Source organism: Budorcas taxicolor, chromosome 9, assembly GCF_023091745.1.
Source record: "Budorcas taxicolor isolate Tak-1 chromosome 9, Takin1.1, whole genome shotgun sequence".
Classification (NCBI taxonomy): Eukaryota; Metazoa; Chordata; class Mammalia; order Artiodactyla; family Bovidae; genus Budorcas; species Budorcas taxicolor.
Genome location: NC_068918.1, coordinates 51,169,949 through 51,314,127, shown reverse-complemented (window position 1 = coordinate 51,314,127; position 144,179 = coordinate 51,169,949). Strand labels below are relative to the sequence as shown.

At 39.8% G+C, this 144,179-nt stretch overlaps 1 protein-coding gene across 1 annotated transcript; it reads right to left on the bottom strand.

The window, feature by feature from the left end:
* Positions 1–56,488: 56,488 nt before the first annotated feature.
* MAP3K7 (mitogen-activated protein kinase kinase kinase 7) lies at positions 56,489–128,595 on the bottom strand. Its single transcript, XM_052645739.1, has 17 exons — positions 128,476–128,595; positions 114,496–114,606; positions 110,678–110,743; positions 110,132–110,177; positions 108,900–109,038; positions 105,089–105,213; positions 99,432–99,560; positions 97,587–97,717; positions 95,906–95,987; positions 93,119–93,249; positions 92,325–92,454; positions 89,697–89,777; positions 82,032–82,096; positions 73,022–73,127; positions 68,472–68,533; positions 67,680–67,795; positions 56,489–57,709 (listed from the first exon to the last, which is right to left on the bottom strand). The coding sequence occupies exons 1-17, from the start codon at positions 128,593–128,595 to the stop codon at positions 57,529–57,531; spliced, it is 1,821 nt and encodes a 606-aa protein (XP_052501699.1). The 3' UTR covers positions 56,489–57,528.
* Between the last annotated feature and the right edge of the window lie 15,584 nt (positions 128,596–144,179).

Sequence of the window (144,179 nt, the reverse complement as noted above, 5' to 3'; positions counted from 1 at the left end):
TGTATTAACATAGCACATTTGAAATGTTCCACCAACTCTTTTGAAAGAGAGAATAGAAAAAGGGAAAAAGACAAAAGCAGTGCTCTGAGAGACAAAATTAAAACAGAGAACTCCCTTCACCTGGTTGATTATTTCAGGGCAAGAGATAAGGCTCCTCATTAAGTACACACATCAAAGAAAGTACTTTGTGTGAGGAAACTACACAGAAAGAAGGAAGGGAAAGCAGGAAGCAAGGGTTGTGGAAATGTTTCTCCATTTTTCTAATTATTCGCTTCACTTCCTAGAAAAGAATGGCTGCCCACAGGTGGGTTGGTCTAGTTTAACATTTACCTCAAAGTACAATGCTTATTCGGAGATGGCAAGGCACCCCACTCCAGTACTCTTGCCTGGAAAATCCCATGAACGGAGGAGCCTGGTAGGCTGCAGTCCATGGGGTCGCTAAGAGCTGGACACGACTGAGCAACTTCCCTTTCACTTTTCATTTTTATGCATTGGAGAAGGAAATGGCAACCCACTCTAGTGTTCTTGCCTGGAGAATCCCAGGGACGGGGGAGCCTGGTGGGCTGCCATCTATGGGGTCGCACAGAGTTGGACACGACTGAAGTGACTTAGCAGCAGCAGCAGCACAATGCTTATTGCTGGTGGTGGTTTAGTTGCCAAGTGGTGTCCAGCTCTTGTGATCCCATGACTGTAGCCCTCCAGCCTTTTCTGTCCATGGGATTTCCCAGGCAAGAACACGAGTGGGTTGCCATTTCCTTCTCCAGTACAATACTATCGCCTAAGCTTTATTAACAAAGTCAAAATTATCGAGGAAAAGTGAATGACCATTAAAACAATGCGGGCTTACTGAAGACATTGTCTAGTTTTTCTCATCACTTTTTCTGAGTGGTAAGTTAACTTGGATGGATAATGCCAACAAAGAGAACAGAAAAATCATATAGGGCCTGAGAATCAATTCATGTAACTCCACTTTTAATTCTTTTTTTCTATATTGGAAAGTTGACTTTGAGGTTTATATAGGAAATAAATGACATCCTCTACCCTTGACCTGAGATGGTGGAAAATCACCTCACTCCCACCTCACTGAATCCTTGCACTTATTTTCATGTTTCTTTTTAAAACAGTTTATACAGATCAAAGGAGTCATGATTTTTGCCCACAGCCACCTCCTTGAAGATCCTGGCCTAATAGAAAGGTATATATTTATTCACTCTTTGAGCACTTGAGGGTGGGAAGGGGAAATTTCCATCTGACCTTTCAGTGCATTCCTTTTCTGAAAGTGACTTTTTTAGTGTGAACTCTCTGATGTGGTTGCATTTGACTGAAGTTATTCTTATTTTTAGCCCATTTAGCAGTGAACCCAAATTTAATATCAGTGCATGTGTGTGTATGTTGGGTGGTTTGACAGGTTGAGCTGTTACTGAGGTTTAATCATGGTCACCATATCAGGAGCCAGATCTTAGTTCTCTGGAATGTAAAAATGGAAATACTATCTGACTCTTAATGTCTGGCAGTAATATTTGCAAAGAAATGGTGACTTCAATCCTGATAATTGCTATTACAATTATAATGATTGTCATACTACTTGTAGTAATGTTATTACTACTTGTAAACCATGTGTAGGTTCAGGATTTAAGAAACTTGTGAACTTATTGCAGTCCCAAACGATACATTTAACCTTTCTGGAAATGTCTTTATGCAACAAATACAAGTCATTTAAATCTTTATTTTAAAATATTTTACTGGCCATTAAACTTACAGGCCAGACAATTTAAACATCATTGGCAACAAAACTTCAGAACGAGGCAGGAGAAGCGTATGATCTAACTCCTTGCTTTCGTTGTCTGGAGATCACCATACTCCCTATCCCAGGGCAGTGTACTAAATTCCTGTCTGTCTACAACATTATTCAGCAATGACAGTGCTGTGATTGAGACTCGGGTCAGTTGACATGTGAATAACACTCCTCAGCATTAGAAAGGATGGTCTCTCCTCTCTGTTTTGCTCTTGTTTATAAAACCCAGTGAACTGCCTTCGGGTTGAAAGACTGGGCTTATAAGCAAACAGCAACTTTTGGAGGAACTGCTAAAAATGCTGATATGGGTTTTTGGAGGCAGATGTTCAGATAGTGCATGGGCTGGGAAGTCAGGGTGACAGATACAGCGGGATTCATTTATTGCCTTTGGAACTGGCAGAAGCTTTGTCCAGAAATGGGCAAGCTCAGTGTTTCAAAGTATACAAAGTTAAGGTTTTTGTATATTCTGACCTTTAACCCTCACATTAACCCTATGAGATGGATACTATTACTACCTCCATTACCTCCCAAGCTCCACCTTGGGCTTCCCAGGTGGCTCAGTGGTAAAGAACTCATCTGTCAAGTAGGATATGCAGGAGATGTGGGTTTGATCCCTGGGTCAGGAAGATCCTCTGGAGGAGGAAATGGCAACCCACTCCAGTATTCTTACCTAGAAAAATTCCATGGACAGAGGAGCCTGGCGGGCTACAGTCCATAGGGTTGCAAAGAATCAGGCACAACTTAGCAACTAAGCAGGAGCATGCAAGCTGAAGCTTAGGCAGTTAATTAAAATGCCCAAGGTGGCCAGCTGGTAATTATTAGGAAGCAGGATGCCACCAGGCTGTACCTGTCTACATCTATTTCAGCCTATTCCCATCTATCGTTTCATCATGGGTTTGTATAATGTGTAGTGACTATTTCTGGTCATGATAGCTTGCTACACTGGCTCCCATGCAGCAGCAGGTCTGGACACAAACTGGATGCAGGCAGAGCTCTCTGGCCAACTTCAGAGGATCACAAGCATCTCTTACCTGGCCCATCCTGTCATTCCCCCATCTGCATATCTCTGTGTGCACATGTGTCCAAGTGCCTGGATCTTCTGTATGACTCTAACCTTCCTTCCCTCAGGCCACTGTTGAGTCACTGCTTTTCATTAGGTGGTGTAATGAATCCATCTGCCCAGCGGAGCCTCCAGGCAGCACCCTCTCACTGTGCACATCTGTTCCAGCAAATCTGCAGCAACACCGACCTCTCTGAGATTGCAAACACTGAGAGACACTTTTTTTTTTTTTCAATGTCAGCACACATTTATCCCATCCTCCCTTTATGTAGGTTAACAGGGAGATGCAATATTCCTGAGCATCTGGGGGCAGTTTTGAAGGGCAGTCCTATTGACAGGCCTCCTGGCGTGCATGAAAGATGACGATAGGTCTGAGTTTCATGGAACAGATCAAGTGTCTCTTTTACATGGCATTGTCCTTCGAGTTTCTCCTGCTCATGAAGGCAACTAACACAGGAAACCATGAAGACTGGGTGCCAGCAGGAAGGAGGCCCGGGCTTCTGACTCTGCTGGCCCCACGTTTCATTCACAAAGTTGAAAGCACCACTCTTTAAATTCAAAGAGAAGCAGCTGCCAGGGAGAATTCAAATGGCAAATCTGAGGCCCCACTCGGCGCTGGCAGAAGACAGCAGGATTGAACTTCTCTCCTGGTGCCAACTTAGGACAGCTACGGCTCTTGTACGGCTCTTAGGAACTGGCATATGAAGTTATTTCATCTGTAGTGTCAAAACAATGAGAATAAAAATAATCACTGCAGACCCTGGTCCTGCCACTTATGAGATGCAGGCATCATTTCTGAGAAGTGCAGGAGCACATAATACCCATTGTCCTCCTAGTAATTGCTTTGGTCCCAAGGGTCTTAATGGGGAAGGGGCTTAATGAGCTTTGGCTTCCCAGAAAATAGGAAATGGAACAAAATATCCATTGTTCTGAATGTAACCAGAATGATCCCCAAGACAGAAAACCCTAGAGTTATATAGGAAAGGGTACTCATGACTGATAAGAGGCAGATTCTATTACTAGGAGATTTATTTCAATATGGGAGTAACTTCTAGCATTATCCAAATACATAACAAACACTCAGCTTCACTCAGCATCTATTTATTAAGCCAGCACGATTCAGGGCACAAAGGATGTAGCTGTGAATGTGAAGAAATGCCTGCTCTGGTAAGTTGACAGTTTAATGGGGGCATAAAATAACACGGGCTTCCCAGGTGGCTCAGCAATAATCTGCCTGCCATCCCTGGGTAGGGAAAATCCCCTGGAGAAATGGCAATCCACTGCATATTATGGCCTGGGAAATCACATGGACAGAGGAGCCTGGCAGGGCTATGGTCCATGGGGTCACTAAATAGTCGAATACAACTTAGCAACTAAACAACAACAAAGATAACACACAAATAAGAAACTCATGGGGTGGTAGGTGATTTGCAAAGAGTTAAATACTGGATGGAGTGAGAGAGAGAGAGACTGGGAGTGTTCAGGGAAGGTGTCTTTGAGCAGGTGACCTTGAAGTCAATATCAGACCATTGAGGAAAAACCAAGTGAAATAAACACAAAGTTGAGGGAAAGAACATTCCAGGTAGAGAAAAAACTTCCAGGCTCTGAGAATGAGCTTGGTATATTTCAAAAACACAAAGACCTGACCTGGGTGAGCAAGGTTAAATGAGAAAGAATGGTACCACACAAGAGCATCAGGGTTTTTCCCAAGTCATGACACTGTATGAGACTCCTTAGAGAATGTATGAAGACATGGAAGACTAGGGGTCACTGCCCAAACCCTAGTACTCGGAGGTTCAGAAAAATGAAGCAGATTTGATGAAAGAGCAGCAAGTTTGAACAAGAGGCAGCCAGAAAACAGACAGCAGAACCAGGAGAGTGTGGTAACAGTTTTCTAGGGAGAGCAGAGAAGCAGGGCAGGGGCTATATGAAAACGTGTCCTAAGGGAGTTGTCGTGTCTATTTTTCAATATGGGAGGCACAGGATCACACTCTGGTAGAGGAAGTGAAATGAATGGAGCCGAAGAGAAGGAGAAACTGGAGGAACAAAGTCCCTGAGAAGCACGAGGGGAGATGGGCGCCGGAGGGTGGATAGTCCCTAGAGAGAGGAAGACTTGATCCCTGGTGACCAGAAGGCAGCCCTGAGGACACAGTGTGGTCTTACGGTGGTGACGTGATAAGGGAGGCCCTTTGGGTTGCTGCAGCTTTCTTGAGGAAGTGCAAGGAGGCAAGGTCCCTAGCTAAATCTGGGGTGGGTATCCTGTGAAGGGCGACCATGCAAAATGGTCATTTCGGCAAACGGGAAAGCTCACCGACGTGCATGCTAAGTTGCTTGAAGGCCACTTGGAGATTTTGTGATCGATTGTGAATTATAGTGAAACTAGTCAGAAAAGTTGTATAGAAATGAAAGTTACAAAATAATGATGTAAATACCTTTTAGTAACTCAAAATGGGACATCATTTGGGGAAAAAAACTGAACCACTTGGCTGGGTACCTAAAACTAACCCAATATTGTAAATCAACTGCACTTCATTAAATAATAATAATGTCTATATCACTCCATCATTCTCAAAGCATTTCTCACGTCCACTAGCTTGTCTGGCCAGAACATAATCCTGGGGAGTGAGAAGGCAGCATGAACACGTCCCCTTAAAGATGTGCACACTGTAGCTTAAAGAGATTAATGTCCAGCTTGGGCCACATAAGCAAAGCATCTGACTCCAAAACTCGTGTTCTTCTATATCACCAGCATCTATGGAAGTGACTCAAAACAGGTTTAAGAACACAGAAACACAGCGGTTTTACAAGTAAAAGACCCATGGCCATACTTGTTTTGAAAAGATTGTATAGATGATGCCATAGCAGAATATGGCTGCCAGACTTGATGACAATCATTCACGATAGAATAACTGTTCAAAGATTCTTACAGCATGACCGCAAGAAAAATACAGTTGATAAGTGTGGATGATAAATGGTACTTGGTGGTTAAGCGGGTAGACTTTGGGAAAAGAATTCCCTAGATTCAAAACTTGGCTTGATGAGTTTCAGGCTTTGTCAGAGGATAAGTAATTTAACTTTCCCAAAGTCAGTTTACTCACCTGTAAAATGGCCATGACAACAGTACCCTCCCTCACTGGGTTGTAGTGAGATCAAATAAAATACCTCATGTAAAGAGTATGGTACAGTGTCTGGTATACAGCTAGGGCTTGTTAAAGTTATACTATTATTATCAGTAGTAAAAATTAAAAATGCAATGTGAGGATGGGCTGCTGTAAATTGTATCAACAGATACTAAAATGTGAAGCTCAGCAATTATTTCTCAAAAGTGAGTTGATAAAGGAATTTACACAGTACTCATATATGAACCTAAGACTATTTAGCAGTATTTGCCACCAGGGATACTAGAAAGAAGCCTAATCTACAAGACAATATATTTGGCTCTTAAAACAGTTTTCTGCTGGGTTAAAAAAAAAAACACTCAAAGCAGAAAACAACCTTCGAGACCTTGCATGCCTGCTAAGTTGCTTTAGTCGAGTCCCACTCTTTGTCACCCTATGGATTGTAACCCATCAGGCTCCTTTATCCGTGGGATTCTCCAGGCAAGAATACTGGAGTGGGTTTTGCTGCCCTCCTCCAGGGGATCTTCCCAACCTGGGAATCGAACCCATGTCTCTTACATCTCCTGCATTGGCAGGCATGTTCTTTACCACTAGCACCACCTAAGACCTTATTTATACGTATAAAGATCTCACTTAAAAATTTATTCAGGAAATATAAGCACATATGCAGTTCTGACAGAGAGACTATAGATAATATGAAAAACTATAAATTCTGAGTAAACATGTTGGGTCACAATGTCAGTTATTCTGATCTTACCGTGTAGGTACTTTACATCACATTATGGCAACATTTCCAAAGACGAGGAGGTATCTGGCTGCCTTCTCATTAGAAAGGCCCTGTTGCATGCATGCTAAGTAGCTTCAGTCCTGTCCAACTCTGTGTGACCCCATGGACTGCAGCCTGCCAGGCTCACGTGTCCGTGGGATTCTCAGGCAACAATACTGGAGTGAGTTGCCATGCCCTCCTTCAGGGGATCTTCCCGACCCAGAGATTGAAACTGCATCTCTCCTGCATTGGAAGGCAGATTCTTTACCACCAGCACCATCTGGGAAGCACCCCCTAGAAGGGCCCTAGGCTGTCTATACGTGAATATGTCAGGCTTAGCTGTTGAGCCCCACACTGTCTTATGGAGTTTCTATCACAGTCATCCCAGCTACTAAAGTACGGTCATAAGGCAGCAGCGCTGCTATTTCTGATCCCTGCGCAGGTTGAATGCTGGTTTATCCAGACCAAGTGCTATGCAAAATTAAACAGGAAGCCTGTATCACTGGCAGTAGAGGATTGCATATAAATCCTATGTTTTTATGAAACTTGATAACTTTTTGTAATTTGAGGAGTAAGTCCATTGAGTTAGAACAGCAAACTGTGCCATGCTCCCTGTAAAGCTATTTTACCTTTTCAGTCTGACTCTTGGACTCTTTAGTACCAAGGATTTGCTGAGCTTAGATCCCTGCTAAGGAAGGCTATAGCATAGGTCTCCTTAAGTCCTGTGCCTCCTTAAACCACCTGTGCAAAACTTTGTGATATCCTGAACTCTTCCCAAGAATGTGAAGCTAGAATCGCCAGGGCTAGAGCCCAGGAATGAGCATGTTCCACTGTGACTACACTTTCCGAAGGGTGAGACATGAAAACCTCCAAGGTTTTATAAGCTGCTATAGAAATATATGTGTGTATCTTACATTCCTAGACATATGCTCATTTGGATTCAAAAATTTAAGATTATTTAATGTCTACAGAGCTTATGCTCTGAGAGTTTGAGAGTCAAAGTGACTGTGGATTTTTCTGCTTAGGTCAGCAAGGTATTTCAGAAGCTTATCACAAAATTCTTTATCAGATAAGAGTGTTTTCAGCAGTAAGCAACAGAAAACCCATCTGAGTCACTTAAACAAACAGAAGGGTATTTTTCTTACAAGACTAAGAAGTAGGTAGCCCAGCGCTGATGCAGCAATCAGTGATGTCAACAAGAAGTTAGGACCTGTTTTTTGTTCTCTCCTGACATCCCTACCCTGTGGCTTATTGCACTATGGCTACAGTATGGCTGCCTCTGCTCCAGGCATCAGGTCCACATTCAAAACACGAGGAAAGAAAGGGTAGCACTAGCCATGTCTCTATCAGGGAAGAAGATCTTGCTCACATCGCTTTGATCAGAACTGTGTCTTACAGCAATCTTGGGCTGCCAAGGAGGTTGGAAAAGTGACAATTTAGCTTTTCTGGCCTCCAGAGTGAAAAGACAAGGAGGAAAGAGGGTTAAGAATGCCAGTCAGCACTGACTGTCATATTTTGTATATCCATATGCCTAGTCCATTAGCTTCCCTGACATCAGAGAAAGTGTCTTAATACACCTCTCTGAATCCTGCAGGTTTTTTTTAATGTCATCAGTTTTATTAAAAATGGCAATAGCAGCTGCAACTATCATTTATTGACTACTTACACATGCCAGGCATTGTGCTAGCAGATTCTTCTTTCTCACCTCTAATCCAGTTATTAATACAATAATCTGCCCTGCAAGGTGAAAACCACTGTTTCACAGATAAGTAAACAGCCTCTCTGAGACTCAGAGAAGGTAAATAGTTTGCCCAGGGATACATTCTAGGAACTGAAGGAGGTGGGATTTAAACTGCAGTCTCTATGGCTCCAAAGCATATGCTCCTTCCCTGGGCAGGCAGGGCCTCTACACTTGGCTCAGAATTAGTCTTTAGTGATTCATACACACACACATACACACACAAAGAAATATAGATTTGTCATAATCACTACACATTTTTTTACAGCAGGCTCCATCTAGTACTCACATGGTGTCTCTTACAACTCCTTGAAGTCATTCAAGGAAACAAAGTCATCCTGATGTTGAAGACGTCTCCCAAGTGCTGTGGTCACTAGTCAGGGCAGCCAACTGCCTGGGACTCGTCCTACTCCCCCTCCCCGTGGCCCCACATGTACTTTCTCTCTGCTCTTGCGTTCTTGCTGCAGGAAGCCCCTCTTGGCAGCTTTGTGTTGCCAGTCTCTCCAGGAATTCAGCAAGGTCTCTGGGAAATGCTGGGACAAGCAATTTGAAGAGGAAGCGCTATGGCTGTGTTACTTTCTGGCATAGAAACAGATTTTACACTGCCAAGGTCAAGTCATTATTCCTGGGGCAGACTCAACCCAGCAATGGTGCTTGGTGATGATGAGCCAGGGCGCTCCACAAGACCATTCTGCAACCCTTGGGTCCCAGCCTCCAGGAGGCTGGACCAAGGAGTGGACCCACCTTAGGTGGAAGGCCCTTTCTTATTTAAGTCTGATTTACAGGAAATGTGACAAGATGCAGCAGAGAAACTGACCTCCAGACAGCTCCTTAGATTGAGCTTTGGGTATAAAGAGGAATCTTTGGATTTGTGAAGCTTTCCTTCAGCTCTGGATAACCTCAGAAACACTTCTTTGCCGGGTTAATAAAGCTAAGATTCTCAGGTTTTAGAAACCAGCTTCTGATCACAGTAAAATTCTCCAAAAGACATTTTTGAGGTCCCCGTTGTGTGGTCTCTTGAATAGTCAGAGGTGGGGTTACAGAGAGAGTTCCTGAGGGATCTATTTCAAACCATGGAAGCCCAGGTAAGTATAATAACAACTTGTATTTGCTGGCTGCTGCTGCTGCTGCTAAGTCACGTCAGTCGTGTCCGACTCTGTGCGACCTCATAGACGGCAGCCCACAAGGATCCCCCATCCCTGGGATTCTCCAAGCAAGAACACTGGAGTGGGTTGCCATTTCCTTCTCCAATGCATTCAAGTGAAAAGTGAAAGTGAAGTTGCTCAGTCGTGTCCAACTCTTAGCGACCCCATGGACTGTAGCCTACGAGGCTCCTCCATCCAAGGGATTTTCCAGGCAAGAGTACCAGAGTGCCTTCTCCGATTTGCTGGCTAGTCAGTGCTTAAAATTCTCTTGAGACTCAGAAGCGAATCAGAAAACATCTTCTTGATTTTGACTCTTGCAGATACTTAGTTTTGCTTGTGGTGGTGTGTTCACTGCTTACTCTGAGGAGGCAGGTGACCAAAGCTAACCCAGTCTCAAAGCCTCTTCTGTCTTCCAAGGAGCTCCTAGGAGCCTCTGACTCTTGGATTGGTGCAGGACAGACTCTGGACCTGCTTTTTCCGTGCCGATCATGGATGGTTTCTGCAGCCAGCCCCATACAAAGCCCCCGGGGCTGACAGCCCACATAAAGACTTATCCTTCTTTTGGTCGTGGCAAACTAGGACAATCTTTTGATTCTGCCATCTCTCTACCTTACCTTTGGCATCTTCATCCACATTTGAGGATCTCATTCTCTATTGCCTGCAAACACTGGTGCAGTGAGGGTGTGATGGGGGACAATCTATGTTCAATGGTCAGCCAGGAGCTCTGCTGTGACCTCACAGCGTGAGATGACCTACATTTTGGGTTTAAACTTGACTAGTGTCTTACATTCCTTGGTTTTCGTAATGGGGCCTGAGGCCTCTAAATTCGTAAATTTATAAATACTACTTGTCTCCTTTTCAAAGGCTGACAATTCACATGAGTCTATAAACATCTGAGGAGGGTCCTCTGAGCTAATACTCCAGGCTCAAAATTCTCTCAGGCATTTCTTGCAAAGCAGCAGATGACTTGGGGTTTTTAAAATTTTCCATTGCTATTTTTGGCTCCCTCAGTAGGAAATAACCTGAGTGTCATGGTTTCTGCCATTCTATCATCCAGTATGTCCATGCCTTATTCCTTCCTGCTCCCTTAATTCTTTGTGACTTTTGCACTTTTGGGAAAATAATCCTGAGGGTAGAGATGATAATCAGGTCTTCTTATGCTAAAAATGGGCAACCTTTCCCAAGGAGGCAGAAACAGGCCCAACAGTTGGAGAAGTGGTACATTATTTTCTGAGTCAGTTCACATTCAGCAAGGTTCTTGGTGATTTCACCATCTCTGTCCACTTGTCTTGGGCAACTTGGATAGCACAATGCCTTCCCGTAAATGTGGCAGGATCGGGGGACTGGTTTACCACAAACCTCCAGCAAGTGAGGTCACACGAACAACTCAACTGGATTGGGACTTTATTTTTTTAACCTCTAAAGTCAACACTGGTGCTCCAGTGGCGCAAACAGAATGTTCCCAACTCTCTCCAGGGGCAGATCCATTTGGCCATGTTTTTCCGGCTCAAGATAATTCCCCCTCCTCTGGGAATGCCTTTCCCCCTCCCGTCTCATCCACAGGAGGGGCTTCCAGAAACGAGGCCTGCTTTTTGTGACCCTGCCTTTCTGTTCTAGTGATTGGACAGGTGGATACCTGGTCTAAGCTGGATCCATTAGATTTCTCTTTTGTGGATTTAGCAGTGAGTTTCTGAGCTACGTTGTATGGTGATCGGAAATCTTTCTTCAAATCTTACTTTCCTCCTGGGGTCTCCTCTGACCCATGTTTAAAACTGTACCCAGGATGCCTTACCCCATGTGCCAGGTCCCCCACCTCCTGACTCTGCTTCGTTTTTCTTTCTCCATCTTCTCATCTAATGTGCTATATATAATATAGTCTCTGCTCATTGATTATGTTTGCATCCCTCTATTGCACTAGAATGTAAACTCCATGAAGGCAGGACTCCACTTTGTTCACTGAGGCGCCCTGAGCACTTAGGCCAGTGCCTGGTATATCCTATACCCAGTTGACTTGATGCATGAAAACTGGGGGGCCATATTTTGTTTTATGGTCTAGAGAAGCAGAAGAGTCAGGATGCTCATAGAGGCGAAAGAAGCAGACCTCCAAAGAGGGGAGCAAGAGCTGTCTCTTGGTCCCAGTCCCTCCTTGAGTCCAGCCTTCCCTTTTGCCCATGGGTTTCATGAGTCCTTGGGATAAATGGCCTCCCTTCCCCCTTAAGCTGCAGTGGTTCCATGACTTGTGAGAAAAGATTTTCACTAATTATGTGAACAGACAAAACCCCAGGCTTCCTAGATCTTGCATTCTAGTGGAGGGAGACAGACAAGGAAAGTGAGTGGAATACGTGGTGTGTCCAGAAGTGATCAAGGCTTGGGAGAGTCAATTCAGGAAGGAACGAGCAGAGATTTCTAGAAGGAAATCATCGAAAATCCTGACTAGGGACGCCAAATTCAAATGCTCTGGGAAAGCCCCACTGAAAATGTGATGTTTGAGCAGAAACCCAAGGCATGTGACAATGCAATCCAGGATGGTATGTAGGGAAGAGCACTCCAGGCAGAGGGACCAGCAAGTGCCATGGCTCTGAGGCAAGTGTGAGAAAGACCAAGGAGGCAGGTGTGGCAGGAGCCCAGAAAGGTGGGGAGGAACGTAGGAGGACAGAGAGAGGCAGATGGGCGGGGATGGAAGGGCCCCGTGGACATTGTAAAAACTTTGGTCTTTAACCACAGTAAGGTTGAATGCAGCTTTGGAGCACTTTAACATTTTAAAAGGAGCCCATCAGCTGTTGTGGGGCTTCCCAGGTGGTGCACTGGCAGGAGATCCAGAGACCCAGGTTCAACCCCTAGCTCTGGAAGATCTCCTGGAGAAGGGAATGGCAACCCATTCCAGTATTCCTACCTGCAGAATTCCATGGACAGAGGATCCTGGCAGGCTACGGTTCACAGGGTCTAGAAGAGTTGGACATGACAGAAGCGACTCAGCATGCACTAGCTGTTGTAGGCAATCATTGTGGGGGTGGTGGTGGTCAACAGAAAGCTGAAATCCCAGTGGGGAGCTCCTGCCATAATCCAGGGGAAAAAGGTGAGGCTGAAGGGGCAGCAGAGGAGGAGGTTGTGAGAAGTGGCCAAGTGCTGCGTCTAGAAGGCAGAGCTGCACCTCCGACAGGTGAAGACCCTGGAATGGTAGGAGTCTCCCCTAGGCTCCGTGAGAGTGGCTAGACTCTGAATTCCCTGTACCCCGCCCAGTCCCCTGATTCACGCTCTCCAGCCATGGCCTCTACTAGGTGAGGCTTAGCAGCCTCCACTAATCCTGGGGAGGCCGCACCCCTTTCCCACCTTGAGGCTTCTCAAAGGCTGTTTGCTGAGAGGAAAGCTTTTTCACACTTGTGGCTGTGGTGTGGGGTAAACAGACCAGGCCTGGTCAATGTGGGTCCAGTCCTGCGTTTGGCTGTGGCTCAGGCCTCAGTGAAACACGTTTGATTTGCACAATCTCAGGCTATCAGTTTGCAGGTCTGAGGATGCAGTGATTCTGTCATTGAACCCAGGTCAAAACCAAAGGCTTCATCTTAAGTCAAAAAATAAACAATACACCCCTTGGTGGGGGGTGGGGGGGGTTCCTGGAGTAATGTAAGGGGCTTAGCCCTGCCTCAGGCCCACAGCGACGAGTGGTGAAAGTGATCTGGGATGTATTACCAACTGGAAAGAAAACAGGTCACAAAACTGAATTCTTAAATTCCATTTCCATTGGAAACAAAGATGAATGAAACACACTATAGCGTCAGCAATGATTCTTTCTAGGAGGCAAAGTTATAGATTATTTTTCCCTGGAACTAGTCTATGTTTTCTGATTCTTTCAAGACCTTTTGATATAATTTAATCATGCATACGTATATAAATGTATATGCTTTCCGATGTGTGGTCTTCATACTTCTTTCCCTATTTTGATTGGTCCCTTCCTCCCCACCTTTCCTGTCCCCGTGGTCACTGTCTTGGCACATGGCCTCACAGCCCAGAAAGCCATTTATTTATCCAGTGAACACCAGTATTACCTCAGTGGTCACATAGCTGTCGATCATCCATCCATTCCTTTGGGAAAAAACAAGACTCCAAGGCACAGCCTGGACGCTCCCACCCACCATGGGCGTCATCTTGAAACTCTCACCTGTTTCTGATGAGCCAGAAAAAGGGGTGGGTAACAAAAAAAAGGGTTGAGAGAAAAGAGACCAGGAGACTTGTTTCCTGAATGAGTGTCCTTAGGACTAATAGGACTGTTTGTAGGGTAATCAGTCAGCTTTGACAGCAGAATTGCTCTAGACTCTCCCACTATATTTGAACTCAGGCCAACTTTCCACTGGGGAGACAAGTTGCCAGCATGTGGTTCTTATAACAGGAGTGAGTGGGGAGGTTGCATGCATGGGACTGGACCAGTGGCATGGCAGGTCCTGAGCTAAACTGTCCTCTAACTTGATTCAGAAATTGCCGTTAAAAGCACCCTACTTGGCCATCCAGCCTAGAAAGCAAGGCTGTGGCAGAGGAGCCAGCCCAGCCAGGAACAGGATGTGTGATGGGCCCCCGAGACAGAGCAGGATGTTGACGGGTCACTTCCTGCCGAGAAGAGTCACCTGGTGAGGCTCAGAGCACTGAGCTCTGGGTGACCGTGGGCTTCCCTGAAACACATGGTTTTATAGATGCATATATTTACATATATGCGTCTGTGTATATTTTTTCCTTCTTCATTTTCACACCTCTGACTTAGATGGTGGTGTGAAGAAAGGCTGTGTGAATCAGAGTGTATGAACAATGCATGTGAGAGATGCCTGGTTCCTGGAGAAAGAAAGGGTTCCAGAGAGGGTCGGGACAGCTGGGGCAGACATACAGAAAATCATGGAATTCTACAGTCCAGACCCGGAAGAAGTAGAAACACAGATTATAGCCACGGTAGAGCCTGGAGGCTATTCATTCCTCCCCACTCTCTCAGCAGGCGAGGAAACCAATGCCCAGAAACATTAAAGAGGAAGAATCTTGTTCTTTAGCAGTTCAGGGACAACAGATCAGACCCAAGTTCATTCACCTGCCTAAGTCTCCAAGTGACAGATTTCAAGGCATATAGAGGCTCAGTTGGACACGACTGATCGACTAAGCACAGCACAGCACAGAGGTAGGAATATTTTATCCTTGTTTTGTCATAATAAAACAGATAGTCGTTGATTCCTCCAACGCAAACTCCAACTGGGAGGACTCTCTTTACACTTTCTGAACTGAAAAGGTGTGTGTGTGTTTAGTCATGTCTGACTCTTTGCAACCCCATGGACTATAGCCCGCCAGGTTCCTCTATCCATGGGATTTTCCAGGCAAGAATATTGGAGTACGTTGCCATTTCCTCCTCCAGGAGATCTTCCTACACCAGGGATCAAACCTGCGTCTCTTGCATCTCCTGCATTGACAGGTGCATCCTTTACCACTGAGCCACCAGGGAAGCTGCTTCTTTCGCTTTGTGTGGGAATGGTTGGCAGTGTTTGCCCACAGGCTATTTGTGATAAATCGCCTGTGAATTTTATCCTTAAGGCCTTGGGGACGGACTTAGAACCTTGAGTGTTTCATTTTTGGTGACTTTGCATTATTTTGGGAAACGCTGAGGGAGTGGATTGGCCTTAAGTACAACCTCTCAAAATGGCTTGGAGGACTGGTTTGGGGACGTCCAGGCCACAGAGCTGGGACCTGCAGGATTATGTATACAACTGTGAGTATCTCTCCTTAAAGGTTATAAAATGCACCAGAGCATTTCTTCCTATTTTACAAGCCCACTGGGTCAAGAGCTTCTGTGTTGAAAATATATGTAAATATGGGACCCATATGTGTATATGGAAATCGTCTTAATTTGGGCTAATATCAAGGAAAATTGGCCTAAATTAGGAACAGAACTAATTGAAAGGAAAAGTTGAAATAGAAAGAATTTAAAAAACAAAACAAAACCCCACTACTCTGTTCTCTGTAGCTACCCTTTTGTTTTGGTTTGGCTTGTTCACTCTGTAGCATATGCAGAAGTAGAAATACAGTGTTGTACACAAGAAATTTAACGTCATGTTATAAACCAATGTTATTACCTCAATAAAAAATAAAAAAAACTTTGTAAGCGTGGTCTCTGCAAAGTGTAATAAAGCAAAGTACAACAAAACAAACAAAAAAGAATACCATATACATGTCCATACATTTTTTTAAAAGGCAGATGCCTAAATCTTGAAAGCCATATTCTCAACTCCCAGTGCACCTACTATTCAGCAGGGCTTCACCACAATATTGGTATTAGCTGTTTGAAGTACAGGTGTTCCGAAATGCTGAAAAGCCAGTGTTCTCAAATAGTGATAAAATACCCCTTCACTCTTGTTAATTAAAGGAGAAACTACCATTGCTACTGAGTGATTTTTATCTCTATAGATGGGCCTATGAAATAGAATATCACAAACTCCAGATCCTTCTCATGGTGTTGGAGAGGGTATGCCCATGACCCCTTTGCTTCTCACATGACATAGGAAACATATCTCTTTTTTTGTTTGTTTTAAAGGGAAAAACAACTTACAGATCCTCTTGGAACATAAATAATGGATGGAATAATAAAGGAAACCACACTTTTGAGCTAACCTTGGGTCTTAGTTTTTACCTGGATGTAGAAACACATTGAAGACAGTATGCTCCCATAAGGAGTCAGACTGAAAAATGGAAAATCTGGAAAGCGTCTAATGCAAAAATAACGCCTCGATTGTTGCATCAGCAAAGGAGAGTCACTGGATTTCTCCCGCCCTGCGTGATCCTCCCACCTCCACTTCTGATTTCCCCTGTGACCCACGACATCCACCAACCGGGAGGAGAGCAGGCAGACCAGCGCTGCTCAGCCTTCCTTATCTCAGCTGAATGTTCCTGGGAGGCATCATCTCCCCAGCGCTGTCTGCATCATTGGCTTTGTCTGAAACCTGTGTGTTTTGTTTGAATATTGTTTTAAAAATAGTTGGCTCTAGAAGAGATACTGGTCTTTTTAGAAAACTGCTTCTGGCATGAACCAGATATTCTGTGACTTTAAGCTCTTCGAGAAAGCTGTGTGTATTGGAAAGCCGGCAGTAAAAGCGATGGTTGCTAAGGGAACAATTGAATTGCTGACACAGAGACACATGGTGGGACTGAAAACTCTTTTTTTCTTCTCCTGCCACACGGAAAAGAAAGCACATGAGTCAGAGGGAATGGTGGACGGTCCTTTCTGCTTGTTAAGAAAGCTAAAAGGCTAAAATTGCCTATTATCTTAAAGGGAGAGAGTCTAGTGGTGGTTCAGGCTGAGAAAAGCTGAGAGCAGCTGGAAAGTTGGGGATAAGTCGGTGAAGGCAGAGGCTGAAACTGTGACTCAGAGCGAGCTGCAAAGAAAAAAGCCACCGACTAATGAGACTCACGTTAGGCTGTAGCTGATGACAGTGTACAACGGAAGGAGCTTAATCATATGTAGATAGGTTTCTTTGAACACCAGCTCCTAAATACTTTGAAATGTTTTTTGATTGATTCATTCACTCCTGTACCCTTCAATTGCCATTTCTGAGAGTCTGTTGTTTGTTTAAACACCTTTTTTGAGGTATAAATCATATATCTTAAAACTCCACCATTGTGACTTTGTAGCTTAATGATTTTTTAGTAACTTTACAGAGTTCTGTAGTCATTCCTCCCATCCAGTTTTAGAATATTTCCATCTTGACATAAAGTTCCCTTTTGTCTCTTCAAAGTCAATCCAGCTCCCAGCCCCAGGCAAACAACTGATCTGTTTTATATCTCTATAGATTTGTCTTTTCTAGAAATGTTATCTAAATGGAATTATGTGATCTGTGGTCTTTTGTGTCTGGCTTATTTTATGTGATGTTTTTGAGATTCATCCATGTTGTGCCATATATAAGCAGCTCATTCTTTTTCTAAAATACTGAACAATGTTCCACTGTATAACTATATTACATTTTGTTTATCTGTTCATCAGTAGGTGGACATTTGGGTTGTTTCTAATTTAGGGCAATTATGAATAAACCTACCATGAACATTCATGCACAAGTCTTTGTGTGGACATATGTTTTCATTTGTCTTGGGCACATACCTAGGAGAAGAATTATTAGATCATATGGTAAATACATGTTTAACCTCTTAAGAAACTGCCACATTCTTTTCCAAGTGGCGTTATCATTTTATGCTCTGATCAGCAGTATGTCAGGTTTCCAGTTTCTCCACATCCTCTGTCTCCATTTGGTACTGTCTTTTTGATTGCAGCCTTTCTAATGGGTGTGCTGCAGTATCTCATTGGGATTTTCCATTGCATTTCCCCAATGACTAATGGGGCTTCCCTGGTGACTCAGAGGTAAGGCATTTGCCCTACAACACAGGAGACCTGAGTTCGATCCCTGGGTTGGAAAGGTCCCCTGGAGAAGGAATGGCAACCCACTCCAGCATTCTTGCCTAGGAAATCCCATGGACAGAGGAGCTTGGCAGGCTACAGTCCATGAGATCGCACAGAGTCAGATATGACTTAGCAACTAAACCACCACCACCAATGACTAATGACCCTGAGTGTCTTTTCTTGTCCTAAATGTTTGCCCATTAGGAAAAACATTGAAATGATAGAATTTTGAGTGGAACATATGAAAACAAACAAAAAAAAACAATGAATTAAGGCACATGTTGGAATATGCTTCACCCCAGTTTATAGGACAGTGCTTCTTACTGCAAACTACTTGCATCAGAAGCATGCAGAATATTTGTTAAAAATGCACATGCCCCCTAGCCTGCAGAATTGATACTTGGGTAGGGGTTCCAGAGCCCACATTTTTAAAATTCCCCATTCCCAACGCTGGGTGATTTTTATGCACACTGGAGTTTGAGAGCCCCTACCCCGAACCTAAGGCACCTTTGCTCACCTGGTGACCATCATGGACTGCAGGTCCAGGAGTCAGTACTGCCTGAGGTCCCCAAGAAACAAGGAGCCCTGGAAGAGACCTTGGCCCCAAGCGTCATGCTGCTGCTGCTGCTAAGTTACATCTGTCGTGTCCGACTCTGTGCGACCCCATAGAAGGCAGCCCACCAGGCTCCCGTCCCTGGGATTCTCCAGGCAAGAGTACTGGAGTGGGTTGCCATTTCCTTCTCCAGTGCATGAAAGTGAAAAGTGAGAGTGAAGTTGCTCAGTTGTGTCCAACTCTTGAGACCCCATGGACTATAGCCTACCAGGATCCTCCGTCCATGGGATTTTCTAGGCAAGAGTACTGGAGTGGGTTGCCATTGCCTTCTCCACAAGCGTCATGAACTCTGTGTAAACCTGCAGGAAAATCAGCTTTCTGACCCTAGATTTCTTCTGCTGGAAATGGAAAAATTAGAATTCATTACACACAGCATAATCCTTGTGTGTTATTACTAAGCAAGGAATTGCAAGAACCTGGTTCCCTCCTCCTTTACAAGGCAGATTGAAAGACCACAAGAACGTATGTGGGTTAAGTGCATAGAGTTAAATATGATAGCAGTCGCCCCCAAATTCATGAAAACCTTAGTTGTTTTTGACAAGGATAACTCTGTTTTAATGTCAGTTCCCAAAAAAAGGCTTTAACTTAGTCATCAGGTCAACTGAAGACTTCTCAGTGGTTGGCTTGCATCCTTCCTCTCAGGATTGTGAGTCTAGTGGTCTAGGATGGATGCAAGTGTCTTTATCAGTGATACTCACCTATTAAGGCTGACTTACCAAAAGGGCTTAAATACCGCCCATGAACTCAGGGTTCATTACATCACTAGGTCATGCTCTAATGCATAATTTATAAACACCATTGCTTTTACCCCAAAAATAAGAACAAAAATCCAAAAGGCCATGGCCAGGCTTTGGGAGGACATTACCCTTGAGAAGGAAGATGTAAGACTCAAAGGGACACATTCTTTGTACACTATGAGGATGTCATTAAGCAGAAAATGTTAATAAAACCAGTTGAAAAGAGGTCAACATGGAGGTGGGGCTGATGGTCTGGAATCTTACCAAGAAGCTGCTTTTTCTTTCCATAAAGGAAAGGCTAGAAAGGGACTCTTCCCACTTGAACTTCAAACTAGTTTTAAATATATTAGGGAAAAAGATCTACACATACACCAAACCTCCCACTCAGACACCCTCCCACTGGCTGGTGATTCTCTCCGTATGACCCATGGGAGGCCCTGGGCTGTCAATACTCTCCGTGGTTTTGGGGACAGTCAGAATACGCAAGTGTGACAGCAGGATGGGCCTTTGGGGGATCCTTTCCCTCCAAATGAGACCTAGAAGCATGGTGAAGTGGAATTGCTTTGTAAGAAACCAGAAATACAAACATTTATGGAATTACTAGGCACAAATTACTTGGCACTGCAAATTGGAACAATTAGCTAACCTTTGTGAGAAAGGAATGTTGAACATGAAACAACTTGAGAATGGAATAAAAATGGACCTATTATTCTTTGACTCAATTAAGGGCACACAATATATTCAATATGCATTTGCCAAACCATATACTTATCTATGCTGTTTGAGGCCGAAGGTGGGGCTACCTCTAAGCAAGACTCATTCACATCAGCCCTGCCACTCACCCACCTTGGAATGGCAGGAAATAATGGCTCCTGTAAACAGATGAGAACTAGCCCGGTTACACAATATATTGAACAAAAATGATGCCAATAACACTATTATTTTTCATAATAGGCACAGATTTTTATAGGAATTAGTGCTGGAGAAAGGGACCATCTGAAATAATGCCATTTAGTAATTTGACTCTTTTCCCTTCCAGATAAGCCCAAATTATGGACATACCCTTCCCTGTATTCGCCCAGATGGTAAACTAGACGTGTTGGTTGGAAGTGAGCTTTAAAACTGGCACATTAGGATTTCTGTTCTACTAAAATAAAAATATCAAGTGGCCCATCAATGATAGTTTAATTTCAATAAACTAGAAATTCTTTTCTAGTTTGTCTATCCATATTATTTTAAAAATATAAAATATAATAACCCACATACGTGGGATTTCCCTGGTGGTTTAGTGCCTAAAACTCCATGGTCCTAATGCAAGAGGGCAGGGTTTGATCCCTGGTCAAGGGACTAGATCCCACATGCCACAACTAAGACCTGGCACAGCCAAATGTATAAATAAAAGTAAATACTTTAAAACATGTAACCTGGATAGTTATTATTGATGACCATCCGCTGGGGAACGGGGGCTTCCCCTAGTGGTAAAGACCCCACCTGCTGATGCAGGAGACATAGAGATGTGGGTTTGATCCCTGGGTCGGGAAAATCCCCTGGGGTGCCTGGAGAATTCCATGGACAGAGGAGCCTAGTGGGCTACAGTCCATGGGGTCACAAAGAGTTGGACATGACTGAGGCCATGCAACACACACTACTACTCTGGGGAACTAGTAAGCAGTGACTCAAAGCTGCCATCAGGAGGGACTGTGAAGAGACAGACACATAGCTCCCCGGCAGGTTGGGCAAAGTCTCATCTTCTGACTCCATCACTATTTATCAGCCATGTGCCAAAAACGACCTTGGCGAGCTGGGGTGGGCTGCACGGCTGTGCGAGCCCCACAGGAATAATTCCACAGGAACTTCTTTTTACAACTTTCTATCACCTGATACTCTATCTCTGCCTTTTTTTTTCCTTTGGAGAGTCATCTTTGCTGTAATGCACATACTTGCTTTTAATCCACAAATAAACTTTTCTGATTCTTAGAGTACTCTAGTTGGCCATGTCCTGGCATTTATGTTTATAAAGTTGTTTCTGTTTCAAGTTTGAATGTCTTCCATGTTAGGACTCTTTTTTGGGGGGTAGGGGTAACTTTTAAATTTTGAAATAATTTCAGAATTTCTAAAAATCTGTAAGAACAATACAAAGAATTCCTATCTACCCGTTATCCAAATTCTCAATGATTAACATTTTCCCACATTTGCTTAATCACTTTCTCTCTGTGTAGATACATATTTATTAGTTTTTTTTTGTCTGAACTATTTGAGTGCAAGTTGTAGCGTGATGCCCCTTCATTCCTACATCATTCCATGTGCATCTTACTATGAAAAGTATCGCTTTTGATGCTGAAAAAGGAAAAAGCAGATAAGCAAAAAGAAGGAAATTAAAATCCATCTGGATTCTTGCTATCCAGAAATAAACATTTCACCATATATTCTTCCAGTTCTTTTCTATGCATATATTCAAATTTTTTACCCAAATGTGATGTTAAATATACCATGTGAAGCCCGGCTGTGGGATGCTACATAGCACAGAGGGCGAGCTCTGGTTCTGGAGTCAGCCTGGGTTCAAATCCTCTGTGTACTACTCTCTTCATCTGTATTCATTTCCTGTGGCTGCCATAACAATTTACCACAAACTGGGTGGCTTAAAACAACAGACATGTATTCTCTCATAGTTCAGGAGGCGAGAAGTCTGAAATCAAAGTGTCAGCAGGGCCGGTTGTTCCTGGAGCTCTCAGAGAGAATCTGCTCCATGTGTCTCTCTCTCCAAGCTCCAGGAGGCTGCCAGCAACCCTTGGCGTTCCTTGCCTTGTAGACACATCACTTCAGTCTCTGCCTCCACCCTCACGTAGACTTCTGTCTGTGTCTCTGTGGGACTCAAATCACTCTCTCTCTTCTCATGTTAAGGCTGCCAGTCAGAGATGGGCCCAGGGAGATTTTGTTTTTAGCGATTACCTCTGCAAAGACCCTATTTCTAAATAAGGTCATGTTCTCAGGTTCCAGGTGGCCATGAATTTGGTGGGGTGGTAGGGGGTTACTATTTATCTCACTGTATTAGTATCGTGCTCATGGATGAGGACTTTTACCTCTCTGAGTGTAAGTTCTTGGGTTTTTTTTTTAAGTGTGATAACACCCATAAAGCTAATACATAACCTCCAGGACACAGTAACTATTCAACAAATGCTGGTTACAGATGATGACCAAAAAATATGATTATACCGTAATGTGATCGATCAATAACTTATTAGCCATTTAGATTTTTTCCCATTTTTTGTTTGCATAGGTGAACTCCTAATAAATAGCCCCGTACCTTTAGTTTTGAAAATGTTTTACATATTCATGTTTATTTCCTTAGCATAAATGAGTCGTGGTTCCCAAAATTCTAAGGCTTTTGAAGTCCCAGTTCCATTCTTGGACTTCACGGGGTTACAATTGATTTCCATCGTCTGTTTTGGGAAATCACAGTCTGAATTCTTTGGCACAGCAGTCTGGAGACCTGTCTCAGTTTTCCCCAAAGTACCATTCCTGGAAATACACACTGAAGATCTGACAGTGTGTTTTCTCATGCCTGTTTTCTCACGATTCTTCTCCGGATGGGAATGCAGTGGGGCCTAGGAGGAGATGCACCCTGGGGTTGTTGTCCCGGGGGGCCACCGGTGGGTGGGGAAGGAGCCGTACCCATCTGGAGCTCAGCCACTGGATTCTGCAAAGCAGTTTTCAACACTCAGGTAGACGGTGAACCACACCAACCGTGGCAGGAAAACAGCCCACCACAAATAAAAGCCTACAGCTCCAGCTGACACTTGGGTGCTCACGTCTTAATACGAAATTGCTCAGCAGTTCAAATGTCCTGGCTCAAAGCCCTCACCGCACGTTGAGGAGCCAAGGGGCCATCTTTCCGGGGCAACCCTCAGGCCCCAGGTGATCCCAGCCCCTGCTGTCTGCCTCCTCCTGGGCACAGAGGTGAGGCCAGAGGAACAGGAAAAGGAAAAAGCCGTGTGCACGGCCCCTGCTGCAGCCAGAGTACTTTGGTTTCCAATTTGAATTACGCTGTTTACAATGGCAGAATGCAGAGGGGGCTCTCACAGATGCACCCAAGAACTAGGTGAGAAATAACATGACGGAAGGCCATCCACTAAGGCCCTGACTTTTGACAGTTTCCCCCTGGAGCGAACACACAAATATTTAGTCAGCTTCTTTTGACCACAATTAGAAAATATTACCAGGGCAGGTGACCACAAATGGTATTTAAAAACAGCTTGATGGTTTTGCAGGGGGAGCTAAGTCAGAGAAATGCTCTCCCATCACACATACAAGCCCAGCCTCACCCTCCCTCCCCCGCGAAACTATTTTTCTTTAGATTGACATTCTTTTTTAAAATAAGGTTTGAAATAGTTCTCAAAAGTCATGAATTTGAAGGTGAGTGGGGTCCATCTGAAAAAAAAAAATCTATATTTAGCTTCGCAACAGGCTTGTGAAAACTTGTTTTTATTTTGATTGTTGTGGGTTTGCACCCCTGGAGTTTCGTTTTGACTTTTCGGGTTAAATGAGTTTCAAAGTGAAACTCATCCAATTGTCACATTTTCCCCCTAGTTTTAATGTAAAAACTGGAGGCTTTCTTATTCCAGAGGTCCTGACTACTGGTGTTTCTCTGGAGTTCCTCTCCTCTCCCTGTAGCAAGCTGTCAACCCCAGCCCTCCGCGTGTTTAAAGCCTCTTTTAGAGCTGAGACTGGGGGAACGCCCTTGGTTGAGGTGTCAGAAGAGCTGAGTTCATATTCTTGCTCGTGGGCGGTGAAGCAACTTGGTCAGATCTGTGCTTGTTTCCTCCTTGGAGAAATGAGAGGCAAAGATCTCCTCCCTGTTTCTTAGCGTGCTGTGATGAAAAATCCAAGTTGAACCTGATTGTCAATTAAGGAACAATATTTGTCCTAAAGTAAAAGTTGTTATCTAGGGAAGGATTTATCATCAAAATGTTTCTTTCTTTTTTATATATATATAAGCATTTGGAGATTCAAAATCTGATGTTGGAAGCTGTAAAGTGAATTTCTGCTACCCCAGAAAGGTACAGCCTCAAAAAGATCCTCTAACTGGTAAACAGAAGAACGAATTATTAAGCCCACCTGTGCAGAGAACATCATTCTATACTGTCTCTATCATGATGATGTATTGGGGCTACTTTTTTAACGTCTGTTATACTTGATGTTGCTGTTGTTTAGTCATTCGGTTGGATCTGACTCTTTTGTGACCCCATGGACTGTAGCCCACCATGCTCCTCTGTCCATGGGAGAGCCATTTTCTTCTCCAGGGCATCTTCCTGGCCCAGGGATCGAACCCACATCTCCTGCACTGTCAGGCAGATTCTTTACCACTGAACCACCAGGGAAGCCTGTTATACTTTATACAAAATAGCTAATAAGTTATAACGATATTCAGTTTATATTCATGTCCTATTGCTGCTGTACATTACCGTAAATGGAGTGCCTTTCAACACAAATACAAACTTCTTACCTGCCAGATCTGAAGATCAGAAGCCTGAAAGCAGTTTTCCAGAGCTAAATTCAAGGTGTTGTTACCAAGTCCAAGCTCACTCTGCTCACTGTACGATGGGTCAACGAATCCGCGAGGTGAGGGGTGAGGCAAAGAGACTTTAAGTGGGGAGCCTGCTGACCAAGAAGATGGTAGGTTAGCACCTCAAAATAATCATCTTATTGAGGCCTGGTTGCCAGGTTCTTTTATAGATCAGAGATGGGGGAAGGTGAGGGAACAAAGTAAAAAGACCATTAATCTAGAAAACATCTAAAATGGCAAGCCTCAGGCGGGGGATGTGTCAGTTTCTCCCTTCCTGGTATCTACAGGTGGACAGGGTCCTGAACAAAGGCACGTTTAACAGTCAGACAGAGGGGCAGGATTCTCTGAGGCAGGCCATGCTGTGCGCTTATAATAACAAAAACAACGAAAAGCAAGTCAAAGAAACAGTTCCAATATGGAGTCAGAATTGGCATCTTCTCTGCAACAGTGTCAGCAGGGCTGTGGTCTTTCTTGAGGATCCAGGGGAGAATCTGTTTCCCACCTTTTCCAGCTTCTCAAGGCCGCTTATATTCCTTGGCTTGTGGGCCTGCATCACTGTGACCTCTCATAAGAACCTCGGTGAGTCCATTGGGCCCACCTGGATAATCCGAGATCCTCTCTCCATCTCAGGATCCTTGACTTCGTCATGTCTGAAAATCCCTTTTTCCATGTTATGTCCATAACAACAGACTCAAGGTTCCAGGGATTAGTATGCTGGCACTTTGGTGAGCCATTATTCAACCTGCCACAAGATACAAAAGTAGGGACCCAACTTCCCAGTCCACTGTTGATCCGGTACTTAGAATACACACACATCATAGCAGATAGCTGATTACTATGTATAAAGTGAATGCAAGAAATTATGCCTGCTTTTGGCAGCTCCACTCATCTGACACTTATTGAGCACCTACTATGAGCCAGAACTAAGGGATGCAGAGCTGTCCTGGAGCACACAGACAGCTGATGAGAAGACTCAAAGGAGCACAAGTGAGCCCTGGGTATCCAGAGCCCAGGGAGGCAGGGCACCCATTTGTACCCTTGCGCTTTCTTCCTGTAATTATTGACTGCTGCTATCTTATCTAAGAATTCTTTGAACACATCCTCTTGGCAAGTGTGATTAATTGCATTCAGATTTATTTCTTTATTTCTAGTTTTACCCCCCTGGATATTCTTCTGATGTGTTAAGGAGTTTTCTCCTGAGAATTATTAAAAGAATCAATGATTAAGGCTCTGCAGAACCTCCCTCTCCCCCTCCCCACAGAGCGCCCCACTCAGAGAAAGCACAGGTGACCTAAAGAAGGTCGCAGCACATCTCAGATGCAGAGAAGAAGTGGATTTCCCAAGCCGGCCTGGGAACCGAAGCACTGTAGCTCATTGGTTTTATGTGTAAATGTATTTCGAATTTCAAATGGGACTAATATACGTGTATGTGCCTGTGTGCTCACTCACAAAGTCACGTCTGACTCTTTCTGACCCCCTCCAGGCTCCCCTGTCCTTGGGATTTTCCGAGCAAGAATATAGGAGTGGGTTGCCATTTCCTCCTCCAGGGGATCTTCCCAGCCCAGGGATCGAACCCAGGTTCTCTGCCTTGGCAGGTTGGATTCTTTATCAGTGAGCCACCAGGGAAGCCCAAGATACACGTAACCTTTTGGAATACAGTCAGTTAGCAACTTATAGACTATTGGCTTCTGCACTAGTGTCCAGAGCCTGAATTAGCTGACTCAGTTCAGGACCACTTGGGAGAGCTACAGAACACCAGGTAGTTTAAGACTCTTCTACACAGTCTTCTGGGGTTGAGAAGAAGGGATTTTCTGGCCTTTTCAGGAAGCATCTCTGTCTCCTCTCTACCCTAGACATGGTTTCTTTGCATTTCTCCCTGTCCCCCTTTCACTCTCTCTAGCAGTATGAAAGGAGGATGAGCAGCCAGCTTGGAGGAGGGGGTTGGCAGGAGGCTGCAGATGCAGAAGCCCAGAGGCTGCAGCAACAGTGAAGGACAGAGGTGGGAAGTACCGACTGCTAGTGGGAGCCATCTTCAAAGGTCAGGCTGCCTGCTATTTGCAAATCCATTCTCTGCTGTGCTCCCAGCCGCACCAGGCACTTGCAGAAATCTACACTCACCCATTTTGGAAAGGTTGAGGGGTCCTCCCAGAGTTGGAAGTGATACCTCTGTTATTCAAAGGGTATGAATTACACCGTGAACACATTTGGTTCAAGTTTCGTCTTGAAACCTTCTTCTCTACACCGTCTCACGTCCCATTAGCTGATTGCGCTCCTGAGCATGAACGATTCTGTGCGGCTGCCCTTTGGGTGGTGGATGTTGGAAAAAATACAGCGTGCTAATCCCACACACCTGCTTTCAATTCTGCCCACATGGATTTGGAGTAGGAGGTCTGTTCACTCTGATTCTTTCTACACAGTTTTCAAAACCTGCATTTTTCCATGCTAACACATCTCTGCTTGTTGGCACCTGAGTTTACACACACACACACACACACACACACACACACACCCCTTGTGTTCCCACACACTACTTATTTTCTCAGAGAGTCAGTGAGTGTGACAGAGGGTGACCACTAGATGGCAGTATATGAAATACTCCTAACTTGCTCAGGGGAGGAAAAGTTTGAGGACCACCCAGAGATGGAGTTCTAGATTTTATAATCTGTAACTTTTTTATAAAGAAGAAGAAAAGAGGAGTACTCTGTAGGTATGTCAAGTTTTTATTTTTCGAGGGAACATTATTAAGATATAAATCAACTTCCATGTCTTCCTAAGAGAAACATTTTAACCATAAACAGGAAGGGCAGAATCTCAAAGTTAGGGGTTATCTTCTCTGTAATAAATGTTGATTTTTAAAAAAAAAACTCACCACATTGTCCTTGAGTGCTCATTTTCATGCAAACCAGTGAAAGAGTCATCATGATCAAGACTTTAGGAAATAAACCTAGAGGAAAACGTGCCATTTCTGAGTGAAATCAGGATTTTGCCCTGTCTTATCTCCAGACAGACACGCTAGGAAGCTCATGTACTTGCACCAGTGCTGGCTTAATCGCTGTTGAGCCATTTGCCTGACAGTCTAAACCACCTCTGTCTTTGCCTGTACCAGGCCAATCTCACCTTAGGGGTGGGCCTGTCCAGCTGAACCTCAGCTAAGCCAGGCCTGTGCGGACTTCCTGCCCATCCCAGCTGGTGGGCATCTTGGCATCTTGCTCTACCTCCAAAGAATCTGCACTAGAACATGGGGGCTCATCTGTGAGTCCGCTTGTGTGACAGATGTGAAGTGAGACCCTATACATAGTTCAAGGACATGATAAGCACTCACATCTGTTTATTGTTGGTTGTTTAGTTGCTAAGTTGTGTACGACTCTTTTGCAACTCCATGGACTGCAGCCTGTCAGGCTCCTCTGTCCATGGGATTCTCCAGGCAAGAATACTAGAGTAGGTTGTCATTTCCTTCTCCAGGAGATCTTCCTGACCCAGGGATCAAACCCATATCTCCTGATGCTGCTGCTGCTGCTGCTGCGTCACTTCAGTCGTGTCCGACTCTGTGACCCCATAGACGGCAGCCCACCAGGCTCCCCCGTCCCTGGGATTCTCCAGGCAAGAACATTGACCTCTGAGCTACCAGGGAAACCTGCTAACTACTCATAGATGGACACAAATGTTAGGTTTTTTCAATCAGAGACCTTCACTCAAATTCCATGGCTTGGGTAAATAAATTCTCAGTCTCTTCATTGGAATATCGGGATCACGTTAACATTTGCCCCTGTTAGCCATTGTCAGAGTAAAGGAGGTAACCTATAGAAGTGTATACACGGTACTTCCTGTGAGTTCAATGCCGCTGCTGCTGCTAAGTCACTTCAGTTGTGTCCGACTCTGTGTGACCCCATAGACGGCAGCCCCCCAGGCTCCCCCGTCCCTGGGATTCTCCAGGCAAGAACACTGGAGGGGGTTGCCATTTCCTTCTCCAATGCATGAAAGTGAAAAGTGAAAGTGAAGTCGCTCAGTCGTGTCCAACTCTTAGCGACCCCATGGACTGCAGCCTTCCAGGCTCCTCCGTCCATGGGATTTTCCAGGCAAGAGTACTGGATTGGGGTGCCATTGCCTTCTCCCATATGCAGTAACTAGTTTTTTTTTTTTTAGATTTGATATGGACAATTTTTAAAGTCTTTACTGAATTTGTTACAATATTGCTTTTGTTTTCTGTTTTGGTTTCTTGGACACCAGGCATGTGGGATCTTAGCTCCCCAACCAGGAATTGAACCTGAACTCCTTTCCTTGGAAGGCAAAGTCTTAACCACTGGAGCACCAGGGAAGTCCCTATTAACTAACATTAATAGCATAATTAATTTTTATGTGGGATGCTCCTTTCTAGAAGCAGGCAGGCTGGGTCACTCCCCCCCCCCCCCAAAAGATACCTTTCTTTGCAATGAGAATATTTACTGTATTTTGGGAGACATAAGCTCAGCACCTCCAAATCTCCAATTTCCTATTATTAATGGCACTTACTCTGTAACCAGTCGCAACGGAAAGCGACCAAGATGCTACATAGCCTGAGAATTGGTTTCGGGACATAGAGAAGGAGACCTGGAATTTTCCTTCTAGGATCCTAGGCAGCCCTGCTTACTCAGAAGGATGACAATTACTTGGCATTCAAAGGGCGGACAGCCCCGTTAAGCATCTCCCTCATTCACTAATTCTACATAATTCAGTAGAAGGTCCCACAGCAGGTATCTCTACGCAAATAGAGCAGCCTCTGGTGAGATTGGAGAGCACAGAGAAAACTCCAGATAATCAGACCCACTGAAACCGATACCACGACCTTAGAGCTGCGGAATGATTCACCCTAGCCTGGCGTAGGAAACTTCGCTTGTCACCACCCCGGGTCGTCCATGGTAAGAAGGCCCTGGAAGGCTGTGCTTGCACTGCCACCTCGTGGTTATCAAAAGCAAGACAGTCTGGGAAGGAATAGGGACCTCACAGTCAGACAGAGCCACCTGTGCCATGATTACCGAGACCCAACATCCTCCTCACAGAAATTTTATAATACGAACATTTTATTCACAGATTTACAACCTAGTTACATAATTCAGTTTGATTTGATTTGATCACTCCCCTAAAGCAATGAAATGCTGTGACATTCACGGTAGGGACAAAAACCCCAGCCTAGGAGTCTAAAGGCTCGCTCAAGTCACTAGCTCACTGTTCCACTTCGGGGAAATGCCTAAAATCTCCCATTTTCTCTTAGAAAAATGGAAGCTAACAATATGCAGGGTTTAGGTGACTGAGGTTTGAGTATGAAGCTCCTTTATAAACTGTATGGTTTTCTTCCCTTTCTATTAATAGCATCTTGTTCCCTCTTCCCCAGGATTCTGCTTCTAGCCCTCAAAGCCCACGCTTGTTGTTCATTCGTTCAGTCCTATCAGACTCTTTGTGACCCCATGGACTGCAGAACGCCAGACTTCCCCGTCCTTCACCATCTGCCGATGTTAGCTCAAACTCACGTCAGTCGAATCAATGATGCCATCCAACCATCTTCAAGTGTTTAGTGCTCATAGGGAATATTTAGAAATATGCAAATATGTTTTAAAAATCTAAGCTTGTTTGTAAACTTTCCATAATAGCTTGTTGTCTTTAACCAGTAGTCCAGGACAGTGAATTCTCACTCATTCCCTGGATAGTCCTTGCCTGAAGGTCACAGGCTAGATTTCACACCTATCTTATGTTTTGTGTTTCTGCAGCCCAGGTTCCATCCCTGTTTGCTGAATGGATTTTAGTAAAGAAGTTTAGTCTGTTCAAACATCTTTAATATGGATAGAAGGTCATTCCCCAGCAGCGCTAAGACATGTTTCCGGGTAATGTGTTTCTCATAGTTGGGCAGAAGATCTTTACTGATAGGCCGCAGGAGGAAGGAGCAAGTGTACCATGAGCCTCTGCAGGCAAAGGGTTCTGCAGACTCGTCCCTGCTTACCTGTTAGTATTTTAGCAGATGCTCACACCACACCAGCTCTGTGTATAGGAACTATCTACATAGGAACGTTTAACTGGCTTCCTTGGCCCAAACTCCACTGGCAATAGAGAAAGTCCCTTCTTACACAATCCTCCACCTTAAAAGCAAAGATTCATTCTGTATTTAATCTCTGGGAGCTTGTGGTTTTCCATGTGGCTGGATATAAGGGTCATTACTAGGTCCCATCTACTCCCCCATCTTTCTCACCACTCTACTACCATACAAGCTAGAGATTGCCAGCTTTAGATTTTATTTTATATAGAGCTTTAATGTGGAGAAGGCGATGGCACCCCACTCCAGCACTCTTGCCTGGAAAATCCCATGGACGGAGGAGCCTGGTAGGCTGCAGTCCATGGGGTTGCTAAGAGTCGGACACGACTGAGTGACTTCACTTTCACTTTTCACTTTCATGCATTGGAGAAGGAAATGGCAACCCATTCCAGTGTCCTTGCCTGGAGAATCCCAGGGACGGGGGATCCTAGTGGGCTGCCGTCTGTGGGGTCGCACAGAGTCGGACATGACTGAATCGACTTAGCAGCAGTAGCAGCAGAGCTTTAATGATGGAACAGAATGAAGAGATCATTGACCTTCTTTGCCCAGCACAGCAGCCACTGGCCACATGTGGCTATCTAAATTGAAACTAATTAAAATTAAATAATAAATTTTAAAAGATCATTTCTCACAGGCACTAGCCATATTTCAAGGGCTTAATGGCCACTTTTCGAGCTTAGTCGCTCAGTCATGTCTGATTCTTGCAAGGCCCTTGGGCTTTAGCCTGTCAGGCTCCTCTGTCCATGGGATTTTTCAGGCAAGAATACTGGAGTGGGTTGCCATTACCTCCTCCAGGGGATCCTCCTGATGGGATCAAACCCACATCTCCTGCATCTGCTGCATTACCTAGAGGATTCTTTGCTGAGGCATCGGGGAAGCCCTCCCAGGCGGTGCTACAAGTAGAGAAATTGCTTGCCAACGCAGAGGACACAGGAGATGTGGGTTTGATCCTTGGGTCAGGAAGATCTTCTGGAGAAGGAAATGGTAACCCACTCCAGTATTCTTGCCTGGAAAATTCCATGGACCGAGGAGGCTGGGGGGCTGCAGTCCACGGGACTGCAGTGAGTCAGACAGGACTGAGAGAACACATGAGCACACAATGGTCCCTTGTGGCTAATGGCTACCATGTTTAAAGCTCAGAAGTAGAAGTTTCCATTATCACAGAGTTTCTATCAGGTAGTGCTGATAGACAAAAGCACTGATTTTGAAGAAATTACACCCTTCACTCAAGGGCTGGATGAAACCCAGTTTTCCATACTCGAAAGCTACTAGTCCTTTTTGGAAGAAACCAGGTCAGGCAGTGTGCAGAGCCAGGAAGGATGAGTCACAGGAGACGAGGCTCTATCGTGACTCAGGGCACGGGTCAGGCAAGCCCAGAGGCGGGACGTGTGTCATCCTTGTCTGTATCTCCATGCCAGGGCCAGAGACTGCATTGTGCCAAAGGAAATAAGAGGAGCCAGGGGTAGCCTGAGAGGCTGGGTATGAAGCTGAAGGACAATTAGGGAAGACCGAATGACTTGAATCAAGATCTCCAGTAAGAAGAGGGTGTCCCTTGCCAGCTTTGCACTTTGTGTCGTCCTAGCCCTCCAGACTGATGCTCTGCTTACTGAGATGTACAACACCATTCTGAAATTGTTAAACTTTGCCTTAGTTCATATCCTAGGAACCTAGGTAATGAATTTCAACCCACTGAGTAAACACAGGCAACCTATAGGTTAAAAGTTTACTTCAGTTTTGTTTTTAGTAGCTACAGAGCTGAGCCATGGAAGGAGTATAGGATGGGAACTCAGAAGCCCTGGGTTAACCTCCATCATTCCTTGATCCTGGAATGATCACTTAACCTCAGTACTCTCATCTGTAAAATGGGACAACAGCAAAGATCTCTTGTCAGGATTGTTGAGGCGATCAAAGGAGGTAATCAATATTCAAGACGATTCTGGGCAAAAACAGAATTGTACAGGTGGGGATTATTTATTATCTTTCTTATTGTTCCCTCATTTGGCACCTCTTTCACAGCAGTTACGGTTCTGAATTCTTGGTGGCCACATTACCTTAGTTTTACAGGATGTACGGATTTCCCTCCAAGACGTACCGTGTTTAAACAATCCATTGTTGTTTGGTTGCTCAGTTGTACCCGACTCTTTGCGATCCCATGGACTGCAGCATGCCAGACTTCTGTGCTCTTCACCATCTCCTGGAGTTTGCTCAAACTCAAGTCTATTGAGTTGATGATGCCATCCAACCATCTCATTCTCTGTCGTCCCCTTCTCCTCCTTTCTTCAATCTTTTCCTGCATTAACAATCGATGGATCTAACTAATGTCCTTATTGGAAGATGATGCAGTCACAGCTATGTGGTTTTGTGATCCAGCAAAGAAGAGTTGAATGGTTCAATTAGCTCCTTGAGGAGATACATGGTGCTTGAGATATGCCAAATAAGCAGCAGGTGACCTCCGTGAGGAGAAGAGGAGTCGGTCGACTTCTCGCGAAGACACGGCTTCCTGCAGAGCCAGTTGCAGAGCGCGTTTTCCTCTTGCTCTTTCCCAACAGCAGTGCTCAGGGGGGATAAACTTTACTTAACCTAATTAATTTTAATCACAGCTTTCAAATCTCATACTGTGAAAAGAATTACAAATTGGAATACATTAATAGAAGCCATAGTTTATGCTGTAAGCTAATCATGAAATGTTCATTTACATTTTCTGCATGAGTTTGCAATTACCATTAAAATAAAATTCCGTATGTCCTTTTAAATTACCAAAATGTGAAGAGCAGATTGAGTCAGACCCATTTTTGTGCTAAATTACGAGAAGTATGTCTAAATTTCCAAGAATTAGACAGCTTCCTCCATGTGAGTTGCAGTGAGGAATGATTTCCAGTCATCTGCTCCAAGCTATTTCCATTTTTAAATAATAATCTTTTAAATGAATTGTGGAAACGTCTCACCTGCTTTAGTGAGTAGTCCTTTGAGTTTAGTACATGGGAAAAATCAAATATATATATATATATATATATGCCTCTGTGTGTGTATATATTGGTGTGTACACACACACACACACACACACACACACACACACACATGTCTGTATACATACATTGTTGTTTAGTCACTAATTTGTGTCCGCCTCTTTTGCGACTCCAGGGACTGTAGCCTGCCAGTTTTCTCTGTCCATGAATTTTTGGAATTGATTGCCATTACCTCCTCGTAGGGATCTTCCCAATCCAGGGATCAAACCTGCGTCTCCTGCACTGCAGGCAGATTCTTTACCTCTGAGCCAACAAGAAATTCCTGTATATATGCATACATGTCTATATATTTATTAGGTATATTTAGATCTATACATGGAAGTTTGCGTTTAGGTTCCATGTAGACTTTTATTTTATGGATGTATGAATGTAAGTAAATGCCGTCTGGTTCTTCAAAGGATGGAGGCAGTTTAGAGAAAACATAGAGGATATAAGAATAATAATAACATTAATAAAGAGAATAGAATAGAATGGCAAGACTTGGGCAGGGTAATATCAGGGCTTCTCTGCATGGAGGACAGCAGTCTTTACCTCCTTCCACTTGCTGCACCTGGCTTGGTCCCAAGGCAGGCAGCAGAGATGCTCTTGTCTCCCTTCCCAAGGTGAGAAGATGGAGAGAGTGTCAGTGAGGAGCAGAGTGGTTCTTTCAACTCCAGTCTCAGGCTCTTTTTATAGGAAGGCTCCTGGCATTTAGAAATATAATTTTTGAACCATGATAGCCCAACTAGGAGGAACCAGTGGCTGTGAGCAGTGACCACGGGCAAGCAGCATTCTGATAGCTAAATATTTGTGACTGTAAAATGTTGGAGGGGGGTGAATGCTTCTCCATCACGCTGTATGAAACTTCAGCTCGTTCATTTAGCAACCTGGCTGGACTCCTGTAGACTTTGGTTTCCTGAGGATGAAATATCTCATTATGCCCGAGCATGTTCCTAGTCTATCACTCACTGGTTCCATAGCAATGCACAGAAACAACACCCCAAAACAATAATAATAATAGCAACAGCAACTCCCAATTCCTGACTGCACGCTATGTTCAGACACTTTGTCAGATGGCAGTTCTTCCCATTTAGCACTGTTTTCTTTTTTCTCAGGTACCTATTCCATTTCTGCCAAGATTTCTACTCAAGATGGCTTTAAGATGTCTACTAACCGGTTTGTCTACCTCTGCACCTACCAAGATTGCGAGGGCCGTGTTGGACACCTGGCTGGCCCACATGGAGGCAGATCTCCTTTAGGACCAAGAGGGCTGGGCCACTCTGTCCAAGAGCAGTCCCGTTCCTGATACCAGCTCTTCAGGTGCTGGGTTCTCTTGACTGGCTTCCTCCTGGCCTGGCACTCATGGCTGACATCACTGGTTTTGGATTCAGATAATCGAAAGACCATACCCTGGGGCACAGAGCCTGGACCTCATTCATCGTTAAAAGGACCCCGGACAGTGTATGGTCCCCAAAAGACTTGGGCTTTCAGATCCTGCACACTGGGGTGTGAACTGCGGCTCCCCTGTGTATCCGCTGGGAGGTTGAGTGATCCCCTGGACTGCTCTGCACTTTCCCAGCCTCATCTGTTAGCAGGGATTTACGGTCGGCTTTGCAATGGCTTTGGGTGAAGATGATTGTGATATCTGCATAGAGCAGAGTCACTGAGCAGACGGTCTGTGTGCAGTGTCTGAGGCTCTGCCTGGGCCCTTGCCTAAGCTCCTGCTTCCTTTACTTGTGCCCTTAGTGTCTTACTTAGCTCCTGTTAGGAGCTCTCTGGGCCTATTTTCTGAGCAAGTGCCAGTTCTAGCCCTCCGTTTCTGCCTCCTTCCTCCCAACTTTCACTTTTTGATTCTAGGTCTGTGAAGCCAGCAGCCCTTTTAGACCAGAGGGTCTGGACTCCTGCCAGATGGGGCCCTGTACCTGGTTGCAGTGAGGGACTGAACATAGTCCTCTGGAGATCTCTGCCCTGAGTTGACGTCAGTGGCTCCCCAGTAGAGTCTAGGCTGGCATCAAGACTGGGCAACAAGTGCATTTGATCTCGCTACTCAAAGTGTGCTATGTGGACCTGCAGCACTGACATCACCTGGGAGCTGGCTAGAGATGCAGAATCCTGGGCCACTGAGTCAGAATCTGCATCTTGACAAGATCTCCAGGGATTCAAATGGACATCCAGGCTTGAGAAGCCCTGAATTGGATCCTCACGTCACCTCGACAGGGGAACTTGGGTTCTTCTTTCCAGGGTCACTGCTGGTGTCTGACTGATTTAGTCAGTCAAAATTAAAGTCAAATTTACCCATGCTGGAGTATTTTCATTCTTCTTTCCAGGATCTCTAAAGCAAATTTTTGATTCTCTTTCCCTGACACCCACAGATAATAAAGCGTGTGTTATTCACTCCATCGTGTCTGACTCTTTTGGGACCCATGGCCTGCCAGGCTCCTCTATCCATGGAACTCTCCAGGCAAGAATACTTGATTGGGTCTCCATTCCCTTTTCCAGGGAATTTTCCTAACCTAGGGATTAAACCCAGGTCACCTGCATTGCAGGCAGATTCTTTACTGTCTGAGTCACCAGGGAAGCTCCACAGATAATAGAAGATCCTGGCAACTTGCTTCAAGTTAACTTGCCTGTCCCCGTGCCATCAGTGGAGTCTCTGGATGACACTCTAGGTCTTTCCTATTATGGAGACAATTGCACACACACACAGAGAGGCATGCACACATACATAGGTGCATATATCTACACATACATGGACATATCTTGTCATGTACATACGTGCACACACACCAGAGCCCATGTGATTTTCCACCCCTGGACCTAGGCTTCTGCTATCTCTTCTGCCTCAGTTATCCTTCATGTCTTCTTTTGATTTCATTTCATTCATCCTTGAAGTTTCATTGAAAGTGTCAACTCAGCCAGGGCCACCATTTTGCTCCTACAAGGCCCTGCAGAAGATGACTACGTGATGCTGTTTCTACTGTCTCCCCATTGCATTACAAAGTTTGTTTGTGGCTTGCTCAGGTCCTGGAAACACTGAACGCAGTGAGGGCGAGGGCCAAATTGTATGTATTCATTTTTGTATTTCCAGCTCTCCTCACAACGTCAGGCACGTTGTAGATGCCCCCGAAATGCCTACCCAATAAATGAAGTGGAAAAAAAGCTTAGCTTGTTCTGGTGGCTTGGTGTTTTCTCCTTTGAAGTTTAATCAGAATGAAATAAAATTACTGCAGACTCCAAGCGTTTGGGGAAAATTCTGTAAAACCTTGCAACCCAAGTGGAAAAAAACAGATCAAAGGGAAATTAGATGGCAATTTGTTCTTTAAAAAATTTCTGTGGCAGCATTTTAATTAAAGAATATTCTTTCTCATTGAAATTAGGAAACTCCCAGGGAAATACTTGGGATGGTAGAAAGTCCCTTCTTGAGTTTTTCACCAGCTATTACAGGACCCGCTCAGCTGCCTTGGTGAGGGAAAGCTTCGAGGGTGCAGCCCCAAGACACTCGGCACTTACCCAGTTCTCTGTACTTCCCACAGATAAGCCTTTAGCCCCGACTCACGTGATGGTTGAGGAGACTCAGTATAAATGACATGGCCAAGGCCACACAACTTGACCATCCCGAGCAGTCGAGTTTTGCATCCTTCTCCCATGTCAAGCAGTTTTTTCCCCCAACAACCTCAGAGTGTAATCCCTTTTGACAAATACTGTACCTCAAACTCAAAGACTCTTCAAAAGGCGACTGGATCAGTGTTTCCATTTGTCTTGGTGGCTCAGCAGTTAAGAATCCGCCTACCAATGCAGGGAACGCAGGTTCAGTCCCTGAGTTGGGAACACCCCCTGGAGGAGGAAATGACAACCCGCTCCAGTATTCTTGCCTGGAAAATCATATGGACAGAGGAGCCTGGTGGGCTTCAGTCTGGGGTCGCAAGAGTTGGACATAACTCGGCGACTAAGCAACACAAATCAGGCAAATGACTGAAACTCAGTTTAGACTTGCCAGCTTTTTACTTTGCTACTTAGGAATGCTAAGAAAATCTATGATCTGAATAATGTTATACATTTTGACATTTTTAGTTTTATTATTTGTAGCTATTTTTTGGCTTGTGGGATCATAGTTCCCCAACCAGGGACTGAACCTGTGTCATGGCAGCAAAAGCGCGGAGTCCTAACCACTGGGCCAGCAAGGAACTCCTGATATTGACATTTTCATCACCTCTGAATAAAGCCTAGCTTTCAAAAAGTTAAATCCATTTAGCTTCATGAAACACCCACCCCATGGTCATTTTTCTCATTTCACAGCAGACCAATGAAAACCAGTAACAGTTTGGAGTCATGTTTGGGAGACATGGGCTCTGCCAAACTTTATTTGCTAGATCCACGCATTTTCTCGAAACCCCAATGCCAAGTCAGGGTGGCAGAAAACTGAGTAAAAGGCCACCAGCTGGCTTTCCACACCAGGTCAGTCATCTCCTTAGATGAGTGTGACAGAAGGCACAGCTCACTCAGGACATTACTTTTCTGGAGTCAGTGTGTCTGCCTTATGCTCCTGGGAACGAAGATGGAAACCTTGAAAGCCCTGAAGTGATTTTCCCTGATAGCTGTCAGTAGGATTAGATAAGCAAGAACCTACCTGAGGTCTTAATTCCCTGGTGTACCCTCCTCTTATTTTTGCTTTGTCCACACAAGAAAAATAAAGATGATAACTTAATGTTTAGATGTGAATTTGGGGGATTATGTGGTAAGGGGAAATTTTAAAAAATAAACATAAACTCTATGTACATTATGAGAAAATTATGGAATAAAAAGTCTAAAAATGATTACTGTGATTGGTTGAAGACAGGGAATTGCAGATAGTTTTTTCTTTTATCTTTTCCAAGTTTCTTTGCTGTACTTATATCACTTTTAGAATTTAAAGTAATTTTGTAATTATAAAGAAATGAGAAAAACTGAAGAATTATGTCTTTACTGACTTAAAGGGATGTCAATGAAATATCCTAAAAGCAAGTAGCAAACTAATCAATGTGCTATAACAGGTTGTATTTTCCAAAGGTTATATTGGCATCACCTCTCTGAAACCAGTTGCAGATAGCCAAGGACACTTTGATGTTCCATTGCAAATATGCCACATGCTATGCTCTCTTCTCTTGGAATGCTGCCCATAGAATTTAGCTGCCATGCTGTGAGGAAGCTCAAAGGCACAGCCCATGTGGAGAGCCCACATGTAGATATTCTGGTCGACAGCCCAAGTAAGGATCCAACATCAACTGCCAGACAGTTAAGTGAAGAAGCTTCCTTCCAGATGATTCCTGCTACAGGCTTCGAGTCTTCCCAGGCGAGGCCTCAGACACCATGGAGATGAGTCAACTGTCCCTTCTCTTCCTAGGTAAAGTTCCTGACTCATAGATTCCCTAGTTCTAAGCATAGGTTTTTTTAAAGAATTTTTTTTGGGGCCACACTGCACATGGTAACGGGGATCTCAGTTCCCTGACCAGGGATCAAATCCGCATGCACTGAGATATATGGTGACTTCCCTTCTCTGCCAGGGAAGTCTCATCTAAGCATAATTACATGGTTACTTTATACCAGTACGGTTTGGGGTTTGTTTCATAAGGAGTAAGTGTGTAGTATAATTCTTTTAGTAAAAGCAGTCAAGAGCAAAAACAAAATCTCTGTACATCTATACATACAAAACATCCATATATACAAAATACTCCTGTACATAAATATATATTGAACTAAAATTTTTATTGTGCTCAAATATGCATATTTGCATAAACATGCAAAAACATACCACTTTAGCATGTACATTTTCATGGCATTAAGTGTGTTCACATTGTTGTATAATCATCATCACCATGTATCTCTGGAACTTTTTTCTCTTCCCAAACTGAAATTTTGTACCCAGTTAACACTAACAGCTTCCCACGCCTGCCTCCTCTCAATCACCCTGCTATTAATACCTTCTCTTTTCATGAGGTACTCTAGGTACCTCATAGAAGTGGAATTATACATTATTATGGCTGGCTTTGATTACTTAGCATAATGTCTTAATTGTGTCACAGTTTCCTTCCTTTTTAAGGCTGAATAATATTCCATTGTATGTATATACCATACTGGTTTATCCATTCATCCTTTGATGGATATTACTGTTGCTTCCATCTTTTAGCTATTGTAAATACTGTTGCTATGAACACAGGTATGCAAACATCTTTTCAGGTCTGTTTCCAACTGTTTTGGGGATATACTCAGAAGTGGAATTGTTGGATCATGTGGTAATTCTGTTTGAGGAAGTATCATACTATCATTTTCATGATGGCTGCACCATCAGTGTTTAAAGTTCCCAATTTCTTCACATCTTCAGTAATACTAATTTTTTTAAAAAATAATATCTATCCTTGACCTGAATTTCCCTAATGATTAGTGATGGTGAGCATCATTTCGTGTGCTTATCATTTCATGTAGTCATTTGTATACATTTTTTTAGACAAATAGCTATTTAAGTCCTTTGCCCAATTTTTAGTTTCTTTTTGTTTGTATATATTGCTTGTATATATATGTATATATACAAACATATGAAGAGGCTAAAGGCAGAGAAAAGCAATCAATGGCCGGTTACCTCAATGGGTATTTGTTGCTGATAGAAGACCAGGAAAAGTGAGTCCTCTTTGCCTTTTATGTCATGTACTGAGGGTTTCACTTGTCATAGCACGTGTCACTATTTGAATACAGAAAAAAAAAGAAACTACCAATAAAATGTCATTTTGCCCAAATGTCTCAAAATCTCTGACTTAAGGTTTAATACTACAGCCAAGAAAACAAGTCCTGAGCTGACCCTCCAAGCTTATTTCATTGGGAAGATTTTAATGAGAAGAAAACTTCCCTTCATTGTTCCAGTCGCAAATGCTTGGCCCGCGTTTTCCCTCCCCTCCCACCTCCTCCCTTCTGGAACATGCTTAGATCAGGAGAGGAGGCCGTCTCTCTTTAAAGAGACTATTTGTTTCCATGGTAACTTGCCTTCTTCAATTTCAGAGTTGTAAACTGGGAAATTCTATTAAAGGCTTATCCAGGCAGTTGCTTTTGAAATGGTGTCTGATATTAGCTGTTTGCTTCATTCACCTTTGCTGCCCAGTAATCTTTTGAATTTGGTGTTTCTATCAAATGGAGGAAGTAAAATGAAACAATATGAAGCTGATTATAATCGGTGTGACTGGCCCCGCTGTGCACACTCGTCAGGACCTGTGAGCTGCCTGGGCGTCTGGGGTCTGTGTGATCCAGGCACACCTCTGCACTGGTGTCCGGCATCGGAGCCTGGCACGCGAGAAGAGGTGCTGGAAGAGACCCCGTGAGGTCAGCTGAAGAAATGGGAAGCAGCTCTGTTATCAAAAATGACTTTGATTGTTAACTTCAAGTCTTATCTCTGAGATTCTGATATGGGCACGTGGAACTGATTATACCCCTTCTGTGAAAGCAGCTGCAGTTCAAATAGGTGCAATAAAGCAAGTAACCAAATTACCTGAGGCTGATGATTTAAATTTTTCCAGTAGCATCTATGCTTATAAAGCTTCATTTATTGTCTCTGGGAATAGAAGGTGTTTGGGTTTTGTTGACCAGTGTGATTGATAGACATGAAATCTATATGGTTTTTAATCTCTTTAGCTACTCAAATAAATGACATTTAAAACAGTTTACAAGTATAGAAAATTCTTCAATAGCTCTTTCCCTTCTCAGGAAATCCAGCTATTTTACTCCTTTTGAAAGCAATTTCATTTGATTATAGGAAAAACAACATTCTATTGGTTTTACTTCATTAAAAAGCTAATTGGTGATTAATAGTTAAGCTCTAGCTTTTGAACAAATTTGTTAGATTAAAATATTAATATTAAAAATAGTATTTAGATTGGGATGATGAAAAATCTTTGGAGATGGGTAATGGTGAGGTTGTATAATAATGTGAATAGACTGAATGGTACTGAACTGTACACTTAGAAATGGTTAAAAATGGTAAACTTTGTAATGTATGTTTTACCCCAATGAAAATAATATTGAAAATTTCCAATTTTCAAAACTGGAAAATTTCCCAATTGGAAATATCTCTGTAATTGCTAAAGAAGTGCACATTAAGCAAAACAATCATACCTCAGGATCCTAGCTTTCCCCCCCAACTTACTTAAAAAAAAAACACTAAAATTTGTATACATTTAAGGTATACCACTTGATGTCTTTTCCTATAGGAAAATAGGAAAAGGAAATACAAATTTTAGTGTTTTTTTAAGTAAGCTGGGGTTGGGGGGAAAGCTAGGATCCTGAGGTATGATTGTTTTGCTTAATGTGCACTTCTTTAGCAATTACAGAGATATTTCCAATTGGGAAATTTTCCAATTTTGAAAATTGGAAATTTTCAATATTATTTTCATTGTGGTAAAATATACATTACAAAGTTTACCATTTTAAACAATTTCTAAGTGTACAGTTCAGTACCATTCAGTCTATTCACATTGTTATACAACCTCACCACTACCCGTCTCCAAAGATTTTTCATCATCCTAATCTGTGGCAAATAGATGGAGAAACAGTGGAAACGGTGAGAGACTTTATTTTGGGAGGCTCCAAAATCACTGCAGATGGTGACTTCAGCCCTGAAATAAAAAGACGCTTACTCCTTGGAAGAAAAGTTATGCCCAACCTAGACAGCATATTAAAAAGCAGAGACATTACTTTGCCAACAAAGGTTCATCTAGTCAAGGCCATTGTTTTTCCAGTAGTCATGTATGGATGTGAGAGTTGGACTATAAAGAAAGCTGAGCGCCAAAGAATTGATGCTTTTGAACTGTGGTGTTGGAGAAGACTCTTGAGACTCCTTTGGACTACAAGGAGATCCAACCAGTCCATCAGGAAATCAGTCCTGAATGTTCATTGGAAGGACTCATGTTGATGCTGAAACTCCAATACTTTGGCCACCTGATGCAAAGAGCTGACTCATTGGAAAAGACCCTGATGCTGAGAAAGACTGAAGGTGACAGGAGGAGGGGACGACAGAGAAGGCAAGAGGAGAAGGGAACAACAGAGGATGAGATGGTTAGATGGCATCACCAACTCAATGGACATGAGTTTGAGTAAACTCCAGGAGTTGGTGATGGACAGGGAGGCCTGGCGTGCTGCAGTCCATGGGGTCACAAAGAGTGGGACATGACTGAGTGACTGAACTGAACTGAACTTGATTTCTTACTGTAAGTATATACTGTGAAATGATGATTATAATAAAGCTAACACATTCGTCACCTCACATAGTTACCATTTTCTTTTTTCGTGGTGAGAACTCTTAAGATCTATCCTCTTAGTGAATTTCAAGTAAACAATACAGTATTATTTATAGTCACCATTCTATACATGCCATCTTCATATCTTACTCATCTTAACCGGAAAGTCTGTATCCTTTGACCAACATCTCCTGATTCCCCTCCCAGCTTACCCTAAGGTCCTGGCAACCACCATCCTACCTTTGCTTCTATGAGTTTGACTATTTTATATTCCACATATAAGAGAGTATTTGTGGTATTTTCCTGTGTCTGGCTTATTTATGGGCTTCTCAGGTGGCTCAGATGTAAAGAATCCACCTGCAGTGCAGGAGACACAAGTTTGATTCCTGGGTTGGAAAGATCCCCTGGAGAAGGGAATGGCTACCCACTCCAGTATTCTTGCCTGGAGAATTCCATGGACAGTTGCTTAGTATAATGTCCTCTGGGTTCACCTAAGGTTCAACCTATCCATCCTAAAGGAGATCAGTCCTGGGTGTTCATTGGAAGGACTGATGATAAAGCTGAAACTCCAATACTTTGGCCCCCTCATGAGAAGAGCTGACTCATTGGAAAAAGACCCTAGTGCTGGGAGGGATTGGGGGCAGGAGGAGAAGGGGACGACAGAGGATGAGATGGCTTGATGGCATCACCGACTCAATGGACATGAGTTTGAGTAGACTCCAGGTGTTGGTGACGGACAGGGAGGCCTGGCGTGCTGCGATTCGTGGGGTTGCAAAGAGTCGGACACGACTGAGCAACTGAACTGAACTGAACTGAACTGATGCTATTGCAAGTGGCAGAGTTTCTTTTTTTTCCAAGCCTGAATAATATTACCTTACACACACACACACACACACACACACACACACACACACACACACACACCCACCCCTTATCCATTTGTCGATAGGCGCACACTTAGCTTGCTTCTGTGTTTTGGATACTGTGAATAATGCTGCCATGAACTTGTGAGTCTAAGTATCTTCTTGAGATTCAGGCTCCTCATTTCCTATGATTTCCTTCATCTTTAGACTACTGAGAAAATGCCAAATTTCACTTTATCATCTTCTGTTTTGAGGCATTTTGAATGCTTTCCTTTTCTCATGAAAGATAATAAAAGTACTATGTTTGGTACCCCTTATCTCTAGAGATATTTTTTGATTTCTTTGTTGCCAATTCTTTCCCTGGAAGAATTTGCTGTCTCCCCAGGGTCATCAAAGAACATGAACCACCAAGAATTATAAAGGATCTCTGCAGTCAACACATCTGTCCTACCAGAGCAGGCTTCCCTATCCCTCCATCTCAGGCAAGTGAACATTCAGTGTTGGCCTGATCACTCCCAGCGATGAGTGGCTTTCGACCCCAGGCTGCCCATTCCACATTTGTCAGTCTCACTTACTACACGTTCAGTCAACAGTGTGTTCTCACTTTGTGCTGAGCACTGGGTATACCAAAGGAAACAACATGGACATGGTCCTGCTCTAGCTTACGTTAGAATGTTCTTCTTTTAGGCTGAATCCTGTCCCCTCACCTTGGGCCCATTTGTTCTAGTTATGTCTGCAGAGTCACAAGGAGTGTTTTGGCATCACTTCCTGGGTGACTGCCATGGGCAGCCTGGTGCTAAGATCCCTGGCAGCTTTGTTTCTTTTACCCATCAAAGGAATCCTTTGAGGCAGGAACCACTTTACCACTGAAGGAACTAAGACTTAAAAGGTGAAGCATCTTACCTAAGATCATGCAGCTATTGTCTGTTTCTCCATTCAGATCCATTCATTCATTCATTCATCAAACACTGGTTAAGAATCTACTGCGCAACTGGCAATACGAAAAAAACCTGGAGGCTGTCCTTACAGAACTCAGCCCAGTGGGGGAAGATGAACAGATAGCTACAATGCAGCTGCTGGGCTGTGTGAGACAGCTGCGTGGGCTCCCCGGGTAATGTCAGCATGCAGCGAAGCATCTCACCTGGTCCACGGCTCCAGATGAACACAACTCCTGTTGCTCTCTGCCACATCCTTGGCCCCTCTGATCCATCCACCACCTGCATCCACAGTGGTCTGTTAAAATTGTGAATCAGTTTTCTCACACTCACTCATTTCTTTGTTGTCAACAAGTATGTTTGAGGGCCTACTTCAGTAGTATTTGGGGACACAGTGTGTAGTGATATGATCAGGACATTTACAGAGCTTGCATGATAGGTAAGACACAGATACAAGGAGATGCATAGGATGATTTTTAAAAAACATGACTGCCAAGGAAAATACTTTTGATATTTCCTCAAAAAGTCAAGCAGAGAATTCCCAGATGAGCCAGCCATTCCACTCCAAGGTATACACCCCCAAAAGCTGAAAATAGGCAGTCAAACACTTATACATGAAAGTTCATAGCAGCATTATTTGCACTAGTCAAGAGGTAGAAACAACTCCAGTGCCCATCAATCGATGAACAGTAGTGTGTCACTCAGTTGAGTCTGAGTCTTTGCGACCCCACTGATTGTAGCCCACTAGGTTCCTCTGTCCATGAGATTCTCCAGGTAAGAATACTGGAGTGGTTTGCCATTCCCTTCTCCAGGGGGTCTTCCTGACACAGGGATCGAAATTGGGTCTCCTGCATTGCAGGTAGATTCTTTACCATCTGAGCTACAGGGAAGACCTTAATAGATGAATGGAGAAAGAAAATACAGGGTATCTATGACATCACATTATATATTTAGTCATGTAAAAGAATGAAGTGCTGATAGATGCTGCAACATGGGTGAAACTCAAAAACATGCAAAGCGAAAGAAGTGAGACACAAAAGGTTACATATTGTGATTCCTTTTATATGAAATATACAGACGTGTAAATCCATAGAGATAGAAAACAGATTGTGGTTGCCAGGGGCTGGGAGCAGGGAACAGGAAGTGACTGCCTCATGGGTGCACGGCTCTTTTGAGGTGATGGAAATGTGTTGGAATTAGAGATGGGGATTGCACAACACTGTGAATGCCACTGAATTGTAAAGCCAAGGTGGTTAGTTTTCATTATGTGAATCTCACTTCAAAAAAAAAAAGAAAGAAAAAAAAAGGCACAGCAAAGGAGTCTACTTTAGACTGAGACTAAGGATTCACCAAGGAAGTATGGGACATTCACTGCTTCTGTCTGGAGACTGTGATCTCAGGGTTGGTGGGGTAAATCATCCAGGTAATTCCCATCCTCATCTCCATCATCCTGACATGTGGGACCTCTAGCACAGTTTTCACATGATGCTTCCACGTTAGGTCTTCACACAGGGTCCTATGCAGGAAGGACGGAAGGAACAAAGGCTGCTTCCTTCCGAGCCTCTGTCTGGAAAAGAGAAAGCCTTTTCAGGAGCTCCTCAGCAGTCTCCCTGCCACTGCCCCTTGGTCTCAGGTAGGTCACTCAGCTACTCTAAGTGGTAAACGGAGCTTGAAATGCAAGTCTTGTGTTTCCAGCTTTTATGCAGAGACAGGCAAGGGAGAAGCACGGAGGAGACAGCGGTTGCTGCACATCTTTTTCATATATATTTCCTTTTTACATAAACCTTTTCCCCCTTTGCTTTTCCCTTAATTTGAGCAACATCCTAGAAGCCCTTTCCCTCTTCCTTCTCAGGTGTAACTTAAATTGCTTTGGCTTTTAGGAAAAAAAAAAATGGTATTGATGTTCTCAGAGGTCTACAGCTCACTCCTTTGAGATTGGCTAATCTGGACTCTTTTAAGGTCAGGTGTTTTGCCCATGAGCTGCATCACAACTCGTGGCGTGGATGGGCAAGTGGCAGCCTGACACAAGACTAACCTACATGCCCCTCCCCTTGTCTTGGAAAACTGTGAAGTCCTCAGAGGCCAAGAAGGGTCAATTTCAGGCAGTTGAGTTCTTTACTTATGCCTTCTCCCTCCTCTCCCCAATCCATGTTCTTGGACAGAAAAAGTCCAAGGATACAATAAAAAAAAGAAGTATGTAACTACGGCAGGGAGAATTTTCTTATATGCTAGGGAGGAGGAGTCTGGAATGCTAAAAGGATAAGTTCTCCCTCCTACTCTAAAAGAGAGCTTCCTGGTGGCTCAGACAGTAGAGAATCCACCTCCAATGCAGGAGACTTGGGTTCAACCCCTGTGTCGAGAAAACCCCCTGGAGAAGGGAATGGCAACCCACTCCAGTACTCTGACCTGGAGAATACTATGGACAGAGGAGCCTGTGGGCTACAGTCCAATGGGGTAGCAGGGAGATTTTTTTTTTTAAACCATCTGAGCCACCAGGGAAGCCCATCTTTCAGCCACATAATGAATCAAAAAGTTTGTTTCTGCCCTTTCTGAAGAAGCTATTGGATAACATACGTTAGCAAAATGAGGGTGTGAACCATAAAACAGACAGACATGAAGTCCAGGAAAGTGATCTAGCCCAGGAAAGTAGTGATGGAGGGGACCAAGGATGACAGCTGAGCAGCAGCTTGGAGAGCACCAAGCCGGTCAGGAGCTGGTCCTGAACTCAGAGGGAGACTGGTGGCTCTACAGGGAACATGGACCTGGCCACTGTGCTTGAGAATATGAAAGATTACTGATGGCTGACATACCTGTTTGAACAGGTGACCACCTGTTCGAAGTATGTAAACGTGATAAACCTGTAAGGCAAAAGAAAAATAGTACTAGGAGAAACATGGTTTGCAGAGAAAGGCAACATAGTTATAGTCATACTTTACTTGGCTCAACAGTGAGTTCTAGTTACATGGTCACAATAATGTAATAGTGGCAGATTTAAAATTGAGATCGACTATTTTTGGAAGAAGCAGAGATTGAGAGATGTGCCTGTGTTAGCTGAATCCCGGCTACTGTGAGATGAAGCCAGAATTTTGGAATGCAAATTTGATAAATCAAGAAATAGTAGTATATTACTTACAAATGTGGGGCAGAGAAAAGGGGTCGAGAGTGGGGGTGGGGCAGCAGCTGCTCATTTTGTAGAAGATAAATGTGATGTAAAGCTATGTGGACTTTCAAGGATTACATCAAAAAATAAAAAATTCATCTTTAAAAATGCATTTTAAAAGTCAGGCAAATGGTAGATTTACTTGCTGTGGTGCGTTCTGCTTCTTAGCTCTGAGGATTCTTGCCCTCTGACCTGTAGCCCTGACACCTCGGATGTGCTCTCCAGTAATGACCCTTAATGGGCAGAAGTAGAGGAGGTGTTAGCGTTTAAAGGACTGGCTTTGCCCGCTTGTTAAGCAGAGCCAAGTTCTGAGGAATTTTAATTAGGCTCAAATTGGGAAAGAAGGGGAGGGGTTGGGAGAAGAGACGAAAATCCATTCCTTGTTATAGCATCCTTCTCATATGTTACTACTTACAAAGGAGTGAGCTGCCCTACTCCGCTACCATGGGGGTAATTACCCTATGTAAATACAATCCTTGGATTACAAGAGGTCCCCAAATGCTCCCAGTGATTAGTGTTCAACTTCATTTTTAGGGATTAGTATTTATGCCAAGTTAATAACTGAAAGGATATTCTGTAAATGACTCATTTAGTCATAGTGTACATTTATGGTTTTACACAAATAATCACTACAATTTATGGTGATTAGAGTATTAAGTTCAATTTCCACTTATGTTTGGAGGCAGTTTTTTTTCCCTCAGCATCCCTCGGGTGTAATACAGCGAGACTTACAGTTGGTTGCACGTTGTTATGTGGCAACGCTGCCTTGCCATTTGATCTGAGACTCTTCCTGCTATGCTGAGCTTGCAAACACATCCTGAGAACAGAGCAGCAGTAATCTGCCCTCAGTCCAGGTTCTCCCTACAGTCCTGGAAATCTTCCACGTGGAATCTGACTTTTACTTTCGTTCCCAGGATGTGTTATTGCTGTTTAGTCGTTAAGTCAGTCATAGCTTAGTCGTGTCCGACTCTGTGACTCCACGGACTGTATCCCGCCAGGCTTCTCTGTCCATGGAATTTTCCAGGCAAGAATACTGGAGTGGGTTGCCATTTCCTTCTCCAGGGGTCTTCCCGACCCAGGGATCAAACCTGCATCTCCTGCGTTGCAGGCGGGTTCTCTCCCACTGAGCCACCAGGGAAGCCCTCCCAGGATATTTAATGATTCCTAATCAAGGTAACATTTTTTTAAAGGACTGTGGAGAATTTATGGAAACAACGGTGCAACTGTAAATGAGAGGATTTAGAATATTTTTCTGAAAGAAGGAATCCACAAATACACATTTAATTCCATTTTCCCCCCAACATTTGAGATCATTCTCTTATCAGCACCTGAGGTATATAATGTGATGGATGCTATGAATTTAGTCCTAGCAGAGAATGGGAAAGGTAATACTAAATACAGAGATGACAGGCATTTAGAATTGGACCCAGGCCATTCCTGTGTTTATGAATGAAGAAACTTGGGGCTCAGTCTCCTCTCTCCCAAGAGTCTCCCAACAGAAGGGTGGCCAGGACCAGAGGCAGTCTGCCTCCCAGGTCTCCGTCATCCCCTCCCAGTCAGCTACACCCCTCCCATTTTCAGGTTCCAAGGCAAAGCTCATTTGATGACTACAGTGCCTTTCCCTGAATCCAGGGGCAATCAGATGAATGCTGATAAAAGAGAAAGCAGAAATGCACTTATCATATCACACCATCTATAGCTGGCACGCCTATCTTGGAATTATGAATAACACAAACTGGAGATTATTATGTCAATAGTCTGATCTTGTCCCTGTTACTTCAGCTTTCTTTTTCCTCCTTTTCTTTACACACACACACACACACACACACACACACACACACACACAAAATAGATGGCCTGGGACTTCCCTGGAGGTCCAGTGGTTTAGACTCTCTGCTTCCAATGCAGGGAATACCGGTTCAATCCCTGGTTGGGTAACTAAGATCCCACATGTCATGCAGCACAGCCAAAACATTAAAAACAAAACAAAACAAAAAAAAACAAACAGATGGCTATTCACCAAGGAAAAGTAAAAAGAAGCATACCTACGTGCTTTTGAAGTCAGTTTGTAGAGGGGAGTCCTACGGGATGAGATGTTATTTTTAGAGGATAATAAAATGTCTCTTCCCTAACAGCCAGCAGAATAAAAGAATTTGGGACAACAGTGGTTAAGGAAATCTTTTAAGTAACAAGCAGCAGTCTGGCCATTTTTAAGTGTAAAACAAGACCTTTTCTTCCTTAAAGAGCCGAAGCACTGTGTGTGCGGGGGAGAGGGGGGCACATTTGACTGTTCCGTGTTAGTGACCGTGCCTCTTGCTCTCATGTGGAACAGTTTGCTGAGATGCAGCCTGCTCACATTGTAGACCGACCACCTCCACATCTGTCACAGGATGGTATTTAAGGGAAAGGCAGGTTTTTTGGATCCCAAAATGAAGTTCCAGGGGACAGTTACAGGAATGTGTAAACATTTCATGTAGCAAAACTGGCTCAGGTACTATTAATAGTTTGTCCAGCAAGAATGGAAAATAAATGCTGAATTCTTGTACTTTTTGATTTCCAGACCTGGCCAAAGACTGCAGCATTTCCCCCTTACCCACAGTTTTGCTTTCTGGTTACCCAAAGTCAACCACGGCCCCAAAGAATTAAATAGGAAATTTTAGAAATAAACAATTCATTAGTTTTACACTTCAAGCTATTCTGAGTACTGTGAAGAAATTTTGTGATGTCGTGCCAGGGACTTGAGCATCTATCCTTATGGTGTTCCCATGGTGACACTGGTCACTTAACAGTCATAGCCTTTGTTGGACTGACAGTTGTGGTATCACAGTACTTGTGTTCAAGGAACCTTTATTTTACTTAATAATCGCCCCCACATGCAAGAATAGTGATGCTGGCAATTTGGATATGTCAAAGAGAAACTGTAAACTGCTTCTTTTAAGTGAAAGGGTGAAAGCTCTTGACTTAATAAGGAAAAAAATATCATATGCTGAGATGGCTAAGATCTATGGAAGAAATAAATCTTCTACCTGTGAAACTATAAAGAAGGAAAAAAATTTGAACTAGCATGGTAAAGTGCATAGTCAAGATGGAAGAGCAACAAATCTGTAAAATAAGGTGTTTTGAAAGAAACCACATTCAATGTACTTTTATTATTACAGTATATTGTAATAACTGTACTATTTTATTATTAGTGCCAATATTCTGTGTATTAACAGACAAAGTAAACTTTGTGAAAGGGTCCAGTACCATCTGCAGTTTCAGGCATCTACTGGGGAACTTGGAACATCCCCTGCACATGATCTCTTGGATTTTAATATAGTCACGGAAGTTAGTATCACGTAGTTTTAACTGTGATAGCTGGCATGGCCAATACTGGAAAATGCAGACTCATCTGAAGTCTTGGAAATGGGGAAGACTATCCTGAAGGATCATTAAAACTAAGGGATCTCTCATGCTCATCATATTTTAAACTATTTTTGTAGGAAACATTGAAAGTCAGAAGGGGTCTAGTGTGTGTGTGACGAAGAAATATCACCATTTTCTCTTCAACCATAAAGTTATGTCCATTTCCAGGTTTCTTCAGTCTCTAATTTGGTCAATGTATCAACCAATGATTAATACAGCCATTCCTATAACTAACTAAAGAAAAGTCAGGTATCCACAGAGAGAAAATAAGCAATAAATGTAACTTCATTCTGTGAACTGCTATTGACTTCCAGAAGATAAATAGTCAGCATTTGCTCAGTAATTTCTGGTGCTTTCAAGGCAATTATCCTGCTGCCTTATGGCATCTATAAGATATTGCTGACCATTAAATTACAGGATGAAGAATGCTTTTCACTACTTGGAAATGTAAAAGCACCATGAAAATCAGATAACATTAATTGTTTCTCAGAAAAATTTCACTGAAAAAAGTGCCATGAAGGGACTTCCCTGGTGGTCCAGTGGCTGAGACTGTGCTCCCAGTGCAGGGGGCCTGGGTTCTATCCCTAGTGTGGGAACTAGATACCACAGGCCGCAACGAGAGATCTCATGTGCTCTAACTGACATTTGGCACAGTCAAACAAACAATTAAACAAAAAAATATTTCAAAAAAAAAACTGACGTGAAGGGTAGCTCATTTAAACAGAAGTCTAAATTTCAGTGGGACCTCATGGCAGGGGCATAAGATGCTCTGAGAACCAAGGATTAGTCATCGATGAACAAAGAGTATAGGTTCTGCTGGTAAGCAGTTTACACTCTGCCAAAGCAACAGATAGGACCACTGATAGCACCTGTATGAGATATCATACCTAACAATTTTTAAAGAAGATTGTTTTGTTATTTAAAATGTTGTTCTTCATATTATTCTGCAGTGTAACCAACCTAATCTTTCCTTTTTTGATCAAGAAAAGAGCAGCTACAATGTGAAAAAACCCAAAAATCTGAAAAGAAATTACATTTATCAATCATATTTGCTGAAAATCACCAAGGACTGAATATTTACTGTTACTCGCCATGACCATTCACATTTCTAACACCTGAAGTAATACAGATACAAATAAGCTTAAAACAAACAAATGCAAGGGATTTTGTGAGTGAAGTATTAAAGTTCTATAAAAATATAAAGTGATCCTAAATGTTTCAGAAGACGGTAACACTGTACAATCAAATAGGCCATACTGGACATACCTACAACCTCTTAAAGCCTACATTTTCCCTCAAAAACTGATACTAAAAGGTTTTCAAGCATCACTAAAAATGATTAAAATCAAAAATTCCTCTCAAAGGAATTAAAACAACTCAAGACGAGGAAAAAGCATAAAAAGAGTACATATTGAATCATTTCATGTATGTAAAATTCTAGAAAATGTTAACTATTTTATATTGCTAGAGAGGAGAACACTGGGGCTTGGGGAGAAGGGAGGGATAGATTGTAAGAGATGAGAGAAGCTTTGCAGGGGATGGAAATGTTCGGGATCTTGGTTGATGGCATGATTTTACAAGTGTATTTAGTTGCAAAGTCATGTCAGACTCTTTTAACGACCCCAGGGACTGTCGCCTGCCAGGTTCCTCTATCCATGGGGTTTCCCAGGCAAGAATATTGCAGTGGGTTGCCATTTCCTTCTCCAGGGGATCTTCCTGACCTAGGGATGGAACCTGTGTCTCCTGCATTGCAGGTGGATTCTTTACCACTGAGCCACCTGGGATAGTCCCTTTACAAGTAGGTACATATGTCAAAACTCAATAAATTGCACACTTTAAACAGATACAGTTTATTTCATTAAAAATTACACTCCTATTATTCTTTAATGAGACCCCTGCCCCCGCCACAACTGAAGTGACTTAGCACACACCAAAAAGGGCAAAAAAGAAAACAAGAACAAACCAAAAGTGAAAAAACCCTGGGCAAAGTCTCATTTTTTTGAAGAACGGAGGAGTCTAAAGACCAGGTCTTACAAGCCCATGGCCTGTTTTCCCATTTTTAGCACATTCTTCAGGTGTAGGGGTTGGGGATGGGGCAGAAGACTGAAGACACCCTACCCGTCAAATAAGTGAATGAAAAAGCTGCAGCATCTCTGTACTCAGCGAGCATTTTAAACTACAGCACAGCAAAGTGGTTTAGAACACAGACTTAGGCTTAAAAGAGATACACGCGGGTCTCAATGTTGGCACTGTTGCTATCTGTAGAGTGCTCACTAAGTCCCTGGGACTGCAAGTTCACAGTTACCTCATTTTCCCTTCCTTGGTTTGCCATTCAATTTTCCTTCACATGGGCTGGCAGTGGCCACAATCTCCAGGCATGTGATTCTGCTGAAAACAGATGATGATGGAAAAGCAGACTCAGGCACCAGTCTTAACCTTTAGGAGCCTACTGTTCCGTCTGTGAAATGGGAATATCATCTGACTACCCTGTGACTGAAATGGACATGTCACTTGGCAGTAGCCACAGCAGCTTGGCTTATCACAGGTGCCCAATAAGTATTTGTTGAGGAATGGTGAATAAGCAGATGTATTTACTAAAGTGAAGGCAGAGTTTATAAGGATGTGTATGCACAGATGTGTAGGTTAGAAGGCTAACAGGTTGATAAAGAAATGAAATAATGTAATTCAGATAGACTACAAGAAATCAGGTTGCTAATGCGCATAAGTGTAATGATGTACACTGTGTTATACTTCATATAAATCAGGGTTCATTGAAATTGTGAAGAGAATCCAATTAACCAAAAATCTGAATTTGAGGAAAGCTTCTCAAAAATCATTTAAAAATTTTACGATGGCATTAAGTATTAGGAGTCTGACTTTTCAGTTTTTATTCTATTTTGTATAAGCCAAACAGGCTGCTGGAGCTGAACACCTCATGGCTCTTTTGCTGATATAAATCATTCACCAGTTTTATGACCAAGTTTAGAGTAACAATCTGAATTTTATTACAAACAAAAATAAATCTAAAAAGCTTCCTTCAATTACATAGTATGCACAAGGATTTCTGCATTACATCATTTTACATAAAATGTTCTGAATGACAGAAGTAGAACTTCCTACCATTTGAAGAGAGGAGCTGACCGCTGAAAACCACACACATTTACAGAAAGAAACAAGAGTTTCACAGGCAAGGCCTGTGATCTCTGGCTACAGGCAGAAGCTGAAACTAGGAACACAAAAGAAACTTGGAGAAACAGAAAAGACATTCAATGCTCTAAAATACTTCAGCAAAAATAGTCAAACATTTGTAAACAACTTTTAAACAGATCTCTCCAATATACTATGTGGCTATAAGGTAAATATTCTCAACTGATTTTTATTTGACTCAAAAAGTCTATTTTAACTGCTGAGGAGCATTTCCCTGTAAGTTAGATAAAAGCTTTGTTTTCTTCCCCTGGAGGCAAAAATAAAATGTAATTAGTGCTCATTCAAGGACTGCTTGAGAATTTTTCAGACTAGGACCTTTTAGATACTTCCATGTCTGTTAGCTATTTCCATCCCCCCAAAATACATGAGTTAGAAGAAATGGTAAAACCAGAATTAATAACAAATTTGGTTCCTTGTTAACATCTCTGAAGGGCTGACGGGTAAGAACACTGGTTAAACTGGCTACAGATTTTAACTAACCCTGCTATCTTTTTTTTCCCTTCATCAAGAATAATAAGGACTTAAAAACATGAGTTGGGCAATGCAAGAACTTAGAAACAAAGTAAGGCTGAATTGTACTCAGTGCGCAGGACAACTGCAGTACTGGAAACCCCAGGAACATACTGTGAACAGACACATGAGGGTTTAACAGCCTTTTCTGCATTTGGCACCATGACTTAAAACTACTATTTTCTTCCATTTACCTATTTGGGATATTTTTATGAAGTGACTGCATATGATAATAATAATAAACTTTCCCTTTAACTTTGTAATGTATAACAAAAACACATTAATGACCAGAAATAAAATCTGCAATCTGCTAAATCCTAATGGAAAAGTTCCATCTTAGCATCCACGCTTGGCTATCTCATGCTCTGAGATGATTAGAAAAGTCTCTAAACACTGGCTAGGTCCCTTTTGGTGGAGTGACAGATGTACAAACAAGCGCAATACTATGAAAGAGTGAAGCTTTTCCTTAAAGTTATTCTCCATGTCGATTTTATTTGACTACTGATACACTGAGCCTAATATCACCTTTGGCTAGGTAATTAAATTATTTGGGAATGAAAACCCTCTGTTTATTTAAATGAAGTAATAGTCAATATTTATTGATATTTGCCAGAAACTTTTAAATAATAGATTCTGAAGAAGCTAAAAATGACACAGTTAAGTACAAACTGTCCTTTACCTTTATTGCTTGTATACACAAGGAATACATTATAAAACTCAGTGGGAAGAGGAAAAAATAATGGAAGAAAAAGTGACCTGCTTTAGTATTTTTAAGAATAGTTTTGATAACTTCTTAGATCAACTTGCTTATCTGAAACAGAGCAAAACTACAATACAATCACAATATAATTCTAATAATCACAGCAATTATGCTTTCATTTTTAATTTTCTCTTCATAAAACATTAATGCTATAAAAATGAGGTTGATGACATCCCTATTTAAAAGACACATTGTACTGGTATCAAAACGTAGTTTATTTTAATACCAACTGAAAAAATAGAGCTTATATAGTCTATTATTTCAACGAAATTTTATTATTACTTTTACTTTCAAAGTTGGTAGCAAAGTTACTGTTAACAATATAAATTTTTTCTTTATAAGTGAAATTCCTTTAAAAGTGTTGAAAGGCATTCTAGGATGGGCTTGCAAGGAAAATCAATCATTCCAATATTGATAAATAGGATACTTGATGAATTGAGACTTATTCCTTTAACTTCCTCACTAACTTGTCCTGATTTGTTAGGTTTTTTACTCATTTGGTATCATATAAGTAGTTTAGGCCTGAGCCTTTTAGCTGGAGCAATTATTTCCATTTTCCATGATTTCTCTTCAGTTTTTCAAATATACAATAAAACAATACAATAATCACTGCAGGAAGGAATGATCGGTTAAGTTGTATCATGTTCATTTACCTTTTAATTTCATTTAAAGGATATTAACATTAGAGTCATAAAAGCTTTATAGTTTCAGCACACATACACGCAATCACAGAATTAAAAATCTTTATACCTTTTAAAAAAAGGGTTCCACTTTGTTCAATGTATCATAGTCAAATTTAAGTCTAAAGAACACTTCTATTAAATATAGCGGCGATCACTTACCTTAAGTTTATGGATAAAGTTCAGTACTGATCCAAGGATGCTGGCATCAAAGCCCTCCCTTTCACCTATCCCTAAAGTTTCTGCATTTCTATAATGTACCACCAATTATTCTAGATTTATAATACCCTGTCTTTAACTTGGTATATACCATCTTTTAGATAAAAAGATTACTGGTTGTTTGAGATGAGATACAAGAACAAAATCATTCTTGAGGTTCCACCTCGAAAAAAAGACGATGTTTGCTCATAGCAGCTAGTTTGACACCCCTGTTTTCCTTAGGCTAGCCTTCACACAACGAGCATGCATATACAGGCATGGTTCACTGCATCTGTTCTGAAGTTGCGAACTGCTGCTTATTCAAGTACAGATGCCCCCATGTGATGTAAGGAGACAGTTGAATTGCATGTCCACCATGAGAAAAGGAAAATAAACGATGAAACAAATGCAGCAAATATAGGCAGCTGGCATTCAGAACACGCCAAAAAGCTAACACGCATGAACTGTCATTATAAGCGTTTTTCTTTCCTTAAAAAAAAAAAGTCTTTCTTTGCATATTTTGAAATTTAAGGGTCCCAGAGAATCATGAAGTGCCTTGTCGTTTTTGCTGCTGACTCCTGATGACCTCTAGCTGTTTTTTGCATTGCTGATAGTAAGTTGAAAGGCTTTTGTTTTCATCTAAAAGCTTTTTATGTTCCTGTACCAGACGAGATGTATTCTGCTGGTCCTTTTCATCCTGGTCCAGTTCTGCAACTAGTTCCTGCCTAAAAACAAATACCACACATTACATAGGATGGAAATATTCCTACCTTAACAGCTGGTGATGAAAGCTCTAATTAATTAGAACTTTGATTCTGGGTCTATCATTATACATCTTAGGTACACTGCTGCTGCTGCTACTAATGGAGAAGGCAATAGCACCCCACTCCAGTACTCCTGCCTGGAAAATCCCACGAATGGAGGTTAGGTACACTAGTCAGACACAATTATGATAGAAACTATCATCTACTCTTCTAGCATACCCATACAAATATCATACTCCTTTTAATAAGCCTAACTGTACTGAGATAAGTAGTGAAAACAGATAAAGTGGTATAATAAAGTTCCAGAAAATTTCATTTGTTATCCCTTGTATGTAGGAAGGAAGAAAAAAGTCTGGGAAGAGCTTACTCTGGCTACACTTGGAAGTAACCCTTGGAAGTTTTAATCACTCACATTTAACTTTCACATTCCCGTTTTCATATGCAAAGTTGAAGTCACAATTCTATTCAACTACAATGCAGTGGTAGCTAATAAAACATTGGCAAGATAATTAAAATAGGTGCTATCTAACTTAAATCTATTTCCTACTTTGAAAATAATGAAATGAATACAAAGTACCAGCCTTGCAATTATTTTTGAGAAAAACCAGAGTCTTTTACAGCCTGATAAACTTCTTTAAGTGCCTTTTATTTAAAGGATATTATATATTAGTTCCTAAAGGGGCCCTACTAGAAACAACTGAATAATTAATGAAAGGCTCTCCAACAAAAATTTACTAGTAACATTTCTTAAAGTACTTAAAACAGATTAAAACTACCATGAGAAAATACTTGAGGAGATAATAGTTGAAAATTTCCCTAAAATGGGAAGGAAATAATCACCCAAGTCCAAGAAACCCAGAGAGTCCCAAACAGGATAAACCCAAGGCGAAACACCCCAAGACACATATTAATCAAATTAACAAAGATCAAACACAAAGAACAAATATTAAAAGCAGCAAAGGAAAAAAAACAAATAACACACAAGGGGATTCCCATAAGGATAACAGCTGATCTTTCAATAGAAACTCTTCAGGTGAGAAGGGAATGGCAAGACATACCTAAAGTGATGAAAGAAAATAACCTACAGCCCAGATTACTGTACCCAGCAAGGATCTCATTCAAATATGAAGGAGAAATCAAAAGCTTTACAGACAAGCAAAAGCTGAGAGAATTCAGCACCACCAAACCAACTCTCCAACAAATGCTAAAGGATATTCTCTAGACAGGAAACACAAAAAGGGTGTATAAACTCAAACCCAAAACAATAAATGGCAACGGGATCATACTTATCAATAATTACCTTAAATGAAAATGGGCTGAATGCCCCAACCAAAAGACAAAGACTGGCTGAATGGATACAAAAATAAGACACTTATATATGTTGTCTACAAGAGACCCACCTCAAAACAGGGGACACATACAGACTGAAAGTGAAGGGCTGGAAAAAGATATTCTGTGCAAACAGAGACCGAAAGAAAGCAGGAGTAGCAATACTCATAAGAGATAAAATAGACTTTAAAACAAAGGTTGTGAAAAGAGACAAAGGAGGACACTACATAATGATCAAAGGATCAATCCAAGAAGAAGATATAACAATTATAAATATATATGCATGCAACATAGGAGCACCGCAATATGTAAGACAAATGCTAACAAGTATGAAAGGGGAAATTAACAATAACACAATAGTAGTGGGAGACTTTAATACCCTCCTCACAAGCATGGATAGATCAAATAAACAGAAAATTAACAAGGAAATGCAAACTTTAAATGATACAATAGACCAGTTAGACCTAACTGATATCTGTAGGACATTTCATTCCAAAACAATGAATTTCACCTTTTTCTTAAGCGCACACGGAACCTTCTCCAGGATAGATCACATCCTGGGCCATAAATCTAGTCTTGGTAAATTCAAAAAAATTGAAATCATTCCAAGCATCTTTTCTGACCACAATGCAGTAAGATTAGATCTCAATTACAGGAGAAAAACTATTAAAAATTCCAACATATGGAGGCTGAACAACACGCTTCTGAATAACCAACAAATCACAGAAGAAATCAAAAAAGAAATCAAAATATGCATAGAAATGAATGAAAATGAAAACACAACAACCCCAACCTGTGGGACACTGTAAAAGCAGTGCTAAGGGGAAAGTTCATAGCAATACAGGCATACCTCAAGAAACAAGAAAAAAGTCAAATAAAGCAACTAGAAAAAGAAGAAATGAAGAACCCCAGGGTTAGTAGAAGGAAAGAAATCTTAAAAATTAGGGCACAAATAAATGCAAAAGAAACAAAAGAGACCATAGCAAAAATCAACAAAGCCAAAAGCTGGTTCTTTGAAAGGATAAATAAAATTGACAAACCATTAGCCAGACTCATCAAGAAGCAAAGAGAGAAAAATCAAATCAATAAAATTAGAAATGAAAATGGAGAGACCACAACAGACAACACAGAAATACAAAGGATCATAAGAGACTACTATCAGCAATTATATGCCAATAAAATGGATAACGTGGAAGAAATGGACAAATTCTTAGAAAAGTACAACTTTCCAAAACTGAACCAGCAAGAAATAGAAAATCTTAACAGACCAATCACAAGCATGGAAATTGAAACTGTAATCAGAAATCTTCCAGCAAACAAAAGCCCAGGTCCAGACGGCTTCACAGCTGAATTCTACCAAAAATTTCGAGAAGAGCTAACACCTATCCTACTCAAACTCTTCCAGAAAATTGTAGAGGAAGATAAACTTCCAAACTCATTCTGTGAGGCCACCATCACCCTAATGCCGAAACCTGACAAAGATGCCACAAAAAAAGAGAACTACAGGCCAATATCACTGATGAACATACATGCAAAAATCCTTAACAAAATTCTAGCAATCAGAATCCAACAACACATTAAAAAGATCATACACCTTGAACAAGTGGGCTTTATCCCAGGGATGCAAGGATTCTTCAATACCCACAAATCAATCAATGTAATACACCACATTAACAAATTGAAAAATAAAAGCCATATGATTATCTCAATAGATGCAGAGAAAGCCTTTGACAAAATTCAACATCCATTTATGATAAAAACTCTCCAGAAAGCAGGAATAGAAGGAACATACCTCAACATAATAAAAGCTATATATGACAAACTCACAGCAAACATTATCCTCAATGGTGAAAAATTGAAAGCATTTCCCCTAAAGTCAGGAACAAGACAAGGGTGCCCACTTTCACCATTACTATTCAACATAGTTCTGGAAGTTTTGGCCACAGCAATCAGAGCAGAAAAAGAAATAAAAGGAATCCAAACTGGAAAAGAAGAAGTAAAACTCTCAGTGTTTTCAGATGACATGATCCTCTACATAGAAAACCCTAAAGACTCCACGAGAAAATTACTAGAGCTAATCAATGAATACAGTAAAGTTGCAGGATATAATCAACACACAGAAATCCCTTGCATTCCTATATGCTAATAATGAGAAAATAGAAAGAGAAATTAAGGAAACAATTCCATTCACCATTGCAACGAAAAGAATAAAATACTTAGGAATATATCTATAAAGAAACTAAAGACCTATATATAGAAAACTATAAACACTGGTGAAAAAAATCAAAGAGGACACTAACAGATGGAGAAATATACCATGTTCATGGATCGGAAGAATCAGTATAGTGAAAATGAGTATACTACCCAAAGCAATTTATAGATTCAATGCAATTCCTATGAAGCTACCAACAGTATTTTTCACAGAGCTACAACAAATAATTTCACAATTTGTATGGAAATACAAAAAACCTTGAATAGCCAAAGCAATCTTGAGAAAGAAGAATGGAACTAGAGGAATCAACCTGCCTGACTTCAGGCTCTACTACAAAGCCACAGTCATCAAGACAGTATGGTACTGGCACGAAGACAGAAATATAGATCAATGAAACAAAATAGAAAGCCCAGAGGTAAATCCACGCACCTATGGACACCTTATCTTTGACAAAGGAGGCAAGAATATACAATGGATTAAAGACAATCTCTTTAACAAGTGGTGCTGGGAAAACTGGTCAACCACTTGTAAAAGAATGAAACTAGAACACTTTCTAACACCATACACAAAAATAAACTCAAAATGGATTAAAGATCTAAATCTAAGACCAGAAACTATAAAACTAGAAGAGAACATAGGCAAAACACTCTCCAACATATATCACAGCAGGATCCTCTATGACCCACCTCCCAGAGTATTGGAAAGAAAAGCAAAAATAAACAAATGGGACCTAGTTAAACTTAAAAGCTTCTGCACAACAAAGGAAACTATAAGCAAGGTGAAGAGACAGCCTTCAGAATGGGAGAAAATAATAGCAAATGAAGCAACTGACAAACAACTAATCTCAAAAATATACAAGCAACTCCAGCAGCTCAATTCCAGAAAAATACACCACCCAATCAAAAAATGAGCCAAAGAACTAAATAGACATGTTTCCAAAGAAGACATACAGATGGCTAACAACACATGAAAAGATGCTCAACATCACTCATTATCAGAGAAATGCAAATCAAAACCACAATGAGGTACTATTTCAGGCCAGTCACAATGGCTGTGATCCAAAAGTCTACAAGCAATAAATGCTGGAGAGGGTACAGAGAAAAGGGAACCCTCGTACACTGTTGGTGGGAATGCTAACTAGTACAGCCACTATGGAGAACAGTGTGGAGAGTCCTTAAAAAATTGCAAATAGAACTGCCTTATGACCCATCAATCCCACTGCTGGGCATACACACTGAGGAAACCAGAACTGAAAGAGATACATGTACCCCAGTGTCCATCGCAGCACTGTTTATAATAGCCAGGACATGGAAGCAACCTAGATGTCCATCAGCAGATGAATGGATAAGAAAGCTGTGGTATATATACACAATGGAGTATTACTCAGCCATTAATACATTTGAATCAGTTCTAATGAGGTGGATGAAACTAGAACCTATTATACAGAGTGAAGTAAGCCAGAAAGAAAAACACCAATACAGTATACTAATGCACATATATGGAACTTGAAAGATGGTAATGATAACCCTGTATGCGAGACAGCAGAAGAGACACAGATGCATAGAACAGTCTTTTGGACTCTGTGGGAGAGGGAGAGGGTGGGATGATTTGGGAGAATGGCATTGAAACATGTATAATATCATATATAAAATGAGTCGCCAGCCCAGGTTCAATGCTTGATACTGGAGGCTTGGGGCTGGTACACTGGGACGACCCAGAGGGATGGTATGGGGAGGGAGGAGGGAGAGGGGTTCAGGATGGGGAACATGTGTATACCTGTGGTGGATACATGTTGATGTATGGCAAAACCAATGCAATATTGTAAAGTGATTAACCTCCAATTAAAATAAATAAAAAAAAGATTAAAACTGCCATATTTTTTATAGTGTCCCTCAATTCATCGTGTTTTTTTTTCTCCAGCATAGAATTCCTCTTTCAAATGATTAAAGTATGAAAACAGTACAGATTAAACATGTGACATAAGAAATAGCTTTTTTCCTTAACATAAAGTGTGACAAAATTCCATTATTCTACAGTTCACACAGTTTAATATTTAATCTATTTAGCTTTACCTTTAAAATGTTAAGTTGAATTCAAAATCATTGTATTAGAAAATTGTGAAAAAACCCTTTTTCTCCCTTCTTGAAAATACCACCATAAATCAGTGTCCAAGGAGTAAAATTTCATGAAGGTCATGTTTAAGAAAATGGAAACATTGTTTCTTAAGAATCTCTAGTAGAGAAGAATGGAAATGGGACTGTAATTCTTTAAAAGGGGAGAAAAGTAGTCTATTTCCCAGAGCAACCTGTGACTATTGAACTCCTCAGAAAAACACTCAGAGATGAAATAAAGCCCTCTAATATAGTCATTCTACTCTCTGAAACATACACCTGGAGAGACTATATCTACCAAAATGTTTCTAAGATAAAGCACAACTAAACATTAGTAAATCAAATTATTTTACCTGTGTCCAAGGACAATAAATCCGTTTACCAATAAATCTAAATAGCTTTTAACTTTAAAATTCTAAGGACATAAAATATATGGTTAAGAGCACCTATTTATTTCCCTTATGTCTTGCTAATATAATAAAATTCAGTCAAGAGTTCAGCTGTACATGGAAAATTAGCCAGGGGTGTTTAAAAAACATAAACATAGAAGATTCTTTAAAAAACTAGGACTAAAACTACCATATGACCCAGCAATCCCACTCCTAGGCATATACCCTGAGGAAACCAAAACTGAAAAAGACACATGTATCCCATTCATTGCAGCACTATTTACAATAGCTAGAACATGGAAGCAACCTAGACGTCCATTGACAGATGAACAGATAAAGAAGTTGTGGTACATAAACACAATGGAATATTACTCAGCCATAAAAACGAATGCATTTGAGTCAGTTCTGATGAGGTGGATGAACCCAGAACCTATTATACAGAGTGAAGTGAGTCAGAAAGAGATAGGTAATATGGTATTCTAATGCATATATATATGGAATCTATAAAAATGGTACTGAAGAATTAGGGCCGCAATGGAGAAACAGAAATAGAGAATAGACTTATGGACATGGGGAGAGGGGAGGAGAGGGTGAGATGTATGGAAAGAGTAACCTAGAAACTGACATTACCATATGTAAAACAGATAGCCAATGGGAATTTGCTGTGTGGCTCAGGAAACTCAAACAGGGGATCTGTATCAATCTAGAGGGGTGGGATGGGGAGGGAGATGGGAAGGAGGTTCAAAAGGGAGGGGATATATGTATACCTATGGCTGATTCATGGTGAGGTTTGACAGAAAGCAACAAAATTCTGTAAAGCAATTATCCATTAATAAAAAAATAAAAAAGAAAAGAAAAAACATAAACATAGAGAAAAGCTCCACATGAGAAATATACTTCATGATTAATACTAAGAATTACGGTTTTCATGTCTTTAAACAATACTGCACCTTCAGTTCAGTTAGGTTCAGTCACTCAGTCGTGTCCAACTCTTTGCGACCCCATGAATTGCAGCACGCCAGGCTTCCCTGTCCATCACCAAACCCGGAGTTCACTCAGACTCATGTCCATCGAGTCAGTGATGCCATCCAGCCATCTCATCCTCTGTCGTCCCCTTCTCCTCCTGCCCCCAATCCCTCCCAGCAGCAGAGTCTTTTCCAATGAGTCAACTCTTCGCATGAGGTGGCCGAAGTACTAGAGTTACAGCTTTAGCATTATTCCTTCCAAAGAACACCCAGGGCTGATCCTCAGAATGGGCTGGTTGGATCTCCTTGCAGTCCAAGGGACTCTCAAGAGTCTTCTCCAACACCACAGTTCAAAAGCATCAATTCTTCGGCGCTCAGCCTTCTTCACAATCCAACTCTCACATCCATACATGACCACTGGAAAAACCATAGCCTTGACTAGACGGACCTTAGTTGGCAAAGTAATGTCTCTGCTTTTGAATATACTATCTAGGTTGGTCATAACTTTTCCTCCAAGGAGTAAGCGTCTTTTAAAATTTAATGGCTGCAGTCACCATCTGCAGTGATTTTGAAGCACAAGAAAATAAAGTCTGACACTGTTTCCCCATCTATTTCCCATGAAGTGATGGGACCAGATGCCATGATCTTCATTTTCTGAATGTTGAACTTTAAGACAACTTTTTCACTCTCCTCTTTCACTTTCATCAAGAGGCTTTTGAGTTCCTCTTCACTTTCTGCCATAAGGGTGGTGTCATCTGCATTATCTGAGGTTATTGATATTTCTCCCGGCAATCTTGATTCCAGGTTGTGCTTCAGCGTTTCTCATGATGTACTCTCCATAGAAGTTAAATAAGCAGGGTGACAATATACAGCCTTAACGTACTCCTTTTCCTGTTTGGAACCAGTCTGTTGTTCCATGTCCAGTTCTAACTGTTGCTTCCTGACCTGCATACAGATTTCTCAAGAGGCAGGTCAGGTGCTCTGGTATTCCCATCTCTTTCAGAATTTTCCACAGTTTATTGTGATCCACACAGTCAAAGGCTTTGGCATAGTCAATAAAGCAGAAATAGATGTTTTTCTGGAACTCTCTTGCTTTTTCCATGATCCAGCGGATGTTGGCAATTTGATCTCTGGTTCCTCTGCCTTTGCTAAAACCAGCTTGAACATCAGGAAGATCACGGTTCACGTATTGCTGAAGCCTGGCTTGGAGAATTTTGACTAGCATGTGAGATGAGTGCAACTGTGTGGTAGTTTGAGCGTTCTTTGGCATTGCCTTTCTTTGGAACTGGAATGAAAACTGACCTTTTCCAGTCCTGTGGCCACTGCTGAGTTTTCCAAATTTGCTGGCATATTGAGTGCAGCACTTTCACAGCATCATCTTTCAGGATTTGAAACAGCTCAACTGGAATTCCATCACCTCCACTAGCTTTGTTCGTAGTGATGCTTTCTAAGGCCCACTTGACTTCACATTTCAGGATGTCTGGCTCTAGATTAGTGACCACACCATCATGATTATCTGGGTCGTGAAGATCTTTTTTGTACAGTTCTTCTGTGTATTCTTGCCACCTCTTCTTAATATCTTCTGCTTCTGTTAGGTCCAGACCATTTCTGTCTTTTATCGAGCCCATCTTTGCATGAAATGTTCCCTTGGTATCTCTAATTTTCTTGAAGAGATCTCTAGTCTTTCCCATTCTGTTCCTCTATTTCTTTACATTGATCGCTGAAGAAGGCTTTCTCATTTCTTCTTGCTCTTCTCTGGAACTCTGAATTCAGATGCTTATGTTTCCTTTTCTCCTTTGCTTTTTGCCTCTCTTCTTTTCGTAGCTATTTGTAAGGCCTCCCCAGAGCGCCATTTTGCTTTTTTGCATTTCTTTTCCATGGGGATGGTCTTGATCCCTGTCTCCTGTACAATGTCACGAACCTCATTCCATAGTTCATCAGGCACTCTATCTATCAGATCTAGGCCCTTAAATCTATTTCTCACTTCTACTGCATAATCATAAGGGATTTGATTTAGGTCATACCTGAATGGTCTAGTAGTTTTCCCTACTTTCTTCAATTTAAGTCTGAATTTGGTAATAGTCAGGTCCAGGAGTCAAGGCAAATTGGAAGTGGTCAAACAAACGATGGCAAGAGTGAACGTTGACATTCTAGGAATCAGCGAACTAAAATGGACTGGAATGTGTGAATTTAACTTAGATGACCATTATATCTACTACTGTGGACAGGAATCCCTCAGAAGAAATGGAGTAGCCAACATGGTCAACAAAACAGTCCGAAATGCAGTACCTGGATGCAATCTCAAAAACGACAGAATGATCTCTGCTCGTCTCCAAGGCAAACCATTCAATATCACAGTAATCCAAGTCTATGCCCCAACCAGTAACGCTGAAGAAGCTGAAGCTGAATGGTTTTATGAAGACCTACAAGACCTTTTAGAACTAACATCCAAAAAAGATGTCCTTTTCATTATACGGGACTGGAATGCAAAAGTAGGAAGTCAAGAAACACCTGGAGTAACAGGCAAATTTGGCCTTGGAATGTGGAATGAAGCAGGGCGAAGACTAATAGAGTTTTGCCAAGAAAATGCACTGGTCATAGCAAACACCCTCTTCCAACATCACAAGAGAAGACTCTAGACAGGGACATCACCAGATGGTCAACACCGAAATCAGATTGATTATATTCTTCACAGCCAAAGATGGAAAAGCTCTATACAGTCAACAAAAACAAGACCAGGAGCTGACTGTGGCTCAGATCATGAACTCCTTATTACCAAATTCAGACTGAAATTGAAGAAAGTAGGGAAAACCGCTAGACCATTCAGGTATGACCTAAATCAAATCCCTTATGATTATATTGCACCTTAACAGATTTTAAACTCAAAATACCAATTATTTACTTTTATTCATAAAAGATACTTACTTTCTCTGTAATAACAATGCAATTTCTGTTTGGACTTTCATGTATTCCTGTGCCATCTTACAATGCTGTTCAAACACTGCCATAGATTCTTTGGAGTTTGGGCATGGTGCTAGAGGCTGGAAATAAATCACAAATGTTAAAAACATAATTAAATCAAATCTCAATATCTATTTGAGCGTTAAGACAGAGACTGTAATAAGCCTTTTATAGCACTGAAGCAATGATCTTTTAAAAATAAGCGTTAAATAAACCAGGCCTAGAAAATCTCGGTGTCCTTTTGTCAGTGTTAACTCAGATCTTAAATTTATACTTGCTGTTTTCAAACTTTTGAACCATGACTACAATACTCTTGACCTCTGGTTTTACATTTCAGTTGCCAAACTTTATTATACTGAAAGATGTTTACAGCTCTCACACTCAGGCAGAGAAGTGTATTACTTATATTTTAGTCACTATGAACATGCCAATGTATCACAAAATCTATTAAGGAGAAATGAGCTTACATGAGTTTTAAATTTTAATACACTAACAATGAAGAGCCAAGACCTATTCTTGGCAGCTGAACAAAGATATGAGTATTTTAAGGTGATTGTTGGATTAGAAACATATGATTCTGGCAATCTCACTGACTTGAGAATCAATTATTTCAATTTGATTTTTAAAAGTTTAAGGAGGCCAACTGAAAGCATAAATAAATGCACACACTATGACAAATAAGAACACAACCACCAGCTTTAAAGACAAACTTCTCTAAAAAGGAAAAAGGAAACCGCTGAGAAAGTACTCCTTTACCTGTAGTTGGTGATCCAGTGTAAGATAAGCCATTGGGATGGAATTATCTGATCCATTGGTATCTGGAATTACAGCATGTGTTTTATTTATTTTCTGTCATAAATAATTAAAAACAAAAAGCAAGAAAGCAGATGATTGTTTTTCCTAGAGGAAAGTTATTGCTACTGGTAATGTTTTATTTCTAAAGGTAAACAGATGACATCCAATTACAGATAATTAGCGTACAACCATACTCTCATGCCTACAATTTAAGGTGGCTATGAACTGAACATCATATATTAAAGCATGTAAGCCCTTGTTTAATTAAAATCAAAAACAGTCGTATGGGACCTTTATATTTTAAATTCAGTCTTATGGACTCTACCTAACCAAGCCTCACATTCCTTCTCTCCTTGATCACGTTAAGTTTACTATAAGGCTATGTCAACTCCAGCAATTATCAGTGTTCCTTCACAGGGAAAGGGGGAAAGCAAGAGGCACATTCTTTTCCAGTGGGTCATCCTCAGTTAGCAAAGATTCTAACTGTCCATCCCACTCCTGCCAATGAGAATCACTGCAGAGAACGAGAGGTGTTACTGATGGGAGTGTATTACACACATGGACAGCATGACAAGTGTGATTTAATGTCATGTCAAAAAACAATTAAATGGGTTAACTCAAATAACCAACCAGCCAATTTATCAAAATATCTGAACACACAAGTTTTGTCTGTATTTCAAAAAGAGGTAAAACTGCCACAGCAACTTGCTGGAGAAGCATGGCTCGCTCTCTTCCCAATATGAACATGTATGTACGTTTCCAGGAGCAGGAAGGATAACTGGGAGGTAATATAGACTTTCCTATTTCAGAAGTAGCTGCTTCCCCAGTATTAACAGAGAATAAATGAGTTAAGCAAGTGAGCTATTCACTCTTTTTCTGCTAGAGACTCCAGGAAAGAGTGGTAGAGACGAAGGCAAGGTCAGGAAGACATCCAGGCACTTCCTCAAATACAATAAAAAACTAAGACAGTTAGATGGTTCAATAACCTCCTAAGTTACTGCTGACTGATATTCCAGTTTTTTTTTTTTTAAGCCGCTGAGAATGTGTTTTCAAATAACTCCAAAAGCTAAGCTAATTCAGAGCAGATGAGATAACGTATTTAAGAAATACCATGCAGTGCTAGCTAGTCTCTGGGGAAGACTCAACACATGGCGCTGGTTCTTCTTTTTTAATTATTGTCTTTGATACTAGGCGAAGAATTGGGAAAACAGGGCAATTTAACATATTCAAGTTTACATTTCAGATTTAAAAAGTCATGTTAAACTGCTGCTGTTGTTTAGTTGCTAAGTTGTGTGCTGGAGTTCAATAAAGAAGGAATAACAGAGTATTGCCTTAGAGCTTTTACCCTAAAATCATATACTAATGCAAAGGCTTTTTTTTGAAACAGCTAAACAAGAAATACATTTATTTCTCTGATGAAACCCCTCCCCACCCCCTACAATAGTTTCAAATAATGCCTCCACTGAATACTGCTTTTCACAAAATTAAACTTATTAAGTGATTTCCTCTGAACTTACTGGAAAAATTAAGTGTCTTCAAATTTCTTTAATTTAATATTTCCACTCTTATCACTCTTTCTTAAATCTTTGATACTTCATATATCATATTTAATCAGTCCCCTTTCCCCAATAAGTATTTCAGAATTAAACATATCAATGTTTCACAGTACTGTTGGGGTTAAAAAAAAAAGTCCAAGGATTGTGCTATTTTCAAACAATTTTAAAGCCCTCTGATGGTGGGAATTAAGGTCCTTTACTAAATTTCATCTGTTCTCTGAATCCAAGAAGTGAGATTTCACCTTCTCACTTAAAATTGAAATTTAGCTTTCAGTTTCTGGTTACAAGGCTTTCCTGATAGCTCAGTTGGTAAAGAATCTGCCTGCAATGCAGGAGACCTGGGTTCGATCTTCAGGTTGGCAAGACCCGCTGGAGAAGGGAATGGCTACCCACTCCAGTACTCTGGCCTAGAGAATTCCATGGACTGTACAGTCCATGGGGTCACAAAGAGTTGGACATGACTGAGCAACTTTTACTTTCTGGTTTTAAGACAGCAAGGTTATTCCATGAAAGTTTGTCTTATAATGTTTTAATTGCTGATCAAATCTAACCTCTTTTCCTAAATATCAGAATTCATATTGAGTTGGTTAAGTTAGGTAAAACCTCTCGTCCAGTCTCTTAAACACGAAACTTATCACTATCTCATATTCTCTAAATATATGATCCCTTCAACTGGAATGCTGTCTTCTCCTTTCTGCTTTATGACTAAATAATAAATCTCATTATTTTTTTTAAAAAAAGTCATGGACTATGCCAGGTCTTATCTATAACTAGTAAAACACTCAGCTTATACTGTAAATGTAGCAGTCTGGTACATACCATGATGAGTTTACTTTTAATGTGTCAGTACCATGACTCTAATCAGAATACAAACAAATGGGGCATGATTTATGTTTCAATCTTTGCGAAGTACTAGGTCCAGGACCATCTCTTGAGCGAGTGTCCCCTCACCACTGTGGCACCCTCTACTGGATCCAAGTATCTCTCTTACTAGCTGCTCTTGGGTATGCCCAATATACCACAAGTAGAAACCCGTATTACAAGAGCACTATGCATTAAAATTATTATTTTGTTCTTTTCCGCTGAAAAACACAAAAAACTGCTGCCCTAAATTAAAAAACCCAATTAACTAGGTTGTTTTAACTTAACATATGCACTTCTACATTTTTTTCTTGGTCAGTAGGCCTTGAAAGAAAAAGGTTTTACCTGTCTCCTCCCTACAATTTATTCTGTTAGCTTCATTATCAATATTTTTCTTAGAAACAGTGCAAAGCTGAACTTTATTATTTACAAACTTAAACCAGATTCTCAATACCTAAAATTATATTCAAAATTATTTAAAAACAATAACCATACATTTATAGTATATTTCACAGCAGAGATGAAATTTAGTTGATACTGCAACCTGGACTTACGTATGATGTCTAGCTATTGGTATTTCGTGGTATTTTAGGTTCCAGAAAAGGAACAAAAAGAGATGGAAGTTGGAAGTAGAAGAACACATGAAATGGAATCACGGCAGTTAAATGAGAGAGATGCAGGAGAACCTTGATTTTACCCTCATGAATTCACTACCTGCCCCACTTTGGGATGTCTAGGTTAGTCCAGGCTGAAATGAGGAGACCCAGCAAATGCTGTGATGCCAGGGCAAGTACACCCTCATTGAAGGATGTGTCAATCAAAAAGAGCTACTACTCCCTGAATGTTAACAGTCAAATCTGTCAAGATCATTTCCCTGTCCCTTTCTGAGGAGAAGCATGTCATGATAAACATGTGCTGAGTAGTGGCGAATGTTCTGGGCAACGGAGGCTGGGCTGTGATGGGAGTGAAATTTAGGAGTTTTTGCCACCACTAAATTTAAACTTTCTAAAACTAGGGAGTACACCCAAGGCTAAATATAGTTCTATCTTACATGACACAGAGAAAAGCCACCCAGTTAATTTTTTAAAATTACATTATGAACTTGATGATACCATGTCAAATATCTAAAAATACTTATAAGCAGAATTTCAGTTTGTAAAGACAGAAAGCTGACTTTTTAATTTCAATTTAATCACCATTATTAATTCCATTGTTGATCTGATATAAAATCCCAAATGGTTTAGTTTTTCGAGGTCTAAGAGATCATCTTCCCTCTCTGACACAATAACATATAAATAATTTTCATAGAAGAATATTCTGCATGTTTATCAAGGTATCCTCTTAATGCTAAAGAAAAGTTAATTTTCTTATGGCACATAATTTCCTGGTTACCCATAATGAAACTATTTCATTACTACCTTCAGACAGATTTTAATTCTTATATTCTGATTTTGATTAGTTAAGTTATTCATGTTGGGGAGTTTTAATAACTCTTACAGGCCTTTAAAAATCTATTTAACAGACTATTTATGTGACTGAAGTGAGGTCTCCCTCTCAGTTAAAAATGATTCAAAAGGTCAAAGGTCAGAAAAAAATATTTTTTTTCTTACCGAGGTACACAATATCTTGTATTTTTAAAACAAAACACTAAGATGAAGATGATTACTTTGACCATCTTGTTTTGTTATTCAAAAGATGAGAGTTTACTACCATCATTACTACCAGAAGGATAGACTGTAATAAAAAATCAGATTGAAACATCAAGAAGAGAGTATCTTCCTACTTAAAAAATCCCCAAACAAACCATCTTCAAAATACAGGTTTAGTATGGGGGACGCAGGGGTAGAACCACATGAGGAAAAGCAGTTTCTGTCTTAATAGTCAAAAAGATATTTTAAAATTTATTGCTAAATATTTTATTTTAGGATTTTATTAATAGGAAATATTTTATTAATATTTTATTTTAGGATTTTATTAATAGGAAAATCTAACTACAGTATAATGCCAGTCTTTATAAACACTAGACTAATCACATGATTAAATGAACATAAACATGACAGATTCAACTTCATAATGAGGAAATAAACTGGTCACCTGTGGAATCATCAGGGGTCCATGGATGACTGCGAGCTGGCTTTTCTGAGGTTGGTCCTGAGGTAGTGATCATTCTGACGCTAGGACTGGATGACCTACTGCTCACCTGTAGGAAGAAATAACAGGAGGAACAAAGTGTGATTTTGATATAAAAACAAAAACAAGAGAAAATTTCCATTCTCAGGCAAAGGAAAGACTTCTATTTTTATCAGAAGAGGTTCTAAAACACTTGCAAGAAATCAAATAGATCCTCTGGGAATATTATATTAATATATGTATGCTAACATTTTATATCCATTCACACATAATATCTCTTAGAAACCAATAAGCTTGCAAGAAAGTAAGGGAAAGGCTCTGAGACCAGAAATAAAGTCTAGCAAGTGCTTAAGCTGCTAGCCCTGAGCATTTCAGCTGAACCCCAATGGGCTGGAGCATCTGTTCTGACTGCCTGCTATCCTCAGAGGAACAGGCGCAAAGTTTGGGGTCTTTGCACAATGGGAGTAGGACTGGAGAACCTCCCGCTTAAAGCTAAACCCAAGCAGGCCTCATTCTCAGTGAACTAGAAAAACAAAGCAACAAAGCCTACCCTACAAAAGCGGTAACAAGTAAATCTGTCGACCTTAAGTGGCAGCTCTGGGTACAGGGTAGAAAATGTAGCTGCCATCAATCAATAAAAGATTTCCAAACTTGATGGAAGATATAACAAATTCCAACCATAATAAAGCCCAAGCAGAAAAACATAAGGAGAAAACCTACATTACAGAGTTAAACACAGGCCATATTACAGTCAAATTCTAGAAAACAAAGAAAATAGAAGACAGTAAAATGCAGCCAGAGTGAAAAGATCATCCATGAAGGAATACTAGTTAGATCCTCAGCAGCAACAAGGAAGACAGAAGCAGAATATGTTCAAACTGCTGAAAGAAAACAACTGTCACCCTAGATTTGTTCAGTCATCAAAAATGGCAAGAATGAGGTCAAAATAACATTCTCAGATGAACAAAACCTGAGGTTACCACCCACAGACTCTTATCAAAAGAATTTACCATCCTGGTGAGATCTTTTGATACTCTTGTGATATATAAAAGGGTCCAAAAACCAAACTATGCTCACAGTAAAAACCTGACCTTCATAAAAAGCAAGTTTGGTGTAAACATACTTGTGAACCCCATGCTTCAAAAGGGATTCCCAGGTGGCACAGTGGTAAGGAATCCGCCTATCAATGCAGGAGACATAAGAGATGCAGGTTCAATCTCTGGGTCAGGAAGATCCCTTGGAGGAGGATATGGCAACCCACTCCAGTATTCTTGCCTGGAGAATCCCATGGACAGAGGAGCCTTGCAGGCTATAGTCCATAGGGTCGCAAAGAGTTGGACACAACTAAAGTGATTTAACACACACACACACACACACACACACACACACACGCTTAACAAAAGGGATCATGCATTCTTTTCAAGCACCCATGGAACACTTTTGCAAAATGATAAAAATGCTCACTAAGCAGCAGATAATTAGGTTGTTGTAACTATAAGATGGGAATATATGAGTAGACTTGTAGCACCTAACAATTCTTTTCCTAGTTCAAAATTACAGTTCTTTTACAAAACATAGACACTGACCAAGCCTGGTCACAAAGGTATTTTTCTCTTTGGGTGTATTTACAGGCTGTTCAGACATGAACTCCAACTTGGGCCTGAAATGCTTTATATTACTCTTAAAGTCTGTGATTCCTCAAAAACATGCAAATCTCCTAAGGGCATAGATCATGTGTATTTTTCTACTGGTCACTCCAGGATTAAGGAGATTGCTGAATACATCATATAATGAATAAAAACCACATACATGGTAAAGAACCATATAATAAAGACTCATTAAATAATAACACAAGCTTTTGGTATTCAGATGTAAGACTGGTGTTTAGGTTTATTTACCACTGATAGGAAGAAAAGTTCTGACCAACCTAGATAGCATATTCAAAAGCAGAGACATTACTTTGCCGACTAAGGTCCGTCTAGTCAAGGCTATGGTTTTTCCTGTGGTCATGTATGGATGTGAGAGTTGGACTGTGAAGAAGGCTGAGCGCCGAAGAATTGATGCTTTTGAACTGTGGTGTTGGAGAAGACTCTTGAGAGTCCCTTGGACTGCAAAGAGATCCAACCAGTCCATTCTGAAGGAGATCAACCCTGGGATTTCTTTGGAAGGAATGATGCTAAAGCTGAAACTCCAGTCCTTTGGCCACCTCATGCATTGGAAAAGACTCTGATGCTGGGAGGGATTGGGGGCAGGAGGAGAAGGGGACGACAGAGGATGAGATGGCTGGATGGCATCACTGACTCGATGGACGTGAATCTGAGTGAACTCCAGGAGATGGTGATGGACAGGGAGGCCTGGCGTGCTGCAATTCATGGGGTCGCAGAGTCGGACATGCCTGAGCGACTGAACTGAACTGAACCACTGATATATATTAAGAATGAAAATATACACCATAGAGAATGGTGATGAAATAATCAACTGTTATTTTTAGAATGCTGTTAACCTCTGTAAACAAATAGATATGACATTATTCCTCAGTCCTTTAACCTTCTTTGTCTGAAAGCCAAGTCTTGATTTAATAAGAGTACAGTGATATGACCACAGTTATAATTTCTACTGCAAATACAGAGCAATTTTTCTTCAGAGTGCTAGAAGAAGAGGGTTTCAGTCAGCCTAATTTTATGTCAATATTTTAAATATAAATATTTGTGACATGTGAGAACCAGTATCAGTTGTGAGAAATTAAACAAGATAAAATACAAAGAATGAATTCTGTACACTAAAAAAAAAGGGTCACTGAGTATGTGGTATTAAAACAAATAATCCCACTTGAACCTAGTACGAATTATTATATTCCTTAAACTTAAATCTTTTCCAAGAGAATTCTTTGCTACTTTATTTCCCTCGTCTCGTCTCATGCACACACTCACGAGTTCTACTTCAGATTTCCCAGGAGTTATAAAACTAAGAAATAAGGCTAATATTTTTAGGTCATCTCAAAACTGGTCTTTCCTCAAGGCTATACGAAAAGCTACAACTTAAATTTAAATCCATAAATTAACTAAACCAGTCTTTATATTTCAAGGAATGAGCATCTCAACAAGTAACACAATGTGCTAACATTTGTATTAAAAAAAAACGAACTAAAGAAATATTCAAAAGCAAACCATACCTATATTTTTTGAATACCTGAAAAAATCCAAGGCATAAATCAGGACAGGTAATACTTTGATAATTTAAAAAAAGTATCAAACTGCTGGCAATTGAGTATGAAGGAAGTCTTATTTTTATAGTAGCTGTTTAAAAAAAAAAAATCACTGATGGCCATAAATGCTCTGAAACTACTAAAACTCATTTAGGTTGCTCCTTCCTTCAAGACATTTACAATTTCCTTCAAGACATTTATAATTCCTTTATTCTCAAAGGAACGGAAAAGTTCAGTAAGAAATATAGAGAAACTTGACTTACCACAAGGACTGGCTATGAAAGTGGTTATGAGGGTTCAGAAATGCCACACAGCAATTTAAGGAAGCAAAAGAATACTAAGCCAAATTTAAACTGCAGGGCGAGTGACCATCAGTAGACACGAACCCAAACTGGACTTGGACCAAAACTTTATAAAAAGGAATTGGGAGTTATTTACCAACAAAAATAAAGCTTTGCTTTTTATGTTTCACCTGAAAGATTGGGAAAATATTTTCATAAATCAAGAATCTACGGCCAGGGTTACTGGTTAGACTGACATCTGAAAGCTATTTAAAACCCTCAGGAATCATCTTAGTTGCTAAAATTATAGGAGCACGAAACACAGAGATTAAATGTTGATTTATATGATATTTTTGTGAAGTAACATCTGAAGAGCATAAATATTCAACAGAAATGGATATCAGTAGGTAATGTGGATTTACAAGAGTACTTACTCCATCACGATAATCACTAATTAATTAAATCTAAAATATTCTTTTTAATCCAAAATTATGGGCTCAATCTAATTCTGGCTTCACCACAGTTTATTACAAGACAAATTTTAGAATTTTATTTTTCTTATATGGTCTTTAAATTCTCCAATAGGAAGGTACACTATGAATTAGGAATTTTTAGGAAATATAATTATGTAGGCTTCTGATTTAGAGCTTGAACAGAACATTATTATAGACAAAAGAAATAGTATGAAAAATTGTATTCCGTAACTAAATAATGACAATGTATGATAGTACATCTCTAGATATGTGACAGAAGGCCTTTAAAGCAGACACTTTCTATAGTCTCTGTACAGAAGCTTCCCTTATGATACAGAAAGAAACGAATGCCAACGGATTTTACATCTTTTCAAGTAGTAGTTCTGCTTTATTTTTCTATAGTACTATAGTGAGAATATGTGGTAAGAGAGCTGGAAGGCACAAGATGGGGGCAGGCATACAAGCATGTACCAAGCATCTACTGGTGTGTCTGGCACTTTCACATGTTGTAAGAACCCTGGGGGGTGGACATTATTGACCCCACTAGTAGATAATGTTGAAGCTCAGGGAAATGAAGGACTTGCTCAAAGCCATCTATCAGGTCAGTGAAGGTAGATTCTTGAGTTCACACAAAAATTAGTATGTCTGGTTCTCTGAATAATCACAATCGTATCATACTGCAGCTGTAATCTGTCATTGACTGCAGCACCCTCCAAGAGAAATCTTGAAAACAGATCTAGAAATTTATTATCACGGAGGATTAGCCTTGCTTAAAAATACGGTAAAAAACTGATAAACAGTATTGAAATAATTAGTGATGATGCAGACCAAATGAAGCCAAAACACTTGAAAGTGAAGGGGTTTACCATGCACTGCATTCAGTTTTATATGCAAGACAGAACGATAGAGTGTAGAGTTTGTGTGCTTTTGGAAGCAGATCTGGATTTAAAACTTGATTATAGCAAATACTAGCCAGTGCCAAGGGAAGTAAGACTTAGGTAAGTTTCTCTAAGGCTCAGTTTATCTATCTGCAAAATGGGGAAAATAAAAAGTACCAAATTTTCAGGTTAAAATGTCAATAACATATATTAAAGGCCTGGCAGTAAAGGCACAAAATGGGTGCACAGTAAATAAAAGGCAGTTGTTATTACTGAAGTTCTCCAGTTGATCTGGGTGTAAGTCTGATCTGCCCAAACAAGCTCCTGGGAGTCTGGGCCTTCTTGGTCTGTCAATGTACCCTGGTCAAAGCCTACCACGAATGCACCTACCTGTAGTGGAATGAGTTGGGTTTAGCATCTGTTGCTGCTGCTAAGTCGCTTCAGTCGTGTCCGACTCTGTGTGACCCCACAGATGGCAGCCCACCAGGCTCCCCTGTCCCTGGGATTTTCCAGGCAAGAACACTGGAGTGGGTTGCCATTTCCTTCTCCAAAGCATGAAAGTGAAAAGTGAAAATGAAGTCGGTCAGTTGTGTCTGACTCTTTGCGACCCCATGGACTGCAGCCTACCAGGCTCCTCCACCCATGGGATTTTCCAGGCAAGACTACTGGAGTGGGTTGCCATTGCCTTCTCCGTTAGTATCTGTTGCAGTAAAGCAAAGCACTCTCCCCGAGGCACTTTGGGGGTGTTTCTGTGATGGCACCCCACTCCAGTACTCTTGCCTGGAAAATCCCATGGACAGAGGAGCCTGGTAGGCTGCGGTCCACGGGGTCGCGAAGAGTCAGACACGACTGAGCAACTTCCCTTTCACTTTTCACTTTCATGCATTGGAGAAGGAAATGGCACCCCACTCCAGTGTTCTTGCCTGGAGAATCCCAGGGACGGGGGAGCCTGGTGGGCTGCCGTCTATGGGGTCGCATAGAGTCAGACACGACTGAAGTGACTTAGCAGCAGCAGACGGTAAAGCGTCTGTCTACAATGCGGGAGACCTGGGTTTGATCCCTGGGTCGGGAAGATTCTCTGGAGAAGGAAATGGCAACCCACTCCAGTACTCTTGCCTAGAAAATCCCATGGACAGAGGAGCCTGGTGTCCATGGGGTTGCAAAGAGTCGGACACGACTGAGTGACCTCACTTTCACTTACTAGAGGGTCTAGGCTTTCGGTGAGTGATTTGAAGGAGGCCACAAGGAAGAAGGGGTTCACTCTAGATTGGCTACTGTCAGAAAGTAGTGGCAGTTCTACCGGGAGGGCAGAGCAGAGTAAGGGTAAAGCTGGTAACTAGTAGAGGAGCAGCAGGCACTCATATCCGCCGAGAGAGGGCAGTGTTTGGTTTTCTGTGGGTGGCACAGTGATCTTGTTTTCCATCTGTGCTTAGACAACACTGTAAAATGGCCCTGTTTTGTCTCATTTTTCATGGTCTCAGAGTCACTTTGTCTACTGGTGTTCTGAGATACTGTTTATTTCGAGCTTCTAACAACACCAAGGCTTTAGTATGAGATCAGTTCCTCGACCAGGTGTGGCTTTTTTCTCAAATGGAGGCCAGATCCATTACATATGCTTAATGAGCTTCCTGAATTAATAAAAACCTCAGTTAATTTAAAACTGAGATGTATGCTGTGTGATTCAATCTTTTACATGAACATTACACAAGCACTTTTAATTAAGAAGCTTGCTATGTTCACCGTTCCTCCTCTCCATAGAAATGGCAGTACAAAAACTGCCGATTTTAGTTGACAGATGAAAAGTTTAAATGATTTTATTAAAATCAATCTTGAATCAAGAGTCAAAGTAGAAACACCTATCCGATCAGTTTCCTCTATGAGATATAATATTGAACTTCATCAGGAAACTCTCTTTTCCTCTGATGACTATACTGGCTGGGCAAATACTTTTATGTTCTTTATCAATTTCCACAGCCAAAACAAACCAAAAAAACCCCTATGCATCTGTTTAATCACTGCCTAGCCAGACTTAAAAAAAAACTATACCTTCAATTTTGAAAATCCAGATTTGCATACTTTTCCTCTCCAAATAATGATATTTTCATGAGTAACTAGAAAGATTTAATGGTCATTTATCATAAATAACATTTTCAAGGGAAAACGTTTTCATAGTATATTAAGATTACTATTTGTCACTCTCATCCCTAACTGGATATTAGGCATTTTAAGGTTGTCATACGTAAGTAATTCTGAATGAGTGGATCAATTTTAACACTGGCTAGGCAATGGTTGTACAGAACCTGTTTCACAACGAATTTTACCACTGTATCAAATAGCCCTTATTCTAAACCTTTGAAGTATTCAGTGACAATGCATGCAAGTCTGCCTCAGTTCCAGAGTTCTACTATCTCATGTACACATAAATATATACACAAATGGTAATGATCAAAGTCTCAGGTCATACAGGATTTGTGAGCAAATAAGTAAGGTTTGGTATGGTCAGGTCAGTCCTGAAATACAGTGATGCCTTTATCCTAGAACATAGAGAAAAAGCACTGGCAGATGCTCCTGAGCTGTCTTAGAGCAAGCCTCTCATTCTTAATCAAAGGGAGAATACTTTGCTAGAGTTTTTCATAACTGGAATGGCAATGGCAATAGTAAACAGCATTAAAAAGGCTGAGTTCATCAAACCTTTAAGGAATCAAAGCGAGTATCAGATGTCAAGCTATCTATTACTAAATGCCCTGATTAATGCTTGAAGTATTTGAGGGGGAGAGAGTGGGAAATTTCATTTAAAAGTTCTGAGATCTCACAAAAGCAGATATACTGAAAAAGATGCTATTAAATTAATAAAATTAAGATTTAGGATAACAATATCATAATAAATTAGTATTACACACATATTTATGCATCTATGTGTGTATATGCTTATATACATGCTTATGTGTGCATATGCACACAGCTGTGCATATATGAATCTGAAGGTGTGTGTGGGCATTATGAGAAATATTTCCAGATATAAGTGAAGATCAAAGATACTTATCATTTAAATATCTCAAGTAGTTTCTGTTAGTTAAGCTAGTTGATGGCTAGAAAAGGCTTTCAAATTTTTATTAACAACTACAAAGAATCTCTAAAATTTCAAGCATGCTATAAAAAAGAAGTAATAATAAAACATCTTTTAAGATGAAAAGTACTAACACATTTTACCAGAAATTAAATCACATTGGTTATAACACATAATCCTGTTATTTTTTATGTGGTATTTCTATCACTTCAGATGCATGCTACAGTATTAAAATTTATTTCAGCACAACTGAAAGCAAATCAACAACAAAACCTCATAATTAGTTCTCACTTCATTTTAAGAATATGATATAAATTATATATGTTAAGTATTGATGTAAATAATAAAAAAGGCAATGATTGCTACTTTTATATACTTGGTTGGTTAAACTCTGCACCTGTTCAATAATGGCTTAAACTGCAGCACTGTCTGGGACATCTTCAAAGAGGTAAGGGGAGTTTAGAAGAATATCCAGAAATATAAAGATGAAGAATAAAACCCGTAACAACTGGGATAGAAGCCCTGCTAGAGTTTATCCATCTGCTTAGTAAATACTGTCTTATGGATGTTTAAAAATGTATATCTAGAGTCAGACATGACTGAAGCGACTTAGCAGCAGCAGCAGCGGATATGACCAATTAAAAGATTAGTTAGAGTCCACCATGTATGGCAGTGCCTGTGACCCCAGAGAAGTGACATCTTTACTGGGGGAATACTTGATCTCTTTAGTAAAAAGGAGGTTAACACTGATGATATATTTTGGAGGACAGTGTTAATGACAAATTGTCCTAAGTACAAAACCGAATACTTCCTTATTAAAGCATATATGAAAACCACATAACACACACATGGCACTACTGAATTAACCAATCTCTTCTTAGATTCAAGTTAATAATGGCATCTATACTTTTTTCCCCTTACATATTTAAGTTGATGATAATGAATTTCTCCATTATCATTTTAGGTCAACTTATAAAGCTTATTTTGCAGAGGATACATACTCCAGTTAATTTTTGATTTGTGTCCATCACTCATCTTCAAAGACAGAGAATTCGAATATTAAGTCTTACCTGACCAGGATCTGTTCCAGTAACAGTCAAGTCTTGGATGGATCTACGTCTTGGCTGCCCGTTACCTTAAAAAAAAAAAAAAAAAAAAATTAAAATACTGAAATCTATTCAGAGACAAGAAGGGTTTAACTGCTACAGTAGGAAGTTGGAATTTGTTGCTCCTTGGATCTACACAGAATGTGAGAAAAAACAAGTGTGTTCATTGTTAAAAAAAGAGAAAGAAAGATGTAAGTAAAGAAAGAAACAGCTATAGTATTTTAACTCAAAAGTTGCTGGCTTACAATAAAGTGTGTCCTAATACAATAACCATTCCTACCACACGAAGAGCTGCTGAATTCTCTTCCACCATCTTCTGTCATGTGTTTAAATAGATGAATGCTTGGGGGCTGGGGCTGATGACGGCATCTATTTCAAGGGCCTTACGTTACAGTTTCTACAGCAAGACAGCTAGCAAGTTGTGAGCCATGACTGGCTTTAACCAACAGCAGTACCTTGTTCGTTTCAGAGCTTAAAAGGATGCTTAGGCTTGAATTTATTGCACTGAGTCACACTTACCTAATCCCATTAGTCTTTGTCAGAATCTAGTAATTTATTATTTGTGAACAACAACTCAATTCCTAGCGGAGATGAATGACTCTCATTCCGTTCTCAGATATACAGGTTGTTGAAATGGGCTAGTGTGTTAACTCTGCTTCAGGAACTTCCATGCTAAGCATAACTGACTTAAAACTCAGTTTATGAAAGAACTAGACAGATCTAAGTCTTCAGCAACATGGGGTGAACTGAACAATAGCTTCACTCAGCACTTCTATTTGGGAATAGGGCTGTTTACACAGTTATTTTCTAAGATGAGAGATCAGCTGTCTAAAAGGAAACACCAAAATACTATGAGTAACAGCTGACACAATAGTCAAAATTCTTTTGACTCTGAAGACTGTATTATGTAATAGTGGGCAGCGCTCAGACCACATACTCTAATAGTTGTGGCCTGATCAGCCAACAGTATTCATTTTTAAAATTTTATATCTCCATAACCTTCATTATCTTATTTTAAACCAACCAGCAATATATCCTAGCATCTTAACCAAGGTGAACCTACTATTTTGTACATACACTAAAAGGACCTTACAACAGAAGAATAATGTTTAATGCAATAGTACGTTCAGTGAATATAAAAACTCAAATTTATAGCTATCCTCAAAAGTATAACTCCAGTATTTAAAGGTATGTTTTAGAATTCTTTGCATAATCTTAAAGTTATTTCACATTTCATTTTATTCCAAGCTGCAACTTTCAATTACAAATTGACATAATAACTGCACATTTATGGAATCGGGCACACTAAGATATTTCTCTGAAAACTTTTAATTATCCCCACTTTCCTGAGAACAAAAAGGATCCCCACTACCATGACTAATGAGCAATTTCAGGCACATTTCATTCAACACAATCATTCTAAAATTAGCTGAGATGAGACAGGCTTGTAAAAGTGTCTGGAATTCTCTTTTCAGATTAGCAACATTTGTGAATCTGGGGAACCACCCAGCACATGTGTCTGAAAATCATTACATCACCATTGCAATAACAACAAAGACAAGCTCTAAGGGGACGGGGGGGGGGGGGGGGGGGAATAAAAAGTTTTAAGTAGGGGAAAGGAGAACTGACAGTTAACAGATGCCATAAAATGAGAAATCTTTAAGCTACAGCATGAGTCAAAAGCAAGCAATACTAGGCAATGCATTTTCATTAGCATAACCATGGCAGAAACCATCTGGCATACAGTTCAGACGAAGCAAAAAAGGATTGCAATCAACAAATACTTGTTGCTCCAATATTAAGTTTCAAGCCATAATTTAGAAATATGAATGTAAAAAACATCAAGCTCCTAGTATCACAAATGAAAATTACTGAGTGTGTGCTCAGTAAATTTAGACTGACTCTGAATTTTTTGCTAACTAAACACCAATTTAGAAACTCATTTACTTTACATTTTTTCATGAGTCTTTAATATGTGTATACCTGTATTAAACACAGCAGTATAAAGGAAAAAAGTAGAAATAAGGGACAATATGATATCATATTGTCAATGCTTAATCAAAAAATATGGAATTTATAAATGATGTCTTGAGTTTTTTAATCTGTAATGAATTTTGAAATGTTCAGGACTTCTGACAGGGAACAAAAGATATTTTAAAAAATAACTTTTCTAAGAGCAACAAAAGGAATATACTATATCCCTAAGCCCACCTTCTTCCCCACCCCTAAAAGGGTGGTTGGAACAGCAGCTAATAGGGCAATTGCTTTTACAACACAAACAAAATCCATCTCTCCAAAAAGCTGTTCTTTTTAAGTACAACTGATTTTCTGAGCTGGTATTTGAAAGTCATCAGAGTCCTTCCAGAGACCGCTGGCTTAGGTCCCAGAGGGTCATTCCTGTGGTTTTTCTTATCAGTTTCCTTACCTAAACTACTTACATTTTTCTAGGTTCCAACTTTCTGAAGACAAGATTCATGTAAAAATCAACACATTTTCTTGGAGACATCTCTTAATCAAAATGTTGGAAATTTTGATATTTGTTAAGTTTTGAATATTAAAAATTATGGGACACTTATCCTTTTTATATTTTAAAAAGTGATCTTGGTAGACTACAATAAGGTGGAAAGAGACTACCAAAACATTTCCTGTAAAGTTCTATGCACTTTCCTATTTAATTAGTCACAAATACAGAATTTTATTGAAGGAGCAGTGTCTGCACTTGGCAGAAGCAGATGTAATACATCTTAGAAGAGCTTTCCTTGGACCCCTGTGTCCCTAAACAAAGGCAGGTGTTAATGACACTATCTGTGCAAGGTAAGAACTTGAGATCTAGAAAAGCTCAATTCTTTTACCTCATGGTCTCCTCATGATGCTGCACTGTTTATCACTCAGCACTTTTCATATTTTAATTAACTACTTATCACACTTTTGGTAAATAACCAATATACAATAGAGCTCAGTGTACCTGACTGAAATTTAAAGTGAATGAATAGTCATTAAATTTTTCTCAGTTAAGAGATCTAAATGCAGCTGAAACCATAAGGACTCATTCAAGTTTCTTTTCAGTTTCAAGAGTATTATTAACAACAAATGTCAATTAAATTCAGAGACCTGGACAAAAATATTTTATGTGTATTAAGACTGACTCAACAAAACACTTGCATATTTAGCCTTCTCTAGCAAATCCTTAAGACAGTACGTAATGCTTTTCGGTCAAAGCGTTCTATCAGTTTAAAATGTTATACCATCTTATTCCAGGCTTAGAAATAACAAAAGGTACACTAGAGTCTCACTGTTCAAGTTTCTCAAACAGAAGTACATGAAGGCAATGCTAATCTGTAGAATAGAGGAGAAAAATTTCAAGTGTTTAAAATGAAGCCAAGTATTGTAATTTAGTCTGAACTTAAGAACCACTGAGTACGATACTATAGTAGTATTAACAAAAACTGTTTAAATATATTCTATAAAACCTTACAATTTAGCTTATTTTAAAAAGTTATCTTTTATACTAAAATTAACAACAGTTATCAATATCAGTATTTGGAAAAACTTACTTTTGCAAATCATATGTTGGAAATTTATTTCATTTCATAATAGCAATCGAACTGGTATCAACTATGAGGATTTTTTTAACAACAGAAAGGGAGAAAGTCCAGAAGACTTATGTTTCAATTAAGTCTTTTGCAGGTGGTATGTGTATATGTATCTGACAGTACTTTTATCCAGTGGATTTCAAAATACATTATAATCACAGTTGACTTTCTTAAGTACTCTAACTCTTCACACAAGGACTCCAGAGCAGGACTGCTGATACCCCTTGATAACAGACACCAGAGCCATGAACAAAATATCTTTTAACTATTCAGTCTCTTGTCTAGTGGCTAAGTTAAGCTGGACTCTTCTGCAGCTCCATGGACTGTAGCCCGCCAGGCCCCTCTGTCCATGGATTTCCCAGGCAAGAATACTGGGCTGAGTTACCATCTCGTTCTCCAGGGGATCTTCCCAATCCAGGAGTTGAATCCACGTCGCCTACATTGGCAGGTGGATTCTTTACCACTAAGCTACCAGGGAAGCCGACTCAGTCTCTTACTCTATGAAACTGGAAAAGGTTGTTACTCTTGTTGGGTAACTTTTTGACATTTTACCTGTTTAACTTTGACACGTGAAATTTTAAAAGGAATGTAAAATTTAGGTATTCTTCTAACACCAGATCAAATGTTACTATCAAATGTATTATAGTTTCCCAATTCATAATCCCTATCTCATTTGAGTATTTGAAATGAAGATGGGGGGAAAATAGACCCTTGGAAGCTCAGGAAATAACAAAAGCAAAATGTGGGAAAGTCAAGAAAATCCAAGTAAAAGAACCAAATAAACAAAAATCCATGTTTTTATCAAAACCTTAAAGGAAAAAACTTTAGAAAAATTTAAAGCAATCCAATAATCTGCCACCCACTCTCTTTTCTTCCAATAAAAGTAACATAAAACGGATTAGAAAACTATAGATCAGATAGTTTCAATTATGAGCAAGAGATGTCTGCATTTACATTAACTTTGCTTAGGTTGCACAGTTATTTGGCAGGACATTCTCTACAAATGAAGAGTTAGCAAAATGTCATACTGTACTGGCAATTACTCTTATTATGTGTCTTGCTTGCTAAAAAGAAGCCAGATAGATTTACAGCCACTCTGTGGGCAGGGGAAAGCAGAAAGAAGATTTAACCAGAACAAAGTTGCCAATACCTCTTTCAGAGCCAGGCCTAAAGTAGCAAGGGTACAAAAAATTGTGTAGTTTGATCCACAGAAGTCCTGAGGCATTAAAGGTCCATTTTTGCATGACCTGAGAGACTGTTAAACTGATGAATGCTGGTGTTAGCCACAGATTGCTTGTTCCTCATTTGTGGATGGCAGGGTATTTAACAGTGTTGAAGAGCAAGCAAAAAACAAGATTTAAATTTGTTGACCCATGACCAGGTTAGGCATTTTAGTCATTAAAAAGACTGTATTAAAAAATTTTTTTTAGAGTAATAGTGCCTATTTAAACACTTTTAAAACTTGGTAAAATTTTTTTTAAATGCAAGAAGCAACACTTCAAAAATGATACATTTGTACACTGCTAATAATACACATTAAAAACTTACTTGATGCTTAAAGGAGCACTCCTAATAAAAAGAGGCAGTTTATCCCAAGAGGTACATTAAGCTCAGTATACGGCACTTGGTCAAAGGAAAATATTACTGAAAATACTTATCCATAATAGATGAAAAATAGAGCTTATATTTTAAAAATACTTACAACTGGGATGCAATGCTAATTAATGCCAGTTTGGATATATCAAGAAGTATCTGATAATATAACCACAGAGTTTGTAGGGAATCAACCTCAAGTAAAAAAGTTCTAAAAGGTATTAAGAAATTTAGGGAATTAAATTTCATCCTTCTTTACAATTAAAATGGCCATGTAAGATAGTTGAGATATTCCCAAAGCACAGGTTATATCTTTTATGTTTAATTTAAAAATATAACCTAAGAATAAATTAATGTTTGACTTTTATGTCCAATTATTTCAATTCCAGTGGTTGCATCCTTTATTAAAAAAAGCGAAACTACTAGGTTAATGTTAGAATATCTGGGGAAAAAAAAACCCAACAAGAATATTTAACAAAATGTATTACTGAATACTATTTCCACTTAACAAGCATTGGTACTCTGGCAATTAGCAGCAGGATTAAGCTTTCCTGACCCCATAAGGATCCAATGTCATTAAAAAGTATCTCCTGGATGAAGAGCTCAGTTAAATTTAATACGAACCCTAAGTAGGAGCAGCACAGAATTATTCTAACTTCTGTGACTCAAACAAAACAAAAAAAAAAGGGTATAATCTGGTGTCAGAAGACCCATGATGGGATCCTGGCTGTGTAACTCTGGGAAAACCATTCAACTTCATTGGATCTTTTTCATCTGTAAAATGGCTATTAAGCTGATGTGCTTTAAACTACCTTACAGGCCACACAGCACATCTAACTAGGGTTTTTCAGCCCTGGCGCTGCTGATACTTCAGGATGGGTAATTCTTGGCTGTGGGAGGCTGCCTGTGACACTCCAGACTGTTTAGCAGCAATGCGGCTTCTGTCTAACATGTCAGTAGCACCTATTAGTTTTGACAATCATAAATATTTCCAGAGAGTGTCAAATGTCCCCTGGTAGGGTGTGGTGTGGTGCACACATTCACCCTGTCCCAGAACCTCTGCGACCATTTTTCTCCTCTTTTCCCTTACTCATTATCACATACATCACTGGCTATTTCGCTATGCGTGGGTGTATCTGTTCTTAATGTTTACCCATAAGACCCAGATTAAGATTAGTGTGCCATTTGGCTAAATGTTTCTGATACTCTCAAACATTTAAGATAATCATAGCTCAGCAATATGAATATTTAAACATTGCTGCTTCTTCAGTTAGAGTATTATTCCCTTAAACTTGGTATCTTTCAGGGCAGAAGTAAAATGATCTTAAGTACTTATACTAATTTTGAAAGCAGCCCATGACTCAATAAAAATATGCAAGGAATAAATTAACTGTATTCTCTGAAGGGCAACAATGAAAATGTAAAATAAACCACTTGAACAACCAGAATAACAAAGAACTACTCTAGAAATAAAGTGGTTTTGTATATGGAATGGGCCCTAAGAACTGTTTGAAATATTTTATATACATCTGTAATTTACAGATTTTACATGTATACTAGTTCTGACCCACTGGGAGCTCAATAATGGGTCATTTTCATAACCAGCACATATTTATTAAACACTATGTGTGAGGTCTTGAGCCAGACACGGCTGATGCCATCAATAATAAGTAACAAAGACATAGTCTCTATCCTCAGGTTTCAGTTTACTGGAGAAGACAAGAACTACTAGGCATGGTGATTTAGAGTCATCTATGAGATCATCACCATAAGAAATGAAAGCAATTTAACCATATGAGACTTGTGGGAGTTAGGTATAAAAACATAATTTGCAAGAAGATCCTCCTAATAATACATAGGAATCTGAAGTGACCATAATTATTTGGCAAGATACCATGCAAAACAGAAAATCTCATTTAGTTTTTATTTTGTTTCTGTTTTCTAGGTTAAGGCGAAATAGTATTCAGTTACTCTTTTCTCAACTTTGTATTTTACTTGCTACCAACAGAAAGAGGCTGGGACAGAATGCCAAGAGGGAGCTGCCAAGTTGCAACGAAGGAAGAAAAGGAGCCAAGGACAACAAGTATTTTTTAAAGGATTGTTTCCTTTCTGCTAGGTGAAGAAAAGGTCTGGGTTCAGCTATTCCGCTCATTTAAAAGATGAGAGGAAGTTGGCAGAATTCTGGGCTGGTATGCCTCCTTCCACGAAAAGGCTTATTACTTTACCTTCTAGTTCATCCTCAGTTTTGGAGATGTGAGGTTTCTGGCCAAGCTGGCTTCAGTGCAGATAAATGTGTACAGTTTTTAATCTGTCTCCCTAAGGACTGCATGCAAGGTATCTATTTTCACATTCTATCAAATTGGAGCAAGAAGCATTTTATAAGTACTAGGGATCATTATTCCAGTTTTACAGCTATTAGACCAACCCAGGTGGTCCATGATACCTGCTATGACGGTCTCAGGGACATCCAGAATGTTGCCAAATGAAGCGGTTTTACGGTGGCCCCGTTTAGGCTTGGAAAAGGCTGCAAAAATACACACATACAGTATACATGCAAACAACCACAAATAGTAACACAGCAAACGGTGAACAAAAACAGAATACTTTTCATATAGTTATGTTAATAACACTTCATGCAGGATGGCATGCAGAACTATCAAACCCTTTGTCCATGCTTACACAAGGCGTGATTAAAGAGCAAACAACTATCAATACAAGATGTTTCACATACTGGCTTTAATTAGCAGGAAAAAAAAAAAAAGGACAGAGACAAACAAAGCTGCAGGGTAATGAGAAAGCTAGATTTCCAACACGTTCATAGAAATAATCTAAATGCAACCACTGATGTGCAGTGCGGGTCTACGATGAAAATGGGAAGAAAAGAGGAGTTAAAAAGAACTAAGCTGTCATATTTGTTTTAATTAAACAAACACAGGAATATGTGTTCAATGAAGTGTTTCTTGAAGTGTGCTACAAAGTACAATTCAGTGATTATACGATAACTATTGAATCAAAGTATGAAATGTGTATGCTTTTATAATTATAAATATTTAAACATACTTCTGATAAACTGAGTATTTATTGTAGTTTCCAAAGTTTAGGGTCTATTCCTGCTAAACTGGAATATTTCTGAAAGGCTGGAGAATATGAACCTGTCAAAGTAAGACAATTCACCAACAAATGTTCAGCCCATCTGTTTTATTCACATTTAGGCAGAGAAAGGATACGGTTATTTAAATATATGTGGTTACCTTTAATCTGGTGAAATATCACTTATGTGAAGATTAATTATAAACCAGTACCTGACTAAAAAATTGACACTAGGAGATATAAAATTATTACTATTACATTACAGAACACTTCCTGTTTTAAGGTAGCAATCACTATTTGGCAGCTCTAACTTGAAAGATATTCCTGAAATGAAAAGGACTCCCAAAGTGTTAGGCGGCATTTCTGTATACACTGTTCATCAGACATTGTACTGTGACATCCCCACTGCACACAGAAACACTTGTGACTCAAGTGACCTCCCTCCACTCAACTTGACTGTTTCTGAAGATTCCATCTATGTGGCAGAGACCGGCCAATCTCTACTTTTCCCTTTTTTCTTAGCAACAGAACCTCAACTGACCTCAGGACAGCAATGTTCCCAGATAAAAGACTGCAGATGCCCCCTTCCCTTGAGTCCAAAGGGAGCCATCTGACCCTATTGCTACGGCCAATGACATAAACGTGGAAGTTGTTAGGAGGGACTTCTGTGAAAGCTTTTTGAAAAAGTAGCCCTTGCCCTAACTCCTGCTTCCTGATGCTGGGACTGTGGATGTGATGACTGGAACTATAACAGCCATTATGGAGCACATAGTCACCTTCAGGATGAAAGCCACACAACAGGGATTGTAACACAGAGAGACAGAAGAAACCCAGGCACCAAAGATCAAGGAGCCTACCTCCAGATTTGTGTGTGAAAACAAGTTTTGTGTTAAAGACACTGTTATTTTGGATATTCTATAATATCTAACTGATTCTAATGCTAACTGATAAATAAGTGACCAAGATTAGTTGAAGACAAAAAGAGTTAGGATGGTCCTCTGGACAACTTCTTTCTTAAAAGAACTTCACACAAAATGAAAATATTCTTTTTAGAAAGATCTTAAAACAAAACAAAACAAAATCCCACAAAACCTGGTTAGCTAAGTTAAAAAAAAATGCTAATACATTAGGGAATATACTTGTATATACATACGTAGTTTAAAAGATTAGAGGTAATACACAAAAATGCTGTGTTTATTTTTTGGTGGGACAATTATGGAAGACTGGGTTTTTTAGATTTATATTTCTACATTTTCCACAATAGAAATGTATTTATAATCAGTGCCTCTCCACCTCTAGGAAAATCAGAAAGAAAACAATTTAACCCACCATTACTAAATGAACCTGGTTAGAAAAGAAGGTTAGAAGTTCACTAAGGTAACAAAACATGTAATTATTTTTGTGCTGACCAGTCTTTCCACAATTAATCATTTAAGTACTAACAAAATGGAAGAGAAATGCTAGCTTTTTCCAGATCAAATTACTATGATCTTTTATTTTACAATTAAAAGAATTAATCACAAATGTAGCTACTTTTGCCACTGAAAGGAGCAGCAGCAGACAGTAAGGCCAAATTGTATTTTGATCTGGAGCACATTTTTCTGCTAAATTCAAAATAAAACATTTGCTATTACTTGAGTTCAGCACAAAACTAGTAGAATCACTCAAAATCTTCCTAAAACATCCTAGTATTGGCTAAATTTCAATTTCTCATTTAGATTTTCAGCTCATATTGAGCTGAATTATATTTGATAAAAATCTGTAATAAATTAAACTTTATAATGCAAATAATTTTACAAATCATGCTTGGTTTATCTGGAATTTGGAATGCTTTCTGCTAGAAGCATAGGAAGTATATTATAAATCAACTTCCTGCTTTAAAAAAATTTAGGACACTGACAAAAAGCCCCTGACATTCCCATGACTGAAACAACTGAAACCACCATCTTCGTTCCTCTTCAGACTTTTACTTCCTTTTTACCTGTGGTTGCAGCAATCCTGGCTTCTATTTCAGACATATCGGCACTCATCCTCTTGCCTTCAGAGGTCGGGGGCAAGCTCTCCACGCTGCTCCCACGAGAAGCTCCCAAGCTCAAACGCCCAGATTCACTCTGTTAGAAACATAGGTCAATTTGAATGACTGAAGCTCTTTATATTTAAAAATCCTGGGCAGCTAGAAGAAGGGAGATACCAACTGGGATTTTTATGGGTTCTGTTCTGAAAGAAATGGCAAGTTTTCAGGGAAAGGGAGCTGTAGGAGTGAGGAAGAACAAGCTGCAGACACTGGCCTCTAGGAAAAGGTGATCACTAGAGCTAGGAGTTAAATGTCCCAATTATTAGTTATCCTAAATGCCTCAAGGAAGACGAATAAAATCACTCCTTAAAATATTTAAAGAACAGTAACAGCAAAAGTATAATAAATCTGGAAACATGAAATGATGAATCTAGAAGAACTCCTTTAACCAGGTAGTACAGCCAAGAAATCTCCATCTTATACTTGTAACCATTAACTGTTCAAGTTAGGGATCATCGTAAGGAAGATACGCACAAATGTCAAAGGCAGTAATCATCAGATGGGAGAACAATTAATTATAAAGAATTTCAGGAGAATCTCATTACACACATCTACTCTTAAGCCTATCTGTCTGCTTCAGGAACAAGATTCAGGACTTGTACAGTCGAAGAAGGCAAACAATACTTGTTAGTATAATGTTTAGGACTTCATGACTACTGGTAAGGTTACCAAAAGATTTTACTTTTAATAACAAAACAAACCTGTTGTTTTGCCTGGTTTTTCAACAATTTTGATTCTAAGCGTTTAATTGTATCGTTTGTGGCAGGAACTTGTTCCATGTTAGTGTCACTTTTATTACTGGTGTTTGTAGAAGCGATGTCCATGAAGGAGCCTAGGAAAGCAAAAATATTTATGACAATAGGCTGGGAATAACACAAATGCTTCATTCAATAAAATGTAACTTAAATTCTTTTCTAAACTAGCAAGATACGAATAGAAATAAGACTTTTCAAGCTAATGAAGATACCCAAACTAACCCATTTTAAATGATATTTCAGGATAGCACAAAAAGGGAATCAAAATGCCTAAACAGTTTTCTAATAGTCAAGAATGACTAATTCTTAGCTTGAGAGAAAGAAATGGTTATTAATCAAGATGGGAAAGACTGTGGAAGGACTGACTCAGAAGGGAGCTCAGTTAGGAAAATGGTAATTCTGAGCTCATAGCAGATATCAATCAAGTAGCTGGATATGTGGGTATGGAGTTCAAATTTGGGATGGAACAAAAATATTGGCAAATACATGGTATACATGCATACTGGATGAGATTACTAAGGAAATGAGTTTAGACAAACAAAGAGGTCAAAGGACTAAGCCCTGGGCACTCCTTCGTTTACAGGTTGGGAAGATGAAGAATGACCAGCACAGGAAAGCATGAAAGTAAGTGATCGGAGATGTAAGATGAAGCCCAGGCTAGCATGGTGTCCTGGAGACCAACTCAAAGTGCTGAAAATAGCAGACAGCAACAAACTGTGTCAAAGGCTACTGAGAATCAAAAAAGATGCGATCCGAAAACCCTTCATTTAGATTTAGTAATGTGAAGATAACTGGTGACCTTGACAAGAGCAATTCTAGAGTAGTGGTATAATAAAAGCTTGAACGGAGTGAGCACAAGAGAGAATGGCAAGAGAGAAGCTAGAGAAATGCAAATACAGACTTTAACAGTCCCCGCCTTATCCACAGGGGATACATTCTAAGACCTCCAGTGGATGCCTGCCGCCTCAGATAGTACAGAGCCCTTGCATACTGTTTTTTCTTACACATATATACCTATGATAAACTTTAATTTATAAATTAGGCACAGTAAGAGATTAACAAGAGTAACTAAAAATAAAACAGAACAACTGTAACAATATACTGCAATAAAAGTTACACGAATGATGTGGTCTCTCTCTCTCAACATACCTTACTGTATAAATTTAATACCTTTTTCTAACTAAGCACTTATCCTGCACTATGGCTGTTAACTTTTGCAGTTTGAAGCATGACAGCAAAACAAGCACAGATTTCTTTTTCCTTCTTCATGATTTCATGGATAGAAGTTCTTAATGCAGATCTTAGCAACCTCAGCCAGCACAGGATTATTTTCCCCCCTAATTAAAGTTGAGAATTTTCACCTTTTCAGTTAGAGGGAGCACTTTCCAGCTTCTCTTTGGCATATCAGAATTGCCAGCATCACTACTCGTGTGCTTTGGGGCCATTACTAAATAAAATTAGGGTCTCATGAACACAAGCACTGTGATACCTTGACAGGTGATTGTGACAACCAACAGGGCTACCAAGTGACAAATGGATAGGATACAATGAATAAAAGGACGATCCATAGGATGGAGTGAGATTTCACCATGCTGCTCAAGATAGCTGCAATCTAAAACTTATGAATTGTTTCATTCTGGAATTTTTCATTTAGTATTTCTGGATCACAGTTGACCACAGGTAACTGAAACTGCAGAAAGTAAAACTGTGGACAAGGGGGGATGACTGTATGTATACTTAGGGAATGATCCCAGCATAAAGGCTAAAACTGATGATGCAAGAGACAGGAAGAATTGCTAGGAGAGCAGATGGGATCTGATGCACAAGGGGACAGGCTTGCCTCTGGCTGTGAGCATGGACAGTTCAGCATGGGAACAGAACAGAGTGCAGAGCAGAGGGGCAGACACAGGCAGGTGGGCACATGGAGAGGGGGAATTTGTGGCAGCTGTCTTTTGATCACAGAGAAATGGTAAAGAAGGTCAGCTGAGAGTAAGGAATGGCAGGCAAATGTTTTTAGAGAAATTCACTTTAGAATTCAGAGCATCTCAGAAAGACTTTCAGTAAAATTGGAACCAGTTTAAATATAATTTTTTTGGAGGTAGGGGAAATAGACCAGTAAAAATAAAATTTTAAGAATGCATTAAGTATATGTGTACACACACACCTATGCCTTTTAGTTTTAATCAAACTAATAATGAAATGTTCATAATACCATATATTTTGAGAAGTAAAATTTTTCTAAGTTAGAGTATTACTTTTACTGGGTTTGTTTTTGATGACCACAAACTATGGAACTGAGGAACTCTGAACTAAAACACAGCTTCTTAAATGAATGTCTGTATGGATTCTTCTACAAAGATCAAGAAGTAGGGTGCTCATAATATAGGAAATATACTGTTTTATATATATATTTGTAATAATTTTTGATACTATTTGATCTAACTGTATCTGTGTAAGAATTATTTTTCAAGTAAAGAATGGCATCCACAGAAATCTAATATCCAGTCTTTTTAGATACAATTGTGTAAGAATTTCAAAACTTGGAAGTGGGTTTTCAATTAACTAACCCTGGGTACCTGCATGAAGAATGATGCACCTGGAAATTCAAATTGCAATCATATTAAAGGAATAAATTAAAATGCAAAAAGGGACATCATTCATTGCTTCTTGATTATCACTTCACAGGAACAGAGACAAAAATTCAGCTTATTACATTCCAATCTATCCATTTACCTGTACTGGTAGCGGAGTTGCTCTGTCCTTCATCTGAATACTGACAAGGGTATTGTAACGGCTCATCTGCTCCTGGAAAGTACTATATATAAAAAGTAAATAACAATTTAAACTTTCTTTAATACAAATTAAATCGTGTGAAAATTAACTTACAGAGTAAGTATGTTTGAATTACTTCCTTGCTGAGATCTGAATGCAGCAAAGATGCTGCTTTATTTTCACTAAGGCATACATGGAAATTTGTGGATACAAAGACAACAATGTGCTAACTCTTCTAAATTTCAATTGTTATCAGTGCCATATATCTACCTACATAGAGCCTAGATAATCTTGAAGAAAACAGCCAATATTCTTCTAGAGGAACATATGAAATACAGTAGTATCATTCCTCATAATTACATGAAACATTATTCATGTTCTCATAGCAGTGATGCAAATCTCTAAAGTGTTGAAATGACCGAGTCTGACAACTGAGATGGTATGCCATAGAATAATTTGTTAGACGTTTTAAATATCAAGGATAGATTATGAATGTCACTCTTATGAATCAGAGGTAAAATATTGGATATATCTGCTGGATAAAAATTAGAATTTAGGGAGAAAAAAAAGAAACGTTTTCTTCTCAAATTAGACAAAGCACATATATACACAATCAAAATCTGAATACTTTTTATAATCCAAAATTTTAAGGTATCTGATTATGGAGACCAAGCTGTTTTCTATACTTTTTAATTTTAATTTTTACTGAGTTGTTTTCTTATGAGTGTATCTTTAGGTCCCAGGATTCTACATATAGCTCTTCTCCAAATATGAAATTAAGCTTTAATAAGATGAGTTCAAGCTGCTGTGCCTAACTTATTTTCAATAGAATGAACAAATTAATTATGTGGCCATTTAGGAAATCACTTAATCTATATTCAAAGAGATTGAAAGATTCTTCTACTTAGCAAATTGTTCTGAAATTCAGGCACTTTTGCAAGTGCATAAACATTTCCAAGTCAAGGTACTACTTGACAGATTTGTTAGAGCATCACAACCAGAGGCCTAGAATGATTCAAATAATTCTAACAAAAGTGATTTATAGACTGGGAAATTCTAATAATCATTTAAAATGATTCTTCTACATTCTAAAATTCTATAGATCCTAGAAAAAAGTTTAACTTTTTAATGGCAAGTGGAAAGCTGAAAATATACAATGAAAAACCAAAAGGTAAAAATCACTTAAATAGAAGTGTCTGGGAATGTAGCCTCTCTAGTGCGCTACATAAATGACTGCTTGATAAAGATATGTACTAAAGAAAATTTATAACTCAGCAACAATTAGAGTCATAAAGTACCCAAGTCCTGTAAAGGCTTTAGCGATCATCTAATTCAACTTCTCTCACATTACAGATAAGGCAACAGGCCCAGTAACAAATATATCTACTAAGTTAAGCAGAAGCAAAAAAGCATGTTCAGAGACCTAGTCTAGCCATCTTTCCATTATAAAGAACTAGATTTTTTTTTTCCAAAATAATGTTTTCTCCTCTGATTATGTGAGTAATGAATACCCATTCTAAAGTAGAAAATACAAAAATGTATTAAACAAAAAAAATGATACCCATTTACTTTAAAATCTCATTAAAACTCAGTATATATAAAAGTCCCTTAATCCCAAAGCCCCTCAAAAGAAGGATTATACCCGCATCAAGTGAGTCATTATTTTCACAATTTCCTCCATTGAAGGGCGCTGAGAAGGATCTTTAGACCAACAACGAGTCATCAGGCTCTCAATGGGCTTAGGTAAATTTTTGATCAGTGGTGGTCGAGTACCTAACAATTAAAAGTTACAGGAAGGGAGAAAAGAATGTATTTACTCAAAGAATAGTATAAGTTTCTAACATGGTATTTATTTTCTAAATCAAGATTTTTTTTAGGAGGAATAAAAGTACATTTATTTTGTCCTTTAGGTTAACATTACATTTTCATAAAGGGGAATCTACACCTTTTGAGAAACCAAATTAAAATTTTCACATGCATTATGACTGAGTTAACAATAGTTCATTTATTATAAACACTCTTTTAACAAATGGTTAACAGCTTAATGTGTGAATGGTAACGCAAGGTCATCTTACCTGACCTGTATTTTCAGATTTATCATAAAAATTTCAATGTTTGACAAATTATCTTCCATTTATCAAAAGTCATCTACCACAGTTGATATATTATATGGTATTACACTCACTGACTTCTAAATGGTTCTTTTGTGGGAGGCAGGCCTTACAATAGCTGTGAGTCAGTCATTTCACAAGCTGAAAACGGCCAACTTTTGTGTAATTTAATAAGACTGATATCACTACTAGCAAGGGTCCCTAACTTAAAAGAAGGGCTCGATTATAATGAAATCTTTGTAAATTTATCAATTAATAAGTTAGTTCTTTCATTTCTTACTTCACTGACATTCAGTTTTACTGACACATGATAGACGAAGAAAACAAACTGTCCTGGTCAATGCTCTCGCATTCTCCATAACGACAAAAAAGGTAGCACAATGAACCGGAAATCAGTAAACACACAAGATTACTCCAATGACTCCTTGACAGGTCTATGAATGACCAAAACAGTGAGGCAGATATTTATTCTATCACATGTGGAACAGTGTGTCAAAAATGCCATTAGTCAGAGTAATTATAATCAAGAGATAGAAATTAAACAACAGAGAAGGATACCAAAGTTAAAAGATTCAGCAATTTCCTTTCAAGAAGTTTATTCTCCCAAAGGAACTGCAAAGTAAATTGATTAATGAAGGAGATGTATTCTAGTATCATGAGTGGTTAGAAACATTGTAATTAGAGGTATAAAGGGAATAGGAGGGATGCAAGGACATTGTGTCCATAAATGAATATAACTTAAAAATATGGACATCTGAGTCAGAAACATCCAGATCTAATCTTAGCAACACCACTTACTAAACTTGTGACCCCAGGAAAATTACTTAGCTTCTCTAGGTCTCAGCTTCCTAATAAGGAAAGCTGTAAAATGGGGCAATAACAGCACTCACATCATAAAGATGAATGAGAAGCTAAAAAGCAAGACTACGTGATGCACTTCACGTTTTGCCTTTATGAATAGCTTCAGTAACAAGTCTTACTCAATATGTTTTGCTTTCTCTCCTCAGTGAGACACTGTTTCTTCAAGAGGAAAAAGCAATAGCTCCCTAATTATCTTAACCATGTGAGAAATTTTTTTTTTCCCCACAGCGTCCAGTCCAACGTGTTCCTGTCTGCTGGAGAGAGGCAACGAGGCAGGTGGCTCTGGCTGTCTACTGACGGCCTCTTCCGCATGGGTACAGCCAGCAGACCTTCTCAGCTTTGTCCAGAGCCAGGACTGCCCCAGCTCTGCTCAATCAGTATCAGGGCAGGTAGGGCTTGAGGCTGGTTACAGGAAATCGTATACTTTAATACTGGGGATAAATGGTCTTCTTTAGGGGAGAAACAATTTCCAAATAAGAAATATACAAAATATACTGATGAAAAACTTCACAAACCGTTATGAACAGCCCACATGATACGGAAAGCCGGGCCACCAATTTCATCAAAGGGTTTCCGACGTGTTATCACTTCCCAAAGGATAATACCCCAACTGAAGACATCACATTTTTCACTGTAATTGCTACCTAGAAAAAAAGGTAGTAAAATTTCAAGACTTTTCCCCACATGACTTACAGAAGTAGTGGCTTTCATAAATTTTAAGAATAAGCATTATGTACAAAAACAAGAGAATGCCACAGGTAGGGCTGAGAAACTCTTTCTGAAGACCTCAAGTCTTTGCAATAAATATACTTTTAAAATGAGTTAAGTATTAATAATGTACTCAAAAACTTACTTTATCATGTATAAAATAGATAACTAGCAGGAAGCTGCTGTATAACACAAGGATCCCAGCCTGGCACTCTGTGATGATCTGGACTTGGAGTGGGGGGTAGGGGAGGGAGGCTAAAAAGGAAGGGGGGACACATACATACACACATATATATAGTTATGACTGATTTGCACTGACGTACAGCAGAGACCACCACACTGTAAAGCAATTATCATCCAATAAAGAGAAAAAAAAACAAAACCCACTTTAGAAAGTTAGTTATTTTCTACCTTCTTGTCAAGAAATGTAGACCTTATCTTTTATTTAAACATATTTTCTCTGGGGCAGAGAATTAAAACAACTTATACAGTCCTTTCTGTAATTTCTTATTCCTTTCTGTAATTTCTTAATCTTAAAATTTTCTTCTCCCATTCTCTTGATGGAAAACACTATCAAAGCAGAAGAAATTTCTAATCTAGTGTGAAGATTTTTTTTCCAAAATATCTGATGAGATAAATTATTAACTTGAAAACTTAAAAGTAAGTTGCAAGCAGGAAAACTACAAATACCAAATTTACAGTAAGCAGATATATGCAGGGAAATGTACATAATTATAAGTTGGTTGGTCAATCAGCCGATAAACAAACAAAATCCTAAAACCCATGAACAACCCACTGTGAGAATGACCGATTATTACAGCAATAGCTACAGACGCACTTCGCATGTGCCAGAGGCACTGGGCACTATAAACTGGACAATGACATTCCAGTCTGATTGAACCATAGGTGCTGACATCTTTCAGAAATGAAGAAATCTACATAGCCTAATAGTCTGAGTTTTGTTGCTCTAAACAATTAAGAGTAACTTTCATTTCTGGGTTCTTCTGCAAAAACAAATCTTTCTGCTCTGCACATTATGGTAATAACTGTACTATTTTAACTCAAAGAAAGTCACATTAAATAAATAATTTCAAAACAAGGCCAATTATGTGTATTCTACATACAAACTTAAAACAAGTGGCATTATTTAACCTTATATAATTGAACACTGGCTTTTCCACAAACTTTTTAACTGAACCTTGTGGCAAAATAGCTCCACTCAAGGGACCAGCTGCAGAACAAATTTCTTTCTCTTGGTGGCTAAAAACAAAGAACAAAAACCTCTCAATTCATCAAAAATAAAAGTCAAGATCAGAATTCAATTATTGAATGTTTCTGAATTTCATGGGCTTTCATACCTTCTAATGTAAAGATCTTCACGACCCAGATAATCATGATGATATGTTCACTAATCTAGAGCCAGACATCCTGGAATGTGAAGTCAAGTGGGCCTTAGAAAGCATCACTACGAACAAAGCTAGTTGAGGTGATGGAATTCCAGTCGAGCTGTTTCAAATCCTGAAAGATGATGCTGTGAAAGTGCTGCACTCGATATGCCAGCAAATTTGGAAAACTCAGCAGTGGCCACAGGACTGGAAAAGGTCAGTTTTCATTCCAATCCCAAAGAAAGGCAATGTCAAAGAATGCTCAAACTACCGCACAGTTGCACTCTTCTCACATGCTAGTAAAGTAATGCTCAAAATTCTCCAAGCCAGGCTTCAGCAATACGTGAACCGTGAACTTCCTGATGTTCAAGCTGGTTTTAGAAAAGGCAGAGGAACCAGAGATCAAATTGCCAACATCCGCTGGATCATCGAAAAAGCAAGAGAGTTCCAGAAAAACATCTATTTCTGCTTTATTGACTATGCCAAAGCCTTTGACTATGTGGATCACAATAAACTGTGGAAAATTCTGAAAGAGATGGGAATACCAGACCACCTGACCTGCCTCTTGAGAAATCTGTATGCAGGCCAGGAAGCAACAGTTAGAACTGGACATGGAACAACAGACTGGTTCCAAATAGGAAAAGGAGTATGTCAAGGCTGTATATTGTCACCCTGCTTATTTAACTTATATGCAGAGTATATCATGAGAAATGCTGGACTGGAAGAAACACAAGCTGGAATCAAGATTGCTGGGAGAAATATCAATAACCTCAGATATGCAGATGATACCACCCTTATGGCAGAAAGTGAAGAGGAACTAAAAAGCCTGTTGATGAAAGTGAAAGAGGAGAGTGAAAAAGTTGGCTTAAAGCTCAACATTCAGAAAACGAAGATCATGGCATCTGGTCCCATCACTTCATGGGAAATAGATGGGAAACAGTGGAAACAGTGTCAGACTTTATTTTTCTGGGCTCCAAAATCACTGCAGATGGTGATTGCAGCCATGAAATTAAAAGATGCTTACTCCTTGGAAGAAAAGTTATGACCAACCTAGATAGCATATTCAAAAGCAGAGACATTACTTTGCCAACTGAGGTCCGTCTAGTCAAGGCTATAGTTTTTCCTGTGGTCATGTATGGATATGAGAGTTGGACTGTGGAGAAGGCTGAGCGCTGAAGAATTGATGCTTTTGAACTGTGGTGTTGGAGAAGACTCTTGAGAGTCCCCTGGACTGCAAGGAGATCCAACCAGTCCATTCTGAAGGAGATCAGCCCTGGGATTTCTTTGGAGGGAATCATGCTGAAGCTGAAACTCCAGGACTTTGGCCACCTCATGCGAAGAGTTGACTCATTGGAAAAGACTCTGATGCTGGGAGGGATTGGGGGCAGGAGGAGAAGGGGACGACAGAGGATGAGATGGCTGGATGGCATCACGGACTCGATGGACGTGAGTCTGAGTGAACTCTGGGAGTTGGTGATGGACAGGGAGGCCTGGCGTGCTGCGATTCATGGGGTCGCAAAGAGTCGGACACGACTGAGCGACTGAACTGAAGTGTACTGAACTGAATGTATGAATCACATGTCTGCAGTTCAAATTTTCTCAATTGTTTAAAAGATAATTGATGTTCTTATGCAGAAACCTCATATGCAACTTATGGATCACTCTTTCAAAACTTGAGTTAAGACACACAGATGTAAAAGTAAGCATAAAGTATCCCTTACTTGTTGTCCTTAGCATCACACGTCTGTCCAGTTAGTTGCATTCTTCTAAGGCATGCTCCTTTAAGCTTTGAACGGCCGATTTTTAATCACTAGGAAACCAGCACAAAGTACACTCGGTTCTCGTTATGCCCTGTATTGTCTTATAAAGTTTGCAGTGAACAGGACTGGAAAAGGTCAGTTTACATTCCAATCCCTAAGAAAGGCATGGAGAAGGCAATGGTATCACATTGCCTGGAAAATTCCAAGGACGGAGGAGGCTGGTGGGCTGCAGTCCATAGGGTCACTAAGAGTTGGACACAAGTGAAGCGACTTAGCAGCAGCAGCAGCAGCAGCAAAAAAGGCAATGCCAAAGAATGCTCAACCTACCACACAATTGCACTCATCTCACACGCTAGTAAAGTAATGCTCAAAATTCTCCAAGCCAGGCTTCAATAGTACATGAACCGTGAACTTCCAGATGTTCAAGATGGATTTAGAAAAGGCAGAGGAACCAGAAATCAAACTGCCAACATCCAAAGGATCATCGAAAAAGTTATAGAGTTCCAGAAAAACATCTACTTCTGCTTTATTGACTATGCCAAACCTTTGACTGTGTGGACCACGATAAACTCTAGAAATTCTTAAAGAGATGGGACTACCAGACTACCTGACCTGTGTCCTGAGAAATCTGTATGCAGGTCAGGAAGCAGCATCCAAAACTGGGGACACGGAACACACTGGTTCCAAATAGGGAAAAGAGTACGTAAAGGCTGAATACTGTCACTCTGCTTATTTAACTTATATGCAGAGTACATCATGAGAAAAGCTGGGCTGGATGAAGCACAAGCTGGAATCAAGATTGCTGGGAGAAATATCAAAAAGCTCAGATATGCAGATGACACCACCCTTAAGGCAGAAAGTGAAGAAATAAAGAGCCTCTTGATGAAAGCGAAAGAGGAGAGTGAAAAAGTTGGCTTAAAACTCAACATTCAGAAAACTAAGGTCATGGCATCCGGTCCCATCACTTCATGGCAAATAGATGGGGAAACAATGTAAACAGTGAGAGACTTTATTTTTGGGGGCTCCCGAAAATCACTGCAGATGGTGACTGCAGCCATGAAATTAAAAGACGTTTGCTCCTTGGAAGAAAAGTTATGACCAACCTAGACAGCTTATTGAAAAGCAGAGATATTACTTTGCCAACAAAGGTCCATCTAGTCAAAGCTATGGTTTTTCCAGTAGTCATGTATGGATGTGAGAGTTGGACTACAAAGAAAGCTGAGCACCAAAGAATTGATGCTTTTGAACTGTGGTGTTTGTGTGTGCGTGTGTGTGAACTGTGGTGTTGGAGAAGACTCTTGAGAGTCCCTTGGACTGCAAGGAGATCCAACCAGTCCATCTTAAAGGAGATCAGTCCTGAATATTCATTAGAAGGACTGATGCTGAAGCTGAAACTCCAATACTTTGACCACCTGATGTGAAGAACTGACTCATCTGAAAAGACCCTGATGCTGGGAAAGACTGAAAGCAGGAGGAGAAGGGGACAACAGAGGATGAGATGGTTGGATGGCATCACCAACTTAATGGACATGAGTTTGACTAAGCTCCAGGAATTGGCAATGGACAGGGAAGCCTGGTGTGCTGCAGTCCATGGGGTCTCAAAGAGTCGGACACGACTGAGCGACTAAACTGAACTGTTAAAATTTGTAAACACTGAATCATTTCCTCCAGGAGGAAATACATGATTGGGTTCCTGTGAGCCTCTTCACAATGTTTTTGTCAACTTATCAAAATATTAACCTTGTTTTATGTGTTTCTGTAAGACACATCACAGCCTTCTGATACTTAGGAACACTAGAAAACACTTCAATATTACTCATAGAGGCTGTTTTAAACTGTGAAATCATCAACACAAAGTACAAAAAAGGGAAAAAAATGAGGCACTCGATAGATCACAGAAGTGATACAGTATGAGAACTGACACAAGAGGGCAGAGCAGTGCCTTGTTTGACCTCAGCCGGGAATGTGTGTGTTGGGCGACTCAAAATTTTTTCCTGCTCTGTGCATACCTGTGAGTAACTTATGAAAAAAATTATGAGTACTGATTTTAGGGGTCACATAGGCAAGTTTGCAGTTATGGAATCTGAGCATGAGGATCAATTGTACATATGCCTGAACTTCACAGACAACCGAAATCTTGCTATGAGATTCCAGATCTAAGGCTGTATTTATGCAGTACTTCCTTAGACTTTAGGAAGTATCTTGTGTAAACGACATGTAGAAATAAAATCATGTAAATAGGGGAAAGCCATAAACACACTGGATTTACATGGGGTAATAAGGCAGATTATCAGTCACATCACACTTTTGCTATTTTACCTTCAAAAACTTCAGGTGCCATCCAAGCAGCACTCCCCTTATTGTTGGTCATGTGCGTCTGAATGTCACAGGCTGTACCAAAATCACAGATTTTTAAAACTGTCCCCCCTGCAACCAGCAGCAAGCTGTTTAAAAAACAAACAAGACAAAAAATAAGCCAAAAAATGAATTAAAGGTTATAAGACCAGTATTTGATTCTACAATAAAAGACATTTGAGGAAAAAGAAAAGGTTAATAAGCAAAATGTCACCATTCAACTTCTGTAAAATGTGAACCAGTCACCTGTAATAGCTTAATAATACAGAAAAATATTGGCAAAAGTTAACTGTAAGCCAGTTCTTAGGGTGACTGCTAGACTCAAATTTTGATGTCTCTATCTCTATCTCCATAATCTTTGTTGATTATGCTTCTCTCTGGGCCAAAATATGGGGTTTTAAAAAACATCTAGTAAGTGAACATTAAGGTGTTCTGAAATGGGAGTGGATGGGTATCAATATCTTCATTAATTGTTGGCTCCTGTACTTTACCTGCCTACCCCAGTGTTTTTTAAGGTGCACATAGAAACCTAGTCCTAAATCATAAAAATTCTAGATCACATATCTGGGGACCTAGATTGCAAAACAACCTAGAAGATTATGACAGCATTAAAGAAAAATAGAAAATATCAAAGTGTATCACAACTACTGAGATTAAATATTGTCTCAGGAAAGTTCAGTTTCAGGCCTACACACATGATTATGTACACACGACAGACTGTGAAGTACTTCCTGCTGTGGATCATGGTGCCAAAAGTTTCCAAACCTTCTCTGCTCTGATTAGCCTTACTGTGAACAGAAATGAGTCTTCAGTTAGCCTAACGTAGCAAGCCTGCTTAGCTGTTCACTGACCCTATTTCCTTTCCTTTTTGGGTACATTTCTCAGCCTTCTGAGCAATTAGGTATGGTTATTATGACCATTCTAGCCAGTACAATGTGATGTACTTCACCTTCAAGCCTGATCCATAAAAATCTCCTACATATATATATATACACATATATATATATATACATACATACATACACACACACACACACACACACTCCTGTTCCTTTCCCTATATGTCACTGAATGCAGAGGATTCTGACCTATAAGACAGATGGAGTCTGGGACATGAATCAGGAATGTTCACTTTGAACTTTAGAAGCAAAACCCACAAACCACCAAACGCATTTAGGGTTCAGTTCTCTATCTTTTGGCTTAATGATGCCCTTATCTTCTTGTAAGATCACCTATGCATGTAAAGGACATTTGCTGTTATATGCAGCACCTCTGGGTTTGTTGCTGGATGTTTTTGCAGTTTCCCCAGTTTGCCATATTGCTGGAGGACCAAAATTCTTCTCATGTGAGTTTAAGAGTCAAAGCCACGTTACTATATGAGCACTGTGAGCACTGTCAAGAGCAGTGTATGGGGATTTGAGCATGTATAGGTTACACTATACATAATATTGCTTTATCCCCTTCCCGGGATATTTTTTTATATCATTATATACAGATATTTACATAAAGTTATAAATTCTTTGCATACAATTCTGTTCTAAAATTCTAACTGGACAGATTATTTAGAATATTAGTTTTCTTTTTTAGTCCATCATGACCAAAATAAGCCAGATAAACTACTATTCATATCTCCATAATGCCACAAATACTGTGATAATTTAAGTAGAAAGAATGCTAAGTGCAAATTACCTTTATATACACTTCAACAAACAAAAAATTTTTCCTTGTTTCACTGTTGCTAAGTTCTTACTACTCTTTATCCAAGAGAAGAATTCTGTAACTGACTTCCTGGTTTCATCCTAGTATATTCAAAATATCACAGTATTTTTTCTGAATGACTTTTATATTATTACTATTTACAGTGAATACCCCTTTATTCATAAGACTCTGAATGAACTAACAAAAAGGTAACTAAAGTAGGGGCACAAGCTGATACTGTATGAAACACCTAATTGTATCATCAGGTGCCTTCTTTCTGTACCATTTTAAAAAATTCCTCCTGACTGGAGACTCCACAGGTTTTCCAGGGACAATAAGATAGGGCACATGTGTCTGTATAAATTATATATGAAAGTACAGCCATTCCAAAGAGTTTCCTTTTCCCCAGTACCTTCTAAAAAATAAATTCAATGATAAAGCCCAATTTGTATACAGGGTGCCCCACAGGCAATTTTCAACACTACACCATGAGTCCAACGGTAAGAATGCCTGAGAGGAATGAATGACCTAGACTATATCTCTTGTAAATATGTTAATGGTATTTATTAGCAAAACGAGAGTCCCTAGCTGCAGATGATGTTGGTAAGACATATCTGGTCTGTCTAAATAGGTTGGTTAAATAAACCTGAAATTTATGGATTTACAGGGTGTGGTTGAATGGAGAATGGAAATAGATGTTTAGGCTGTGTAATTATGGAATCTAAAAGATGTTAAAAAACATCTCTTGTGAGATTATTTTAAAGTATATTGTTTAATAACTCATTAGTCATTTCAAAGCCAAATATGCCCCAGTGCAGACAGGTGTTGCATCTAATGGGTTCTGGCTCCTCTAGGAAAACGATGCTTCATGCGTTATACTTGCATCATGAAGGCATAATACCTTCATACCTCATTGTTCCTGGGTAAGAGCTATATTTTCACAAATTTGCTTTGCTAATTCAACTCTGTGTGAATCTGGGGAGGGGGGGAAAGGAGAGCACAATCTCCCAAAACAGGGACCAAAAAAGCTGCTTTCTTCTTTACTAGCCAAGATAGGTAGCTACAACAACAATCTTGGGAGTCAAGTTAAAAAGAAGTATCATAAACCTGGGACTTAAACATTATTTGACCAAGGACCCAGGGAATGAGATATCAGTTTAAGCCTGGAGGTGGAAATAAGGTACACTCGTGAGAATGGAGATTCCAAGAGTAGAAACCTATGTAGAGTGCATCAGATTAGAAAGGAGAGTGAGAAGTCCTACCTGGAAGGGATACTTTGATGCTTAAATCACTGTCAAGAGAATGGAATACTTCTGACTGGTTTCCTAGGGGAAACCTCTTATCTGAGAACCCATGTGATGGCTAGCAGTAGAGGAGAAAGGGCACAGGGGGAATTTTTGTCACAGGTGGATAGAAAAGAGAAAAATTAGAGAGAAATTGGGACAGAAATATGTATGTTTCTTTAACTCGAGTACCCCTGGGGCGAGGGGAATCTCTGAAGTTTTAGCCTTTAAAAATACTTATTTAAGGAATTTTGAGGTTTTTTCAAAGTCCCAGGATCCACAATATAAAGAAATCCAGAGTATTTTCAGTTTCTACTCAGATGTGCCAGCAATGCCCTTTGCCTTTTTCTGAAAATGCAAATAATAACCACCCTGTGTAGTTTGGTGGAATGTTGACTATGTGTGGACATTGTGCTTATTAGGGATACAATGGGGAACAAAACAGGCTTGTCTCTGCTCTCATGAACTGTTCAGGGAAACCAATATATACTGTGGGCACAAAACAGGACGCACAGACTAACAGATTCTAGAAGTACGCTCATCTAAGGCAGAAGTTATTAAAAATAAAAATGCCACTAAAATAAAAATGACACTGAAGACAACGTTCTAAAATGCACGTTTAGATGGCTAAATGATGGAGGTGTGTTAAAAATAAACAATGTTAAAAGAATAAAAATAAACATTCTTCAGCAAGCTAAAAGGGAAGAGAAAAGAAAAACTGATGTGCAATGACCAGCTTAAATTCAGGAACGGGTGGGGGGTGCTGAGAGAGAGACCACATGATTAGAACTTACTTTGGTGGTTTCAGGTCCCTGTGAATTAGAGCTTTGGGCTGCATGCTGTGAAGATAGGCCACTCCTTGGGAACACTGTAAACACCAGCTCATTGCGTGGGCAGCGGTGTAATATGGCAATGGCTCGGCACCATGCAGCACTGCAAGAGAAAGGCACAAACTAAAAAGAACTTTATTGCATATAACAAGACACAAGGTGAATACCAGCACTGTCAGAACACATGACCGGGTATTCTCCTACACAGGCTCCCAACGCTCATGCTTTTCCTTCTTTTCTAAATAAAAAGATAGAAACAGCTAATGATTTCAAATGGGTAACTACCACATAAGTACCTAACATTTAATAGGATATCTATTAAATGTTATACGTAGATTCAAATACAATTAATATATATTACCACATTTTTTAATCTCAATAGATGCAGTCTTGCACGCAATAATATAAATTACAAGCATCTGATAGCATACTGTACTTTTAGAGAGCTACAAACAAACAGTATAGAAGAAAACAAAATGATGTGCACTGAAATGTTTACAATTATGCTTTCTATAACAGCTAAAAACGAGAAGTAATTCAAAATAAAACACAGAAGTATTAGACAGCCAGTAACAATGACAAACACATGAGCAGGAGACACAGCTACATAAAACGCTACATGTTACGAAAATGGTATGACAAGAGACTATATAGATGGTTGGTGTTTCTTAGCGTGAAACAGCTCTGTTCTACACAGCTAACTAAACGGATTAGCTCTGTTCTATAAAGGGAACTAAATAATACAGTTTCCTTTCATTGTTACTGAAATGTTCCATAAAGTGAACATTTTCACAAATTTACTTTTTGGGGTAAAAAAAAGCAAAATAAAGCAGAATAAGGATGTGTAGCTAAAAAGTTCTAAAATGAGGAGACTGAAAGCTAAGACACGGCAAAAAGAAAAGGTTGTTAAGTATGAAGATACTTTAAAATCTATTTAAAAAGCAAGTAATGCTTTTAACATTATGAAGAGTACCATCAATTTAAAAGATTACTATACTTAGACGTCTAAATTTCACATACTAATGTTGTAGCCTCTTGTCTTTAGCAGATTTTTAATCTTTGGCAGATTTCTTTTCTTAACTATCTCCTTTTGGGACTCTGAGGATAAATTGTGAAGAACATTAAGTAACTTACAGTTTGTATTAAAAGCTTTTCAATTATTTTACTCTAATAAAGACAGGTCTAATGACACTCACCATTATACAAGGAGCCCCCTTCAGCATATTCCATTACAAGACACACCTGAAGGAAACATATGTCAGAATAACCACAGAGCTACAGCATCCTAGGGAACTTGAGAGACAACTTAGATCGAGCTTTGATTTTATAAATGCATTTAAAAATCATTCTTTTGGTCCCCAGTATCTGAATAGCACTAGAGGAAAAAAAAAGGTATCTGTGATCTAAGACCTTGTCTTCTAGAGGCCCACTGTCTAAGAGTGAAGATGTATATAAAAACATAATCACAAGACCTTTGCGGATTTTTTCCAGTGCAAATGAACAGAGGCTATCACAGGTTATTTTGAATCTCCAAAGAAGAAGAGGTTACTGGATAAGACCACCCAAGATAACTCTTCCCTTATACTGTGTTGCTAATAGATTAGAAGCACACACAGTATGATTTTTTTTGTTGTTTTAGAAATAATATGCCAGATCAAAACAGCTTCATAAACTATACAGCTGCATGTATTTGCCATGTCTTTTCTCACAGACAGAGTAAAATGAAAAAATGACAAACTTACTGGATTCAAGCAGGCTCCATATAGCTTTACGATGTTAGGATGGTTCACACGCGATAACTGTCGAAGCTGTAACAAAAAAAGGTTTCTTTCGAAAAGTCCTAACTTTTGAGGAAGTGATCTCACAGTATCATTCAAGTCTTAAGGTTGTACAAAACATTAGTTTAATCATTCAACAGTCACTGTTTCCTATGTAGCAGGCACCGTGATCATAAGCACCTGCCTACAATGGTACAGAATCCCTGCCCTGGAGTTCTCACAGTTTAGTTGTGGGAGAGATACATACACTAATAATTAAAGCAACATGCAAAGTGCTATAACAGGAGTTATGAACAAGGCGTGAGTACAATAAGAAGCAATTAAGTTTGCCAAGAAATGTCAGAAGGCCATCCCTGAGATGGCACTGAGCTGAGTTATCCAAACCAGAGGAAGCCGTATCATCAGCACCTTCATCTTCATAGCTATGGTTGAAGGAATACTCTATCTACTCTATGCTGGGCACTGGGAGGCACTTCACAGATACTGTATAATCCTCACAACTTTGCAAGGCAGGTATTATCACTTTCATTTTAAAGATGAGGTACCCTGAAGATAAGGCTCAGAGTAGGTTAAATGAGTCGCTAAATACCCTAGAGCTATGAATTTTGGTCTGTCTGACTTAAAATCTGCACTCTTGCATTCTTTTCCCTCCACCTCCTATCTCCTGAGTTAATTCCCTCTTCTCAGTTCCCATTACAACTGCCTTTGCCTTAGCAATTCCAATCTGAACCAATGTAGTAATTACTACAGCCTCCTTCTAACTGGTTTCCGTACTTTCAGTTTTATCCAATCAAATCCAATCCAATGATTCATAGTGAGATCCGTGAGTGGTTTGGCTGTACTCATTTCTCTTGCTCTTTATCTCAAATTAATATTAACATATCCCCCCAACTGCTCCCTACTCTTTCTTCTCCCCCTTTTCTGCTTTTTCCCCTTTCTTCTTCCTCTCCTTCTCTTGCTAAGTCACTTCAGTCTGACTCTGTGCGACACCACAGACGGCAGCCCACCAGGCTCCCCTGTCCCTGGGATTCTCCAGGCAAGAACACTGGAGTGGGTGGCCTTTCCTTCTCCAAAGCATGAAAGTGAAAAGTGAAAGTGAAGTCGCTCAGTCGTGTCCGACTCTTAGTGACCCCATGGACTGCAGCCCACCAGGCTCCTCCGTCCATGGGATTTTCCAGGCAAGAGTACTGGAGTCGGGTACCATTGCCTTCTCCGTCTCCTTCTCTATTATCTGCATAATACTGCTGGCTCATATGAAGCCCAAAGGTAAACCTTTTTGCCACATGCTACTAGAAAGCTGAACTTTTCTACAGCCAACATTTCTAGATTTTTAATCCTAAGAGACTTAATATCACTATTTATTATATTTCACCTTGTTAAGATTCTGAAGTACTGAGCTTTAGACAGCAGATTGTTCAAGCATTTACTCTTGCTCCCCCATCAAATACTACCAAAAGGGGAAAGGTACTTTTTTTCAAGACAAACTCAGAAAGATGAAGAAAATGTGATATGAGAAAACAGCACACATTTTTGGAAGTTGGAAAGCAAATGAGTAGCAATAACTGACACTACAGATCTAAAAGCAAATGAGAAAAAGTGAGAAGCAACCAGATTTAACTCTAAAACCTCCGAAAGGTTGGGGAGTGGTGACAGTACCAGGTAGCTATTCACATAAGCGATTACTAATAAAAGGGCAGAGAAATTGCTTAAAATTAGGCCAAAGATTCCCTCCTTCCCTGTCTTCAAACAGCTAGTGAAAGCCTCTTTATTGTCCCAAAGATTAGAGGTTAAGCAATAAATGCTGGAGAGGATGTGGAGAAAAGGGAACCCTCTTACACTGTTGGTGGGAATGCAAACTAGGATAGCCTCTATGGAAAACAGTGTGAAGACTCCTTAAAAAACTGGAAATAGAACTGCCATTAGACCCAGCAATCCCACTGCTGGGCATACACATCACGGAAACCAGAACTGAAAGAGACACGTGTACCCCAATGTTCATTGCAGCACTGTTTATAATAGCCAGGACATGGAAGCAACCTAGATGTCTATCAGCAGACGAATGGGTAAGAAAGCTGTGGTACATATACACAATGGAGTATTACTCAGCCATTAAAAAGAATACATTGGAATCAGTTCTAATGAGGTGGATGAAACTGGAGCCTATTATACAGAGTGAAGTAAGCCAGAAAGAAAAACACCAATACAGTATACTAACACATATATATGGAACTTAGAAAGATGGTAACGATAACCCTGTATGCAAGATAGCAAAAGAGACACAGATGTATAGAACAGTCTTTTGGACTCTGTGGGAGAGAGAGAGGGTGGGATGATTTGGGGGAATGGCGTTGAAACAGGTATAATATTATATATGAAATGAATCGCCAGTCCAGGTTCGATGTATGATACAGGATGCTTGGGGCTGGTGCACTGGGATGACCCAGCGGGATGGTATGGGGAGGGAGGTGGGAGGGGGTTTCAGGATGGGGAACATGTGTACACCTGTGGAGGATTCATGTTGATGTATGGCAAAACCAATACAATATTGTAAAGTTAAAAAAAAAAAAAGATTAAAAGTTGATTCTTTAGAGAAGGTATAATAATATCTTCTCTAAATATAGATATATATTTAATGCAGAGATAAACACAGAGATAGAAATATAGAGAAGGTGTGAGTCTGGATTGAGGGACATCAAACAAAACTAAGGATGAGCTCAACGTAGTTGCCTCTGAGAAGGAGAAAACTTGATAGGAGGAGATACACGGGATTTTTAATAAAAATACATGGAGAACCATTCAACAATTTAAATTATGTATATCTATAACTTTGATGAAAAATTTTTTCTCCAAGCTATTATCATCTTTTTGACTGGATTCCTAGACTTTAATACATATGATTTTATCTAGTTTTAGGAAACTGCCAATACAACAGTATCTGATCAATATCCTCATTTAAACCATAAACAAAAACTGAATAAGGCAAGATAAAGCCAGACTGCTGGACTACAGATCATTTTTCCTCATGATGACATCAAACCATTCATCAGTATCTCTCAATTCATTCAACTAACTTACAAAAATCTACTTCATGTTATGCATTTAAAAATATCAGGAAGTATATTTTGACATTATAATTAAATAAAATCACAGATAAAAATTCAGAAAGTTTATAAGGTAAAGACCACTTTTGTTGGCCAATGACGTTAAAAAGTTATAAAATCACTGACTTATTCAAATACTGTAATCTAATATATAAAACAGCATAAAAGAATGAACCTGATAATAAATAATCTCATGATTATTGAATTCTCCATCATCAAATCTGTAGGAGAACAGCTATAAATTTTCATGCTAAATGAGAAAAGCCAATTTGACATAATTTTTCCTTAAAATAATCTCATTCGAATTTCTTAAAACATTCAGTCAAAAATGAATGCATAAAATTTCCCTTCTTAACTTTAGATAATGGGAGAGATTACCATTTCTTTTCTATTTTAAAATTTAAATTCTATGCCTTGAAATAGATCTGAATTACATGGAAGAGACTGTATTTTAATTCAGGGATGAATTCATTTATGCAGCTAAATCTTCTAATCTTTAATCAGAACTAAGAGTATGAATGAAAATATGTTCCTACGGCATTCCCTTTAGTTCAACTAAATTGCTGATGTTTAAGAACACAGAGAAATGACAATTGAGAAACACTTTGTTTTTCACAAATACCAAATTCACAGAGTATCTTAGGTAAAGAACTACACAACAGAAATGACATTTCAACTTACCTCTACAATAAAAGCTTTCCTCTCAGATTCACTTTCTATTTGTTTAATGGCAACATCTTTTGCTCTCCACTTGGCTTTGCATACTACTCCAAAAGCTCCTCTTCCAACAACCTGAGTTAAAAGCAAACCAAAAAAAAACCCCATGAGAATCAGAAACAAATAGATCCAGCCCACATATAATGCTGAAGCAAACCTGAAAGGTTAAAAGATTTCAGAAATCATCACGATCTGGATTTGCCACAGAGCCAGTATGAATTTTCGTTAAAACAAGGAGACAATGAAAGGCACTGTCTCTATCTTTTAAAGTTTATGCTCTAGACACCTCTTCATTCTCAAAACCAAAACTAAAAAAAAGGACTCTTAAAGACAGAAAACAAATTAAAACAGGCAAGATGAATGAGAAGATACAGAGAAGATGGTTTGGAAAAACAAAAATAGACAGCAGAAACGTAATCAATGTTTTAAGCTCTTATATTTATGAAATTAAAAACAGCTTTTAAATAGTTCAGTGGGGTAGGGAGTAGAGGGGAAAGGATAAAAATGTAGATGATAAAAGACTGGCCAATGTGAAGGACGGACAAAACACGGCATATTATACACTGGAATGTTATTCGTCAAGAAAAAGGAATAAACTACTGATACATGCTACAACACGGATGAACCTTACTAAGCTCAAACGACAGACACGAGAGACCACACGCTGTATGACTCCAGTCATATGCAATGTCTGCAAAAGGCAACCTTTAGGGGTAAAAAGTGGATCAGTCGTCATTTGGGGCTGAGAGTGGAAACTGGGAGTAACTGTAAATGGGTAGGAGGAATCCTACCAAGGCAATGAAAATGTTTGCAAACAGATTTCTGGTGATGTTTGCACAACTTAGTAAATTGTAAAAATCACTGTACACTTTAAATGGCTAAATTTTGTGATATGTAAAATATATCTCATTAAAGTTACTTTTTAAAGTTACAAAATAAAAACCGACCATATGTTGTATTATTGTTGAAGCTGACAGGTAGCTCTCGAGTTCATTCCTCTCTCAAGCTACTCTACTTTTACTGATGCTTGAAATTCACCATTATATTAAAACAATAACAAAAGAATAGCTTTTGATACTTATTAGAATAAAATAAGTCTTTTACCACTGAAAATGACCTTAGTTATGTGCCACTTACTTCAATCTTTCAAATTCCAAAGGATCTAAGTACTTCCTTAAGGGAAAAATCTACAGCTCTCACCAATGATGTACTTTCTATGTAGTAAGCACTGAGCTGAGAAGGAAATGGCAACCCACTCCAGTAGTCTTGCCTGGAGAATCCCATGGACAGAGAAGCCAGGCAGGTCATGAGGTCACGAACGGTAAGCTACAACTGAAGTGACTGCGCATGCACGCATGCAAATCTGTATCATGTGTCAGAAAGGAGCAGTTACATCTCTTGGAGGAAGTCTTCACTTTAGGCAAACTTACATGAACAGGTACTCTTTCCAGAGTGAGAAACAGGTGCTAGTAAATACCAGGATAGTTAGTTGTAAGCTGAAATGGATGGCCACTCTAGCCATAACTCAAATTCCACTTCAAACATTACACAAAGCAGTATGGACATTTCTCATGCTGCTTAATGTATAAAACTACCCAAACAGTTAACATTCAGTGAATGCCTACCATGTGCCAAGTACTAGTCTATGTGCTTTAGTGCATTAACATATTTAATCCTCCTCCATTTTAAAAGTAAGTAAACTGAGTCACACAGTTGCCAAGTTGCCCAAGATCACAGAGTCAGAGGAGCCAGGATTTGAAACATATTATAAACAATTCACTTTATATTCAACCTTTGATGTCATTGTTGTTTAGGCTGTAAGTTGTGTCTGACTCGTCTGTGACCCTGTGGACTGGTGCCCACCAGGCTCCTCTGTTATGGGATTTTCCAGGCAAGCCTGGAGTGGGTTGCCATGACCTCCTCCAGGGGATCTTCTCAACCCAGGGATCAAACCTGCGTTCCTGCTTGGCAGGTGAATTCTTTACCACCAAGCCACCTGGGAAGCCTGTATGCCATCAGCCTAAAGGAAACTGAGTTGTCTTGATTCTGGCGACTTTTCTTTTTCCATTCCTGGCCCTTGGTGCTCAGGGACCCCCTGCTAATTAGGCTCTGGCCCTCCTCCATACCTCTCATAGGGAAAGGAGTCAATGTCACTTATTTGAACTTTGCATCCAGTTACTTTAACATGAACAGTGATTGGCTAAACCTGGTACCACTGGAATAATGGCAAGAGCACACCTAGGATCTGAAACCCAACAGACTTGTGTTTAAATATAGACTCTGTCTGCCTGCTAGCGACCAATACTGGGCAAATTAATGTCTTTGAGATTCTGTTTTCTCAACAGTAAAAGGGAGATGTTTACATTTTCTTCAGCATATTATCTATAGGGTTCATAAGTCAAAATCAGACATTTTCTTATACACCACAAAAGAATAATAAATGCTTGGAGTTGGGTATGAGTAAGTTTGAGGAGTTATACTACTTATTTCTTTCAAATTAACCACAATGAACAGCACACCTAAAATGAATTTCAACATTATGACAATATCAGGTCAAGAAAGAAAGGATGGAGAGACCAGTCTATCTGTTAACAGTACTATGAATAACGATTGGGAAGTAATTTTATACATTCTCCAACTATGTATTTATAAATGGTGGCTCAGGTCTGACTCGCAAAGAGTTGGACACTACTGAGCAACTGAACTGATACTGATACTGGTGGCTCAGACAGTAAAGAATCTGCCTCCAATGCAGGAGACGTGGGTTCAGTCCCTGGGTCAGGAAAATTCCTGAAGGAATGGCTTCATAAGAGAATAGCTAACCAATCAAGTATTCTTGCCTGGAGAATTCCAGGGACAGAGGAGCCTGGCAGGCAACAGTCCATGGGGTCACAAAAGAGTCAGACAGGACTTAGTGGATAGTAATTTCCCTTTTCTTTCCCTTTTCATGTATTTACAGATACCTCAAAGCAACTGGTACTCAGCAAGTCTCTTGTTTCATTTTGCTATTCTCAAGAATGCCCACACAGGGATTTCAAACATTACATCTGTGTATCATGCATCTGTTGCAAAAACTGTGTAAGGTGTGCACGACTCACTGTGATGCTCAAGTGCCACCTAGTGCTGAGATGATGGCCAACCTGAGCCTGCAACTTAAAACCATGAGAACACAATGTGGGCAACTAAGGACATGATAAACTTTCTCCCTCTCATTTACAAAAGCAATTTTTTGGAAACACTCTGAAATATAAAACAGGCATTTCATGTAAGATAAGAGTCCATGAACTTATTAAGAAGCCTCTGCGTGCATCAGGGCCATGTGATATTTCACGTGTATGGTGAAACAACAGATCTAAAATGATTAAATAAAGTCCAAGATGCCTGAGGTTGTACAGGTAAACTGAAATACATAACAGAAAAAATAACTGTAATAATTCAACGGTCAGAGGCACAGCTGCTGCTGCTGCTGCTAAGTCGCTTCAGTCGTGTCTGACTCTGCGACCCCATAGACGGCAGTCCACCAGGCTCCGCCATCCCTGGGATTCTCCAGGCAAGAACACTGGAGTGGGTTGCCATTTCCTTCTCCAAAGCATGAAAGTGAAAAGTGAAAGGGAAGTCACTCAGTAAGTGTCTGACTCTTAGCGACCCCATGGACTACAGCCTACCAGGCTCCTCCATCCATAGGATTCTCCAGGCAAGAGTACTGGAGTGGGGTGCCATCGCCTTCTCCTTCAGAGGCACAGAATCAGTGCTTAATGAATTATATTTCTGTGTATGTAATGATTCTGATTACTAAATTCCAGTGTGTGGAGGGGGATTTCCCCACACTTTCAAGCACTCCTCAGATACCAGCTGGACAGCCTACCACTGAGTTCAATTCTGACATCATCCACCTGGAGAGAGCATCAGATCCCACAGGTTAAGGGCTCGGTTCTGCGAGACTGTGTTGTACCCTCCCTCTCTCCCACCAAAGGCTTCTATGCCCTCTCTGTGCCCATGTGTTCACCAACCTGGAAGCTCTCTGAAACCCGTCCTTCTGGGTTTATGTGGAGCTTCATTAAATGGACGTGAATGATTAAGCTGCTGGCCACTGCTGATTGATTAAACCTCCAGCCCTTCTCCCTCCCCAGAGGTCAGAGGGGTGGGGTTGAAAGTTCCAACCCCCTAATCACATTGTCAGTTCTCCTGGCAAGCAGCCCTGTTCTTAGGTGTGGTCCAAAATTAACCTCAGGACATCTTTATCTCTCAGCACTTACAAAATTCAGAGGGTTTTGGGAGCTGTGAGCCAGAAACTGCAGACAAAGACCAAATATATTTAAGAAATATTTTGGTCATCTGAATGACCAAGTACATGTGTGCTGAGTCTCTCAGTCATGTCCAGCTCTGTGACGCCATGGGCTGCGGCCTGCCAGGCTCCTCTGTCCATGGGGATTCTCTAGGCAGGAATACTGGAGTGGGTTCCCATGCCCTCCTCCAGGGGATCTTCCCAACCCAGGGATGCCGCATGGCAGATGGGTCCTTTACCGTCTGAGCCATCAGGAAAGCCCAAGAATACTGGAGTGGGTAGCCTATCCCTTCTCCAGGGCAACTTCCCGACCCAGGAATCAAACCAGGGTTTCTGGCATTGCACGTGGATTCTTTTCATATTTCTTGTAAATCACCATATCACAGAATCAAAATGTGACTTCCCATCTTTTCAAATGGCATAAATATTAGGGGTAAAAGAAAAAATATATAAAGAACTGATTCCTGCCTTCAAGGCTTGAAAGTGAGGTAGAGAAGAAATTCAAGACAAAACAATAACACACACACACACAAACACTTCCCAGCTGAAAAGGGCCAGAGATGAGAGTCTATGATGGTGGCTTTCAGGACAGACTTAGGGATTCAAGGGTAGAGAAGACTTATTTCCATGCCCCCTCCCCCTCAACTTCTCACTGAGATCTGTAGGAGAAAGCAGCCTCACAGGACAGGCTCTGCCAACATGGGAAGCTGCAAATAAGTTAGGTGTGGTAAAGGAGACAGTCAGAGGGAGGCCCCCCCATTCTTTCAGCCTTGACAGAACAGAAAAACTCCTGCCAAGAGAGAAAAAGGATAACTGAACACTGAAGTGTCTTCTGACTGCAGGAAGGAGGCTGTTGGATGGCAGACAGCTCAAAATACAGGAAGCTAAATGCAGAGCTCAGCTGCATCTCAGAGGATCAATGAAAGCCAAAGGGGAGGGTCCAGTTAGCAGGTGGGGAGAAATGGGTAAGGTCTCCCGCTTTCAAAAGGTGAAGTGAAGCTAAAGCCAACAGAACAATGAACTGCATTTATTCCTTAAACCAATATTTCTTGAATGTCTACTATATTCAGCTACCATCTGGGATACAAGAGATAAACCATAAATAAGACAAAGGCCTAGATCCACATTAAATGTACTTTCAATTTAAGTGGGGGATAGGGAGAAGAAAGAAAAGACAGTCAACAGACAAAAAGATGGGGCTTTCCATGTGGCTCAAGTGGCAAAGAATCTGCCTGAAAATGAAGGAGGCGCAGGAGATGCAGGTTTGATCCCTGGGTCAGGAACATCCCCTAGAGGAGGAAATGACAACCCACTCTGGTATTCTTGCCTGCAGAATCCCATGGATAGAGGAGCCTGGTGGGCTACAGCCTACTCTTTGGGTTGCAAAGAGTCAGACATGACTGAGCTCGCAAGCATGTGAGATAAAAAGATGAATAAGATAAGTAACAGCTTATAAAAAACTGCCATGGATAAAAAGAAAAAGTTGAATAATGGGACAAACTTATGTGGAAATTTATGGCTGGATAGTATAAACGGCATCTGAGGAGGTTGCTGCTGCTGCTGCTGCTAAGTTGCTTCAGTCGTGTCTGACTCCATGTGACCCCAGAGACGGCAGCCCACCAGGCTCCGCCGTTCCTGGGATTCTCCAGGCAAGAACACTGGAGTGGGTTGCCATTTCCTTCTGGGAGGCGTGAAAGTGAAGTCACTGAGTCGTGTCCAACTCTCAGCGACCCCATGGACTAATTTCATATTTGAATGACACAAGGAATGAACCGAAGAAACTACTATTGTAAAGACCCTAAAGGGGGAAAAAACCCTACAATCCCTATTCAACATTTGAACCCCAGCTATAGTTTCGGCATTATCCTACATATTCCAGATATAGAAGTAAACAAGTTAAACCAAACTCCTTGTTCTAACTACTTATATTCTCTGTGTGCAGGGAGACAAAGAGGAAGCAAAATGTGTGTATACGTAGGTTTATATATATATAAAAGAAAGAATGTTTCAAGAAAATGATAAATGCACTAAGAAGAAAAGAAACGTAATTGCATGTGTGTGTGTGTACACATTCATGCACTCCTCCCACTCCAATTTTAAATTAGGCCTTACTGAGAAAGGTGACATTTCAGTGATGACCTAGAGAAACACTTGGAGGGTTTGGTGAAAGCAGGACATAGTGGGAAAAGGAAAGAGTGAGGAAGGAGAAAGCCAGAGAGCCAGACAAAGTCTGGATCCTAGAGGGTTCTTGGCACAATGAAAAGGAGTCTGAATCTCAGTCTAAGTGTGATGGGAAGCAATTAGAGGAATTTAAGGAGGAATGTGATAGGATTTTACATTTAAAAAAAAATCATTCTGGCTCTGTGTGAAGAATGAACTGTAAGGAAGCTAGCTTATATATAGAGAGAGATCAGGCAGAAGGCTGTAAAAGCAGCCCAAGCAAGAGAGAAGTGCTTTGAGAACAAGGCTGATGGTAGTACAGAAAAATGAGCAGAACTGGGATATGTTTTAGCTTGGTTTTGTGCTCCTGTGCTCAGTCATGTTCGACTCTGTGACTCCATGGACTGTAGTCCACCAGGATCCTTTGTCCAAGGGATTTCCCAGGCAAGAACACTGGAGTGGGTTACCATTTACTACTCCAGGGGGTCTTCCCTACCCAGGGATCTAACCTGAGTCTCCTGCAACTCCTGAATTGCTGGCAGATTCTTTACCTGCTGAGTCATCAGGGAAGCAGGGGAATATGTTTTAGTTGTTGTTCAGTAGCTAAGTCGTGTCTGACTCTTTGCAACCCCATGGACTGCAGCACGCCAGGCTTTCCTGTCCTTCACTATCTCCTGGAACTTGTTCAAACTTATGTCCACTGAGTCGGTGATGCCATCCAACCGTCTCATAAACCATATGTTTTAGAGGTAAAGTCAAAAGAGCTTGCTGATGATCTGCATGCAGGCAGGACAGGTGGACAGGAAAAGACATGAGTCAATTATAATGTCTAGATTCAGAAACAGTTTAATAAAGGATAAGAAAGGATGAAGCAAGCAGATTTTCTTTTTTTTTTTTAATAGCACAGAGTTCTGATTTACTCATATAAAGCCTAAGATGTCTATTTAGTTATCTGAGTAGAGATATCAAGAAAGAGAAACATGAGTCAAGAAGCCAGGCAGAATATTAAAAACTGGGGAGAGTCACTAGCATTTAGTTGGTACTTCGAATCAATCCCTTGGGTGTGGTGACCAAAAAATAGCACGTGAACACTGGGGTTCCAGATCTGAGCTTTGAAGCACTTCAACATTTAGAACACAAGGGAAGAAGAAACCAGCAAAAAGAAAGCAAATATAAAAACAGCAAGAGCATTAAGTCAATGGCTCTCTAAGTGTAATCTCTGGGTCAGAAGTACTTGCATCACCTGGAAATTTGTGAAAATGTAATTCTCAAGTTTTCCACCTAGAATTACTGAGTCTGAGGGCCGGGTCCAGCATTCTGTGTTTTAACAAGCCCTTCAGGTGATTCTGACATTTCAGAATGACTGTATCAGGTTATACTAAAACCATAACTAACAATAAGACAAAATACCTCATTGGAAACCATCACACAGACCAGAGAGCCTTCGCTTACTGCTGATACGGTCTATGGAAGTTTTCCAGACCACTGGCATGATATCTTCAGCAGGAAGAAAGGAAAAGGGGAATTCTTGAGAGTAACGCACTGTTGTTCTTGACACATGGTAGATCAGAAGGAGACAGTGGCACAGATGGCACACTGAGACACAATGGCAACTGAGGTAAATAATAAAAGAAACCAATATTTAAACTACAAAACAATGACAGGAAGTCACTCTTTACTTACTACCAAATTTCTAATTCAAGTTCACAATCAAATATGCTTTTTTGATTGTACTCATATCTGAGTAAGCTTCTCTGACATATTATTATTAACAATTATTGTGAATGGACAGCTCTCCCCAAAGATCAGTTTTCACCAAGAGTGTAAAAAAGGGCACATGTCCAAATTACAAGTATCTCCCCCAATGCACACATCCATCCAAAATGGTGAACCCAGAAATAAATATTTCAGGTATTTTTCACAATCCCTCATCTATAAAAATAGAAAAACAAAGGAATGCAGCGAGAACTCTGGTTTTAAAAGGGAAGTCAAATCGAAATATTTCCTTCTGAACATAAGACTGTTTTCTAAATTAAAATGTTTTCAGATTAATTCCCTTATTATATGTACCTCTCCCTCCGTGGTTTAGTCCTCATGGTTTGGGATCCACAATTTTAGTCTCATGTAGGAAAGCAGATTTAAATTTAATTTCTGAATACAAAAAAGTGCAGCAGAAGAATATGAAATGACAGAAAAAAAATATTTCCATGCAATTAATATTAAAAGGCAAAAATACCAAAGTCAAAATTTGGTGTATGTGTTCAAAGAAAGCAACTCCTTTAAAAACTAATTTCTTTAAGATGGACAAACACTCCATTCCTTTGTCAAGTCAGGTTTTTAAAAACAAAAAAACCTAACTAAAGGAAAACTAAATGGAAAAGGGTGTGCACCCTTGCACTCTTAATTTACTATGAAATAATTCTTAATTGTGTCCAATTCATGTTATTTTTAGTTCAATGACTGTAGCTGTCATTTTGCTTTGGCCCTGACCTGTGATCTATGTGAATGGACCCTGGCCGTGCCGCCATTGCTCTGGCTAGAAATTTGGGACATGACAGAACAAGCATAGATCTGAACATTTATTAGTTAGAACATGGAGCCTCCAACTATTTCAGAACTTCAATATCTATTAATTAACTGTGGCAGAGTAGAACTGCCACCTGCTGACAAGACAGACTTTATAACACAGAAGTAAAGTTGATTATTCAGACTTTTTAAAACCAGCCATAAGACATCTGACCCCTTAAACAGGCCTTTCTTTCAAATAATATGCTCATGCCATCTTTTAAGTTACAAAGGCACACTATAAATGTTATCACTGTGGCTACCTCTTCACTGTGATAATAATTACAGGTTTCTCCTGAAACCAACAATCAAGATTCACATGAAAGCACTTATTAATAATTCTGAATATTCTTAATATTAATACTAATAACAAATCTATAGACAGTTTATTCAGGCCACTATAAGTTAGGTTCTATTATCAGTTTCCCACACATTTAACATTAAAAAATCACAAAATGTACAACACTGTCAAAGCTCTTTCTGTATTTCAATTTAAAACAAAACCTCTGCATGTCTCTAAGAACATATAAAGTATCCAATTATTATATGCACATTGCACATATGTTATTCTTAATGTCAACACTGTGGATCTCCCCTTTAAAAAGTGACCATGCCAAACAGGGTCTTTTTAGCATTTTAGTAAAGGCCCACTAATACATGGCTTGTATTGTTATAGCACCTGACCCTCTGCAGAATCTTTTACCCCTGGTTAAACCAAACTATTTGCTAGGTATAATTAATTGCAATGAAATCAACATTTGCAAAGAGAATCAGATTTTATTTTTAGTGTAAATACTGTGTTAGTCAAATCACTAACTTATCTTAACCTCTGGTTTAATCACATAAAAGAACCAGCTCACATAAAGAGAACCAGATGGACACTAGAATTCTCATGATTATGCTGCAGTAACTTCATTTACTCATTCAGCAACTATTTATAGAAAACCTTTAGATGCTAGGCATTGGAGTTTAAAGTGTGAATAAGGATAAACTTTGCTGAGGGATACCTACTTTCAGTGACAGCTAAGTATCATGAAGGCTATTAGAACTGACAAAGATCTAGGTTGCTCAGGGAAAGCTTTTCGAAGGAAGTAACACTGGAGAAGGAAATGGCAACCTACTCCAGTATTCTTGCCTGGAGAGTCCCACGGACAGAGGAGCCTGGCAGGCTACAGTCCCTGTGTCGCAAGAGGTGGACACGATTTAACGAATATACCACCACCAGCACCACCATTTGAATGGGACTTGAATGGTGAGAACAGGTCAATGAAATTCTAGGGAAAAGAGCATTAGAGGCAGAGGAACAACTACAAAGAGTTCATTTTAGTATCTTTCCCACTCTGTGATGCTTACTTTATTCAAAATCTAGTTTCAAAATCTTTCCCACTAAATGGAGCCTTCTGTGATAAACTCTACTTTCAAATTATTGCTTAAGTGTATAATTTACATTACATTCATAGTTTTAATTTATGGTTCTGAAAATCTAGTCTCAGGATAAGTCAAAGTTTTTAAGGAGAGAACCTTAGGATTCTTCACTCATCTTTCATAATTTTAGCACAGAAAAGAATGTTCATTAGGTGCTGGAGACCAGCTATTATAAATGAAATTGGTATTTTGTTTCCCATTCTTACAATAAGGTTTGGCTACAAACTAACTTCAGAAAGAACCAAAGGTACCTTATAAATCCAAGAGGAAAGAGCAAATGACTCAGGAGTGTGAAATCTCAAACTCAATTCCCTGCTCTACCATGTACTTAGATATAAGGCTTCTGGCAAATCAAACTCTATGACTAGTTGTCAATATCTGTAAACCGGGAGTATTGTTTGCCCTATTTAATTAGGATTAACAACTTCACTTTCACTTTTCACTTTCATGCATTGGAGAAGGAAATGGCAACCCACTCCAGTGTTCTTGCCTGGAGAATCCCAGGGACGGGGGAGCCTGGTGGGCTGCCATCTATGGGGTTGCAGAGTCGGACACAACTGAAGCGACTTAGCAGCAGCAGCAGTCATAAACTACATTTCATCATGATCACTGTCCTTAAAGCTGACTGTGGAAACAGAGCATAAATGCTAGAAAAAGTGTGAAACAGTAAGTGTGATTTCATTTTAGAACTGGAAGAAACCTTAAATTATCTTGTTCAATCTCTCTTTTTACATGAGAAATCAAGAAGCTCAGAAAAATCATGTTACTTGCTCAAAGTTATTGAAATACATGATGGCAGAATCAGTATGGCATCTACATTTTCTAAATACCCAGCCCAGTACACTTTTATTTTAACCACACCACACTGCCTCTATCACTTCTTGCAACCTAGTCCCCAATGGACTGATACATAACTCATAATTCAGTCAGATCCAGAATGATAAAAGCTAAATGACTTAAAAAATTTAAAAAATACCTACATAGGTTTCTAATGCTGTGACCTGACATAATTTGATATCAAAACTGAATTTAGAAAGTTTCACACTGACTATTACTGAGTCATGGTATAAGAAATGTAAGGATTAAAATCAGCTGATGCCTTAAAAATATGCATCTGTGAAATGAGTGCATATTTGGCCTATGGTCAGAGTATTTTTCTTTATACAGTTTCTGACTGAATCAGTATAATGCTGATTCAATTACACTGTTATTTGAGAAACAGAATATGATTTTCTTCATTTGTAGGCAATATACTGGTACCATATGAAATAATGAAAGCAATATAAAATACTTTTTGTTTCTAGTCATCTTTCTCTTATTCATGATTTTAAGCTGAGAGCAGAATCTAAGTTGAGAAATAATGAGTGCCCATGGTGCTTCCTAGATTATATAGTAATACTGCTTTAATGTAAAAATAAAGAATATGATGAAAATTATGTAATGGTTTTAACATTAGAAAGGTCTAAGTTCAAATCTTTAACATGAAAATAAACTGAGTAATAAAAACTGAAAAGAACAAAATTAGAAGACTACCTAACGTAAGAAAATTTCATCTAGAAACAAAAATTTACTCCTTAGGAATGTCCTAAATCTACTAAAGAATAGTTGAAACATCATCTAAACTAAAAGAAGGGTCTTTGGAAACAGAACCCAAACAGGAAGTTAAATAGCTTTGGGGGAAGAGTAGTTAAAGGACAGTCTCATAACCAAGAATGTAAAATGCTTCAGAAAGCAGTGCGGGAAAACTAAGGTTGTAAAAATCAGATGATGTAAGTCTCTGAAAACATTTGATAGACCACGAAGTACAAGTTATTATTATATAACAATTTGTAGTCTACAAGCACAGCAAGCAGTTCGCCACAGAGTAGACGTAAATGCTTATTTAAAAACTGCAATTCTTTTATACTGACTCACCGAATTTTTATTCTTAAAAAAGAAAGAATGTTAGCCATGAAAGCGGGATCAACTATCCAATTCTGAAAAAAGAATTTATCATAGTCTCAATAGAAAAACACACACACACACAAAGACACACACAAAACTCCCCCCCTTCCAAAATATGGGTCCTTCTTTTAGCCATATGACCTTAAAGCAGGTCACAGTTCCTTTCTGGAACTCAAGTTTCCTAATAATCTGTGTCAGGCACTGAGTTGGGTGTTTTGCATGTACTGCCTAATGAAGTCTCATACAAATAAAATGAAGTAGAAATTATAATTATTTTATAGTTAAGGAAACTAAAGCTCAAAAAGGTTAGTCAGGAAACTTGCTCCAGATCACGCAGCTAATAAATGGCATAGCTGATACACTGAACCTTCATCTAACTCCAAAGGTTTTGCTCTTCCCACTTACACTATCTTGTAAAATGAGGCTGTTTTCAGCGATCTTTAAGATTATTTTAAGCAAGTAAAAATAAAGTAATCCATTATTCTTCCAAAACATGCATAGAAAAAAAAAATTATTCGTCGAAGGATAATTATCTACTTTTAGCTTACCACTGTCTAAAAGTAACTTAAAATTTTTAAAGTAGAGATAATTCTTTGAGAACATGCAGGATTCTCGTGGGTGTATGTAATGCAGGGTACTTAGTAAATTTCTTAAATGATAAACAAATGCTAAATAATAAATACTATTTCCAACCAAAGTTTTAATACTTTCTAAAGTGTCTTTAAAATATACATAGCTTTCAGTTTTCTAAATTTTATGGTCTATACAACCAACCTCTGTGCATTGAAAAGAAGCAACGTGCTAAAGGCACATTGTTACCTTGCTCCAAAATAATTTTAAATATTGCAGAATAAAGGATGTATTCGGGTTTTATAACAGCGATTTCTGGTTTGATCTCACATTCTAGTTGTCACTGAAATCAATCGTTATTTCTTCAGAATATGCTACTCGAAACATTTTTTCATCCTAAACCAGTCTACATTACTACTGGTGAAATTAGCCTAAATTAGTCTAATTGAAGGCTATTAAATAACATTTAATATGACTACTGCTCTATGGAATCGGCGAAACAGCTACTCGGTACTTGGAAAAACTATTAGACTTGTGGATGTATTAATTTACGAAGCATCCATTGAGCACCCACTGCGTGCCAGATGCTGAGCCAGAAGTCGAACATAATATAATCCTTGACCCTTAAGAACACCCTGTTTTGGAGAACTAAAACTCCAAAACGGCAATGGTCTTTGATATATTTTACTACTTACAGATTCTAGAACTGGTGGACCAGACGATCGCACCAGTTCATCCTTTTCCGTTTGAGATGACCCAAACTCCAAGCACCGGAGTATTAAATCCAAACTCAAGAGTGCTAAAGGGAGAAAAAAAGAGAGCTACCCCGGAGCAGCCGAACGCGGAGAGCCCCTTTATACCCGGTCTCTGTGGGGTGTGGGGACTCCCGGGTGGGTCTCAAGAAATAGAAAGGTTGGGGAGGCTCCTTAAGAGTCAGGACCAGGCAGAGACCGGGACAGGCCAGGGCTCGAGCCTCCGTGCCGGGCCTCGCTCACCTCTTCCACCTCGATCTCCTTGTAGTCTATCTCTTCAAAGTTGAGGACTTGGGAGGGGGCTTCGATCATCTCACCGGCGGAAGACGAGGAGGAGGAAGAAGCGGCGGAGGCTGTAGACATGATCCCTCGCGGAGCCCGGGGGGCCCGGGAAGGCTGCCGCCCGGACAGTCCGGGGGAGACCCGCGCCCACCCGCCTCCGGACCGACCTTCAACCTGGAGCCACGGCGATCCGTGGCAGGGACAGGGACAGCGGCCACAGCCGAGTCCCGGCTCCGGCTCAGCAGCGTTTTCCGCCGCCCGGCCCCGCCCACCAAACTTCCGGTTCCGGCCAGAAATCGGAAACAAAAGGAGGGCCTTGAGATCAAGGGAGGGGAGGGGAGAATTCGGTGACTGAGACAGAGAAAGGAAGGACAGGTTGGGGGTGGGGTGGGGGAGGGCTGGAGTGGGGGAGGGTGAGAGGCTAGTTTGGACCCGAGGGACAAATTTCGCGAGACCTTTATTAAGGGCCTTCAGCAAAGTGATGATACCGCGAGAGCTGAAGTGTGACGTAATTAAAACGCGCGAACGGAAGTGGCGCAGAGCACGATGGACTCTCAGTACGGTTGGTCCTTTAGGAACCAGCGGGAAAGATAAAAGCTACGGTTTCAGCCTTGCTGGGTGAAGTATGTTTTGACCCCGCTCCCTTTTCTGTCAGAGACCTGCAGATGGACGGGGTAGTATTGGATTGAGTTTTTGTGATGAAGCTTACTATGCAGTTTCACTCCTAAGCTAAACTGCACTATTTCTTAAAAAGCCTAGGAAAATGTATTTTGTGTTTGGAGGGAAGCGATTGCTACTGTTACTTTGAGCCAGTCCCTGATGCTGTCAGAGATTCTAGAGAAAATAATACACAGCGAGCCAGCGTATGTAACCTGAATAATACAATATAGGCTCACGAACAGAAGTTAATTTTAGGTAAGGTAGATATTTATGATTTGGCATAATTTTTCGTTCATTTGAACATATAGGATGTATTGGTACATGTCGGAGTGCAGTGCTTTGTGCTGGGTGCTTTACATTTATGTATCCCTATTTTATCATTAACAGTAGCCTTGCAAATTAAATATTTTTGTTGCCATTTTCAGGACAGGAGTAGACAGGCTCGGGAGTAAATCAATTATTCTCACAAGCACCTAGCTCAGTATATTTCCAAGGTGAAAATTATTTCCTGTGTTGTACTGTCAACACAATTTTTAGTTTTAAACTATCTGTTAAACATCAGTCAGTTTGACCTAAAGGCTAATTGGGAAAATTGGAGTTAGAGATGAAGGTTTAGGAATGAAACGTTGTGAAGGTCAAGTTCTGTCTCAGTAGGAGACCAAAAAGGGAACAGTCAGAAAGGAGAAAGTGAGGGGAATGGTGATGGCAATATTAGTGGAGGAGAGTTTTTCAAGTAAGGAATAGCTAACCAACATTGGGATTGCGAATAGGTCATTGAATTTGGCAGTTAAGAAGTTATGACCTCCTGGAAGACAGGGTGTTGTTTTTTTATTTGTAGTGTTAATAACAGTGATAATTTGGTGAATGGGTAAGAGAATGGAAGAATAATTTCTTTCACAGAGCAATCTCTGGGTGATCTTACCCAGGGTATTGACCACTTTTATGATAACTCACAATCTCTCCCAGTTTTCAAATTTTTCCTGAATTCTGGACCTACTGGACATCTCTGTTTAGACATAACTTAGCACGTGAACTTTAAGATTCCAAAAACAAATTCAGAAGTTAGCACCCACTACATATATATTCTTTGTGTGCATTTTCTGTCTCCATGAAGGATCCCATTGTTTACTCAGTTGTCCAAGTGAGAAATCAGAGCTTTATTTCTATGTGTATTACAACAAAATGATGCTTAATTAGTGCACTGATAACCAAATAGAATGGAGAAGGAAATGGCAACCCACTCCAGTATTCTTGCCTGGGAAGTCCCATGGGCAGAGGAGTCTGGAAGGCTACAACCTATGGGATTTCCCAGGCAAGAATACTGGAGTGGGTTGCCATTTCCTTCTCCATTCCTTCTCCAGTCGGACACGACTGAGCAACTAAACAAAAAACCACCACCAAATGGAAACATATTAAATTAATGGGATAACCATTTTTACCTGTCATTTCTTTACTCAAATTCCCAAACTAGAATGGTCAACTTTTAACCTTGTCCTTTCACTCACAGGTCATATTTACTTTTTCTTTAACACTTTGATCTTAAAACTGAACGCTACCAAGTGGGAATTGAAGAGATAATTCTTTTATGTTTTGGCTGAATGAATACTTTTACCAGTCCTAACTTTCATGGAGTGTGTGATCTGTTTTCTGTACCTTCAGTTTAGAACTAAAATAAGGCAGACAAGGGATTAGTCACCATAATCATGATGGTGTTCTGCTTGGGTTTTTTTTCCCCAAAAATTTTGTTATAAAAAATATCAAAATACAGAAAAGTTGAAAGAATTTCACAGTAAACCACTACATACTTACTGGTAGGATGCTATCATTAACATTTTGCTATACTTGTTTTTATCCCATATCTGTTTATGCATCCTCTCATGCGTACATCTTTCTTATTTCGTTGGATGCATTTCAAAGTGAATCTCCTTCATGATCTTGAACATCTACCTTAATATTTCTGCTTCTATATTTTATGCACAGATTCGGACTTCTGATGTTGATAGTAATCTAAAATCAATCCTTATGCTATTTGCTTGCAGTTTTTCTTTCTTTCTTTTTTTTTTTAAGTCCCCTCTCTCAGCAGTGCTTATGACTCTGGATCTTATCATCCTTAAGGTCCAGTGTACCTCTCTCATTCTGTGATTTGATTTTATGAGCTGGTTCAGTTCAGTTCAGTAGCTCAGTCATGTCCGACTCTTTGCGACCCCATGAATCTCAGCACGCCAGGCCTCCCTGTCCATCACCACCTCCCCGAGTTTACCCAAACTCATGTCCATTGAGTTGGTCATGCCATGCAGCCATCTCATCTTCTGTCATCCCCTTCTCCTCCTGCCCCCAATCACTCCCAGAATCAGGGTCTTTTCCAATGAGTCAACTCTTTGCATGAGGTGGCCAAAATATTGGAGTTTCAGCTTCAACATCAGTACTTCCAAAGAACACCCAGGACTGAAGACCCAGGATGGACTGGTTGGATCTCCTTGCAGTCCAAGGGACTCTCAAGAGTCTTCTCCAACACCACAGTTCAAAAGCATCAATTCTTTGGTGCTCAGCTTTCTTCACAGTCCAACTCTCACATCCATACATGACCACTGGGAAAACCATAGCCTTTACTAGACAGACCTTTATTGGCAAAGTAATGTCTCTGCTTTTGAATATGCTATCTAGGTTGGTCATAACTTTCCTTCCAAGGAGTAAGCGTCTTTTAATTTCATGAGCTAGTACATTCCCATTTTTTCATTTAAGCTGATTCAAGTTGTATTTCTGTTATTTGCGATCAAAGAATCAAATAATATAGTTTGAATCTAGAGAATTGAGGGAGGGGAATTTGTCTCAGTTCACCTGAATTTTGACTTCATATTCCTTTTAACTTTTTTAACTTCCATGAGTTAAGGATGGAAGCTTAGACCTCACAATGTCATGTGAACTTCAGTCACTTGTCTATAGCATCTCCACAAATTTCCAGAGATCCAGATAATCATGATGATGTGATCACTCGCCTAGAACCAGACATCCTGGAATGTGAAGTCAAGAGGGCCTTAGGAATCATCACTATGAACAAAGATAGTGGAAGTGATGGCATTCCAGTTGAGCTATTTCAAATCCTGAAAGATGATGCTGTGAAAGTGCTGCAGTCAATATGCCAGCAAATTTGCGAAAAACTCAGCAGTGGCCACAGGACTGGAAAAGATCAGTTTTCATTCCAATCCCTAAGAAAGGCAATGCCAAAAAATGCTCAAACTACTATACAGTTGTACTCATCTCACACGCTAGTAAAGTAATGCTCAAAATTCTCCAAGCCAGGCTTCAACAATACACGAACTGTGAATTTCCAGATGTTCAAGCTGGCTTTAGAAAAGGCGGAGGAACCAGAGATCAAATTGCCAACATCTGCTGGACCATCAAAAAAGCAAGAGAGTTCCAGAAAAACATCTATTTCTTTTTTATTTGACTATGTCAAAGCCTTTGACTGTGTGGATCACAATAAACTGGAAAATTCTTCAAGAGATGGGAATACCAGACCACCTGACCTGCCTCTTGAGAAATCTGTATGCAGGTCAAGAAGCAACAGTTAGAACTGGACATGGAACAACAGGCTGGTTCCACATTGGGAAAGGAGTATGTCAAGGCTGTATATTGTCACCCTGCTTATTTAACTTCTATGCAGAGTACATCATGAGAAATGCTGGGCTGGATCAAGCACAAGCTGGAATCAAGATTGCTGGGAGAAATATCAATAACCTCAGATATGCAGATGACACCACCTTTATGGCAAAAGGTGAAGATGAACTAAAGAGCCTCTTGAAAGTGAAAGAGGACAGTGAAAAAGTTGGCTTAAAGTTCATCATTCAGAAAACTAAGGTCATGGCATCTGTTCCCATCACTTCATGGCAAATAGATGGAGAAACAGTGGCAGACTTTATTTTTTGGGGCTCCGAAATCACTGCAGATGGTGATTGCAGCCATGAAGTTAAAAGACACTTACTCCTTGGGAGAAAAGCTATGACCAACCTAGACAGCATATTAAAAAGCAGAGACATTACTTTGCCAACAGAGGTCTGTCTAGTCAAGGCTATGGTTTTTCAGTAGTCATGTATGGATGTGAGAGTTGGAATATAAAGAAAGCTGAGCACCAAAGAATTGATGGTTTTGAACTGTGGTGTTGGAGAAGACTTTTGAGAGTCCCTTGGACTGCAAGGAGGTCCAACCAGTCCATCCTAAAGGAAATCAGTCCTGAATGTTCATTGGAAGTACTGATGTTGAAGCTGAAACTCCAATACTTTGGCCACCTGATGTGAAGAACTGACTCATCTGAAAAGACCCTGATGCTGGGAAAGGTGGAAGGCGAGAGGAAAAGAAGATGACAGAGGATGAGATGGTTGGATGGCATCACTGACATGAGTTTAAGTAAACTCTGGGAGTTGGTGATGGACTGGGAGGCCCAGCGTGCTGCAGTCCATGTAGTCGCGAAGAGTTGGACACAACTGAGTGACTGAAGTGAACTGAATATCAAGCTATTAAACTGGACTTGAAGTCCCTCCCAGTTTGAGCACTCTGTACCACCCATCCTCAATGTCAATACTTAACAGAACAAGTTCTGTATTTTACCTGTTAGTGTGACTTTGTTATGAGTAACAGACAACTCAAGACAACATTGCTTAAACAATAAAGGGGATTTATTAGCTTAGTTAAGTTGAAAGCTAAGAGCTAGAACAGATTTAGAGTGTCATTTGAATCATAAAGTTAATGTTAACATCAGTAATTGAGTTTCTATTGTTGTCATCTGCTTTTTGTGATATTTGCCATTATTCTAGAACAGAGTTTCTCAATCTTTTTTCCCATTGTTAATCCCTTAGTTCAGTTCAGTTCAGTTCAGTCGCTCAGCCATGTCCGACTCTTTGCAACCCCATGAATCACAGCACGCCAGGCCTCCCTGTCCATCACCAACTCCCAGAGTTCACTCAGACTCACGTCCATCGAGTCAGTGATGCCATCCAGCCATCTCATCCTCTGTCGTCCCCTTCTCCTCCTGCCCCCAATCCCTCCCAGCATCAAAGTCTCTTCCAATGAGTCAACTCTTTGCATGAGGTGGCCAAAGTACTGGAGCTTCAGCTTTAGCATCATTCCCTCCAAAGAACACCCAGGGCTGATCTCCTTCAGAATGGACTGGTTGAATCTCCTTGCAGTCCAAGGGACTCTCAAGAGTCTTCTCCAACACCACAGTTCAAAACCATCAATTCTTCAGTGCTCAGCCTTCTTCACAGTCCAACTCACATCCATACATGACCACAGGAAAAACCATACCCTTGACTAGACGGACCTTAGTTGGCAAAGTAATGTCTCTGCTTTTGAATATGCTATCTAGGTTGGTCATAACTTTTCTTCCAAGGAGTAAGCGTCTTTTAATTTCATGGCTGCAATCATCATGGAACCTTTTAAGACTTTTTCTTAATAGCCCCCAGAGTTTTTACTACTACATATATACTTAGTAATCTGTTTATGTACTGTATGCATATTTTTGCTTTATATGTAAAGACAGTAAAATTTTTTTGCTCTCTAATTTCACCCACTGGGAGATGATATCACCCCCAGTAAGAATGCATGCTGTAGCAGTTTCATTTTTCATGTGACATATCACATTGTCTAGTACAATGACAGCATCTCTTTTGATAGCTGCTTCAGAAGAACAGGGAACTTTAAACTTCGGCAACTATACCCTTGACTGAAGAATGGAGATGGGGTTTGAAGTTATGAATGTCTTTATCTTAGATCTAGGACTCACCGAGTTGTGAGCTTTGAGAAGAAGGAGCTGCTAACCAGAAGAAAGATCTAGAGACTTTTAAGAAAGCAAAACACTGAATGGTTGCTGGGAATGCAGCCAACAAATGTTCATTATTTATATGTCTATTCAGGTTGTGCTCTATACTTAGAAAGTGTATCTTTACTCTGTGCCAGAACCAAACTAGCCCACCAGTCAAATGTTCTTTATAGAAAGTTCAGAAGTAGTTTTCCACTGTATTCAAAACTGCAGTTTTCTCACAGAAAAGAGCCAATCCCTTAGCAATTTTGTTAAAGTGCTGGAGAGTGGCTCCCCAAATTCATGCATTTCTTTGATATTTGGGTTTCTTTATTCCATATACTCCCCACGTCTTCATTCTAGGTCTTTGGGCTCCTGGGAGGGTTTGTGTTCCAAGTGTCCACAATGTGACTGGTCAGAGTGGACCTGCAAAAGTGGAGTAAAGGTGCAGCTCCAAGATGTTCTCTGACATCATACAAAGCTAGCATTTCTGTTTGCAGCTGATGTTCTTTTTTGTCCCCATCAATTGTGTTAGTGGCAAGGCAACTGCTTTGATGGTGCCTATGTGTCCTGCAGATAAAATTTGCATCTTTGTTTTTGAAATTCTTGATGTGAAACAATGTAGCTGGTTTCAAAATCTATTCATATTATCCCAAGGAGTTTGAACATGGTATTTGCCATTTAAATAAGAGGAAGAATTGTTTAGAGAGTTTTAAATTACTATTTCAGCTGTTGTAGATTTTTAAATGGTTGTGAAAATATTTAAACATTTTCATTTTCTTGTATGAATATATGTTCTCTTTGATAATGACTATCAAGAATTTGAAGAGTTCATTTTTAAAAAGTCTTGATTAGGATTGTTAGTAGGTATTTCAAGTACAATATAAAATCATATTAAAAAGTTATATTTATGAAGGAAAGCTTATAAAAATTCCTCTTAAAATTTTGAAAAAAATGCGTTTGATGTTTACAAGGACTCTTTTGATGTTGTAATGCTTTATTTTTTAAAATAACCGAATGTGGGAAAGGCAGGTTTTTTTTTTAAATTAAGCCCAAATAGATTCTTTAAAATATTTTCCAGTTTATCCCAGAATATTTTGCAATATTATCATCTTTAACCTTTACCATGACATGAAAATTTTGAGATGCTAGGAGAGTGTTGCAGTAGTAATAGAAGTGTTAGTGATTTGAACAGTACAGATCGTGGCCACAGGAGTTATGGATAAATGGATTTGAGAGATACTCAGGAAACAGAATTGGTGGGATGTTGGGGAAGGAGACAAAGGAAAGGGCAAAAGGTATAAAGGATGATTCCCAGATTTCTCACTTGTGCAACTCAGTTGGGAAGGGTGCCATTTTCAGAAGCAGGGAAGACTGGAACAAGATTGGGGGAGAGGAGAATAAAGAGCAGTTCAAGACACTGAGCTCGAGATGCCTGAGAGAGTTCCAAGTGTAATTATCAAGTAGGCAACTAATCTTAGGGAAAAAGGCAGTGCTGGAGAAACAGATACTGGCCTATTGATGGTAATTTCAGTCATGGAAATGAACAAGATTACCTAGTGAAGATGTATAAAATGAGAAAGAAGAGGAATTAAAACCTTATGGGATAAAATCTTTAAGGTAGGAGAAGAGGCAGAGGAACTGCCAAAGAAATTTGTGGAAAACTGAAAACTGTAATGTTGTGGAAATCAATATAAACGGATATTTCAGTGTTACTTTTCAAGAAGCTAAACATGAGAAATCGGAGTGCCCATTGGATTTAGGTCTTGTCTCCTGAAGGTTAGCCAAGGCAGATCTCTATGTAGGGAGGGTGTGGGAATGGGCTCCAGTGGGTAGGTTGGAGTGTCCACTTGTGGGTGGTGTAAGGTTCCTTGCAGTGTAAAATTAGGTCTAGCATAGGAGGAGTGGGGATAGGTCAGGGGCTCATACCACTTGCATGCTGGTGCAAGATGGAATTTGTTCCCTTTACCAGTTATTTTGAGTTAGAAGTTACAAATATTTTGACTTAACATATGTGAGCCTCTGTTTGTACTCTTGCTCTGGGCCCTACAAATGTTAGGAGAAGGCCTGCTTTTATATGAGTTAGATTTCTTTTCTCATGTACTAGTGGTCTACACAGAGAAGGCAATGGCACCCCACTCCAGTACTCTTGCCTGGAAAATTCCATGGATGAAGGAGCCTGGTAGGCTGCAGTCCATGGGGTTGCAAAGAGTCGGACACAACTGAGCGACTTCACTGTCACTTCTCACTTTCATGCATTGGAAAAGGAAATGGCAACCCACTCCAGTGTTCTTGCCTGGAGAATCCCAGGAATGGGGGAGTCTGGTGGGCTTCCGTCTGTGGGGTCGCACAGAGTCGGACACGACTGAAGCGACTTAGCAGCAGCAGCAGCAGCAGTGGTCTACAGGTTGTTGTTTTTGTTCTTCAGTTGCTAAGTCGTGTCTAACTCTTTGCAACCCTATGGGCTACAGCATACCAGGCTTCCCTGTACTTCATCATCTCCTGGAGTCTGCTCAAACTCATCTCCGTTGAGTTAGTGATGCCATCCAACCATCTCATCCTCTGTCGTCCCCTTCTGCCATCAGTCTTTCCCCACATCTGGGTCTTTTCCAAGGAGTTGGCTCTTTGTGTAAGATGGCCAGAGTATTGGAACTTCAGCTTCAGTATCAGTCCTTCCAATGAATATTCAGCCAGATCCCCCAGAATTCTGACTGCTTCCTTCAGTTTCTTTTTATGTTTTATGGGACATTGTTTGACGTGTTATTTCTTAATATCCTTCTGTTCAACTTCACTGTTCAGAGTCTTCTCCAACACCACAGTCCAAAAGCATCAATTCTTCAATGCTCAGCCTTCTTTATTATCCAACTCTCACATCCAACTACTGGAAAAACCATAGTTTTGACTATAGGGACCTTTGTAGGCAAAGTGACATCTCTGCTTTTTAATATGCTGTCTAGGTTTGTCATAAATTTTCTTCCAAGGGGCAGGCATCTTTTAATTTCTTGGATGCAGGTCTACAGGTAGGTAGATTTGCAATTCCCAACTCCGGTTTGCAATTTCTCTAATTTCCCACTGATGTCTCTATCTTACCATTTAGATCTTGGCTCAGTAACCTCCACCTCAGCTTCCTACCACTTCACTTTTTATCCATTACTCAGTTTTATTTCTCTCCCTTTACCTATTTGACATTATCTTATTTACTTTTATTGCCTTGTTTATTTTCTGTCCTCCCACCCTCTCCCCACTCCAGGGGATGTCAGTTCCACTGGGACAGGGATTGATCGTAAGCATTGTGTTCACCACTGTTGTCTCAGGATTTAGAACTGCACCCAAAATGTAGACACTTAATAATCTTCTAAAACTTAAGTGAGTATCCGCATTTCTAAGTAAATGCTGTTTATTTCAGGTGTAAGGAATAGATTAACTAAATATTTCCTATAACAAGTAGCATACCTAATTTATCACAGATTTCTTAAGTATTTGAGAATTTTGAAGGTGCTTTGTTCTATCAGTCAATTTATACCTCTCTTTAATGTTAAAATGACTAATGGTTAGATAATTCACCTTGTATGTTTTGCAAGGGTAAACTTTTGTTCTTCTTCTTCCCCAATACTCACTACTATTTAATCCATTTGAATTGTTTGTTGAAATTTAGTAATAAGGTGTTATTGTGGCATTGATGATTGCTTTCGGACGTAACTTGTATTTTAACTAAAACAGATGCAAAATCAGACAGGATAGACGTTTTTATTTTCTGAATGTCTGAGACAAGCTTAAACATTCTGTTGTACCTCAGCATCAGTTTTTAAAAGCAGAAATTTAATCAGATAACAACATACTTCAGAAATAAAAATGGTCTTCATAGAAATAGTGCTTTTCACTACAAAAGGGCATTCATTAAATGTTTTCTTTCACAGACCAATATGTCAGATCAGTGTTCCTAGACGGCCTTTTTCAGAAGAAATTCCAGAAACAATTTGGCTTCATTTACGGGAATGAATAAGGGTGTTTCATTTCACACAGCCTCAGGGAATCACAAATTAAAACTTTCCACTAAAATGGATGCCATCTACTATTCATTATTTCAGCAAACAAACCACTCTTCTCTGCTGAAGTTGCAGTCAGGGTGAGGGATAGATAGTACCTGAAACCTGCTAGGCTGAGAGGGTCTACTTTGCATTCTCATTTGTAAGCTGCCCCTTTCACGTTTTCCTGTGAGTTCCCCAGCACCCTACAGAGCTCTTCTCAGGGGCTCAAAGCTCCATTAAGTAAATAGAGGCTCCGTATTTGGAAGCCATCTCTGGGAATTCAGAGTGTTTTGAGGGGGAAATTGGTACTATCAAGATTAAGGTATTAATGAAAAGTTCTGTTAAATTTCTGTTGGGAAGCTAATTAATCTTCTAAAAATTGTTAATCAGTTATGTAACACACTTAAACTTTAACACATGGTACAGGAAAAGTAACAGGGTCTTATCAGCTATGCCCAGAGCCATCCAGAAAGTTAAGGGAAATAGTGTAGACAAAAAATCACTTCCTAAATGTGATTGTATTAAATAGTTTGATCTTTAATATTTGCTTGTTCTATCACATTTGATAGGTTTGGGAAATCAGTAGTGCTCAGATATTTGAAGAAATATTAAAAGTATTAGAAGACATTCAAGAAGTGGTTTTTGACAACTATTCCTTAATGGAATCTCTACCTGAAGTACAGAAATTTTTGCATGGATTATTAAACCCATGTTAGAAGTGTTAGCTTGAATTGTTAAATAAAGAAGTAATCTGGTAAGTCTTTAATATTTAAAGATTGACTTAGCCATGCTGTCAGTATTGAGCTAAATGAATATGCTGTAGTCTTATTAAAATATTTTGTTTCTGTTAATAGGAATATGAATCATATCGATGTTACATATTAAAATATCATTCTATCTCTAAATCTTAATGTATTCCAAATGGTATGTGAAAGTATATAGTATAGTGCCTAGAACCTATATGGTGTCCAAAGATGTTAATACGAGTGAAATGCTGTGTAAAGGCATAGAGAGACATGACATGATGTGTCCATAAAAGTTAGCCGCAGCCTACAGATTAGTCAGTGAATTTTACTTCTGGAGATTCTGATCCAGCAGGTCTCAGCTGTGACTGAGGCAGCCTGAGTTTCTATTTCACAGCCCAGTTGTAGAGTTGTGAACCATTAGGGTAACATATAGGCAGCAGCATATATTTTAAGAAATAAATTTAATAATTCATTTTTGAAGAACTGAAAATTACTGATAACATTTTAACCTTGGGCCCATTTTCCTGTTGTTTTAAAAAATAAAGTTGATGTTAGTGATTCTGTTCTTATTTTGTAATACATTTAACTAAAGTTCAGGACTTTCCAGTAGGGTGCTTGGAACAGCAGTTCACCTTAGTGAGAGGAGATATTGGTCTTGGATGTAATCTCTGGTTTTGTAAATTCAGTAACTCAGTTTTAGTGGTTTGCTTTAAGAACAATTAGATTTTTGATTCTTCCTTTCCAAAACCACTAGTGGCCATGTGAACTAAAAACCCAATACTGTATACTAGTCCTTTTGAGGATAAGGCTGGAGAAAGGGAATATAGTTAAGCAGGGACAATTATAATACTATAGGTTAACAAAAGGAGGCTGGAGGAGTGGTATATTTAAAGAGATTGCTACAGTTGTAATGAACTTACTAGTGTCTTATAATATTTTATCAACCAGAGTACTGCTTAAAAAGACAACTAGCTTGCAACCCTAAGAAGACATCTTTTTTAATGAGTTCTAGAGGTTGACTTCCCCAGTGGCTCAGATGGTAAAGCATCTGCCTACAATGCTGGAGACCAGAGTTCAATCCCTGGGTTGGGAAGATCTCCTGGAGAAGGAAATGGCAACCCACTCCAGTATTCTTGCCTGGAAAATCCCATGGAGAGAGGAACCTAGTAGGCTACAGTCCGTGGGATTGCAAAGAGTTGGACATGACTGAGTGACTTCACCTCACTTCAGAGGTTCCTTGTAAAGTCACCAAAGCCTTTTTGCCTGAAATTGTGGAGTTAGATTACTAGTTCTAGGCCTCTGTTGAGCTATTAGATGATTAAATTACTTTGGAGTATATTGGGTTTCCTTAAGACAGATTAATTATAATCTTATTTGTTTGAAGAATATGGGCCTTCCCTGAAAAAATAATATGGGGCCTTTCCTACTCATTATTTGATTGATAATTATACCTTAGGATTACATCACTATGATTTTCCTAATAGTATTCTCTTTTCTTATCTGATCATTTACTACTCATTTAAGGCCAGCTTAAACTTGGGCTTCCCTGGTGGCTCAGAATCTGCCTGCAGTGTAGGAGATGTGGGTTTGATCCCTGGGTCGGGAAGATCCCCTGGAGGAGGACATGGCAACCCACTCCCGTATTCTTGCCTGGAGAATCCCATGGACAGAAGAGCTTTGTGGGCTAAGTCCATAGGGCTGCAAAGAGTTGGACATGACTGAAGTGACTTAGCATGTATGCACATGCTTAAACTTGTGCCTGGTGTGGTGAGATTCTGTGGTTTCAGGAAGAGGAAATTGAAGTTGAAATTTAAGTAGAGTGAAATATTTTAAAGAGTGAAAGGTCACTTAGTCCTTAGGAATGAATCTTCAAGGATGTTTAGGAATGTGGTCATATTATAATGAATGTATCAAATATACTATATGCCTTTGAATAGAAATTGATAATTTTGGGGAGAATGAAAAATAGCAAATATTGTCATTCAGTTTTTGTTAAGGTTTTAAATCTCTAAATTTCTGTAAGTTTTCTAGTAATTACTTCCAGTTTCCTTGATAAATGGCAATTGCTTAAGTATGTCATTATCCTAATCCAAACTGGATGCAATTCACTGCCTGAAGGGGAATTTTATTCTGAGATCAAATTAAGCAATTCTTGATCAGTCTAAATGAGAGCAAGTTTTACACCTCTTCATATATGCAGGCAATTCAAGAGTTTATTAATCAATATAAGCCATCTTCATTAGAAGAAAAACAATAGCATATTTGAATTGACATATGGTGGTTATTAAACAAAAGTGGAGTCATCTTTGGTTTCCGTTTCATGTAATATTGCTTACCTTAACTTTCCTGCTCAGAATTGATTTCTACTTTTTTCTAAGGGACTCATTATCAACTTTAATAAATCTCAGATTGATCCCCTTTGGGAAACAAAGAATACATTATTTCCTGTGTCTCTAGCTTAATTTATTTAAAAAAAGGTATAATCAGAATTGATAATTCACCTCCGATTGAAGCATATTGAACTGGCATACATACAAATGATTTCTGAAAGCAATAAATTTTATCTGTAGAACTAAAATGTGAAATTTGGATTAAAAAATTAGACTTTAAAAGTCATTAGAGCTTGAGAATGTAAGCTTAAGATTTACAAGGTTTAGGATATATAGAGAACAAGAAGTTAAATGACTTTATTTCTTTCAAGATGCTTTTTGACTTTAGATTTTTGATTGTATAATCATGTTCATATAGGGAAAGTGGTTAGGGTTTAATCTGTTGTTTTTATTTTTGATACTTTATGACTAAAACAGAGTATGTAACTTGTATAGAATAAAAAGTTCTACATAAAAGCTATCCTCTCTTAGCTAGGTTGTCAAAAGTGAAATTTAGAAAATAAATATTCAAAGCTCAGTGTAACTGAGCTGCTATGACTGTGAAATTCTTGTATATCTGTTTCTGAATAGTTCAGTCCTAAATCATTGGTTCACTCCCTCATCAACAACAGTGGTTTATTGAACACAGATAGTGGTAGCTACTGTACTTTAGTGCCTTTAAAGGCTATTTAACCTAATACTAAAAAATTACAATTATATTTTATTTTCATATCCTATCTTTATTCTAGGATCTCTTCCCATTTATATACATATTGCCGTTACTTGCCTGGCGTAGCAGACAATGTGAGTGCTCTACCCACATCCCCTCAGATTGTATTACTCTCCCATGCGTGCCAGCCTGACTTTCAGGGGCCAGCAACTGCATCTTTGTTGGACTAGCCTTGGGTTGCCAAAACCCCTTTGTGTACAGGCTTGGGTAGGCTGAAAGTGAATAAGAACTGTCTCCCTCAGGTGATGGCCCTTAACCCAGTGGAGCTGTGATGCAGAGGTATAAATTCCCAGGCTCTCCACTCCTTTGCTGGAATAATTCGAAAGCTTCCCTGTGATGTCCACTGGGTTAGTTGGCTTAATAATACACCCTCTAATGGCTGCCTTTCCTTTTCTCTATCATTTTCATATTTCCTCGTCAGAGTCAACTGTTCTAAAAAGCTATGTACGTTCAATTCTTGTCTCAGGATTTGCTTCTAGAAGCCAAGCTAAGAACTTGTTCTGCAACCAGTCCAGGTAGAATCTTGGTTGTGGCACTGCAGGTCTACAAGACACAAATAATGGGTAGAATTTTTATATCTTTTTCCAATCTGAAACTTACATACCCCAACATATGACTGGTAGAGTCTTTCTGGGTTTATTTGATTATAGATTCACAGTCACATAAATGCTGTATTGGATTAACTGGTTTCATTTTGAGATCACAAAATGGCCCACCAAACTGTTTACTTGAAATAACTGGATAGAATGATTATATGTATCATTCTTCAACTGAACAAAGTTTATTGAACATTCTTTATGTGCCAGATGAAAGTCACTCAGTCGTGTCTGACTCTTTTGCGACCCCATGGATTATCCAGTCCATGGAATTTTCCAGGCCAGAATACTGGAGTGAGTAGCCTTTCCCTTCTCCAGGGGATCTTCCCAACCCAAGGATCGAACCCAGGTCTGCATTGTACCAGCTGAGCCACATTCTTTACCAGCTGAGCCACAAGGGAAGCCCATTTAAAGATCTATCAGTGAATAAGACGAATGATTACTTAGTCTTACCTCTCTGCCCTCACAAAAGCTTAAAGTTGAGCTTATGTTGTTGTTTCCAGGTCTATTTATATGCTATTGTTACAAATGTGTGCGGTGCTTGCAAATTTTGATAGTTTTTAATAGAAGATTATTGGTTTTGCTCAGTGTGTTTAATTTTTCTTCTAGTACTTAGGTTGCACGACTCAGAGTTGTAATGCATTTCCTCTGTAATACTTTTTTATATCGATCACAACTTACTGATTTTGCATATCTCATCCGTCTACTTAATTCTTTTCTTCTTCCTTTTCAGTTGTCATTT

What these genes read in the sequence shown, in the direction of transcription:
- MAP3K7 (XM_052645739.1), bottom strand. Translation starts at nt 128,595, where the DNA reads ATGTCTACAGCCTCCGCCGCTTCTTCCTCCTCCTCGTCTTCCGCCGGT. An exon ending in AGGGGGCTCCTTGTATAATG is followed by an intron (nt 109,039 to 110,131) that starts GTGAGTGTCATT and finishes TTTCTCTTGCAG; the next exon opens with TGCTGCATGGTGCCGAGCCA. An exon ending in GCATTGTTATTACAGAGAAA is followed by an intron (nt 57,710 to 67,679) that starts GTAAGTATCTTT and finishes ATTTGTTTTTAG; the next exon opens with GCAGGAACTAGTTGCAGAAC.